The sequence below is a fragment of the Drosophila tropicalis genome, unplaced genomic scaffold, assembly GCF_018151085.1.
Source record: "Drosophila tropicalis isolate 14030-0801.00 unplaced genomic scaffold, ASM1815108v1 contig_443, whole genome shotgun sequence".
Taxonomy (NCBI): Eukaryota; Metazoa; Arthropoda; class Insecta; order Diptera; family Drosophilidae; genus Drosophila; species Drosophila tropicalis.
The window spans coordinates 5,591,784-5,730,849 of record NW_027172907.1 but is presented as its reverse complement, the minus strand read 5'-3'; the positions used below and the strand labels follow the sequence as shown (position 1 = coordinate 5,730,849).

The 139,066-nt window shown below is 37.7% G+C and overlaps 5 protein-coding genes across 25 annotated transcripts; 3 read left to right on the top strand and 2 right to left on the bottom strand.

Annotated features, from left to right (window-relative positions):
- Positions 1–40,220: 40,220 nt before the first annotated feature.
- On the top strand, positions 40,221–74,877 carry LOC137574258 (glucose transporter type 1-like). 20 transcript variants are annotated; one of them, XM_068286470.1, is made up of 16 exons: positions 40,221–40,539; positions 46,474–46,638; positions 48,272–48,394; positions 48,512–48,695; positions 56,700–56,865; positions 56,944–57,111; positions 57,938–58,194; positions 58,278–58,402; positions 58,469–58,747; positions 58,817–59,094; positions 59,167–59,289; positions 61,338–61,541; positions 61,609–61,748; positions 64,889–64,992; positions 66,536–66,835; positions 70,496–74,877. In XM_068286470.1, the coding sequence occupies exons 1-16, from the start codon at positions 40,530–40,532 to the stop codon at positions 70,573–70,575; spliced, it is 2,706 nt and encodes a 901-aa protein (XP_068142571.1). In that variant the 5' UTR covers positions 40,221–40,529; the 3' UTR covers positions 70,576–74,877. The 20 variants fall into 20 exon arrangements, 19 of the variants coding, with proteins under 19 accessions (XP_068142571.1, XP_068142559.1, XP_068142558.1 ...); XM_068286458.1 differs by lacking the exon at positions 66,536–66,835 and having other exon boundaries at positions 56,944–57,081; positions 67,990–71,668; XM_068286457.1 differs by lacking the exon at positions 66,536–66,835 and having other exon boundaries at positions 67,990–71,668.
- Positions 68,343–71,668, top strand: LOC137574261 (glucose transporter type 1-like). The gene has a single exon (XM_068286472.1). It carries the CDS (start codon positions 68,343–68,345, stop codon positions 70,413–70,415), a length of 2,073 nt encoding a protein of 690 aa, XP_068142573.1. The 3' UTR covers positions 70,416–71,668.
- Positions 74,878–88,255: 13,378 nt separating the features above from the next.
- LOC137573884 (inositol monophosphatase 1) lies at positions 88,256–89,600 on the top strand. The gene is made up of 4 exons (XM_068285953.1): positions 88,256–88,475; positions 88,550–88,683; positions 88,749–89,117; positions 89,174–89,600. Exons 1-4 carry the CDS (start codon positions 88,404–88,406, stop codon positions 89,436–89,438), a joined length of 840 nt encoding a protein of 279 aa, XP_068142054.1. The 5' UTR covers positions 88,256–88,403; the 3' UTR covers positions 89,439–89,600.
- A 2,662-nt stretch (positions 89,601–92,262) lies between these two features.
- Positions 92,263–138,824, bottom strand: Eip78C (Ecdysone-induced protein 78C). 2 transcript variants are annotated; one of them, XM_068286394.1, is made up of 7 exons: positions 138,091–138,824; positions 135,422–135,711; positions 124,867–125,156; positions 124,645–124,786; positions 93,769–94,565; positions 93,423–93,698; positions 92,263–93,297 (listed from the first exon to the last, which is right to left on the bottom strand). In XM_068286394.1, the coding sequence occupies exons 1-7, from the start codon at positions 138,180–138,182 to the stop codon at positions 92,920–92,922; spliced, it is 2,265 nt and encodes a 754-aa protein (XP_068142495.1). In that variant the 5' UTR covers positions 138,183–138,824; the 3' UTR covers positions 92,263–92,919. The 2 variants fall into 2 exon arrangements, with proteins under 2 accessions (XP_068142495.1, XP_068142494.1); XM_068286393.1 differs by lacking the exons at positions 135,422–135,711; positions 138,091–138,824 and adding an exon at positions 128,931–130,207.
- Positions 99,923–100,553, bottom strand: LOC137573998 (probable chitinase 10). The gene is made up of 2 exons (XM_068286104.1): positions 100,535–100,553; positions 99,923–100,446 (listed from the first exon to the last, which is right to left on the bottom strand). Exons 1-2 carry the CDS (start codon positions 100,551–100,553, stop codon positions 99,923–99,925), a joined length of 543 nt encoding a protein of 180 aa, XP_068142205.1.
- Positions 138,825–139,066: the final 242 nt, after the last annotated feature.

Sequence of the window (139,066 nt, the reverse complement as noted above, 5' to 3'; positions counted from 1 at the left end):
TTAGCACGAGGCAACCGTTTGGCCATGTCCTGGCCCTCGTTCTGGCCCTGGTTCTCGTGTTCGTTCTGGTCGTTGTCCTGGCTGATTTAGTTGCCGCACTTTGGTGCACCGATGCCCACCCGCCATCCTTACACACACACACACCATTTACACTCTGGTTTCTTTCTCCTTCTTTCATTTTCGCACTAAGTACACGGATTTTGCATTAATGCAACCAGGCAAGCAGCCATCCAGCCAGCCAGCCATCCAGCCAGCCATCTAGCAAGCTATCCACCCGACAGTTGCAAGTTCCAAGTAGCGAGCACTCACATGAATCATTCATTGATTTAATTACAATGATTGCAGTGTACGAATAGCGGGTGGGGTGGGATGGGGTTTACAGGTTGTAAAGGTGCCAGCATCTAGTCTAGCTAAGAGTGTTTAATTAAAAAGTGCTAATGCAAAATAAATAAGTTACCGCTCGCTGCTATCGCTGCTGCTCTTCGTCCTCGGATGACAGGAAAAATCAATTTGTGCTAATAAGCAAAGCCAAGCAAATTGCGAGAATGAGGCAATTTATGCCGACAAACTAAGCGCTTCCCATTACACTTGGCGAAATGTTGAATAACAATTAAATTTAAACAAATTAATGTCAAGAAACTTTACAACGCAAATCAATCGTTTGTGCATCGAAAATCGTTTGTTCTATATCGACAAAAAAATCCCCATTTTGAAGTTGAAATTTCTCCCATATCACACTTAAGAGGATTTGCCTCACAATACAATTTCTTTATGCTCTAGAAAACCAATTAAAAACAAAACTAATATGTGTATTATTAAGTGACTAAGTAAACAAATTCTTTAAACAAAAATATCCACAAGGAAGGATAAACTATTTCATCATCAAATTTGCTCTTCTAGCTCAATGCATTTTCTGGTTCTTTTGTATGTTTGGGCAAACCTGAATTGCCTTAAAGGATATTCAAATCGCCATAAGTAGAAAATGAATAAAAAAAGGTAAGGACCTAGTGAGTTGAAGCTGTCATTGGCAATTTTTTTTTCTTGTAACCAGTTTTCTCGCACCTTTAGCCCTTCTTTAGTGTATTTTCTCTATGCCACCTTTGTGGCAAATCGCATTAGCATTGATGATGATGATGATGACGATGATGATGATGGCCAGCTAAGCAAATCCGTAAGCTTCCCAATTCAATACAATGCAATACAATAATATTTTTTTGTAATTTTGCAACTAGACGTCGACAACGACGACGACGACCCTCTATAACATAGAACCGACAATCGAGACACAGAGAAAACACTGAGGGGCAAAAAGGTTTAAGCTATCGTTTAAATGTTTCTTCGCCCTTTTGCTTTCGATCTATAGGTGGAATAGGTGGCTAGTTGGGTTGGCTGTGTCTTCAGTGCGCTTTCATGCCACTTTGATTTTTCTTTTGCTTTGTGCATATTTACGGACGTTTAATAGTTGAAAGGTAAATTGCTTAGTATTTTCCTACCATCCGACGTTGGACGACCTGCAACCAGGCAATAGTAGCAGGCAACACTTCCTGCTGCCATGTTGCCCTCAATGGTGATGTTGTTGTTATTGTTGTTGTCGTTGTTGTTGTTGCTACTGCCCAGCACGGAAATCATTCGATTTGCCAGGTTCGTGTGTAAGGCGATCAAAAGTGCTTTGCTTTCTGTGCATTTTGGCTCAAATGGCGGCCCAGTAAACCAGAAACCCCAAACCCCCAAAAACCAAACGAGAAAGAAGGAAAATGCATTTCAAATTGCTCTTAAAAAAATACATATACATATATATATATATAAGCTGATTTCTTTATATTTATATGCCAGCTCATATATTTCATAATTTGATTTTCTTGCTTTTTCTGTCGTTGCTTTCTTTTTTAATATCCTATATCTCCGTTTATTCACGTACATATACATATATATAAAATGCATTGACAGTTGTTCGATTTTTGTTCCGTCTTGTTTTTTTTTTTTTGCCCAAAAGCAAAAATTATTGCACAGCCACTTGGCTGGCATAATTCAAATTAATAGCAGCTTATGGCACTCAAATGGTTTTAACGGCCAAAAAGTCAGTCAAGCAGCAAAAGCGGAAAAGCGAGTGCCAAGTGTTGGATGCAGGACCAGCTACTACAACCAGGAGACCCCCTTACCCCACTCGGCACTCCACCTTCAACAAAAATTTAACCGCCTGCTGTGCAAACAAGAAGAAGCCAGCACACAAAAGAGATTGCAGCCGAATTTTCAAAAGTGAAGAAAAAAAGAAAAGAGAGAGAGAGAGACACACACACACACACATGAAGAAAAAAAGCGAAAAATGGAAAACGGGGAAAAATTCCCATGCATAAAATGCTGCCTCAATGCTATTTGATTTAAAAATTGACATCTGCTATAGCTGAGTGGCGGGAGGTGTGGCAGGCATGTGAATGTTCGTATGCGTAATCTGCGCTTAGCACACACACACACACACACACTCACACACACACACACATGCTGGTATACAAAAGTCAGTCATAAAAAAGCCATCAGCTTAAACTGTTGCGGCCATAAAGCAAAACAAAAACTAAAAGGGGGGAAAACGTACAGAATGTTGATTTTTTGCCACACAAAACTTTTAATACTCTTTCCCCTAAAATCGTTTCCAGTTTTTTTTAGAAAACTGAAGGGGGAAACATTACTTAATCATTTTTCGCTTGATAGTCACAATTGTAACTAATTGTAGATCAAGATGCCATAGAAAAGTCCATTAAAGTGCACACAAAAAAATGGATAACTTGCTTAAAGTTTAACTTAACAATGAGCCAAATTGCTCGTCTATTCACACACACACACACACACACACACACGACGAACCGAGAGAAAAGAAGAGTAAGCGACAGAGATGTAGGGAGTTGAGTGGGCGTGGCTTGTAAAGGATGGTTAGCGGGCTTTTCAATGCATTCCAATGCCACACGCAAGTGACGACCATGAAAGCGTAAAAATGTAAAATTAACACGCAGCTTCTGGTTTTAGTTTTGTGGCAGTTGCAACTGCAACAACTGCAACTATAGTAACTGCAACAACAACAACAACAAAAGCAACGACAACTGGACAACCGCAGCTGCCATAAAAACCACACAAAAGCAAGAATGAAGTTGTTGCTGCTGCTGCTGCTGCCGCTGTTGGCCACAAAAAGCGCTTGAAAAATATGTTAACCACAGTTAAAACAGGCGCCAGGTCAAGCGTAAGCTCACTCTCGCATACACACAAACACACTTACACGTATATATACAGGGACATACACATACAAGCAGTCACACTCACGTGCTGCTGCTACCTTAAACGCTTGGCATGTTGACAAATGTTACACAGACATCAAATGAGCAGCGAAAACCTGCAACCTGAAGCCTGACCTCCTCCTGTCTGTATGTCCGTCTGGCTGCCTGTCCCCTCATTCCTTCATTCACTTCCAGTCTCTATGTCCCACTATCTGTCTGTCTGTCTGTCTCTCTGTCTCCATGTCCTTCTGTCGTTCTATCTTCTACTCGTTGGCGTTGGCATTTTTAGCTGCGCTTAAAAGCATGCCACACTTTTTCCTAATGCTTAGCCAAAGCTAGTGAGTGATAAGCGCCAACCAACCACTCCTCCCAATCCTTTTCGACTCCTCAACCAGAGCCCAACAGCCCAACACCATTTGACATTTTGTTTTAATGCAAAAGTCGTCGCTGTGTCTGGCAGTTGGGGTTAAATTTGTCTGTTTTTTCGTTTTTTTTTTGCCTAGTGTTATGCAAACAACTTTAACAACTACGACATTATCAAAAACGTCCAACAAAGTTCTAGAAATTATTCATAATATTATGAAAATATTTTTATGTCATTTGTGGCTCAGAAACTCTAGATCTTAAAAATCTGTTGGTAGTCAAAAAGGACATGGAAAATTTACAAATGGTTCGCTAAAAAGATCTCTGCAATAGAGAGACTTTGACATTATTAGAGAGACCCAATTGTAATCAAACGATCATAAAATAGATGATTTTTGTTTTTAGATTTTATTTTTTTTTACTACTTTTAATGAATATAATTCAAGTTCTCTTCAACTACTAATTAGCCGTGCTTTTCTACTGTCTACTATTCCTCTTCCAAAGAGTCAAAGTATTTCCATGACACTTGGAAGGTTTCTGCCTTTAGGATTACCCCATTCCATATCTATGGTAGATAAGAATAACTTTGATTTATATCTAAAAATAAGTTATTTTTACACTGGTTTAAGCTCTCATTTAACTTTCTGTTCTTTAATTTTTATCAGTTCCTTGTAGAGTCCAATATATTCTTCCTTACAACCTTTTTGTGTAAGTGTTTTGTTTTAGTTTCCAAAATAAATAGGTTTTTTTTAAAGGATTTATTCATTTTGGCCCTTTCCATATAACCGTATATATTGCTTCTTTTTGTTGTTGTTGTTGTTGCTTTTGTGGTTCATTTGGCAGTTTCACACTTGCGAGTTAAAAGAAAATACGAGTTTGGATATTTCTATTTAACACCCTTCTTGCGTCCCTCTCTTTTTTGAACAACGAATTGAATGTGGAATGTGGAATCGCATTGCATCGCATTTCATTAGTTTGCACTCATTTAGCATTCAATGAACGTTTGCATTCAACTTCAATTTCGCTTTTGCAGGCGATTTTTATTGACGTTTTTAATCAGGAGATGCAGTTGCTTTGGTGCTCCATCCCCGCCTCAACGATTGCTCATTGCCATTTCTCTAGATCACCCACAGGAGTGTAGAGCAACAGCAGCTTCAGTTTCACTTAAATTTTATTGGATTGCTCTCACACCTATTTCATTAACAAAGTTTCATACTGATGATGCATCATCATCTACAACTTCTCTCTCTCTGTCTGTCTCTTTTATCCCATGTATCTTTCGGTCTAGTCTGTCTCATCTACTTTCGTCTGTAGAATCGTCTCTGCGTGAATTCAATTTGATTGACGTTACGAGTTTCTGCTACTGATTCCAATTGCAATCAATTTACTTTTGTGCTCTCTTGCATCCGAGTTGCAAACTTCATTAGAAATTTTCCTTTTTGCCTGTCTACCCTCTGCCGCCTGCCTGATGCCATTTTTATTTTCCGCACTGAATTGCTCTATGTCTCTGTGTGTGTGTGTGTGTGTGTGTTGGTGTTGCTTTTCTAGGTTTTCTTCATTTGCTGCAAATGCTGCACTCGTCACGTTTGTTGTTGCTTTCCGCCTTGCCTGCAGTTAAGTAGCTTGGAAAAAGAAAAAGCAACGACTAAAAGAAGAAAATACAACAAAAAAGTGGGAAAAAAAGCAAAGAATTTAAAAGAGAGAGCAAAGCAAACAAAAACTTGTCGTCATATGTGTGGAAAAGTTTGTCTGCGGCTTTTGGGGGTTTTATTTTGATATGGCCAATGAATTGGCCAAAAAGTTTGTTTGATGTGCAGCAACCAAACAGTTAGACAACCAGCAGCAACATACACAGCTAGTGAGCCATTTTTTTTGCCTGCTTGAATTCCCATGAATTATGCTCCCCCCTGGCTGGCAGAGCCAGCCAAATCATACAGGAGAAATCTAGAGAAATCTTTGCAAGAAAATTAGCTGACTATATACTATGGATGACAAATTGCAAGTCAATTTCACAGCTAAAAGTTTCACTTGAAAACTTTGACATTAAACTGCCAATACACACGAATGCAATCCAAAAAAGAGAAGAAACAAAAACTATAAGAAAATAAGTTTCATAATTTATAGCTGTAGGCAAATTTGGGCTTTGGGCTTAATTAGGCGTAGAAATTGATCAGAGTTATGATAGTAATATTCCGAATAGATTTTGCTAGACTCTCGACTCAAAGAAAGGAGAAAAATATCAAATGAGAACGTTTCTTTTATAGAAAATCCCAGAAATTTTCTTCCTTGCCATTTAAAGAAAATAGCTCAAATAGTTTTTTGTTTAAACATAAAATGCGTTTTCATAGTTTATTATGTTTATTTTGGCTTTAATATTAAAATAAAGCTTGCCATATTGAAATATTTATTTGAAATATTTGTTATTATTATGGCCTAGAGTTTTGATTAATATTCTTTTCATATTTATTATTCATTTTCTTAATGTTTTTCGCCCATGCAAAAGAAAAAGGAGAAAAAAAAACAAACCAAAAAAAAAAAAAAAAGAACTTTAGCAATTTGCAAAAGTTTTAATTGAACTATTTGCCTTTGCCAGTTCGCCACTTCTCTAGCTCCCCCCCCCTACCCTCACACTCTCACTGTCACACACTCACTGTCGTTCTCGCTCTATTTATTGGTTCTCCACCCCTCGTCAAATGAAAATATCATATCACATCATATTTTCCACAAAACCAAAAGAGAAAGAAACCAGAAAGTGGGGAGGAGAAATAACGTATAAAAATATTGTTGTGCAATATGATTTTTCACGCTCGTTAATTCAAAAGCATTGTGAGTGTGTGTGCGTGTGTGTGTTGTGTTGTGGCAACCGTAGGAGAGAGGGTAGCCGGAATGCTCCTTCCGTTACAGGACCTTGTTATGACCATACAAACTATGTATGTATGTATGTAGATGTGCAATGTGTATACGTTATGTATTTTTTAATTAAACAACATGTGTTGGATTTTAATTTGTAAGGCAAATATAAAAAACAACAGCGAGAATGAGAGAATGGCAGACAGAGTGTGAGAGAGAGAGAGAGAGAGAGGTGGAGAGGAGAAATGGTAAAAAGTGGACAGCATGTAAAACACTTCGCGTTGCCAGGTGTCGCATCAAATTGAACAACTCGCTGGACAGGCAACATGCGGCAATAAACGAGCTCGCATTTTTTTGTCGTTTTTTTTTTTTTGCATCACTTTTTACCCACCCACCCACACAGAGAACTGTCAAAAACCCTGCACTCCCCCGCCCCACAATGCTACCATGTTTGTTGCCAGAAAAGTGGCTCTAATCTGTTTAAACTGCAGCAGCAACTGCAACAGCAGCGGCAGTGGCAGAGCCCGATTGACATGCCCCCATGAACCCATCAATCACTTCAAATGGTTGCAAACAAAACAACAAAAAACCCAAAATGGTAAAGTGGAACTGGATCTGTGATCCTTTTTGTGTCCATACAGTTGTCACTGCAATCAGCGATGATGCTGCAATGACCAAGGCCAATGGAGTGGGAGAGCATGCAACAACTTTTTTAATGGCTGCCAGTATCTGTTTTAATACCCATTTCACTTACAGTTTGCCAGGGGTATATCAAAATTCAAGTGTGTAACAGACAGACAAACTTTTACACGGCAACGAAGTCAACAATCTCTAATAATAGTTTTCTTTAACTCTAGTAGAGAATATGGTCAGTTATGGCCAGGGATGGCACGATTTCGATCAAGCTTATGATAATCGCTTCATGGTGAAAAATATTTTTGGGAGAAACAAGAAGTGGCTAAACTATCCAAAATCAAATGAAAGCTTAAAGATGAATTTGATCTATGGGCTTTCCATTGAACTCTTGCACCCGGTCAAATGCTACCCCTTAAATTTGGAAAGAGGTTAACTTTTTACTTTTAGCTTGTCGATATTATTTCTGTATAGGCATTGAAAAGAGGCACAGATTAAGCACTAATCACTTGTCCATACTACTCCCTCTTAATTCATAAATACAAATGCTTTGCTCGATTTTTGTTTGCCATTGCCAAAGTTATAGGCTTAAAGACTTTGTTGTTCTACCCCTTTAATTTGGAATGGACTGACTTGGTGGTTTCTGTGGCCCGTAATTTAGTTCAATACTGTGATGATGTTAGCCATTCTCTCCCCCTGGCGTCACGCATCTTTACATTTTATTCGATTTGAAAGGGTTTCGCGTGTTTTGTTTGTAAATTAATTAAAAGAGAATCTCAATCAATTTCTCGCACATTATCCCAACAGCTTAATCATGCCTTAATCACACCTTAATTGCTATACTTCATCAAGGGTATTTTCATTGCTGTTTCTTCTTTCTTTTTGGTTTTTGCGTTTTATGTTTATTTTTTTTTGTTTAAGCCTTTCTTTTCGTTTCTGACGTTTTTATCAAAATGCTTTTTGGATGGCGACCCGCAAACAATGAAAATTATGAAAAGCAAAAAGAAAAAAAGAACGAGAAAAAGAAATGACAAAAGTGGAGGTTCAACCGAATGTTTATTGTATTTTTCAAGTGTTGACAGGACCCCAGGTATGCCTTTCTCTCTTTTGGTCCCAGTTTTGGTTGTTTTTTTGTTTTTGTTTTTTTTATCAGAGGCAAGAAGTTTGGTGTTTTTTTTTTTTTTTTTTGTTTTATGTAGCAGCAGCAGCAATCATGCCATTCTGCTGCTGTCAATAAAAATGTACCCCCAAAACACAGAGCAAGGGGAAGAGTTGAAGAGGAGAAGCAGCAGGAGGAGCAGGAGAAAGACTGTCAACATTTTGCAGTTATTTTATCTCTGCTTTCAGCCCACTCCACACAGCAGCATCACCATTGACCACCTCCGCTTGGCCAATGTGTCCCCAAACGACAATGTCATAAAAGTGCAGATGCAGGTTGCAGGTGCAGAAATGGGTTTTCCTTTTTTTTTTTTTTTTGTTCTATTTTTATTTTTATTTGTTTTTGGGGGGCATTTGACTTTTTGCTACACACACACACAAGGGCAAATAGTCATATATATAGAATACATTTCGACATACGCACTGTTGCATTTTAATTAAGGGCCAAAATAGATTTTTGCACTAAAAACACAGAAAAACCAATTAAACCAAAGCAACAGCAAAAATGGCATAAAGAGTGTAAAAGAGAGAGAGAGAGAGAGAGAGAGAGAGAGAGAGAGAGAGAGAGAGAGAGAGAGAGAAGAGAGTTGGAACAACCTAAAATAAAATGCAATTACAGGCAAATGGGGAAAATGGTGCCCACTAAATTAATAGCCAGACATCGCGGCGTATGCGTAATGTGAGATGAACGGGTAGGTTGGCAGAAGGGGGTAGATGGTTGGAAACTGTGTCAGATTTGTACTCCTCTCTGCCACTTCTCCTTGTACACCTCTCTGTCCCTTTCCCTCTTTCTCTCAAAGCAAGCATACTATCAACCTCCGCCCCGAGTTCTCCCCATTCCCTCATTTGGTCTCCGTAAGCGCATACTTTTGTTAGGCCTCCATCGCCTAACCGCAACAAAGGGCCACACAATTTGCAGCGTTAATGTCCTGGCTTAGGGTTTTGTGCTGTGGCCTGGTCCCAGGACCTTGCAAGTAATTGCAATTGACGATGGGTAGCTATGGCAGCCACATTCAACCAACCTGCAACCTGCAACCTGCAAGCAGCAAGCATGCAACCAGCATCAAACCCATTCATAAATGCATTTAACGTGTCGCGGTGTCGGCTTAGGCCCAGGATCAGGTGAGGGAAACTAACAAGGAAACAATTACGCGTGCCAACTGAAATGAGGTAAGGTGCCAGTTGGTAATGCCAAACGGAGAGGGGGGCAAGCAGGACTGGCAGGGAGACATTTGGAAAGCGTAGAAACCGTAATGTAACGGGTCCGTGAGGTATCCGCAAAACACGCAGTACTATCTACTTAATGAGCAAATGAAGTCGATTAAAGGTGTGTGTCGTGGTCTACCCCTTCCCCCCATCAATTTTAACTTGCAACCCAACATTTTCCCTTTTTCTTAACTACTATGACTTGACTGTGTGTATGTGTGAGTGTGTGTTCGTGACATTCGCAAGTTGAAATATGAAAAATGTTTATTACTATTGGCTCTACGATACGAGTAGAGCTCAGCGCACACATACATGTATGCTTAATGGATGGCATCTGGGGAGGATAATGCAAAATGCCATTGAATGTATGTGCATGTGTGAGTGTGTGTGTGTGTGTGTGTGAGACAGGGATATGCATAATGCAGGGATATAACTTAGTTAGGTTTTCGCAGAGGCAACCAAAACAGGGAGTGCGGGAGTGCACAGAGAATACGCAAGAAAAGGAAGACAGCAAATTCAACTGTCATAATATGCAACATGCAATCGCTAAGGGAAAATATAGTTAAGTTTTTCATTTAATGCCAACTATTTAAAAGATAAATATTGCAGAAAATTAAAATTAAACTCTATTTTCGTCTAAACACAATTCTTTTCTTTCTCCTAGATCCTTAATTCTTCAAAAATGTTTTAAAAGATAAAAATATTTTTCGAGTCTCAATTAATAGTTTTCATTCCGTAGATTCAAATCTGTGTGTGTCCGTGTCTATCGAGGAAATTTAATTGGGGTTTTCTTTGGTTTCATTTGATGAGCATTTCCATTTTCCTTTTATTTCTCTAAACATTGTTGAAGCCAATTTAATCTTGGTAGGAAACAGAAAAAGCGTAGAAAACATTTATGTGAACCTAAATTATTTCTAATCAAATTGATCAATGGATAAGAAAAACTAGGCCATTTTTCCAGGCAATTTGGCAAAAACTTTTCTATGAGTTTGTTTCTGTCTATTTCTCTCCCTCTCTCTCTCTCTCTCTCTCTGTGTTTGTGTGTTTAATTGCAACTCCCTGTTGCAATTTAAAATGTTCACTTTTCGGACTTTAATTGTGCATTCTGGAGACTTGTATGGTCTCCGGTAAGCCTATTTGATTAAATGCGCCCAAAATCTAACTGCCAAGAGAGATAGAGAGAGAAAGAGAGAGAGAGAGAGAGGTAAGCACATTGCTTTAGACTAGAGTGGAATGAAGTGGTGGAGTAAAGTGGTTAAGGGGAGATGCAGATAGAGATAAATAGAGAGGGAGATAAAGGCCACAACTCATTTAACTGTCATGCACTAAATAACGGCACTGTAAATCTGCATGCCACATGTGCATTTGCTTGTATATATTTACGCATGTATGTGAGTGTGTGTGTGTGTGTGTGTGTGTGTGTGTAGGAAGCTTATGTCCTTACATTATGTATAGACATGCATCAGTACACTGTAGCAAAAATTGCATAATTCACTGAACCAAGGAAGACAAAGGCGGTTAGCCTTCATTCAAGCATCTTTCAAGTCAGAATTAATTCTATTACTGCATTAAATCCACGATAAATTGTTCATTAGTTTGTCCAAATTGTAAACATTCTCATGATGTTTGCAGAGCTTAAACTTAACCAAAGAAATCTTTTGAAACTACTTTAAAGATATATATGTAAGTCTCTTTAGGGTTATATTATTTGTCATGGGGCACTCTAGACTTTCTCATGCAATCGTCCACTTCATTTTGTTGTAGTCCTCAACTACTTTTAGCTTTAAAGAAGTGATAAGACATTAATCATAAGCCATAAGGTTTACCCTTAGAAAATCTTTACCATAGTTAATACGATATTTGTCAAATTTTTTTCAAGTGTAGACGTTCATAATGAGATGACATGACATATAATGAGGTGCACTAACTGCTCATGCCTGTGTCTGTCTCTGTGTGTGTGTGTGTGTGTGTGCATTTTGATGGCAGCGACTAATTGCACAGATGCCAACGATTCGAATTCAATTATTTAGGGAATTTCATTAATATGAAATTAGTTGAACGTGCCAAGGGCAACACTTAATGCAATGGCAACAAGACTCTTTAGTCTCGGTCTCGCTCACTCTCAGTCTCTCTCACTTACTCTCTCTATCTCTATCTTACTCTCTCAAGGAGAATATATATTCATATATATGTGGTTATGCTTTTTTTGGTTGCCATAAATATTAAAGCGCCATATGAGTACGAATATCACGCATACCACATGTTGTCCGCAAGCTAACGAATGACCTGACACACAGGTAACAACAGGCAGAAAACTTTTTTGTTGTTCCTGGCATAAAGTTTGTTTTATGCAAGTTTTATTATTCTTGTTATTGTTGGCTATTGTTGTTGGCTGCTGTTGTTGTTGTTGTTGTTTAAGCAAGCAGAAAGTAACAAGCAACAGCAGCAGCAACACACACGGCAGAAAAATCGAAGATGTCCAAGGCGGCTAACCGCCAAATGACCGCAACTGCAAGGATTGCCTTCTGTCCTTTTCCTTTCCTTTCCTTTTTTTTTTTTTTTAAATTGCAATGTGTGTAAATTTACACACACACACTGAGAGAGTCACAGAGCCCCGTTGCACACACACCCGGATATAAAGTCAGACCCTGACAGACGACAGCGACCGTGTTGGTCATATTTAATGTGTGGCTCTTGCAACAACTGCTGCTCGTGCTGCTGTTGCTGCTGCATCTCCTCCACCTTCTCTCGGCTGTTGCATTTTTTATGCATCCACATTTCCACAGCTGGCAGGCAGTTACGTTGCTTCATTTTTATTATTTTCGTTGTTGTTGTTGGTGTTGTTTTTGTTGCACCCCGTTGCAGGTGTCGGAGCTTGCACAAAATTTTGTGGCTTTGATTGGCCATTTTTTTTCTTTTTGAGTTTCTTTTTTTTTTTTTTTTTGGAGGCCCGACGTGGGGATGGGAGGTGATGCTTTCGGTTTGCTTGCCTGCAGTTTGAGCAAAAGTTATAAATGAAGTTTAGAGTGTTGGGGCCAGCTCATAAATATGTCAAATGCGGTTTGTTGCATTATGTGCCAAGCAAATCCTCAAGTAAATTCAACATGCTAAATAGATTCGTTGTGTGTGTGTGTATGTGTTTTTAGGGGCATGCTACGCCCGCACCATCATTCGTTTCCTTTTTTTTTACCCACTTTAACCAACAATCTGGCATTTTTATTTGCTTTTGCTATGCGGCAACACAAACGAAAAATGTAAATAATATAAAAATCGCATGATGTACTGAATGGAGAGCTGGAACCGAAACTGGAACTGGAACTGAAATGCTACACACAACATAAAATAAAGGGCTGGGGAGGGGGGGCAGAGTGGAAAACAAAGCACATCTGAGGCAGGGGTAGCCACACATGGCAATGGTAGTAAAAACCAACAAATAAAAAGTGAACAAATAAAACTAAAGCAAAATAAAAGCAATGCGCGTTATTTACTAAAATTTTGCATATAAAATAGAAAATAAAAACCATAGAAAGAAAGGAAGAAAGGGAGAAAGAAAAAAAATACCAGAAAATACAAATAAAACGAACAAAGAAAAGAAAACTGAAAGAAAATAAATTTATATACTTTATCCCAATTTTATATAACGATTAGGCAAGCAAACAAATATTGTTTATATACGTATATATGAATCTACGATCGGTTATTGGATTATATGGTACCTACCGGTCTCGATATGATAATGAGCCAACTATGTACATATATGTGAGTGAGAGAGATCCCAAACTGGATTGAGAAGAACCTACAAATCTTTGAGGCAGACTCACATTTTCACACAATCTTCTATAAAACGTTTGTGGAATGAAAGCCATCTAAGGGAATACTGAAACATGTTATTTTTAAAAATATATCGTATTTAAAGAATAGTTTTAAGATGCCTTTATGATAAAAAGTTCTAGTTAGTTGGGTTCTCAATTATGTTAAATCATGGTTATCAAATTTAACAAACGAAAATGTAATAGATCTACAGTACAGATTCATCACTAATAGAATGTAATAGAACATATTGAACATTGTTGTATTTTGTTGATTTTGTTACAAAGAAGAGAGCATTAAAAGGAGAGAGAGAGAGAGAGAGAGAGAGAGAATGAAAATATTGCTAGGGTGTTTAGGTTTTATTTCATTTTTGTTTTTTTTCGTGATATTCACCGACTTTGTATACTTTTGTGGTCTGTGTATGTGTGTGTTTTTTTAGGCAAAACCACTAGTCTCTCCCTCTCTCTCTGTTTCACTCTCTCTCTCTGTTTCACTCTCTCTCTTTCTCTCTCTGTCTTTCATTCCACTTTATATGTTAGCGATTCGTTGGTTAGCAAATAAATTCTACTATCTACTGCAAAAACAAGAACCGAGAGTCGCATTGTTTACCGCAAAAGACGAACAATAAAAATTTACAACCAACCCCCTCTCTTTAACCACCAACCACGAATTTTCCTCCTACTCCCCATTCCCCACCATTGCCACTTTACCAAAAACGTTGGAAAAAACCGCACGAAGCGGCAAAATGAGCAGCGGCGGCAACCGAAAAAGTAAAGCAGTAACAGCAACGACAACAACAACAACAAGAGGAACTCAATAAATTGTCATGCAGTAAAATGTTGTAAAGAGGAAGCAAATCGTAAGCGACTTTGTTTTCCACACAGAATGAAGGCAAAAAAAAAAAAAAAAAAAGAAAAAGAAAAACTATAGCATACATAAAGGGGCGCACGTAAAATGCCAAGAAAGTAGCAAAAATGGCAAGTGGCAGAAGAAGACGACGAAGGGAAGTAGAAGCGTGCCACGTGGCATGCAGATACCCAGGCTAAGCCCTCGCAGTCGCTCTCTCTCTCTCTCTCTCTCTCTCTCTCCCACTCGCTCTCCCTGACTCTCGCCTTGTGGCTGTGAGCCTCCATGTGGCTCTGTGTGGCTGCGGCTGTGGCTGTGTCTGTGTCTGCATTGTCTGACCGAAAATCACATGTTCTGTTGTACCGGGAAGGATGTGATTTAAGTTGCAACTACACCAACAGCAACAACAACAACAACAACAGAAGCGACACCGCAGACCAAGTGACATTTTGGCATTTTGAACTTGCTTGCCTCGTCTACTAAATTTTTCATGCCTCCCATTTGCCTTCTTCATTCGCCATTCTCCATTCTCCATTCGTCCTTTTCTGCCTTAAAGGCCACCTTCCTGTTTGCTGCTTGCGCGACACATAAACTTGCCTCTGCCTTGTAAATTAAGGCGGTTCGCTTTATTGGCCAACTTGTTGTTGTAGCTGGGGTTTTTTTTTTTTTTGTTGTTGGTTGTTTTGCCGTTAGCTGGCTTCATTTCGCTTTCACATAAATGGTTGCTTAGCGTGGCAGAATTTGCCCCTAACCCCTAGCACCCTCCCTCCTGGCCTTTATTCAGCCAGCCTCAACCTTTTAAGTGTATTAATCCCTTTTTATATGCGCCAAAACCAACCAAACCAAACCAAACCAAAAAACCAGTATATGTATATGCTCTCGTTTCTCTTTCGTTTCTTGGAGGCTCGTTTTGTATACAAATTGCATTAAAGTTGCATAAGTGCACATGGTTTTAATATTTAATTTGGCAAAGTGCTTTCCAAACACCACCCCGAGAAAAAAAATCGAACAAAAAATCAGTACAGTACAAGAAAAAATGTAACAAAAAGAGATCACAAATATTCAAAATTCTCTTCAGTCGAAGACTCTGAACCCTTTAATACACAACTAAGTAAGCGATTTGTTTATAGTTTTGATCTACATCAAGAGTTTTCCTTATTATATCCACAATTTTTGGTTGGTTCGGCAATTAACGGAGAGTTTAATGAATGTGGTTGATAAGAGTATCGATCTGATATACCCAAAATGGAAAGGGTAGCACAATAATATTTGCTTTGCCTTTTCGTATTTGCTGCTGTTGCCATCGCCTGCTGACATCCACGCTTAATAATATCCTTTTTATACCGTTTTTCCTTTTTTTTTTTTGTATTCCTTCTCACTTGGAAAACAAAAGCGCAGCAGCATCGTTGTCGTTGTCGTGATTTCGCCAGTTAAGCTCGTCCAGAGCCAGAGCAAGACTCCTCCAAGCAAATGGAGATAAAAATTTGCCCTCGCAAAAGTTGAAAGGAAGCGACAAAAACAGAAACAAAAACAAAAACAAAAACTGAAAAAAAAAAAACACAAAAACGAAAAAGCGAAAAAATAATGCAACTAAAACTAAGTAAAATAGAGAAATAGAAAATAAAAGCAAAGTGCAGCAAAAGTATTTACAAAGCGTTATCATGCTGTTGCTGGTGCTGCTTCTGCTGCCCTCTGAACTCTGACCTCCGCCTTTTCGCCTTCGTTCTTATTACTACTACTGCTTCTGTTTCTGTCTACATCTTTGACTCCCTCCACCTCGTTTATCCCTCTCATTTTCCATTTTCATCTGACTCTCTGACCAACACATTCGCTTGTTTATTTTTTGCCGCTGGCATTCGCTTCTCTAATTTCTGATGCTTTGCAGTTTTTATATAGTTTAAATAAAAAGGCGCTTAAGCATGCGATAGAGTGTAATCGGAGAAGGCAACGAAGTGGCAAGGAAGTGGGAAGGATTTGGTGGGGTTGATGTTCGGAATTGTTAGATATATGTTAAGGGGCATATCTGTGCGACAGCTGCTGCTGCTTCTGCTGCTGCTGCTGCTGCTGTTCCTTCTGGCCATTTTGACAGTGAGACTCGTAATGAGAATATATGTGCAGCAAGAGAGAGAACGAGACTAATGCGAGTAGAAAAATTTCATGTCTAATCTAGTTGATTAAATGAAATCCAATTTACTTAAAGCGATATGAAATAAATGTTGTCGTTTCTTTGACTCCATCAATTGCTAAATAAAGTAATAATTCAACTCATTTAACTTTGAATCCTCAAACTAAAAAGTATCAAGTTAAAAAAGTTAGGATAAGTGATTATTATAAACACTTTACTAAATGTGCTACAGAACACAAACTAACTACTACTTTAATGTCTAAATCATTGTGGATCTTGGGGTAAGAATTATCAAGAATACTCTAATATGGTAATTAATCATTCTTCTGCTTAAGTTAGTATTGGCTTACTTAACCTTTCGAAAGTTTTATTGAAGTTCTTTCAAAGTTGGAGGAAAGTAGCAGTGAAGTTTCCTATGAAAATAATTGCCAACTAATTTGGTTAACAATATAAGATACAGATCTATCTACCTCTTAGTGTTACAACTCTTTCTGCTGCTGTAGGATCTTAGTAAACGTAAGGATTGCGAAAGTTTGCTAGCGACACCTGTCAATTTGGATGATTATCGCGATGGTGATGGCATGTGACAGGAGCATGAGGAGCTGGCAGTGCATCCACTTATGGCTAGCGGTCTTCTTATGTCGCTCACCCAATCACAATCATTGACAGCCGATGATTTGCATGCCTATTGCATTGGCGACTAAAACCACTTAACAACCTAAGCCTTTAACATTCTTCAGAAATTTGTGACAAGAAGTTTTCGGTTATATACAAGTTCTTATTCAATGAGTCGGCTTATCTTTACATAGATTTAAAACTCAATGATCTCAATCGAAGGCTAATCAAACATTTAAAGCAATTAATTGAATAGTTTCCTTTTCTCTCATGCCAAATAGACGAAACTTTTAACTAAATATATTGAAATCATGTTATGGAAATCATGAAATTGGTATAGTGTTTCACTTCACAATTTTATGGGAAACATTTATAAATTTCACATAAATTTATCTTCTTGAAGTTCTCAAATTGACTTTAAACTATGTACATTTCCATCACAAATTGACCTGAATGCATATTTATTGTTGTCTGTCTTTATTCGAAAAGTTGGCAATTTAAGCCATTGGAATATTGGAACTTGTTAATGTTTTCGCTGGGTTGAAAGTGGTTTTGCTTTGGTGGTGTGGGTGGTTGGTTGCTAATTTTTCGCTGAAAAAGGCGGCAAATGAATGAGCGCCAAGACGCATTGCCATGCAAATTGAGGCAAATTTCAAGGCAATTAACTCGTAAATTACAAATTTCAGTATATCCGGCCATGCGACTGCCTGCTGCCTGCCTGCTAGCGGCATGCTGCCTGTTTAAAACTCATCTAGCTCATCTAGGGTTTCTTCTTCTTCTTTTTTGGTCTGGTTTGGTTTGGGTTCTCTATTTACCTACTACTACTACGACTACGACTACTATTTTGGTCCCTCATCTGCTAATTCCCATTTGTTATTTACGAGTTTTGGGCATCATTTTCTGCTTTTGCTTCTGGTTTTGTGTGTTTCTGTTCTTTGTGTTTGTGTGTTTTTTTGTCTTTTTTGTTGGTTTTGGCAAAATTTTAAGGCTTTTGTCGTCAAGTGGGCGGGTTGGTGAGGTGCAGAGACATTAAAACTAGCTGAGCATTTTTATAACTCAATTAAAGAGAGCTAAGGAGCTTGGGCAAGAGCAGAGAGCCAATTAAAATGAACAGACGACAGGCCAGCTGATTAACCTTGTCTATGCGGGTGTATAGTAGTGTGTGTGTGTGTGTGTGTGTGTGTGTGGATCTGTGTTTGTGTTTGTGAGGCGACGCCTGAAAGTATGCAAGACCAAGCCCAAGTGACCGTCGCCAGGTCACGTCGTTGTTGTCGTTGTCGTCGCCAGCGTAATGGTAATTGTGATTGTATTTGTGCAAGTGCAGCAGCAACTGACGTCATTGCTCACACACACATACACTCTCGAAATGCCACGCCTCCCACGTTGCATACACTAAGGTGGAAGGTGGAAGGTGGGCGGGTTGCCACGGTAATTGTGTGCGCTGGCTCTACGCTTCGGTTGGCAATATTGTTATGACCAAAAACCAGGTCACAAAGGACTTCCTCTTACCGCTTGCCGCCGCTGCCGCCTGCCGCCTGCTAAAAAAGCCATTTCTCTGCCCCCGCTGCTGCTGCTGTTGTTATCGCCTTTCCTCTTGTTTTTTTTTGTTGCTTCTTGGCCTCAGCATTTCAGCGTGAACGCGCGCATATTTTATTTGATTTATTTATAAAAACGCATAATTTAGTAAAAGCGCCAAAGAAGAGAATTTCAATGCAAAGACGCCCGAAAGAAAGAAAGTGAGCAGCATTATGTGGGGGGCGGGAGAAGATGGTTAAAAGAAAACGTTGAAGAAATCCTTTGGCCAGTTGCAGGATTTTCCCTTTCTAGTAGTATTTTTTCTCCCTCTCTCTGTCTTTTTCTCAGACTTTTTGCTATTTTGCATTTAATATTTATGACATTTTTTCCACTGTCTCTCTCTCTCTCTCTCTCTCCGTCTCTCATTTCTCATTTCATTTTCTCATTCTCTCTTGCAGGGGCATGCATCAAATTCCAAACTCAACGCTGCTGCGACTTGGCGACTTGACTATGCTACAATCCCTGACCAGGCCCAGTCATGGCTGCTGCTCAATCTGAATAATTAATGCAGTTTTGGTAAGTGCATTTGCCCAAGAGTTTTCCCAGAGTTTAGTTTAAGTTCAAGAAAGACAGACTGCCTGACTGACTGCCCGACTGACTGACTAACTGATGGATAGACGCTTAGACAAACTTAGATACACAGAAACAAAACGGAGAACGGAGTTGAAACATTCACCAGATAGATGGATACATAAATGCTTGGATTACGGTGATTGTAAGTGAGAGCGTGAGAAAGAGAAAAATACGAAGAAGTTGAGCAACAACATAACTCAAATCGCAGGCCATTTAATTTAAATTCTTCACTTCGTTCAAGCAAGCGCATGATGCCAAAAGCCTGACAAATGAAGTGTTCAAAATGCTTCAGTGGGCGTGGACCAATCCCATACCCACCATCCGCACCGCATCCCAAATGGCTCATGCATAAACCAATAAGTGACATTTTTTGCTTTCTACGCTCAGAGCGTTCGCTCAGAATCTTGTACATACATACATATATAGGTATATAGTTTTTTATTCAGCTTAAGCTTGAGTTTCAGGCTCGTTCAGCAAGCGTTTACGCGCCCCGGATGCGGAAATTGTACAACAACAATGGCAACAAAATGGCTGAGCAACATACAAAAAAAAAAAAAAAAAAAGAAGAAGAAAAAATGGCGTTAACAGCACCATACACCCACACTCACACACACACACACACATGGACACGCACTCACACTCAAAGTGGCACACACAATATTGTGTCCACTATTTTCACACATTTGTATGGCTTGTCAGGCAGGTTGGCTTAAGGATACTAAAGCTGAACGCACGGGCGGGGTAGATGGCCATTATTTTAGGTCACTTTTTTTTTGTCTTGGCCATCACTTTCGCACACATACATACATATATTGCCTCACTCTGTCTCTTTTGCTCTCTATGCCTCAATTGGGTCTCAACAATGTGGCTTGCGGTTCGTTTAACGATTACCCAACATTGGCCACACATAATCTCAGATATTAAACCCTTTAGTTTATCGATTGAAAAAGTTAAACATACAATTTATCTGCTTAATTCTTTTCTTTCCCAATCTGGACTCTGGAAAATTCAAGACAAATTTCATTTGAAATTAGGCTTCTTTCTCTCTATTGAAGATTTGATAAGATAGTGTTCAAAATTTAAAAGGAACTTTTGTTCAAAAACCAATTTATGTCTAGAATATCGTATATCAGGAATCAATTTATAGCTAGAACTAGAATAACTTAGTTAGGGTATCCAATACTTCCTTGTACACAGTTGTTGTTGTTGTTGTTACCGATGCTGCTGCTGTTGTTGTTGTTGTTGTTGTGTGTTGCGTGTTATTTATGTATGCGTTTACTTGCTTTATCTTAATGCTGTCTTGATACAACATTTTCATCGTTGTCGTCGTCGTCGTCGTCGTCGCCGTCGTTGTTGTTGTTGTTGTCGTTGCTTAAGTCTTGGATTGTTGTTGCTGTACATTGCTTATTGCTGTTGTTGTTGTTGTTGTTATCGCACTGCTTATCCTTATCCACAACATCGTGCTTGTAGCTCGTTTTTCGTACTCTTCTTCAACCTCCTCCATTTTCATGTCGTCTTCATCTTCATCTTTGCCTTTGGCCCTTCTCCACTTTTTCCAGTGGTCGGTGGGTTGGTTGGCTGGCTGGTTTTCGGTTCGTCGTTTGTTTTGTCATTCAATTCAATGAGGCTAATGTCCGTTGAGTTTTGCACCGCACCTACAGTTCGTGTTGCTGCTGATGCTCTGTCTGGTCTTGGTCTTGGCTTGGTCTCCCTCTCTCTCTTCTCTCTCTCTCTCTCACTTTTCAGCTAGGTTGGCCTGAACCAGCCTGGCCTGGGCTCTTCTGCGTCCATTGCTTCCATGCTGTTGTTGAAGTGCCATTAAGTTTAGTTGTCACTTAGCCTCTTTTGCTTTTATATGCCCCGTTGTCCGTTTGTCCATTTTGTTGGTTGTCGTCTGCTGCCGACCATTTTCTGTTTTGCTGTTGCTGTTGTTGTTATCCTTTTGGCTTGAATGTCTTAAGCCGCCTAATGCCATGGCCATAAAAAGTCCAACTAATGCTTTAAAGTGTGACACACAAACACGGCAACACCAAGAGTGACAGAAAAGTGCCCAAGAGTAAGCGGGAAGGATAGAGTGAAACAGAGAGAGAGAGAGAGAGACAGAACAGCAGCAAACGACAATAAGAGCAAACCAAATGAGGCCAAGAATCAAATAGAAATTAATTCTAAATAAAACAATTTTACTCTCTAGCTTAAAACTAAGAAACAATTCAATTCAACAAAATCTATCAATTTGAAAAGTCATCGGATGAAGAAAACTTTTCAGTTGCCAAAGGACATTCATTGGTTTCTCAGATTAAGAAGTGTATCTAATAACTAAACATTTGTTTTATTTAAAACTACAATTTGTTATTCCATTTACAAGATTAAAACTCCCTTTTGGAATATAATATGGATTTCATAAGTTATATTTAAAGATATGTAATTTTTTTTTTCCTTTTTTTGGCTATGGGAGATAATCCGGCTTTATATTCCGTGAACATTCGCAATAGCTGCTTTAGCCAAAAAAATATTTTTTAGTTAAGAAAACAGCCAAATGGCCAACACTCTGCATCTTCCCACCAGTTTCCTCCCTCTCGCTCTGTGTCTATGTGAGTTTTTCATGCCGTCTGTGACTCTTGTTCAATGTCTATGGTTAGGTTTTTCTTTTTATATTTTTGTCTTCTTGGCCGCTTGTCTTCTCTTATCGCATTGCTTTTTATCGATCGTTTTGCGTGTAGTCGTTGGTCGTTGTCTTTTGTCGTTTGTCTGTTTGATTTTCAGCTTTAAACGAGTCCATCGTCATCGTCAGAGACTTTACTCCTTTTTATTTTTGTTTTTGTGTTTTTTGGTTTTATTTTGATTTTTTTTACGCTGCTGTTTCTGGCCAGAAAAGGCCAGAGAATACAGTTCGACTGGCTAGGCCAGGCCAAGCCAGGGCAGACCAGGCCAGGGAAATTGCGTGTTAATTTTCACACAAACACAGAGAACCGAGGCTGGCTGAAAGGAAAAGCGACGGCGGCAGCGGCAGCGGCAACGCCAGCAGAGAGACGTCGTCCTCGTCGCATTTTGGTGCTTTGCGGTTTTTGTTTTTCGTTTCTCCTCACAGAGGAAGAGCACTGAACACAGAACCGGCGAAGAAGAGCAGACCAGAGGAGAAAAGAGTACTGCTGCTGTTTGGTGTGGCTTTTGTTTAAATATTTGCATTTTTATTGTTGTAGTCGAGGTTTTTGTTCGTTGCTCGCTCTCCTTTGCTTCATTAGCCAGTTGGCCGCAATTGCTGTTGACACAGGCTTTTTGGCTATATCCTTTTGATATCCATCGCATTCCCATTCCCCATTCGCATTTCCATACCCATTGCCATAGCCATCCTCATCCATATACTCATACTCATGCACAGTCCATTCCATTCCATGCCCAGCCAATTGTGGGCAAAAGTTCATCTAAATTAAGTGCAAACCATTTTCAATTAACTTTCGGCGCAAAACTTGCAACTCACAAAAATGCAAAAACTTTTCCGTGCACCAAAACAACAACAACATACACATAGACAAAAAAAAAAAGAAAGGGAAGAAATGTAGCAAGAAAAAACACAAAAACTTTTCACTTGTAAATGCCTTTGTTGCCGATGAATTTTCATTACGTTGCAAAATATTTTCTTTCAATTCTTTACACATTTTTTCCTCCAAGTTTTTATTTGTTACATTTACGTAGATACTCTCACTGAAATAGAGCATATTGCATATGATATAGATGAAGCATTTATAAAGATTAAAGCCTACAAGATCCTTTTTAAGCCAGAGTCAATTGCTTATAAAGTGCAAGCCAAGGGTATGGAATAGTCGTTATTGCTCTAGATTTGTTTCTCCTGTGTTTGTGTTTTGTTTTATGTTAACAAGCCGTTGGCTCGTATTTGTTGTCGAACCAACTACCAAAACAACAACAGAATCGAAAAAGAAACTCAACTGCAAAACATATCAAACAAACTAGCTAACAAATGCGTAAAACAAGACGCTAAAAGCATAATTTATAAGAGCATAGTTTGAGTTTCAATACAATTTTGCCACTTTAATGAATGGAAACAAATGCATTTAAAATTCCAACAGCAAAGCAGCAATAACAGCAACAACAACAACAACAACAGCAAAAACTCTTTGCGAATAAACAAAAAGTGGGCAGGGTTTTTTGAGGGGAAGGGGGTAAGCGGATTGCTTGTGCAAATTTCAAGTTGTCAATTTATGATTATGGCACCTCATGAAGCAAACCAAATTTTACGGCTGGGGGCAGAGGTATAGATGTTGGGTTAGGATGATGCCGGGGAGGGAAGGAGTCGGTTGGGGGGATGGCATGGTCTATGTTAGTAGCAGTGGCAGTGGCAACGTTCTTGCTTGCTGCCAGAGAGAGGCAAAATGTAAATTATATTGTACAACGTCGACGAAATGAAACTCAAGCGTATAACAAGCAAATTGCATGTGCGGCAGGGAGAGGAGAGGCCTGAAGAGGTTAGATGAGTGAGAGAGAGAGAGAGAGAGAGAGAGAGCAAGCGAAGCTAAGTTCGAGTGCGGCTGCCAATTTTAAACTTGGCTTTTATTATTGTTGTTGTTGTAGTTGCGGTAGCTGTGCTAGCTTGTTACATTTAACGCTTTTTAACGCCGAATTGACTCACTCACACACACACACACACACACACACACACACACACACACACACGCGCTCAGGCAGAGTAACATTAGCAAACACACATACACACACTTGGCCATGTCCTGCCTGTTATGCAAATGAGAATCGCGATTCGCTCTTACTCCTGCAATCAAATATTACGTATACGACTCCAAGTACAGGCAAGTCAATGCCATTGACTCGTCGTCTATAAAGTGGAGTTGAGTTGAACTTTTTGGTATTGAAGTTGAAATTGGATGGGTCTGAAAGCTTTAGAGCAAAGTAAACTGTCAATTTGAAGTTGTTGTACAATTTTATTTTACAGCCCCATTATTGACTGTTGAAAAGGTATATTGAATTACGACTAAGCTGACACAACAGCAACAACAACAACAACAATAACTGATACAACTTAAAGTAGTTTAAACTGTTAGTTGAAGAATTTTCTTGCTTTCAAGAATTTCCATCAGCTTAAATTTATAGATATTTTACTTTGCCTTTAAATCCAGTAAACATTTTGGTAATAATTTATTAAAGCTTTCTGCAAATAAAGCAAAGAAATTTTTAATCAAGGGCTACTCAAAGCAATTCACAACTCTTTCGTATGAATTATTTAAAGATGAAAATATAATTTTCCTTGTATCTTAAATATTGGCTTATTTAAAGATAAACTTGTTTAACAATTTTAACATTCGTAAATCAAGAGCTTTTATGTTGGTTGAACAAAAGTCGTTAGCAAATTGTTAAATAAAATAGTTCTCTGTTTAACTTTTTCATTACTCGTCAAAGAAAGCGAGAGACAGAGATAGAGAGAGAGAGCGAGAGGGAGTGGGAATAAAGTTCTTATATTATCTCTCCCATGGCTTAAATTAAAATGAAATTTGCCTTTTATAGTGCTGTCTGAATATTGAAATGAACTGCCAAACGAGAAGGTGGCTCTTTTATGACCTGCTATATACTTAAATACATAGTTATTCTTAGTAGTATGTAGTAGTTCAAAGGGTAATATCATAGTCAGCTGTGGCCAAGAGCAGCCTTCTACTAGAACTGCTGCTACTACTATTAGTTGTTGTTGTTATTGGTGTTTTGTGTGTATTTGTGCTTGTTATTGTTTTGTGCCTCGTTTTTTTTTTTTTTTTTTGGTATTGTATTTTGTATTTTTGTTGGCTTGGTTTGGTTGTTATTTTGGTGTTTTTGTTTTTGGCAGCGGAAATGTATATGAGTCGTGAGCTTCCACATACCAGAGGCAAATCGCCTGCTAGTCGTTTGGTATTCGTTTTGCAGTTCCAAGTGCCATGTGTGGATTGGTAGGTAGCTAGGTACATATGGATGGATGGAAGGATGTATGAGCGGGGTGGTGGGTGGATGGTAGGCATACAACAACGACAACGACCACACAACTAGACGGGACGTTTGGCGAAGTGGAAGGAGGCATAAAATTTGATTGTGATTGAAAAGTGTAGCCTACTTTCGGGCGGTCGCATATAAAATGCATGTAATCAAGCGAAATGGCAACGAGCAGGGCAAATGAGGCGGCCAAAACGAGACAGACATATTGAAACAAGTGAGACAGAGCGAGTGTGAAAGGGTGAGAAACAGCGGGACAGAGCAAAAGAGGAGGCGAAATGGAAATGCATTTGCATACTGCCACGCCCATTGGCTATACACAATAATTGAAATTTGATTTGATTTGATTAGATTAGTTTCGATATGGCGGTCATTTTAGTCTCTCCACCATTGCAGCTGCTGTTCTACTTATTTGCTAAATGAATATCAATTTTAGTTTCAATTTCGTTGGATCGTTGATTTTGCTTTAAATTTTCTTATATAATTAAGTCGCCGACTACGTTAAAAGAAAGCCAATTAATCATATGAAAATTGAATCATTTATAATTGAACTATTTGGTTTTTCATAATTGCAATTTTACGCAGACAATTCAATATTAAAATGAAATAAAAGTCCAAGGCAGAGATATCGAGAGAAAGAGAGAGAGAGAGAGAGAGAGAGACAGGAAAAGCAAGAGAAGAAGATGGATAAATGAAGGCAAAGAAAAGAAACCAAATGAGTCGAAAATATCCTAGGGGCATGTGAAAAATTTAATTAAGTAACTTATTGTTATTTATAATATTATTTGCACTCCTTTCATTCTGCCACACACACACACACACGCACACGTACACACACACATATCTATATGTATATACAAATAACTCGCAGCATATTTTGCTCTTTCTCTTGCCTTTTTTGTTTTTTTTTTCTTTTGTACTTTTGTCATTGGCAATAATTAAATCAATATTAAATATTTGTGGCCATAAAAAAGAATTCCAATCATACAGAGCAACAAAAACTAGTTGTAGATACAAGAGATGAACTGGTAAGGCAAACAGAGGGGGAGGGAGGAAAATGTAGGAAATTATTGAATATTTGCTCGCTTTAATGGGGCCAGCATATTGATAAATATTGGAAGCCCGAGAGGAAGGAAAGTTTGGTCAGAGACGAGGTATTGGTAAATAAATGAAAAATGTGCTGCATTTTCCTCACCTTTTCTCTCTGATGTTTTTTTTTTGTCGTTTTTTGTGTTGCTGTCCCCTTCTCATTTTTGTGTGTAAAAAGAATGCAAAGCCAACAAGAACAACACACACACACACACACACACACACAAAGGAAAGAATGAAAGAAAAATCGCAAGAAGTGGCAAGGAAAATAAAAAGGAAGCCAACGCACAAATATTGGCTTGGCATTTTTCGTATGAATTATGACTAGCAATGGCATAGGGCCTGGGCCAAAAAGGAGAAGAAATTCTGCCACTAAGGGGATTGGGCAAGGAATCATGGGGGGTGCCAAGTGCTAAAGGAAGGAATTCTCCTCGCAAGAAGGTCCAGTCAATTCGTGGCTGTGCCGGAGTGCCAAAGCTTGAAAAGGTAAAAGATGGAAATGGTTATAAGCGGAAGTGGCAACTGATATCTGAACAAATAGTTTTTTTTTTTTCGCTTTTAAGTTTGTTCTCTTTGAGGTGTCTTGGGTGATGGAGGAGGGGATGGCACTGATATTAGCATATGCTAAAAAACGTGTCAGATAATAATGAAGAAGCAGAAAGAGATAAAAGCAGAGAAAACCAGCGCCATAACGGAATAGCTAATAAACTGAAAAGGTAATGTCGGGAAGAGATTTAAGATAGAAGGCCAAAAAAGCAAGAAGAAAGACAATTTAAGCTTTTATTTGCCCATAACTTGAATAAACTTTTTCAGTTCAATAAATTCTTGGTAAAAGGATATTAAAATTTTATTGCCATTACATATGAATATCCAAAGCAAGTACTTTAAACTTCAATCTGTTAAAGAACTAGTAAGTATCTTGGCCAATTTTCCATGTTAAAGATTAGGGTTCACACAGGATCTAATTGAGCAATTGAGAAGGCTAAAATATATGTACATATGTGAACTGGCCAATCAATTGATGGATGGGATACAATAATTGAAATTCATTTTGCTTATTTCTATGGATTCCATAAGGTATAACATTTCGATATGCATATGTATGTATGTATGTACGTATCCTTATACTACAAGGCAGAGATATAAACATTTGAATTTATTTTATTTATCAAATGAATATCGCCACACGGACACAGGGCACATCCCTGTTCCCCCTTTTCCCACAGAGCATCTTCCTTCTGGGCCGCGCTCTTCCTGCTGAAGCCTTACATTCCTCTATATGCTAAGGACTTTCAATGCTGCTGCTTTTGGCCCTGCCCTGGCCTGGCCTTCTTGAATTCGCTTTCTTTTGGCTCCTATGGCAATTGTTGTTGCTGGTTTTTCCTTTACTGACAACATAATAATAAGTTTTCTCCATCTCTTTACCTTTGCCGTTTCCCCTTCGATCCAACTCTCTACTGTCCTCTCCTCTGCTCTTCCCGGCCCGTCTTTCTATTCTCTTCACCTCCTCCTCCATGTTGCTCTCTTTCAAAGGCCAAGCTGCAGTTTATTGTTGTTGTTGTTGTGGCTGAGCACAAAAGTTTTGTAGAAAAATATTATGCACGCACATGGCAGACAAGGAAACTGGAACTGGCCCCATAACTGCGTGTATGGGTGTGTGTGTGTGTGTGTGTGTTGGTGTATATAACCTTATTCTCCTTTCGCGTGGACTTCTCTCCTCTTTATGACGCTTTATGGCGGCCGCCAACTGTGTTTTTGCACTCATCGTGTCCTTACACACACTTTAAATTATTTATTTTTACACTTTTGCTGTAACACATTTTAAGTTTTTGGCCTCCACCAACACCAACACCAAGAACAACCAACAACCAACAACCAACAACAACAAACAGCAGGCAGCAAGCAGAGACCGCTCTTTATATTTGCACATGTTCGGCCTCTACTTCTGCCTTCGCCTCCTCCTCCGCCTCTGCCTCTGCCACTGCTCCGAAAAACGTCCCAAATAGCCCGTCACTAACCCAAGAACCCACCAAAACCCACCCAACAGCGTCAGCCGCCCCCTTCTCTACCTATCGCTCCCCCGTTGCCGCCTACTGGCTTTTCTTTTTCAGAAACTTGTAAATTATTTGCCTTTTGCCTTATTCCTTACACATACGCGCACAAATTGTCTTGAGTTTATGTGTTAAACTTTACATCCCCTTGGCCCATTGTATTTATGTGTGTGTGTGTGTGTGCGTGTGTATATATGAGTTTGTGCCTGCATGGCATGTAAATGATATGTTCCCTTTGGCCACATCCAACGTCAGCAGATGAGGACAGCGATGACGAAGAAGAAGAGGCTTCTGGACGAGGACAAAGTCGAAGACGAAGACGAAGACGAGGACGTTGAGGATGATGACGATGACGACGTTTCCTTTTATTGCTTGCCCGCCATGCTTTGTTCAGCTGTCGTTGCCGTTAAACAAATGAACAACATAAATAATTGCAAAAATACACACACACACACACCCATTCACACAGACATGCAAATTGAAAATCGCAGCACATACTTTAAGGCGTTTTTCCACATCTTACTCTCTACCCTGTTGTTAACCCAAAAATCATTCGAATTGAGATTAATAGTCACTGATTTCTATATATAGTCTTCGCTTTCCCGTCCCTCCTTAAGACGCCTTTGCTTCACGCGCTACGCTATTTGCCTTTATCCTCTCCATCAATAATTTAACGAAGATTCTCAAGAGCAAAGCTTAGCCAATCGCCAATCGAGAGTGGAGATTCGCCAATCACCAATCACCACTCGACACTAATTGCTACTGAACACCATCGACAAGCATAGCAAGGCAGTTAGCAATAAGCTCTTCTGACCTGTCTAGGGCCAAGCACTCAGGATGTTGTTGTTGTTATTGTCATTGTTGTTTGTATTTGCTTCTCTGATAACAACAAGCCGCAATCCAAAATCAAAGCCCCATTCCGTTGCGGTTATCTAATTGCACACAAAATACAAATGCGATTACATTACGTACCTTGTACTTGCACCTACACATATTCCAATACCAAAAATAAACTAACAGAGATAGATAGATAGATAGATAGATATATAGAGAGTGAGAGGCAGATAGTGTGTGCGTGAGAGATTACAAATTGTTGTTTAGTTGATCTTGCTAAAGGCAAAAACCTTGCTTTTACTTTTCATTAATTGCCTTGTCTGATATGATAAGTACGAATGTATGTATATATATATATGTATGTATATATAGCTAGCCAATTCTATTTTTAAATTAAATGTCAAACGATTAATCGTGCCTGATAACTGACTACGACTAAAGTACGCCCAAAAACCAAAATAACCAAAACGTAATCAAATTGATTTCTGATTACATTAAGCATAAATCAACTAACTTGGCTAGGTGTAAGCAAGGACTTTCAACTTTACCAATTACATAACAAACACAAAAAACCAAATCTAATGACATTCTATTGAATAATTAGAATTCAGAAAATTGCAATAGAAGTGAACTAAGCTTATCTGCGCAATTTAAATTCATTCTTAATATAAAAAGCATATTATTCTATATTTTTTTTTTTATTATTATTATATAATTCTAATTGTTATGAATTAATGTTCATTGCATTTGTCATAGAATCTGAAAAATACAGAATTTTCATTCTTCGTTTTCGACTTAAATTTACTTATACCAAAATCAAAATTGGTGACTGACTTCTTTTTCTTTCGTTTTCCTATAATTTATTTTGCAAATTCTAAAAAAAAAATCTCATAATCTTTTCTTTAGTCAAAATGGTGATTAGGTCCTGGAGATTTGTTTCAGTTTTGGCGCTAAACTAAAGTAATATTTGGAGTTGCTTGTACATAGATGAAAGTTTAAACTAGTAGAATTAGTATCTACTCTCTGGGCTAATCTTCTATAATAGTTAGTAATTTGAATATTTAAATATTAATGTAGAGATTCATCTAAATTGGTATTCAGTTAGTATTTTTTTGTAATTCATTAACATTTAAAGTGACTTGCACATCAGTTGGTCCAGGGAAGGAAGGGGGAAGTAGTGGAATCACATACAACAGATTGATTGAATGCAAGGTATCTCAAAGTCGATGTCTATCTATGTATCTGTATTACAAACGACTGTTGTTGTTGTTGGTATTGTATTTCTTTCTCATTTGAGTTATTTCCATTGTTTCGTTTTAGTCTTTAATAGTCGGATCAAGTCGTCAGCATATCAATAACACCGACTCCAGTCGGGCAGGTTTTTACAGGTTAACCCTCAACGCTCTCCCCACTAAGTCGGGGTGTGTGTGTGTGTGTGTGTGTTTGTTCGTTAGAGAGCTCTCTCCACCTGATGCCTGTCGATCTCACGCTCTCTCTCTCTCTCTCTCTGTGTGTCTCAATGCGGAATGTTGCTTAAAATATTGCGCTCTCTCTTTTATTCTTTATCTCTCTCTCTAACACAGTAATCGGTTTTGGGCTGTAGAAGGCCCTCAGCTCCCAGCTCCCAGCCGCCAAATGGGAATCGCTCCAACCTATTCTCAGTTTGATCGCGAGCCTCTCAGTTGTCAGTTGACAGTGGCCGTCGTTCGTTTTCCGTTTTTCTTTTATTTTTGTTACTGTTACACAAAATAATTGTAAAGTGAGTTGACAAAAAAGAAATAACTCGATCGTATGAATGACTGAGTACTTAACAATAGTAATTACTTAAAGTTAGTGACATTTACGTTCACGTGTGTTATCTATCATTCGCAGGCAATAGTGCTAATCTCTCTCTCTCCCTCTCTCATGTTTTGTCTGTCTGTATGTCCCTCTCTTAAGTGAAGTGCCATAACTTATTAAGTACAACAATTATAAGTACGTTCTTATAAACTTATTTCGATAAGCATCATAAATGCACACACACACACACACACCCACACATATACTTAGCTGCTTTAAATTGTTTGTCGGCAAAATTATTCTCCCTTTTCTTTTCGCTTTTTGTGCTTTGGCTTAATCATTTAAATCAATAAATAATTAACGCTGAGATTTTTCATTATCGTCTTAAAAAAAAAAAAAAAAAATACAATATAAAAAATTATAATACCGAACTGCAAAAAAGAAGAAAATGGAAACATAAATTAATAAGTATATGCAACAGACATTCGTTTTCATTAATCTTTCTCTCATACTGCTCACTCTTTCTATCTCTCCTGTGTGCGCTTTTATCTCTTTCTCTGCCTCTCACTCTCACACTTGCCATCTCTCATTCTCTGAAGACGACAGCACACAATTGAAGCTGTTGATGGAGTTGGAGTTGCTTGGTGGAGTAAGGAAGTGGGGCGGGTGGTGGGAGGGAGCTACACGATAAAGCAATAAGTAAAAATTGCAACTGTTGCGATATTCTTGCTTTTGTTCCCTCTCTCTCTCTCTCTCACTTATTCTTCATGTTGAAGAAAAAAAAAACAATTGCATTTTAAATTAATTTTTAACAAAAATTAAAAACAAACAAGCACAAAAAACCCGAAAAAAACACACACAAAACAATGAAACATGAGTTCAACTCAATTAATAACGTTCAACGGCCGGCAAAATAACAACAACAACAACAACAACTGCAATGAAATACAACAAAGCAAATACTCGAATTCCTATTACCCTTAGAATATATACGATATATACAAACATATATCATTATTAGATAATACAGCCAGCAATAACTGAATGATTATTACCATGACAGATGATATCTGAGTTATATTAATACAACATTATTGTATCATATAGATCTAAGAATCGTGACAAGATTTAGTTAGCTTTTAACATATCATTAAACAAGTTTATACTTTCATGACCAATTTGTTAAGTAAACATCTTTCCCTGTCATAAGTTTATGAAATGCAAAAGTTCAAAGGAAGTTATATAGATTTTTAACTTTGGTTCAGTTTTAAAAAGATATAGAAACATTGCTTCAAGAGTCCTTGCAGTCTGCAGGCTAAATGCATTCACTCAGTTCCCCTGGCAGTCTTCCGTGCATTCGTTTGCCTGTCCAGCTTCAAGAAGTTCTTAAAGCCCCATCGAAGACAGCCTGCAACTGGAACATCGTTGAAGAAAAATCGCTTCAGATGCACTCGTTAATTGGATATGGTGTGATGGCACTTTTCGGTTAAGGCAGCTCATGGAATATGCATGACCACATCCATTAAGTGAACGATAATGGGTCTCAAGCCATAGCACTTGGCAATGGCTCAAGAGTGTCACAGAATCTAGAGGAGTTTACAAATGGCTATTGCAAATATTGTAGTTGTAGTTTATTCATTTAAATCAACGCATCAAATATTAAGGTTTCATAGAAACATTATTCTTTTTCCATATATTCCAGTTGTGTTTTTTGTGACTGCTTTGGCATTCTAAAACATTAAGTTACTATGCGGCTAGAGTAAGAGTAATTTTTGCCAACTGTGAAAACAAACCTGTTACCTGTTTTTGTTGTGTATATGTTGTATGTTTTTTGCACGGGGTAACTTTTTTAAGTGTAGCGCAAAAAATGAAATTGTAATTACAGGAATGGTATTTGAAATATTCAACCAATTGGTATTTACGTTTTTCATTTTGATGAAATACAGACATTTGCATTGCTAAGTTGAGACCAGTAGAAAGAGATTAAATAGAGTATCTGCTTAGTGCTACCAACAGCAACAGAATTGACAGGGTCATAACACCAACTTCTACTTTAGAACAGGTTGAGAATCATAAGCAAGTGAGAGTTAAACTCTTAGGTATTCTAGGGTATGGCAAGTGCCTTGCATTTGTTCATGACTTTGATTTTTGTGAGTTTTTGCTGTCTTGTTCGTTTGTTTTTAGTTTGTTTTTTTGTTTGCTCTTTTTTTATTGTACACACTTTTTTGTGTATGTGATTATTTTGTTGTTTATTAAGTGTTTTTGGGTTGTTTGCCATTTGTTGAATGTTTATGACTTTTATGGCACTTCCATGCGACTAAACAAACACCATAAAAATTTATAGGTAAATCTACTATTATACGATGCACATTTTCACTTAACTTTATTAAAACGAGCGTGTGAGAGATGCTTCGCAGTTTTTTTTTTATGGTGAATGAATGCATTTTTCAATTTGATATTAAGCGATTGTTGACAAAGATGATCAAGTAGTGAATGAAACTATGGGCAAGGCAAAAAGTGGAGAGGTAACACTTTTATGGCACTTAATGTCATATCAATATGTTAATTTATCTTGACATGGTCGACATCTTAATCGAAATTGAGAACTTTGCCATTGTACGTTTTTATACCCTTGCAAAAAGGGTATATTAATTTTGGTCAGAAGTGTGCAACGCATAGAACAAAGCATCTCCGACCATACAAAGTATATATATTCTTGATCAGCACGACGAGACGAGTTCAACTAGCCATGTCCGTCCGTCCGTCCGTCCGTCCGTCCGTCCGTCCGTCCGTCCGTCCGTCCGTCCGTCCGTCTGGATCAACGCAAACTCCTCCTAGACCGTAAGAGCTACAGAGCTGAAATTTTGCACGTAGGCTTGTATATACTGCAGGCGTTGTATATCTCGGATTCAGCCGGATCGGACCACTATATCATATAGCTCCCATACAAACCCCAAAGTCACGAACAGTGACTTTTCTCAATAACTTCGTTATTTTCTATGCTATTATCGTGAAACTTAATATTAGAGAGTTTACTACGCCTATAAGCGACTATGCCAAATTTGATCAAGATCGGGTGACTATATCATATAGCTCCCATACAAACGGCCAAGTCACGAACAGTGACTTTCTCAATAACTTCGTTATTTTCTGAGCTATTGTCGTGAAACTTAATATTAGAGAGTTAACTACGCCTATAAGCGACTATGCCAAATTTGATCAAGATCGGGTGACTATATAATATAGCTCCCATACAAACGGCCAAGTCACGAACAGTGACTTTCTCAATACCTTCGTTATTTTCTGAGCTATTGTCGTGAAACTTAATATTAGAGAGTTTACTACGCCTATAAGCGACTATGCCAAATTTGATCAAGATCAGGTGACTATGTCATATAGCTCCCATAGGAACGATTGGTCGAAAACAGTGACTTTGATCAATATCTTCGTTATTTCCTATGATTGTAGGCCATTCTTTCTCAAGCTTAAGCCTTTTTTAGATAAAACGTTTTTCCACATTGATGGCTAATAGGTAAGGATAGAGTTACCAAAAAAGTTGCAAGGGTATACAAACTTTGACGCGGTCGAAGTTAGCCCCGGCCCTCTGGTTTATATGTTATGCAAGTGTTGATGGCTTCCCCCATCAACTGCTGTCAATTAGTTGAAAATTTAATTCAAATCTCATATTCTGTAAAGGGATAAAATGTTGAAAAATTTATAAGAGATTCACCACGAGATATTCCCAGCTAATGATGTGGATGTGCTGCTGCTGCTGTTGGTGGTAATGGTGATGGCGATGGTGGTGCCTCGTCAGCATGTTTGTGGCAGGCAGCCTCAACTTTATCTTCATCTATGTAGAATGCAGCCGCAGCAGCCCCTTTTATGCTGTCGTCGGCGGCCCCACTTCTCCAAGCTCCACCGCCCCTGCTTGGTGGCAAGTTGGATGGCCTCCAACTGTGCGGTTGCACCGCATGAAATTAATATTAATCGTAGTGAATGCATTTAAGCCGCATTTAGACGATTTGCCTACTGCAGCTATTGCTGGCTGGGCTTCTTCTGTTCTGACACTTCTTTTGCGTTTCTCTCGCTTCGCTTCTCTTCTCGTTTCTGGTTTCTGGTTTTTGTTTTCTTTTGTTGCATTTTATTTATTGTTTTGCGGTTATTAAAATTGCTGCTGGCAATTTGTAATCATTAGGCTTTTGTCAGGCTGCCAAGGCAATTGCCTGCCATCACTGACGGAGTGACTGTCTGACTGACTAATCGACTGAATGCCTGGCTGGTTGCCTGTCTTCTTGCATCCTTTAGTTTAGTTTTCTGACTGACAAAAGTCAGTGACATTTTGGCCAAAAATGAATGAAAAGGAAACCAGAAAGTAATACTCATGCATTTATGCAAATCTCTCACACACACAGGCACAGAGACGACAGGACACGAAAGCAACTGCCATTTGCACATTTAACGTTTCTCCTTGTCATGGCTGATGTTGTTACTGCTGTTGTTGTTGTTGTTGTTGTGGTGGCACAATTTAAGTGGCCACTTGACTAAATTAATATGACACTGTACTGCAAGTGCCCAGGACTTGTCTTTTTCTCTTACTCGCTCACACTTTTAGTTATCGCTTACCGCTCACCTCTTTGTCAGTCTGTCGCCTAGTCCTTCTGGTCTGGTCTCCTGGTGCAGCTACTTCTACTACTGCCTGTCGTTGCTGTCTTTTGGCCAACAATATGAATAATTATGATGTCAAACTGTCATCTGATTTGCATTTTCATTCGAGTTTTTTACCCACACCACCCACACCCACATCATCTAAATGAAAATCAACCTAAAAACCAAGACCCACCATTGACAATGCAGTCCCAATAGTTATAGTAAGTCAATAGTCCACAATTTATGAATGCATAAAAAGTTCTACAGTTCAAAAATTTCAAATTAAATGAAGAAGAATTTGCCCCTTCTTTTTGTCCTTTTCTCAAGCTGGTCAAATCTTGAATATACAAATATAGAATTTAGTCCTCAAAGATTACTTTTTACGCTTTAATCTTTCTCTTTGGTAGTTTAACTTAATATTCCAGAGCCAGATGAAACCTGGTCTAAGCCTTCTAGGCCAACTTGGATGCCCAAACTTCTATTATTAACTGAAACCTTAAAAAATATAATTAAAAACTAGTTTTAGCTTTCAATTGATTTCAACTCAAATGTCTAGAGATAAAAATCATTTTTCGAAAAACTTATTCTGCAAAGATCAATCGATGAGTTGTTCCTGTTTTCCATCACTTGATGCCGTTTTTACTGTCGACTAGCTCATTCGTTTATGTGTGAGTCTGTCAGAGTTTCCTTTTGCCACATTTGCCCACTTTTTTCCACCGTTTTTTTCCTTTTAGCTTGTCTCTCAATTGCCTTAAATGCAATTTAATTTTCCACCTGATGATGTTCTATGGAAATGTTACTTTGGCTTGGCTTTACTGGAGTCGACTCTGTTCTGCTATGCTCACGTGTGCCTGCTCCTTGGCTTCAATATTATTATTTTTTTTTTTTTCGTTCTCCCTCATCCCATTTTGTCTCGTCTCATGGCATCGCATCTCTTTCATGCCCATGTCACACACTTGGCTCGCAGTTTTGTGGCCAAAGCTAGGGCTATGAAAATAACCATAAGGCAATTGCCCCAACCTACTTCAAGCCCCGCACGCCGCCCCTCAATGTCATTCTGACTCGGTCTTGCTTTTTCGCACTGTGTTTGTGTGTGTGTGTGTGTGTGTGGGGCACTCATAAGCCTTGAATGGGTAAATGTCAAAGTTACTCCTCTCCTTGGCGTAACATTCGACACATTGGGCGTTGAGGTGTGAGTGTTCCAGTGTGTGTGTGTGTGTTGGCCTGGCTTGGCCTGGCCAGGATTACATTACACTAAGTTCTAAGCAAACACAGTTGGCGCAGTTCATTAACATGTTACATGGACATGGACATGGAGTTGAGTTCAGTCATACTTCGTTCTACTTTGGTTTTAAGGAGGAAACTGGGAGTAGTAGCAAGAGGCAAAGGAGCAGAAGGGGAGCAAGCAGGAGGAGACTTGGTTTTGTTTGTCTCTAAGCAAATGTATGCGTAAGCACAATATGCCCATGAATGTGAGCCTGCCTCTTTCTCTCTGTGTGAGTGTGTAGGTGTGTGTGTGAGTGTTGGAGTGTGTATGGGGAGAAAATGTATGCTTTATGCCTTTTTTTTTATTTTTCTCTCGATGCGGAAGTGTTGCCCTGACTCTGGCCCACTTGAAAGGCCGTGGCAACTTAACGTTATAGCACCACCAACCATCTCCAATACTCTGCACCACCCACCTCATTTCCTTTCATCCCTTTGCTCATTGCACTAAGCTGCTAAGCTAGGCATTTAAATGTAAAATATAAATAATTAACAAACCGCAACACAGACTCTCACGAGCTCTCTAAGCTTAGGCATAGGAAGAACTAAAATGGAAATGGCAATGTGCAAAAACTCTTTCTCTAATTAGGCAAGAGGAGCAACAGTAGCATGGGGAAGAACAGAAGCAGGAGCAGGAGAGGATGTGTGTGTGTGTGTGTGGAGGATCATAGCCGAAGCAAATGCAGCAGCAGCACAATTCTCCAGTTAATTTGCAGTTTTAATGCATTTTCGACCAAACCGAAACCGAAATTTCATTTAGCCCCCCAGTTTCGCCTTCACCCAACTAGCAACCATGGCATACTTTGCGGTGCAAACAGAACCCAAGCACAATCTATCCATCTCTCACTCACTCACTCACTCACTCTCTGTGTCTCTTATTCTCTCTCTTTGCCTGTCAATGAGTCCCAAAACAAAACCCGAAAAAAAACACAAAACAAAAACAACATATACAGTCATAGACTTGGCCTATAGTTTGGCCCAACTGGCAGCAGGCCGTAAAACTCACAGCAATTCGTTTTAATGAATCCATCCAGCACACATTCACATTCACATTCACATGGAACAACAAAGAGTGAGGAGCTGTGGCTGCCTCCTCCGGCTTCAGTTGCTGGTGCTGGTATTCCTGCTCCTGCTTGTGCTGCTGCTGCTGCTTCTGCTTCTGCTGCTCTGATTATATCAACTTCCTAAGTGGATTTTGCAGTCCAACTGGCATTAAGCTTCTCTCTCTTGGCCGCAGGTAATTTCGTATGAATGAAAAGCAAAAGTCTGCCCTTTCCACCAACCACCCGCAAAGCCCGCAACCCACCAACGTTAGCTTACCCTTTTACCAATGTGCTACCCTCCCCTGGCAACCACTCTCCCACCCTTCATTCATGAACCGACCGTTCCCTTACTTTTTGGGTTAAACCATGTTTTCCACTCGTATTCTGCAGTTGTTTTCTTGCACGGCTGCAGTTTGTTTTGTTGTCGAGCGACAATGACGGCATCAGCAGCAGGACACGGGAGATGTGGAATAGAGTACAGTAAAGCCTACTTAAAACATATGTTTAAGTGATTTCATTTTTGCAACAAATCCTCAACTCTCAATTCTCAGCTGAGCAAAATGCATTTTTCATTTTGCTGAAAGTTTTTGCTATAATATCATAAATTATTTTTCCAAACCTCCTTCCTACCACAAGAAGCAAAATTTTCCATTTAGCCAATTTTCTCTGTCTATGCATATGAGCATTAGGAAAACTCACATCTCTCAGTTTCCCCAGGACAGTTTATATCTCACTCCCTCACACACACCTCCCCCGACTCAGTCTCTCTCTTTCTCTATTCACCACCTTTCTGACTCTTCCTGATGACATTTACCATTGCCTTTTTGAGGTTTTCTGGTCGCGAGCTTTTTGTGTTTTATTCAGTTTTGTTTCGTGACGTTGTCTTTCAATAAACATTCATTCGCACACAAAATCCTTTTGCCTGACTGTTGGCTTCTAGCTCCTACCTCCTAGCTCCAAGCTTGAAGCTTCAGGCTTCTGGCTTCTGTCTCCTGACTCCCATCGGCAGTCTCTACTCTTGGTTATGATTTTTGTTTGCCTGCCGAAAAGTTGATGCTGCTGCTTGCAACTTTTCCACTCCCCATCGTTCTGTGGCTTTTCACACTCATGAATTTTTAAGCGCCATTTTGTGCAGTTGGCCAAGCCAAAGCCATTGCCATAGCTAAAGCCAAAACGAAAGTCTTTCGGCTTCAACATTTCTTTGCTTTTCTTTGCCTCTTTCTCACCAGACGGCAGACAGCAGATAGCAGCGGCAGCGGCAGCAGCTTGAGGAAATGGGTGGCAAAAGTTTTTGGAATAGTTTTCTATGCAATTTTTATGATTGCAGAATTGCAGCTGAAAGTGGATTGGGGACGTTATTGATGGGCCAACTATAGAATTTATGCATACTATAAACTAAAGGGCAAAGCATTATTCTATTTTGTTCTCTCCCTCTCTCTCACTCTATTCAGTTAAAATGCCAAACAAATACTACATGCAAATATTATTATATCTAGAACAAGATATTTCATAAGTCCAATCTAATTAGAAACTAGAAATTGATTCGGATTTGTCTTGTTCATTTTAGATTCAAAGATGAAATGCTTTTTCATTTTAAACTAACCATTTAGTTTCTAATTACCTGTTATTAACTTTATCTTATTTTACTAAAGAGAACTAATCAGTCAGTTAAGCGGAAAGTTGACCAACTTTTAGTTTAGCATAGATTTGTTTTCATTTGAAAGGGGAAACAATTTAGTTTTTTCTCTCTCTCCCTCTCTTTCTCTTTGCTTGATTGAAGTTATGCCAGACAGAAACTCATTAGATGTAAAATTTTTTAATTAAACTCTGATTTAGCTAGCTTTAGCTTAGCTCAACATTTACCTAATGGTTGCAGGCAATTAGTTAAATAATACAAAACGAAAACTGAAACTGGACAGAAAAAACTGTCTGAAATAGTGCATAACGCAGTTTGCAACGCATTTTCACTTAGTTTTAATGCAAAAACCTTAAACAGCTTTGGACACTCAGCTGGCCAGTTGCTGCGTTGCTCAGCTGGTGACTAGCTAGTTGGTTTTATGTTTATACACTTGCCACTCCCACTAACTAACTGAAGCTCTATCTCTCTTTTCTTTTGCAGCTCCTTTCGCATATTCGGTCGTTTTCCGTCTCTCACTTTAACTACAGTAGACTAAACCAACTGATTCTGTTCCTAGTGCAAACGGCAAACGGCAAAACTAATTTATGGCATTAAAAATGCATATTTTCTAGCAGTGCGTTGCCAGTTTTTATCATTTGCCAACTGCCAGAGAAAGGCAACCTACCAAAAAAGAAAAAGGACAACAAAGAATAAAATATATACACTACACGAAAAAAGCATAAAAAGGAATAAAAGAAGGGAAGAACGGCAGCTGAAGGAGAAACAGCAGCAAAAGAGGAAGGAGCAGCTGCTGTCTGTGGCGCCCCTATCCCAATCTTCCCCTGCTCCCCTGCCCCCCGTCCCACAAAACGAAACTAAGAAGAAGAGAAGCGAAGAACTGCCCCGCATTGCACTTTCTGCATTTCCATTTCTCTTCTTTTTCTTTTTGTTTCGGTTCCGGTTTTTTTGTTTTTGTTATTGTGTTGAGTTTTTTGGGCTTTACGGTGAGCAGCTCATGCAGCTAAGACGACACATTAGACACAAATTGGATTTGACTTTGACTTTGGCATAACAGCACAAGGATCCGTCAGCATACCTGAGAGGCAAAAAGAAGCAGAGTGAAAAGCACAAGAAAAAGGACCTGATTCCCGGTTAACTTATTCTTTTGTTTTCTTGTTTGGGGCAAAGCGAAATGGCTTTCCTATGTGCACCGGTGAGTACCCAAAACCAGCCTACTTATAGTACATACCATATCCTATGATAATGATTTATATATATAGCCCACAAATTTCTTTGCAAATTCATAAAAATTATAGTTAACGTTTATGGCTGAAAAGTTTATCGATGCGGTGGGGGTAATATCTCTATATATGTGGGCATTCAACTCTTGCACTTTTCTTTTTTGACAATTTTTATGACTGACAGGCCGCCCGTTCCCGTTTCGTTCGTTCGTGTCAAGTGATTTTAATAATGTGAAAAATGTCAGGACGTTATGGTTAAAGTGCCAAATGAAGCGATACCAAGATTGTCGAAATACAAAACAACAACAACAAGAGCACCAATGGCAACGACATCGTTAACAACTTTTGCAGATTGATGTATTGCACATGCAGTTTGCTTGTTTTTTTTTTCCTTTTCTGGTGTATATTTTATTTCTACCCATCATGCAGCAATTCCTTTTTTCTTGCCGTTTTTTGACATCCGCATTGCTGACAGCCACATATTAATCATACGCCGTGTGTTCAACACCATAATGTTAATATCAAAATGTTGAGCAAAATTGCCGAATTGAGTGAGTGCTTGAACTGATGCTGTGTTTGTGTGTGTTAGTTATGTGTTGTGTACGTTTATGTGCCATCATCATGTTGACAAATAAACACATGCCATAATACGTGTAAACTTTTTGCCAAATATCTATAACAACACCAAAAGCAACAACAATCGAAGAGGGCTTAAAGCGGAGAGTGTGAGGAGATCTGCCCGCACTGTCAATACATTTGAGAGGATTGCGAGATGGAGGCAAATGGGCAAAGCGAAAATCAAACAGTGAGCATCAAGCATCAGAACTAGAACCAGGACCACGGCCCAGGACCACCAGTACCACGATGACGACGACGACGACGACAAGCCAAACCAAACTAAACTGAGCCTTCTGCTTTTACCAGTTAGCCGTGTATTTGCCATGGTTACACACAGTGGTTCAACTTGTGATTAAAATGGCTCGAAAAGTAAATACGCCAAACAGTCAACAACAAAAAGGAATCAAAAAATCGAAGCACTTGCGAAGAAAGAAACTCTATCTCTTAAATACTATGGAAAAAACGACAAATCAAATCTCAATTCAATTGGAAAATTCTGATCCAAAAATTAAACTCATTCAAACTTGATCTTATCTAACCATTATTCTATGTGACATCTGTTGAAATATTCGATCTATTTAACTAAAGATGAAAGTTTTTTAACAAAGTTTTTGATTTCCATTTTGAGCAGAAAATGCTTGGAAAATGCATTTCATGGGGTACAACTGGATGCAATTTTCGTACTTTTGTTGTCTCTTTCTTTACCGTATCCTTTCCATTTCCTTTTTGTGACATGACTTGACAGTTAATCATCATCATCGTCAAATTTGTGACGCATTTTCGTGCCACTGTGCATCCGTATCTCAATCTATTGTTAGTGTTGTTGGCTCTACTCTATGTCTGCTTGGTCTCTTCTATTTTGAGTGGTGATTGTCGAGAGTGTCGCATAGACGACACATGCTTACATAGCTCTTCCTTACTCTCTCTCTCCCTGTCGCCCTTTCTGTCTCTTTCATAGCTTTTTCATTTGGTAGCTTTAGCTTCTTGCCACGTACTAGTGAATTTCAAGTTAAATAAACTTGTAACTGCATTAAATTTGTAATATCATAGAAAATCATACATATATGTGTACACAAAGAGATGGTCAAAGGGGAAGGAGGATGAGTGTGTGTGTGTGTGACAGGGACAGAGACAGAGACTGAGAGGTACATATCTATTGTTACTATAGTACTACCATAAATGCAATAATCAAGAATTTTGCGGTTGCAGCATAAATTACACAATGCCTCATTCAAGTGCATTTGAGCAGCAATAATTTTTGTGGTTAACAAAGACAAAAGCCTATTAATGAACAAAACAACAAGTATAAAGCACTTTGTGTGTGTGTGTGTGTGTGTGGTTTCAGGTGGTTTAACACTCTCCTCTTTCCTCTCTCTCTCTCTCTATCTCTCTCTCTGCCAAATTCAGTGTGTTTGAGGGCTTTTATTCATTTAATCAAGCATTTCTTAGCTGACAAAACGTTTAAGACAAAAGAGCCTTTTCATCAATTCAACTCAACTTCCTTGCCACATGCATATTGAATGTGCAACTAAAACTTCTTCTAAAACGACAGAGACACCAACAAACACAGCAGATGAGACAGACAGACAGACACAGAGCGAGAGAGTGAGAAAGTTGTGAATTCTGAGAAAACACTCTACGAAAACTTCTCTCACTCAATCACTCGACATTTGCATTGTTTTGTCTCTGCTGTTAATTGAATTTTAAATTAATATTACATCGAAAGTAGCAAAAAGAGGCAAAAAGATGTCTAGGATAAATTCTAGCCTCCAGTTTGCTATTCCTAACCGCCTCCACGTCCCCCACTAACTTCAGCCCCGTTCACTAGCCCTCATGAATAAATAAACTTTCAATTTGCAGTGGCTAATTTGATTTGGTCTTTAAACTTTTCTACAATGATGATTAAAAAACAAAGCAAAAGCCAAAGCCAAAAATAATAATAAAAGCAGACATAACTTTTACTAGAAAATCATTTGAAAAATTCAAACTTGTCATTTTTGGGCATCCTTTTGGATAAATGCAGTTACTTTGTAACGTCTAAATGCTCTGCATGACATTATTAATAATAAATGTGCATTGTGCATTATCCTTGAGGAAAGGAGATTAAGTCTTTTTCGATTAAAACTCATACGGCGAATCAATTAACTATGCTAAACTTTAATAGCATTGCATTACGAAATGTAGCCTTATTTATGTATGTAGCCACCTTCTCCCCCTTTACAATTGATTGCACTGTGGGCTGCAAGACGATTGACGAAGGGATAATAAAATAAGATTCCTTTGCCCACTTTTAGGCGTTAATTTGAATTGTGTGGAAATTCAAAAACCTTTCAACCCCCTTTTGGTATGAAAATTCCGCAAGCAAAATATTAAAAACTTTATATTAATATTTCGTATTATAATTCAAGTGATATTTAGTTGATGTCATATGTCAATAACTCATAACTCTTGAGTGAGACCTCGTCAAAATTTTATGATAATAAGCCTAGAAGTATGCCATGAAATATGTGCGCCCACATTGATTGCATAATATTCAATTATTAAAAACCAACAAAAGGGCAGACATCAGCAGAAGGCATAAGGCATAAGGCAGAAGGTTAGAGGCAAAAGGGGAACTGCATACATATAGAAGTTGGAGGCCACTTTTCATAACTACCCAGGCCAAGAACTTTTTGTCAATGGCCAAGCCTCAAAGTCACACAGAAAACATGCATACACAAACACACACACACATGTATATATATATATATACATATATAGTTGTATATGTGTATACAACACACATGCTCATATGCTTGACTGCTTGCGTCATCAGCATCATCATCATCAGCCTCAGCCTCGGATGTAGCTTCAGCCTTGGCATGCAGTCAAAACGCAGCAACTCTCCAACTATTTTTCTATGTCAGATTCTGACTCTGTCCAATGGTCCCAATCCCTGTCCCGGCCACTGGTCCGGTTTGCAGGCCTCCATGCAGAGGCCATTGAATGTCATCAACTTGGTTAGCAAACAAGAAACACACAAAACAGAAGAAAAAAAACCTACGAAGAAAAAGATAAAGCTTAAACTCAGCACAAATTTAAGCAAATATTTACCAAACTTCTTTCCCATAACTTCACAAACTTCACCAGGGTAGCAGGCTTGCATTTCTTTTCTATCTCATCTCATTGAGTTGCAATTGAAGCCGGAAGCAGTTGTGAGGTTTTTTTTTTTTGCTGCTAAAGCCTATTTCTCTCTCTCTCTCTCTCTCTCTCTCTGGTCTCTGCCAAGTCAGCAAAGTAGTTTAAGCAGGTGCATGCATGATTTTAATCGGTTAAATGCATACGTTTTACCATTCTACGATTTCAATTTTGTGAGTGTGTGTGTGTGTGTGGGTGTGGGTGTGTGCTTTTTTCTACTCTCGGGAGCTAATGATGCGCAAAATGTTTACAAATCATTTTGTCAATAACGACGGAATAGTAGGGACATGATGATACGATACGATACCATCCATAATTTGCCCACATTTCTTGCATTCATCGACGAGGCCATGAAAAGGTCATTAGAGTGTGTGCGTGCGTGTGTGTGTGTGTGTGTGTGTGTGACACAAATGGCCATTCAATATGCCAAGATATACAAACACTCACACACACACACTAACAACTAAAGCCAAAGCCATAACAGCCACATGCTTTTTTCCACAACATTAACGCAAATTGCAAATAATAAAAATTCAAAATACCAAACCGTAGAGAGGAAAAGCTGCACGTGTTGCCAACGGCTTCGGACGGGCCAGTGGGTGACTCAAAGCTGTGGCTTCGATGCGAGAAATGGGCGGTAGGCGGCTGATAGGCGGAAAGTCTAAACTAAACCACAACATCAGTAACAACAACAACAACAACAACAACGACAACATAAGAAACGAGAAGCACATTTATCGCAGGCAAAGCGTTTTCTTGCCGTTTTCTTTTGAGATCTCTCGAAACGCAGTGCAAAATGTGATTGGAAAAATAAAAACAGAAATCCTTTGATTGCAAATGATTTACCAACATTTAGCGAGAGTTATTTTTTTTTAAATCTAAAGCCAACAAATTGAAATGAAAGTCACCTTCACCTGTTTTAAAACTACAAAAGTTTCAATCATAAACAAGCGATTATATTATTTATCTTATATTTGTATAAAAAATAGTTGAAAGCTTTATCCGCTTATCGAAAAATATCCTTGAGCTACTTTAAGGGATTATGCGAATCAATTTGAGCTCATTTCCAGTAGGTTAACTTTAAAGCAAATGCTAAAAGGTATATTATCATAACGATTAGTTGCCCCTTGCCCCACAATTCGCATTCATCTGGCTCTCGAATATTGCCCAATTGATTGAATGCTGGAGTCATGTGCAAAATTTGCCATTTGCCATTTGCCGTTTGCCATTTCAATTGAAATGTAGATTGAGATTTTGTATTCTCTCCTGTTTGCTTGGAGTCAAAACCCAATAAACTTTAACTCAGATTTAATTGAACGAGAGCAGTTTTACCTTTCTTTCTAGTTTTTGGTATGGTTGAGACTCGGTTAGACTGAGCAGAATGTTATTTCCGCTTCAGCACCAAAAAGACTTGACTAGCCATACCATTCCACAACGTGTGTGTGTGTGTGTGTGTGATGGGTGGGTGGGTGACTCTGTGTGGACTGTACTTGGTTATTTTTTTTTTTTTTTTGTGCTCGTGCTGTTATGAATCAAAATGGGAATCTATTTTATGCAAAGGCACGCAACTGTTAGGGAACTAAGCCAAGCATAAGAACCAAAACCGCAAGCACACACACACACACACACACACACGCATACACATACATATATGTATGTGGTCCTGGTTCCTGGTTTTTGCCAGCTTCTTCACTCCAGCTTTTGAGCTTCTATGTATAAAGGCGTTGGCGTTGGGCGTAAATGCTTTGCGTATGCAGTCATGCATGCATCTTGCAGCGACGTCATCGCCAACGCCAACGCCAACATCGACGTCGACGTCGACGATGGCGACCATAGCACCAAAGCACATGCTGAACCTTACATCTTTACTTTTACCTGGACTTGGCTTACAATTTATGTGCGAAATATGGCGCCTCATCTTATTTTACCTTGGAGTTGCCTTTGCCTTTGCCTTTCCACCTCTTCTTTTTGGGCATTTTCTTGTTTTGTTTTGAAATTGAAAGCCTTTCACACTACACACACACACACACACACACACACACACACAGATTTCTTCACTTGGAATTGAATTTGAAATGTGCATTTTGTTTGTTCTTTGTAAACTCTTGCAGCTGGCCTTAGTAATGATGACATGGCTTCAATTGGTGATATATCGATGATCTCATCACCGCCAACGTCTTCCAATTCAAACGATCAAGAGCCGTTTGGACAGCTGCCACCGCTACCACCGCCATTGCGTTCCACCCAAGTGCTTCAGCCATTGAGCGTGTTTCCAGGTGCAACAAATAATTTCAATCCTTTTGTTTTTCATTTTTTTTTTTTGTTTTGTTTTTGGTTTCTGTGTTTTCTCTCCACTTTCTTTTTCTATCGCTCTCTTTCTATATATATCTGTTTGCCTGCAAATGGTTGTTTCTTCTTTCAGTTCTCGTTGCGTTTTGATGTTGGTTATTTCTTGTATTTTTGTTTTTGTTCCAACAATTTTTGTATAGCAAAAAGAAAAAAAAACACACACAAGTTTTTTGCTAGTGCACAAAATTTTCGGTTCGTTTTTATTTCCAATTGATTGCAACATTAATTGGTGTGTAGTTTGTTTGTTTGTTCGTTTGTTCGTCCTTTTTCTTCTTTTTTTCATCCGGCCGTTATTGTTATTGTCTTTGTTTCAATACCATTTTACTAGTAATTTTTGTACACACACAGAAAACAGAAGCAATTTGTTTATTTGACTTTTCTTGCGTTTTATTTCAATCAATTGTGTTTGGCTAGATAATTGTCATATTGCTCACACACAGACACGTTCACGTTCACATTCACATTCACACTTTCTTGAAAAGTTTTGGTTTTGACCCACCTCCCCTTGACTTGTCTCTCCCGATCCGATTCCCACAACTCGACAACTTTTGTTTAGCTGCCAGCAGCACTCATTCAATCAATCAATCAACCAAGCAACCAACCAACCAAACAACCAATCAATCAGTCAATCCCAAAACCAAACTAAACCGAACCAAAAACTAAATCAAATCAATCAGCCAATACAGTCGTCCATTAATTAAATGTCGCCCTTCTTAACTGCTTGCTAGTAACTAATTCTATTTCGATTGCAACTTTTCACAAAAACAAAACAAAAAAACAACAACTTTGTCAACATTTTTCAAGTAGCTCTCTTAGTAGCTGCTGCTAAGTTTTAAACATTTTTTGAAAAAAAATTCGTATTTGTGTTTTTGGTTTTTCTGTTTTCTTCTGTTACTTTTTAGAGAAATACCAAAAAAGGAGAATAACAAAAGTTTTAGTGTAGTTCACAGCTCTGCTTTTTGTTTTGTTTGTTAGTCTCAACTCTTCCCCTTTCTCTCTCTCTGTCTCTCTTTTTCACTATTAAATTGTTTGTGCTGTCCATTAAAAACTAAAAAAAAAAAAACAAAAACAAGATCTAAAACTAAATAAATTAAGTTAAATGAAAAACCACTACAACGATAAATTGTGTGCTCTCTTCTCTCCCCCACCTCCTTCGTCTGACAAACTAAAAAAAAACTCAACAACAACAACTAATTACAACAAACAAACAACAAATATTAAACAATTTTGTTTTTTTCTTTTTTCGTTTTTCGAAACTATAATTTTATTGTAGAGTGAGTATATTTAAAAAAATAAAATGAATATATAGATTAAGTATTTCGGTTCTTTGATTTTTTCGTTTATGTCGTTTGATTTTTAATTTAATTAAGTTTTTTGTTCAAAAAAAAAAAAAAAAAGAAATATAATTTAAAAGTCTTTAAGAAAACAAGCAAAGAAAACAAATTTTTTGATAAGCTTGCTGGTTGTTTTCCCTCCTCCAACAAAACAAAAAAAAAAAAAAAACCGAAAAAAAAAAAAAAAACACCAAACACAAATGTCGCCTGTGCCTTCTCCTCTCAGTGTCCAATTTGAGCGAAGATTCTTACGATTATGTTTTTGGTGGTCGACGTAAACACAATACGCCCACAACCACGTCAACACAACTCAAGCTGACCTCACCGCCAGTGCGACTGCGACCTGAAGGTAAGTCCCATTGAATTCTCATCGAAACAATCCCCAAAAAACAAAAGACCCATCAGCTTTTTGTTAATATGCATTTAAAACACCTGTCTCTCTCTCCCCCTCTCTCTCTCTCTATAGACACCTATCGCGGTGGTAATAAAAACAACGGCCGTTTCTATCGTCATTCCTTTAGCTATGCCCCAAAGCGTCAACAGCCACATCAGCAGCATCAACGTCAGCATTTAGTCAGTCGGGATGATCGTGAATCGAGATTAAGATGTCATGGCGAAGATGAGGCCACATTGCGCCAATTGCTGCTCGAGTATGTAAAAAAGAACAAAAAGCACAAACAAAAACTGCCTAACACTTTTTGTGTCCAATAATAATAATAATATTACAAATAATGCCCAAATGACGAAAGACAGTAAATTTTTGTCAATTTGATTATCATTATTAACATTTTTAACCGTTTTTCCCATTACCGAATCCAATTCCAAATACCTTTACAACAACAACAACACAATACAAAACAAAAAGAACAAAAAGAAAAAGTAATAATAAATCGCATAATGAACAGCATTGCGGATGAAATGTGGCAGCCCATATAAGTAGGCAACACATTTTGAAGCGTTCATTATGCGGCTGCATTAATAATTATTTGAATTTGCATTTTGGCACACCATAAATATTAGCATTTAGTTGAACAAATAAATAGCAATTATTTTTTGGAGAGAATCTACACCATCCCAACCAACAATAACACAACAAACAGCAATAATAACAATTACAATAATAAACAATGTCAATTTATTTAATTTAAAAAACAAACAAATAATAATAGTTTACTTTTATTTTTGGGTTTATTTTGTGTTTGTTTTTTTGTTGTTTTTTTTTTGTTTTGTTCTTTCACACAAATAAATTAAAATTTAATTTATGGTATTTATTTACCAACACCATTGCTCCCTACCCCTCCCAACTCCCCCCTCAACCCATGACAATTTCCGAAAAATAAAACCAATGAATGTAACTATGTAATTCTTCCTCCTTATTCCCACACAGATTTGCGCAAATTATGTTCATTTAAATGTGTGTGTGTGTGTGTCCTTCTGCAGCAGAAAAAACCAAAAAGAAAATATATTAAAATAATAATATAAAATGTCAATTATTCATTGAGAGAGGGCATTCATTGTGTTTGTGTGTGTGTGTGTGCGTGTGTATGTTGTTTATGTCCTTTATCCCTAAACAACAACAACAACAACAACAACAAATTTTCAAAAAGAAAAAGAGAAAAACAAGAAGGAAACGAAAACACGAATCAAATAACCGAAACGGGGCACATTGCGACATTCACCAAAGAAAAAAAAAAGAAACAAGCGAAAAGCTTAAAGAAAAGAAAAAACGTTCGAAATATATAAAGTAAAAAAAAACTTCGGGCCAAGCATAATGCAAACAACAAAATCTATATTAATTAAGCTTAACTAACTAACTAAAAAAAAAAAAAACAACAACAAAGAGAAACGAGAAAAAGCTGAAAAAAAACCAATAACAAGAGCGAGAAAAACAAATTTAAACAAACGAACCAAAAGAACAAAAAAAAGAAAAAAACAAACCTCCCCCATCCCCCCTCTAACGAAACAGAAAGAAAGAAAGAAAAGGCAACAAAATGATGGGCACAATGCCACCCAGGTACATATGCAATTCCAACCAAATACATATTATTAATATTAATATTAATCACAATAATAATAATAACAAATAACAAAAGCCATAGTTAATAATTAAAAACATGATTTTTTCATCATTTTCATCATCATCATCATCATCAGCAGCATTATCCATAATACATATGATCATCATTAAAAACTTCATCAAAAAAAACATACACAAAGCAAATATTTTCAAATTAAAGCAAACAAATGCATATTTATTTTTTTAATTCCACTTTGTATATAAACAAAATGTATGTATGAGTGTGTGTGTGTGTGCGTGTGCGTGTGTGCGTGTGCAATTTTTTTATATAATTTTAATTAAAAACTTGGTTAATTAGCCACACATTCATTTGGCTGCTGCTGCTTTTAGTCAAATTGTTGAAGAATTCATTTGATTTTGTTGTTGGCCAAATCACTTAGATACATTCATTTTGATTCATTTCACTTGATTGTGTATGTGTAATAAGTATATCATATATGAAACGTACATACACACATACATACATACATACCAGAGATATATATATATATATATGTATATTATATGTACTTAATCTATGTCATTTCGCCTACTTTCAATTGCCACAACAACAACAACTACATCAACCAACAACTACTACTAACAACAACAACAACTGAAGCCACACGCAAAGTGGTTTGGTATTCACGCCACTCAATGAGTATGCAATTTAACTAAGATCAATTAATTTTCACCAACAAACTTTTCTTGCTCTCAGCCTCTTTCGCTCGTTTATTCCCGCTCTCTCTGTCTCTCTTTCTCTTTGTCTGTCTCTGTCTGTCGGTTGTTATTCTTTAAACTCTGTTCGTTGTTTCTAATCAAATTAAATTTTACAAAATATGAATTCATTTTAAATTTAATCATTATTACATACATATAAATTGCATGCTTTTTGTCCTTTTTCTCTTTGCTGCTGCTGCAACCAATTTTTATCCCTCTTTCCCCTCGTTTTGTTTTTGACACACACACACACCAACACACTTCTGCATAGATAGATAGATGGTAGACACAATTAAAATTCAATTAATATGACTAAATTAATTTAGTTGTAAAAATCTACTAATTGTGGCAAACATTTACAACCACTGACCAAGAGTAGAAAGAATTTTTAGGCCGAAAGGGACAAAAAAGGGATTCTATAGGAGGAACGAATGAGTGAGTGAGTGAATGAATGGATAATGGGGATAGGCATCATCATCAGCATCGCCATCATCCTTCTTGAAGAGAGCCCTTGAGAGTAGCCACAGCAATCCAACAGCTGCTGACCTGACTCTTCATTCACTCATCTCTCTCACACGTTTACTTCTCCTTTCTCCCCTTTGGCTTGTGTGTTTCTGTGTGTAAGTGTGTGTGTGTGTGTGTGTGTTATGTTTTTTATGACATGCCGAAAAGTGTTTGAGTGCCATTAAGTCGCTGTACACAGTGAACACTTCAATGCACATCCATCCACATTTCTACACACTTTCTCTCCCACCTTCCACCACCCCCCACACACACACACACACACTTTTGCACTTACACTCACACTCACTTGTTTAAAACCATTGACAAACATGCTTGGCCACACTCAGCTAAATTAAGAGTAGCCCAATATAACTCAAAAATAATAGTTGAAAAAACATTCAACCCCAAAACTGAGACCAACTTTATATGAGAGAACTCAAAGCTCAAGTAAATTTCCATTTTTAAGCCAACTGTCAATCGATATAAATCGACTGAGATTGGAAACAGTTTGAGAACTTGTTGATCTCCAAATTTCTAGTCAAGTTCGAAAGATTTGCCTGCTCTATGAGATTATAACCAAAGCAATCCGAAATATCTAAAGGGTATTAATTTGTCAAAAGGAAAGCGTAAGGAATCGTTGATTGAATGAGAATTTCCCAAAAACGAGAACAGATCAATTTGCTATTGATTGTTGCTGAATATTTTTAGTTTACTTTCTACATAAGTCGCACTTTTGATTATGCACAATTTAAATATATCCTAGCTATAATGATTTCACTCAACATGTATGTATAAGCAAAGCTTTAATCACTATAAATAACTGAGATTTCTTCTTGGACTGACATAGATGAGAAACTTAATATATTTATTTGTTTAAGTGTATGTCAGTGAGTCAATCAGCATGTGGTTGGCCACTTTGACGCACTTACACGAAACCACACCACACTACACACACCCACACTCACACAAACACACACTGTCATCACTTTGCATGCTCATAATTAGCTTATCTTACCCCAAACTACGCCCCGCTTTTTCATCCCGCACAATTCTCTCCACACTCAACTGAGTCCCAAACCCCTTTCAACCACCTCTCACAGTTGTGCGTAATCTTTATACATCCGCCAGTCAGTCAATCAGCCAGTCAGTCAGTCAGTCAGTCAGCCAGTCAATATGTCACACAATATTTTCAGGTTTTTGTGTGTTATTGTTTTCTTTTGCCATTTTCTTTCTTTGGTTTCTATTTAATTGAAATAAATTATTAAATAAATATATATTTTTCAATTTCCTTTACACTTTTCATTCTTTTTTCTGTTAATTTTGTGGTTTAACGACCAAAAACTAATTGGCGTAATATGGTCAGATCACCAAAAATTATTATTATATATATATATATATATATCTATATATATACAACAATTGAAATAAACAAAAAGCAAAAACCAAAAACAAATCAAAGTCTGTCATTCAATTCATCATCATTCTTTGCATATTTCCATTTCAAGTTTACCCAAAAAAAAAAAAAAAAAAAACAAAAATACGAATCAAAAATCTATAAAAACAAAAAAAAAAAAAAAAAAGCAATACGAAATGCAAGAGAAAATTTATCATTTAAAATAAAAACGCTAAATCTGTGATAATAAATCATGCAAATTATGTGAAATATGAAAAATGCATAAACGTGACCACAAAATGCAAAAGAAAAAAGAACAACAACAAAAAACCAGAATATGTAAATTGATTTTGAATATGAACAAATAAAGGGGAAACAAAAAAATATATATACACACATATATAAACGGCCATTAAACTCTGAAAAGAAAGAAAATAAAAATGCTTAAAAACTCAAAAACTGAAAAAAAAAAAATGATTAAGGTTAACAAACAACAAAAAACAAACCGAAAAGTAAAGGAAGAGAAAAAGTTTGGTGAATGTCCTAATATGCCAATTGGTTGGAAGTTGTGTTTCGTTTTATCTCTTTTTTGTTTAATCCTTGATATTTTGTTTCTCTTTGTTTAATCAGTTTTAATTGAAAACATTTTATAAATAGACTGATCTGAGTGAGAATATATATGCCCATAAAAAGTGCTTTATCCGAGACTTTTGCTGTGCTCTTTGCCTTTTGATTTTAACCATGAATATTTTGGCCCTGAAATACCGAATTTGTTTTGCCCTTGCCAATAGTTCCAATGAAAATCAGTTGAAATGGAATAGGATAATAGGATTTCCATTAAGGATTATAAAGAAAGTTTAGTTTAACAAGCAGTTAGAGATCGAGCTCGAAATGCTCGAAAACCTGTTTTCAATAAAGTAAACTTCTATTCTTTCCCATAACTAATATTATTCAGATGGCAATAAATACTTTTTGGGCAAATGTGAAAAGCACAGTCTAAGCCTCTTAAAGAAATGTCCGAGCTGGGCCAAAAGGAATAAAGTCAAACAGTTTCTCGTTTGGAATGAAGATGCAAAGTAAAGATCAAATATCACTGCAAGAATGAATTGCATCGGGTTAATATAGAGCTTAAGAAATCTATTGGATATGTTGGAAAAGGAATCCTTTAAGTGGCAGTGGATGTTGTTATTGTTGATAACCATTTTTTAGTTACATTTTTGCATAATTTTTGTTGACAAAAAAGGAAAGAAAAGGCAAGTCATATGTGGTAAATATGAAAGAGAATGTCAACATTTTGTGGCACGTACTCGAGGGAGCATTTAATGAATGCAAAAGGAGGCAGATGCAGGAACAGCAGCAGCATCAGCATCAGAAGAAGAGGCAAACGAAGCGGCAGAACAGAAATTGGCAGAAAATTTATTAAATGCTCACGTATACAAATCCGTTACACAAAACCGAAAATTCCTGCAGCTGACAGACGCACACACACAGACACACACACACACAAATACGAAAACACAACGCCGATAGAGAGATATGCCAATACATATGCACAACAAACAACAATTGTTTTCATGGCGAACAATAACTTTGTACAGGATGCGCTCGAATATCCTCGATGTTGCTGCTCCTGCTGATGTATGCATAAAATAATCCTTTTATGCTCCAGCTCTAGCACAACAATGTCCGTGAAATGGAAAACAATAACAATAACAGCAACAGCAACATAGCTTTTTGTCCCTAACCAACAACAGTACCCCCCCCTCCCACCAGCATCACCCACTTTTGCTTCATTTCAATCGTCATGCCTGCCTGGCACCCGCATTAACATAATGCGCAGCCAACTCAAGTGCTAGGCCCTGCATACGCGTCGTATGCGCAATGTTTGTGTATGGGTGTATATGCAACTGTCGCCTATAACTTGCGCTCTTTCTCTCTCTCTCTGCTCTGCTCTGCTTTGTTTGGCTTTTTGGGTTGCATTTTGTTGTTGTTCTTGTGTGTGTGTGGAGTGTGTGTTTTTTTTTTTTTTGGGGTTTTTGTTCCTATTTGATTTAGTGAGCTAGAGCGAGCCCTACCGTTACATTTTGTTTACTCTTACACAGAAAGCACTTCTCAATTTCAGACATGGTATATCTAGATATAGCTGTCTATCCACACCCCCCACTACCCGACCCACCATGCAGCATTGTTGGCAGGCGGCACACCGGGTCGTTGATACGAGAGGGGGAGGGGGGAAGGGAGTAGTTGGGGTGTTTATTTGTTTCAGGGTTTCATGTTAATGAAAATGTAAATTTTATACATTTTGGCCAAAAAAAAAAAAAAAAAAACAAAAACTAGGGGAAATTGAAATGGAATTTCATGTATAGTTTCATTCAAAAAGCTGACATAAAGCATACAAAACTCTAATGGGTAGGAGGATGATATGGTTCAGGGTCATGTTTATGTCAAAGCTTTAGCCATTTAGCAATTTTCTTACTGTGTCCCATCAAGTCAACGTTTCTCCGTTTGACTCTCCTACGGAATTAGAGATAACAAAATGTTATGAGATCAACTTCGACTTACAAAAGAGAGACAAACACTTTTTCTTGACTTGACTTTGAATCTGAATTACAATCAAATCAAAGTACTTCAAGAGAAAGAGAGAGAGGAGGAGGACTATGGGGGGTACAAAGAGAAAACTATGGCACATCGTTTAACTTTCACTTTGCTTTGCTCTTCTCTTTCTGTCTTCATCATTGTTTTCTGTCTTATTTCTGTTAATTTTATGCATTTCATTTTTTATTCCTCTTGTATTCTTCTTCAATATTTCCATATTTTGTACCTTTTTTGTTCGTTTGCTTCCATTTTTCATTAAGGTAAAAGGACTTTGCAAAAGTAAAGAGCATAAAGTTGTAAAGAAACAATGAAGTGGGTGGGTAAAGGGCACAGAGAGGGAGAGAGAGAGAGAGATAAAAGATGTATAAAAGTGAAGCAAAAAAAAAAAAAAAAAGATTTAGCAAAATTTTTGTATAATTTAAAATCACAAAATTCCATTTGTAGTCCCAAAGAGTACAATAAATTGTATTTTTCCACCAACTGTCTGTTGTTAACTATCCTTTTGCAAGGATATCACTCTAAGGACCCCCCTCTCCCTCTACCTCTCTCTTTCTTCTACTGGGTTGGAACATTACTCTTGACTTAACCTTAACGAAATATGCCAACAATTTACTTTAAGTTACTTTTTATGTACTTAGTGGCTTGGCTGATATTTTTCCTTCTTCTTTTTTCCTGTTTTGTTGCTTGTTTTTCTGTTGTTTTTGCTCTATGCTTTTTGTTGTTGTTGTTATTGCTGTTGCTGGTTTTTCTGTTTAGCTGCAACACACAAATCCTTTCGTTGCCAAGTCTCTGACTCCAACTTGTTCCATATCCACGACTTGCGTCTCCGACTCCATTCAAAACTCTCTGACTCAGTGTCTGTGCGTTTTTCTTCAAACTTTGCCTGCCTTCCTGCACTCCCTGCACTGCCCCTGACCTGCCCCAGCTAAGCCCTTGCCTCCCAAAACCCATTTCTTAGCATTTTTAAGTTGTAGTCCATAAAATTTATGTTGCTTCATTCTTCAATAATTGCATAGCTCAGTAAATTTTAATGCAAGCGGTCATAAATAATTTCGTTTCGCTTCACAAGCAACAACAAAAACAGTAACAACAACAATACGAAAACATCTACTACAATAACAATATAAATTACGTAGAATAATGCCATAATAAAGTTGCAAAAAAACAAAAAAAAAAAAAAACAAAAGCCAAGAAGGCATTCGTACGACTAAAGTGCATTTTTTTTCGTCTGATATTTTCTTTCTCCTGAATGTTGCGTGACTCTTGACCTGTAAACCAAAAACACAAAATAAACACGAAAACGAAAAACCACCAAACCAAATGGAACTGAACTCCACGTGGCACACGTGATGTTCCACCATCGACTCTGACCATCCATGATGGCAGTTTGCAAAAGCAAGTTAGCGTGATGAGCATGAATCTATCAGCGAAACTCGATGAGCTGCAGCGAGGCGATCGACACCTGGAGACAACAGTCGCCTTGTGCGAAATACGCACCCAGCTCCAAGAGCTGACCAAATCGGTGGAGAGCTGCCAAAGTGAAGTGTCCGAGGTAAGTGATTGTGATTATGATCAACAGTCTCGGATTGTATCGATTACCCCGATTGATTGATTGATTGATTGCTTACAGGTAAAACGTGACATGGTGGCCATTAAACATGAATTGGATACCGTGCAGCAAGTGAAAGAGGAAATTGAGGAGCTGCGCGAATATGTCGACAGACTGGAGGAGCATACGCACAGACGGAAGCTAAGACTTTTAGAACAAGTTTGTAGCTTAAATTATTTGCCATGTTGTGTAATTAAAAATACTTGAATTTCATTTCTCTCTCTATTCATATAACCGAAATAAACCAAACGACAACAAAACAAAATACATATCACACACACGCACACACACACACCCACACACACAAAGCGCAAAAAAGTTGGCCATCATCAAGACAAAAATAAAAAGGGAAAGGCAAATGTCCTACCAAGAATATGATTGCAACTTTTTAACTTTTGTCTAGAAACCTTTCCTCATCCAGCCAACAAAACACCCACACACACCCACACACAGACACTCACATACACCCACAATACGCCACCACCACCACCACCGACGGCTTTGTCATTACACACACTCACACACAAACACCCACACACATATTCATATTTTACTCTGCCATTTTCAGTTAAAATTTTAAGTTGAATTTTCTTTTTTGTATTTGAATAAAACAAAGAAATCAACAAAAACGAAATTTCTTTTACAAAAAAAACCGAAATTTGTCTTTTTTTTTATTACAATTTTTAATTTTAATTTTTAAGTTAATTTAACTTTAAGTTTCACAAAAATCTGAGAGAATTGAGAATATTGATAATAATAAATAAAAAAACAATTTTCATTTGTGTTTTGGCGCACACTCGTTTTGCAAAGCGTTTGATGACTTCCCCCTCCTCCGAACCACCAAACCCCGCACAGAAGAACCAAAGTATCCCCCCCACCCACTCTCCCCCACCCTTTGCCTAAGCCAAATATTCCCCAAATACGAAAAAATAATTCAAAAATTTTGATACGTTTTATGCTTAATTTTCTTTTTCCGTTTGCTTTCGTCTTCTCTTTTGTTTTTCGTCTTTTCCAGGGTCTTACCTTCTTCCTAACCTATTCAATATTCTCAGCGGTGCTGGGAATGTTGCAATTTGGTTATAATACGGGAGTGATCAATGCACCCGAAAAGAATATTGAGAATTTCATGAAGGACGTGTACAAGGATCGCTATGGCGAGGATATTAGCGAGGAGTTTATACAGCAATTGTATTCAGTTGCCGTATCCATATTTGCCATTGGTGGCATGCTCGGCGGTTTCAGTGGCGGCTGGATGGCCAATCGATTTGGCAGGTAAGTAAACAGCAAAGATGATGACTTGAAGTTGATGCTATAAATTGTTGTTTCTTTCTTTTTTGGGGGGGTGGAAAAAACAGAAAAGGCGGCTTATTGTTAAACAATGTACTCGGTATATCGGGCGCTTGTTTAATGGGCTTTACCAAAGTTAGTCATTCCTATGAAATGTTATTCCTTGGCCGGTTTATAATTGGTGTTAATTGCGGTAAGTATTGTGATTCTTCTCTCTTTCATGATGTCCGCATTTGCATTTGGTTTGTTATTTATGTAGGTCTCAATACATCATTGGTGCCAATGTACATCTCGGAAATAGCGCCACTGAATCTACGCGGTGGCTTAGGTACTGTTAATCAATTGGCTGTGACTGTAGGTTTATTATTATCCCAGGTGCTGGGCATTGAGCAAATCTTGGGCACCAATGAGGGCTGGCCCATACTGTTGGGTCTGGCCATATGTCCAGCAATATTGCAATTAATTTTACTGCCCGTTTGTCCCGAATCGCCAAGGTATCTGCTCATTACCAAACAATGGGAGGAGGAGGCAAGAAAGGGTAAGGTCGAAAAGATGAGTCTTCAATGAGATTGCACCTAACTAATTGTTTAATTAATTATTGTTACAGCATTGCGTCGTCTGCGTGCCTCTGGCTCCGTTGAGGAGGACATTGAGGAAATGCGGGCCGAGGAGCGCGCCCAACAGGCCGAGAGCCATATATCGACCATGGAGCTAATATGCTCACCCACACTGCGTCCGCCATTGATCATTGGCATTGTGATGCAGCTAAGTCAACAGTTTAGCGGTATCAATGCCGTTTTCTATTACTCCACTTCGCTCTTCATGAGCTCCGGCCTGACGGAGGAGAGCGCCAAATTTGCCACAATTGGCATTGGTGCCATTATGGTATGATAGATAACAGCAACAACAACAACAATCTTTTTATTAATATATTATTCTTTTCCCTATTTTGTTTAGGTTGTAATGACTCTGGTCTCCATACCATTGATGGATCGCACGGGTCGTCGTACTCTGCATTTGTATGGTCTTGGCGGCATGTTCATATTCTCCATATTCATCACAATATCGTTTTTGATCAAGGCAAGTTTGAGTTCGATGTGGGCCAAATATGAAGAGTTTAGCATCAAAACTAGTCCCAGTAAAAGTAAACGAATGAAAGTGAAAACTGCCTGGCCTGATAGCATTTTGTTGTTGCATACTTTTAGGCATTTGCCGAACGTTTATTCTACTATTTGAATATTGATACATACATATCTAACTAACTACATACATATATACATTTCTATATAACTAAATATTTTATGCATGAAGTTGTGTTTAAACCGCGTAGCCCCCCAAGAGGCAGGCAAAAGCAGAAAACATGAAAAAAAAAAAAACAACAAAAACTGAAACCTAAAAAACAAAAACCGTCCCCCGAAACTGAAATATCGCATGACAGTTGTCCCGCGCGTATTTCTATAAATTATTGATGTGAGATATACAACGCGCATATACATACATATCCCTCTATGCATATACATATTACACATTACATACATACATATGTATGTAGATATAGATAGGGATATGTATATGTATATGTATATGAATTCATAACAAGTAAAATTTATTGCCTGCGTCTGTTGAAGCATTCAATTTACCTATATGCTCTTCCCATACATTCATTTTCTATATTTTTTTGTTTGTTTTTAAATTTTTCAATTGAAATCTCTATTAGGGTTGTTCATTTTTTATATTAAGAATATGCAAACTGCATTTCCATATGGAACTTGAATGACCCTAACATTGTATATTTTAAACGCTAATATATATAAGAAGTATTTAGGCCAACTGCTGAGGCATTTAGTTAATTAATTTCGCCATTAAGCTTCAAATTTATTTATTCTCGCATGTGTTGTAGATTTTCCAAACAACAAATTGTATAACTGCACATACACTGTAGAAAAAATAGTATTAGAAACTTGCTTTTGCTGCATGTGATGCATTTTGTGCTTTGATTTTGAATTTGTCTTCTGTTTTGCCTAGGTTAAGTTTCGATTGCCCAAAATTGACTGGACTCAAGATCTACTCACTTGGTTGTGGCCCACAGAATGGGCCATAACCATTTGATTAAAGCAATTGTTCAGCCAACTTTGGGCAATCAGTCTCAGCCCTTGAATTAGATGCTATTCTCGACTTGGCAGGCTTTTTGCCCATTGAAAATTGATACACTTCAGCAAAATGAACACCAAAATCACACCGAAATCATTTAACGAATATATATTTATACAAAATTTAAGTTTTTTGATTTTCAATCAATTAACAACACAAATGAAATACACAATTTCGCAAAGTGTTTTTAGCAGCAGCAGAAGCACAGCAAAACAGCAAAACAGAAAAAAAAACGAGTTGTGGAAAACCAAAAAAAAAAAAAAACAACAACAACAACCATAAACAATTCGCTTAGAGAGCAGAATAATAATACATAACAAAAAACCACAATTAGTATACACAAAGCTAAATTCGCTTCTGACACAAACTCAACTCAATTTATGTAATTGTCATTTGTTAGCTAGTTTTCTTTTCTTGTTTTTACTTTCTTATTTTGGTTTTTATGTGTTTTTTTGTTTTTAATTTGAAATTTGAAATTTGAAGGTTTTTTGAAACCGTTTCTCTTATATAACAAGAACTTTTCCAGTCTAAGTATACCAAATTATGCAAAAGAAAAACTTAAACGACAGTTGCATTTTCCCTCTATGACAGCGAAAAGGATATCGGTAATTGAGAAACTAACTAACTCTTTGAGAACCAAGAAACTAAACTAAACTACTAATACTCAACAGCTAAGCCAATTAAATAATTTTCAAATTTATTGCAATTTTTAAGTCGTAAACGTAAACCCAAAACTCAACTCATGCATAAAAAGAAAAAAAAATCAAGTTAGGAAGATATATTTACTCTTATATTATTATTATAATTATCATTTACTTGACTGATTTGTTCACATTTTATTTCGAAACGATTCGTTAAACAAATTTCGAAGAAGAGAAAAATAGAAAATTTATCGTGATGAAAGAAAAAGCCTACAAATCATCGAGAATGCGAAGATTACTATGCATTTTGTATAGGAGTTTTTTGGTTATGTACAGGAAATGATCGACTGGATGTCATATCTCTCTGTGGTGGCCACATTGGGCTTTGTGGTCTTCTTTGCCGTTGGACCCGGCTCCATACCGTGGATGATAACGGCGGAGTTATTCTCGCAAGGACCTCGACCGAGTGCCATGGCCATAGCCGTGCTGGTCAATTGGATGGCTAATTTCGTTGTTGGCATTGGTTTCCCCAGCATGAAGGTGAGTTCTTCAAATAGTCAGTCTAGACGTTTCCTCTCACTCCCACTCTCTCTCTCTCTCTTTTTAGACTGCTTTGGAGAATTATACATTCTTACCGTTTAGCGTATTCTTAGCCATATTTTGGATATTCACCTATAAGAAGGTTCCTGAGACCAAAAATAAAACATTTGAAGAGATTCTGGCTCTCTTCCGTCACAATAATGGCAGGTATGTTACCACAAAGTCCACCCCCCATCATCCCCCCTCCATCGCCACCCTAACGAAAACGAATACCACATCGATACCACAAATCATAAGAAAGAAACTTGTCTAGAGAAACCCCCTACCCCCCAAAGAACTTTCTCCTTTTCCTCAATTTACTTGGAAGCTTATTATGCGGTTTTTGGAAAACCTTTTTTTTCAATTGCCCACAGAAACGTAAGAAGAAACAACAAAAAATAATACAAATAATATTATAAATTTGTGGTCAATTTTAAGATAGATTCATTATCTCATCATTTATGGTTTGGTTTTGAGTTTAGTATTGATTTGTTCTTTTAAATGATAACAACAAGTTTATTTTAATGGCACTCTCTCTCTCTCTCTCTCTCTGTTTCTAAATACAATCTATTCCCAATATCAATATATATATATATTATTTTAAAACTGACAAAAAATACGAAATCCAAAATATAAAAAAACAAAAAAACTAATAACAAAAACAAGGACATTTCGAGATAGTAGACTGTACGGGTAAGTTGCATGAAGTCTCAAAACATGGCAAAAGGGAAAACTTAAAAAACAAAAAAAACAAACCCCACCCAAAAACAATCGATAATAATAAATTGAAGCCTGGTCTTCTTTAAATGAATGAAAACAAAAACCAAAAAAAATAAAGTCTATTAAAATCGTAGCTCGTTTTTTGCTGTCCTTGTAATATTTTTAACGTTTTTATTAGCCACTTTAATTGTTCGAATTTCTCTCTATCATCTCTTTTAACTGTGACAAATAAATTTGTCTGTTTGGCATGTTTGCTTCAACTTTGCCTGTTCTTGTTTGTTACCAAAAACTGGCAACTTAAACCAAAAAAAAAAAACCAAAAACAAAAACAAAAAATCAAAAAAAACCAAAATCGAAAAATGAAAAAAAGAAATCAAAAACCATTAAATAAATAGCCCATTATTAATATGAATTTTAGTATTCTGCTCTTTCCTATAAATACATATGTCGCTATCTCTCTCTCTTTCTCTCACACACACACTTTTTGTCTATATATATATATACAAACTTATATATATACATATATGTATTGATATATTAAGGTCATATCTCATCATGTCCTCCCTTGCCCCTCTTTATTTTGCCAATCACCGTCATCTCACCATGCCACGCCATGCCTCGCCTCGCCGCCTCTTTCATCTCTCCCTCCCGCTCTCTCTTTTTGCCCCTTTGTCTCTCTCTCTCTCTCTCTGTCTCTGTCTCTCTTTTGAAAAAGTAATTTCAATTTCTAATTCATGCAGCAATTCCCTTCCCAAAAAAAACCTACATTGTCCTATTCTCGCTCTCTCATTAAAAATAAATTGGTTAGTTTAAAGCATCCAACAACAATGTCACCTACAAAGCATTCATACAAACGCACACACACACACACACACACACAAACACACTTAAATGAGAAACACATCCTTACACTGATTATGTTGTTTGCCCATTTAGCGAGGACAGTGTCAACGGTAATGATAGTTGCTCGACAGCGGACATTGAAATTTCGCAACGTGATAACGTTGCTTACTCTAGAAGTAACTCTATCATCAACAACACCAACAACACGCCAACCAAATTGCAGTAACCGTAACGGTAACCGTTACCGTAACCGAAACCAATACCAATGCCATGCCGTGTCGCAACGTTTAACTCCCCCAAAAACCACCCCACCCCACTCATTTGCAGAATTGAAGAGAACAAAAAACCAACCAGAACCAACCCGAACCAACCCAACCCAACCCAACCACAAGCCACACACTACGCCACCCTCTTCTCTTGTGTTGTTGTTGTTGTTGTTATTAATATGCCGTATTTAATTTATTTTGTAATTTAACTTTAATGTGCACAAGAAATTTTGTTAGAAAATGCTTACCAACTTGACCAACTGAACCAAAGTAAACTCGTTCACAATCCGTTTCGAAGGATAAACAAATTAGAAACAAAAATATTTAGTTTATCTCTTAAAAAAGTAAGCATTTTCATAATTATTACACTTTATTATTTACATTGTGTTCTATACATATATACTTACATATAGATAATTTTAATGATATTTTGCATTATAATTTTTATTGTCCATCTTCTTTTTCTAAGTCTGTTTTTTTTTTTTTTTTGTGTTTTTTCTGTTTTTGTATAATTTAATTAAGAAAATTGTGTTAAGTGACTTTTAGTTAGTTCATTTGATTTGCATATAAAAGCCGAGCTTAATAAACTTCCAAGCGAAAAGACAATTCAATTCCGTTTTATCCTTTCACCTCTCAAGCTCTTTCAGCTCAGGTAAACTTGTATTCAACAGTTTACAAGGACATACAGATACATACACACAAACACATACACACAAAGAGTTAGTTGAGAATGTCAATTTCTTGAAACTATAATCCATTTGTCTTTGCACTAGCTTAGTATAAGAATATTAGGTACTCGGATCAGTCTAAGCCTTCCAATGAGTGGCGACAATCAAAGAATCTATATAGACTTTAGTTTTATATAGACTTTAACCATATTGTCGTAGATTAAAACATTTTCTTGTACTTTTGTCAGAAACTAAACTAGTTGAACAAGGCTAACCAAAACTGATTTGGAAACATTCAGTATCCATTGTCCTTGATATTTCCATTATTGATTAGGAAAATGATTGCTCATGAGTTGTAAGTTAATTATTTTAGGGATATGCTGAAGAACAAAAGCAAATTTACTAGCTAAACCAATCAAACTTAGAAGTTTTGAAGGATTATTTTCAAATAGGTTGCCATTATCCAGGTAAATCGGGGAAAAACACACACAAGTCGCAGCAAAATAAGTAATATATGTCTAAAACTAGACTCTAGACGAGATCATATATATCTAGTTTACAAGAAACCCTTTGTTTTTTGTTGTTCCCCGCTCCTCCAATTACTCTCACACTGTTTTTGGTCCTTAATGCGTCTCAGCCTCTTTACATACGTATCGATCATTCAAACGAAACAAGTACAACAAAAAGAAAGTAAAAAACAACAACAAACAAAAAGAAAACGACAAAAAAAAATAGACAAAAACAAAAAATCAAATTTAAATTTAAAATACATTTACACTTAAAACATAATCGTAGAGTGTGCGAATTTCAGGAGTATGCTAAACTGCACAAATAGCTTGGAGCCACAATCAATGAATTCTGGCATCGAGCATGCCGCCTTGATGGTATCTGAGGAGAAGACCCAACATGACTCACGTAAGAATCGAATCTGAATCTGAACCAACACACAGAAAAACACACACACACACACCCACGCATAGAAACATGCAACACACACACACACACAAACACACTCAGAGAATAATTTAATGAAATGAAATTACATTTTTTATGTTTATTAAAATCAAAATCAAAACCAAAAAAAAACATTAATGTTGTCCAAGTACACACGCACACACACATACACCTAGATAAATACATCTACAATCTAGGTAAACACAAACCAAAACTAAAATAAGCTAGTTAACACACACACACACACACAAATAAAACTTCACTAGGGGGAATTCGGCCCTTTTTTCCAGATATTTAATCAATAAGCCAATTGTTAAGACTAAACTTTAAAAACATTTTGCTATATTTCTTAATAAAATCAAATATAAAGTGACTAATCTCAGAAAAGTGCATTCTGCCCAAAAAAGTATGCTATATTTTGAGTAAACAAACTGTTTACAGAATTTTAATAAAACAAAACTTCATTATGAACAAAATATTTACAGTTATGAAGAGTTTTTTGGCATGACTTTAACAGCTGATTTCTCAACAGTGTTGTAAAACGGCGAAAAAATGGTTACAGAACAATCTGCATTTAAATTTCAACAGTTTCATTTAACTTTCAAAATTGACTCAAAATTCATTTAAATAATGACTCGATTCCCCATAGTGCACACTTACACACACACACACATACATGCGAAATTATCTCTTTCAACATTTGTAAACATGTCCGCATAAACAAAATTTGTCTTATTTGTTTCAACACAATTTTAAATGAAATCAAATTAAACATAATTAGCAAACATTTTCACATTTAAAACAAAGAAGAAAAAAGAAAACACAAACAATTTTTATGTTATTTTTACTAACCAACATCCAAATCAGCTCATATTTAGCAATCATTTTAATTTACTAAATATTTATTTTAATTTTCTTTGCCTGCAAATAGTTAATACCAAAAGAAAAACTAAAACTAATATGTGTATTAATAATATATTTTGTATATACTTACTTATTTCTTATCAATAATCGTACAATTTATTATATTTGATGTAGTTTTTTGTAGTTTGTGCTAGTTTTGAAATTTAATTTTTCTTCGTCTCCAAAAAAAAAAAAAAAAAAAAAACCAAAAATATTGATATGGATTTTCATTTTATTTTCTTGAATTGATGAAATGCATTTAAACAAAAACCCAAATAATAACAATTTATTGGATATCAAATCATCATCAACTGGATAACACAACCAACAACAACTACAACCAACAACAACAACAACAACTCGAAACTTCAATTCAACAATGCACACAAATCAAATTGTTAAACAATTCAACTACTGTATGTAACCAAATGAATGAAATGCATATATATATATTATATATATATATATACGTATATTGGCGAACCGATCTGAACGAACAACTTGCATGAAATTTGCCAATTTCGTTGGCTTTTCTGTTCTTTGTTTTTCCTTTTTTTCGTTTTTTTTTTGTTTTTTTTTTTTGTAATTTTAATTACTAAAGTCTTTGGTACGACCTCGTTTTCATTGACGGTTGAAGGCATGGGTCCATATCCTTTAAGCGATAGCACCAATCTATTGGGTCCAACATCGACTAGTTATGCCAGCGGAGGTTTCGGTCTAACCAGTGGCAACATCGGCAGCGGAGTCGCCGGCGGTGGCCCGGCCACTTGCTATACGAACTATGGTACAAACATACAAACGCCAGTTCCTAATCGCAAATGTTACTACAATAACGACGAGTCGGCCGACTATGGGCGAGATGACAATTTTCGCCGACACTCGGCGCACGGACGAATGTCATGTAGGTGTCACCTTCAAACGTATCCACACTTTAGCTCTCTCTCTCTCTCTTTCTCTCTCTCTCACCACTCAGCTAATAACAAATTGAAAAGCATTTACAAGAAAATGCCTCTTACACCCAGAATTGCACCCGAATAATCGTTAAGAGACGCGAAAGGCCCAACAAAGAAATTAGAAAACATTTGTCAAAGGAACAACAAGACAGTTCACTTTAGATTCAGTTAACTGAATTATCTTATAACCAAATTAACATAAAATTACAACAACTATCGAAATTTGTAGCTTTCAGTTTTTGTATAATTTGTAATTGTTTATTTGTTTGTTTTAGTACGCAAGTGAAACTCAACATATGGGACCCAGAAATACTCGTATATAGATCAAGTGATTGATTAAGCAAGCGAATCAAACAATTGGCTAAGTAAAAACTCAAAAGGCTTTATCTACGCAACAAAAAACCAAAAACACACAAACGACCAATTAACAAATAACACTCAAACACTCACTCGATCACTCACTCACCCAATCAATCTATCATTCAATTGCCAATTCAATGCGCCTAAAACTATGCAATGCTAAATACAAAACATTCATCCACTAAATGGTTACTCCACTTGACCCTCTGCAAGGATATTGCTGAAAGTTTGAATCCTTTTTAATGTCAATCTCACCAAATGATCAACTATCAAGCGTATCATCAGCTAATTTATAATCTTGCATGACTTTTTATTAGCATAAGCATTTGGCATGGTAAAATAGTTAATAATGGCATGATGCACGTCTTTTTTTCTGTTTTGTTTTACATTATATAACTGCATGCACTTTTTAAGATTGAAATCTAACGACGAAGGAACAACACAGCTAAATATTATTTAATAAAACTAATAAAAAAAAAAAAAAAAAAATGAACCCCCAACAGCATAAATTGAAATAAAGTTGATAAATTTGGCTGACCTCATGAACTAATCAAATTTTTATCTATTGCTCTTGCTTTTCACTCTGCTCTGCTTATTCCTTTGTGTCGATGCCACCACCTAATCCGCCACCACTTTAACCACCACCACCGCTACTACTACCACGCCCCCCAAAAACCCCAAAACCGAAACCCCAAACCGAAACCCCAACCACACAACCGCTATGCGTCCTGTATGTATGTAGCTGCATCCGAGCGATTTTTAGACGGCGGCCGAAGTACACACCAGGGCCGGAACGCTGCCTCTGTGCCCCATCACCTTCGTCAGCAACCAGCACCAACTGTCTGCCTGCCGAACAGCGGGCCTTGACTGAGGAGCAACGCCTCACCTGAACCTCCTCCTCCTCCTACATTGTCTCCGCCTCAGCGTCCGCATCAGCCTGAACACCAACAACAACAACAACAAACTGCCAGCAGTCGCAATGAAGAGCAGCAACTACGATTCAACACAACAACAACAACAACAACAAATACACACGAATATATACATTGCAGTTATGACAACAAGGATATTGTATGTGATCAGGGCTCCTCTTCAATGCACGAGCCGCCTCTAACGGCTCAAACTCAGGAGTCTCAGAATGCCATTTTGAGTCACTGCCAACGCAGCAAACAGCAGCAACAACATAGCCACAGTCACAGCCATAGTCATAGTCCGCATCACAGTCGTCACACATCACCGCACAGTCACTCCCAGCAGCAACAACAGCCACAGCCACAGCCACAACAGCAGCAACAGCAACAACAACAGCAATCACATGCCCATTCCCATCATCATCATTATCGCCGCAAACGACGACAGGCAACTGGAAGTGGTAGCCTACCCGGAGCCCATACCAGCAACAATCATCACGGCAATAACAACACAAATACATCCTCGTCACGGCATTCAAATGGTTGCTCATCATCGAATCGCCGTCGTCATCGTTCGGTCACCGACATGTCCTCCAATTCAATCAATGCCGATCGTGAGATTCAAGAGATCATGATGGTGCGCAAAACCTGTTGCACTGAGTTGGCCCAATGCTTCGCCGAGGATCTGTACGGCTCGTCGTCGCGTCGTCCCAGCAGTTGTTGCACCAGCTCCGATTATTGCTATCAAACCGATTCGACAAGCCTCTATGGGGATTCGCGGTCCACATTGAGTCGCAACAATTCAATCAAATCGGCCTCGGCTGCCATCAGGAAGCAGCAACGTTTGAATAATCGTCAACCCAGTTATACCTCCATATCGCTACGTGGCCTCAATGATAGCTCCTTGACCTCGATCTTTGATCGTGCCAAACAGACCGCCTCCGCCTCCGGCCTACCCGAATATGCCTGCTCACCCTCGCCCATACGCTGGAGTTTTCTGGCCGGCGATAATGATAACAATGGCAGCAAATCATCGACAACGGAAATCGAACAGAGATCCGTCGAGCGCGAGGAGGAGGACAAAATGGATGCCTGGCACATGCCAGAGCCGGAAAAGAAGCCATGCCGCAAGATAAGCTATCAGGACGATGACGAGGGACCCAGCACCTCGGCTGCGGCTGCTGCCGCACGTAAGCGGCGCAGCAGCAGCTATCATTGCGAATTCGAGGAGGAGGAAGCTTCCACCACGGCCATATTGTATCATCAGGATCCAGGTGAATCGTTTAACAATTGCTGCAGCAACTATATACAATGCAATACGTATTTGGATCAGGATTTGCAAATAACCAGCGAGGATATACATCAGTATTTGTCAAAGGGTCAGCAGTCAATCGATTCATCGGATATACTAAACAATTCCAAGAATTATCCATTTCAACCCAGCAATACATTGGAATTTCAATATAAGAACAATTTCCAACAGAATGGTAATCAAAACGTTGATCAAAAGGAAACGAATCTCAATCAAATGGAGGATCATCATCATCATCATCAGCAGCAGCAGCAGCATCATCATCACAATCAGCAGCAACAGACCACCAATATCAATCTATCGACCAGTTCGAACAACATCAACATTGTGTTCAATAGCAATATGCAATCAAATGCCGGCACTGCCACTGGCGGCAACGAGGTGAAATTCATCAACAACTGCAATCGCAGCTACGACTACACCAACATGTCGGGCCATCTGAATTTCGACAAGCCGCTGGGCATTGTGGAACTGCCAAAGGAGTTCGGTGTCATTGGCGGCGGTCATGCCGATGCCTCGATCAATTCCACAACCGCAAGTGAACATTCATCGTCGCTGCCATCGCCCACACCGATGCCGCATCATTTCGAGTCATTTGATGCTGCCTCCGAGCATAATCTTATGTCGCCGTGCCTTGGTTCCCCGGGCTCGGTCAATCCCAGTGGCGATGATTCCTTTGTCCACTTGCATCATCATCATCATTCCCATCCGCATTCACATCAGCATCAGCATCAGCAACAGCATACGCATTATACGCACTCGCACCCGCATAGCCATGCTTCCTCCGCCTCCGCCTCCGCCTCCTCATCCCATCACCAGCATCAGCAACATCAGCATATGCACCCCTACAACATGGCCGATGTCGAGCAGTTTCGTCTGGGCAACGCCTTCAAGAAAGTGCGCAAGCGTGCACGCAAATACACAGACTTCCTGCGCAAAAAGTGAAAAGTGCAATCAAGAGATTCACTAATCCCTCTCCTTACCCTCCCCCCACCCACACACTCACACACCGTCACAATACATAGATTCGCCCTATTTTGGACGCAAATATGTGGTTGTTGCCAAGCCTCGGCAGCGTCGTACCCAAAGCCTGGACGAGGATTGAGAGGGGAACACCAACAACAACCGCCGCAGCAGCCGCCGCCGCAGCCGCCGCAGCAGACAAGCAATAACTAAGCTAAACAAAAAACCAAATATTAAAACAAAATTAAAATATATAAAACATTTTTCTATTTAAATTACAATTTTGTACACTGCCAAAAAAACAAAAAAACAAAAAAAAAAAAAAAAAAAAAACATAAAAAACAAATGAAACAAAAGTAATAATTAAATAAATGAACAAAAGAATGTTTAAATAGGTTACAAATAATACACACACAAATTCACTCACACACACACACAGCTACAACAACAAGAAGAAGAAGATGAAGAAGAAGATGAACAACAACAAACAACAACAACGACTATTTTAAATAACAAGAAAAATGTATTTAAGATTTTTCGAAAATTTGCATATAAAAATATATATATATATACATATATATATATATGTATATATATTAAAGCATGCATAAAGCAACAACAAAAACAAAAACCAAATAAGAAGGAGAATAAAAAACAAAAACAAAAAGAAAAAAGCACAACCTACTCAAGCATTAAAGAAATTAGTTAATAAAATATTTAACAAGAAATTAGTTTTAAGTATGAAAACAACAACAACAACAACAACAAATTTAGAGTTTCAGCAGAACGCAAATTACAAGCAAAAACCAAAAACATCAAACAAAATAAAAAAAAAAAACAAATAATAATTATAATTAAATTAACAAGAATTGAAATTTAAAAAAAAATAAACTTGTAGTCAAAAAAAAAAAAAAAAAAACTACAATTAAAAAAAAAAAACAAAAGCAAGTTAAAGAATATTAAACAACAACAAGAAAACATAAATTACAACATAAAATTAAGGTGACATTTTTTTTCGATTTATTTATTTTATATGCGCATTTTTTGTGACAAAAAAACAAAAAAAAAACAAAAGCAAAAAAGACAAAACCAAAAAAACAAAAACCGAAAAAAAAAACATTATATAGAAAACCAAAACAAAAACCTCCTCCTCCAAAAAAGAAAAAAAGGACATAACAATTTTCATTATTATAGAATTATTTAACAAATGTTTTTTGCTCAACACACAAAGAAAATGGAAAACTTAAACAAATCAGTTAAACAGACATTGCAATTGACATCAAGGGGGGAGGGTTGGACTTATGCAATTTCCAAAGGATAAACCTCTATATGATGAGATTCTGGAAGAGATTACTACTCTTCTCTCTATAGTCTTGTCCGACTTGTCCAACTTTAAGGGGAACTTGGCCGATCTATTGAGTCACTATTCTATATAGACCCGAAGAGAAGATATATCTCTTCTAAAGTGTTGACTTTGTGTTGAGATCAGACTTCTATATGTCATAAAGAAACTTTCTAGTTCTCTACTTACATCCTTGTCAAAACGAGAAGTCCTTAGAAGGGTTTAACTTTTAGGATCTCTCTCCCCGACTTTTTAAGAAATTTCAAGATTGATTGCAATGTCCATGTCCAACCAACAAAGAGCCTTGTTTTCCTTTTTTTAGTCTGTTTCCTTAGCCCCAACAGAATCCTTTTACTTTCTACCACCCCACAAGGACCCCAAATAAACCAAACCGAATAATGCAAATAATAGAGAGATAGAACAATGATTAAACGAAAGCGATAAAAATATTTAAAACAAAAAAAAAAACATAAAAACCAACTGTCTTCCAATTATATTTCTAATTTCATTTCATTCGTTAACAAAAAAAAAAAAAAAAAAAAAAAAAAATCGGTTAAATCGAAACGTACCTTGCGTGAGAACAACAACAGAAAATATATAAAAAATAAAGAAAAAAACATTGAAAAGAAAGTGTAAATAATAAAAACAACAAACAAACAAAAAAAATGCTGTTAATTAATTAAATTAAACATGAAACAAGTTCAAGAACAATTTCAAAATTTATAATTTCGTAGTGAACCGAGATAAAAAAAAAAAAAATAAAATAAAATGAAAATATATATACATAAAATTGCACTGCCAAAACAAAGAAGATACAACTAATTTAACTAAATGAAATGGTTTTACGAATCGACAACAAAGCAAACAAGCAAATAGTTAAACAATTAAACACGGACAAAACAATAACAACAAGTCAAAAAGTAACAACAAAAACAACTGCTGTAAATATAAGAATGAATACATATAGAGAAAACAAAAAAAAAGAAAAGGAAAAACAAAAGGAAAAACCAACCAAATCATAGACATTTTTTAAAGGCACATACAAACATACAATACTTTCATTTATGCACACACACACACACACACACACACACATATATACGCGTATGTGTGTAAATGGAATTTGCCGATTGTTGTTTTATTGTATGTATTTTGTTGTTGGTTTTTTGTTTTTTTCCATTTAGATATTAGCAATAAATTAGTTTCGTTCAAATATCCTTTTAGCCAGGATGAAAATGCTTTAGACCAGAAGTCAGTCAGCATCCGATCCGTGTAAGCCAAATTCGACAATGCATCCTGGCCACAGGGTATTTCCAAGTCGGCGAATTCGACTTGTGGGCAGTTTTTTTTTTTTTTTTTTTTTCTAATCAAAAACCAAAATGAAAAGAACAAAAGAAAAAAAAATGTTAACATTGCATTAAAACTCAAATATAGAAATATGTGAAAAACCAAAAAATTTATATAGATGAATTCAAAGCTCATTATAAAGCAAAGCAAGACAGAAGAGAGAAGAATGAAAAGCAAAAGGAAAGGAAAGGAAAGTAAAGGAAAAACTACATGTTAAACAATGTTAACTGGTTGTGAGTTTGATTTGATAAACAACTGAGATACTTTCTCCCCCTCCCCCATCCCCCTCCTATGCTCCTTTGCCCCACCCCTCCTGCTGTCCTTGTTTCAGTCTGTCAGACTCTAGATCTATCTATATCTCTCTCTCTCTTTTATCTTTCAGAATGGTTAGCAAAGTATCTGAGATGCATATCAGTTGAGCCGAACTAGTCTAATGTTGTTAGGCATTATGCTAAATGTAAATAACTAACTAACTATTATAAATTAAATTAAACTAACTAATTAACACAAGAGAAAGCAAAAGTATAAGCAGAGAGGAAGATTATCAAGCATTAATTAACATATTATCCAAGGCAAGCAACAAAAACAAAACAAAAAAAAACAAACACACACACACAAACAGAGACACAAACAAAGAAAAAACCAAATTAATAATATATAATAATAATAATAATAATAATAATAAATGAAATAATTAATGCATACAACAATTTTAATGTTAATACGTAGCAAAACAAAAACAAAAAAAACTTAAACAAAAACACAAAATATTTAAATCGAATCACTTGAAGGACTTAAAACAAAGCAAAGACGAAGAAGAAGACTTTCAAGATTTATGATAATCACAAAAACAAAAAAAAAAAAAACAAAAATATTTAAAACAAAATGTAGCCGCAATACACCTGCCACTCCTTCCCCGCCCCAGCCCCCGCCCCACAACCTTTTCTAACCAAACCAAGTTTCCTCACCTTTTTTTTTTCCTTCCCATATTCAAAAGGCGTAAAGGGAAAACTAATCAATTTTCAAGAACAACAACAACAACAACAATATATAGTTGTGTACATAATTAGTTATTCATCATTATATATACATATATATATATATATATATGATACATACATACATATATCTATATATAAATAATACAGAACGATGAAATGTTTAAGCTTAAGCAAAAAATAAAACAAAAACAATTGAAATGAAATTCATAAAAACAAAACAAAAACAGGCATAAATAATATTTAAAAAAAAGAAGAAAAAAACAACAAAATTATATTAAAAACCAATTGAGTTGACGTTAGTTAATACAAATTCATGCAAACAAGTTGAAGGCAAATAACAACAATTACAATAAAACTAACAATTAATAATAATAATGATGCAATAATAATAAATAAATTAATAAATATATAAAATAGAAGTAATTGAATAATTATAATTGATATACCAACAATAAACTTGAACATACTTAGGTATATATACTTCTGAATTTAAATAATTTTTAGCAAAACAAAACAAGAAACAAAAACAAAAAAAAAACAAACTGAAAAACCAAAACCAAACGAAAACTAACTTAAAAATAAAAATCAAATTCTAACACTTGAAAATTAAAACACAAAACAAGAAAAACAAACAAAGTCTATGATGAAATGAAAATTGAAGAATTAAGTAACACGTAAAAATTGCTCAATTTAGCAAACGAGAGTAACAAATAAAGAATTATACGTTAAGTAATAATTTCAAAAGAAAAAAGAATTCAATTAGCAATTGTGTTTTATTCATGACATCAAACCGAAGCACCTCCTCCAGAACGATCCGAATGTCCCGTTTCTAGATTTAATCACTTCCTCAAAGAGGGACCAATAAGATCCCCAATATGTCCTTGACAGTCTCTACGGATTAGCATCAAACAATGTTATGGTTATCTCCTTCCTTTTTTCATCTTTTTCGAAGGACATTTCAGGACCTGAGGATGTAAATCGATGCACATGGACAACGACTTCAACCTAGGCAAAGGACACTCCAATCGCCTTTAAAATGACCGAGTTATGACCAGTTTTCTGTTTTTTTGACTTGTAATTTTTTCCAAGTCCCAAATTGAAGCAAGGGACAAAAAAATCTGAGGAAAACTACAAAATCCTTGATATCTCAGCTCTCCGCAGGACTATCGCCATGTCCTTTGCACCAACTTTAGTCCTTGATGATTTGAATCTTTTGACATCAGATTCGTCCCGATCCTTCAAAGGACTCGCAAGATATTTGCCTTTTTTCTTTCAGAAAAAAAGTCCTTTTATCTCAGCCACCCGAAGGACATTCCAGGATCTGTTAGTGCCAGTCGAAGCAGTTCATTAAGGACTATCATCTGACCAAAGAACATCCTGATCGTCCTTGAAATGGCTGAGTAATAAGGATATTTCTTGTATTTTTGCGATTTTTGGCCATTTTTCTGACTCTCCCCCCTTACAAAAATTCAAGCAATATTTTTGTAAGGATATTGAAAATCCTTGAATGCAGTTCGATAGTCCTGATCCTGGAGAACCAGAAAAGGTATGTCCTGTCGAATTCGGTCAATGTCCTGCGAAGTTATAAGCTCTAGAAAATAATCCTTTTTTCGTTTTTTAGCTCTAAAATCCACAAATCCTGCCGCAGGACGAAAGGACATGGCTCCTTAAGATGTCCTTGATGATCTTTACTTATTGGCATGAAAAAAACTGGGGGTCATCTAAGGATGAAGGACATGAAATATTCTGAAAAAGTCCTTGTTCTCAGCTATCCGAAGGACATCCCAGGACCTGAGGATGTAAATCGATGCACATGGTAAAGGAGCTTCCTCACGCCAAAAGACATTCCTCTCGTCCTTGAAATGACGGAGTTATGAGCAGTTTTCTGTTTTTTTGACTTGTAATTTTTTCAAAGTCCCAAATTGAAGAAAAGGATCAAAAAATCTGAGGAAAACCACAAAATCCTTGATATCTCCGCTCTCCGCAGGACTACCGCCATGTCCTTTGCACCAACTATAGTCCTTGATGATTCGAATCTTTTGACATCAGATTCGTCCCGATCCTTCAAAGGACTCGCGAGATATTTGCCTTTTTTCTTTCAGCAAAAAAGTCCTTTTATCTCAGCCACCCGAAGGACATTCCAGGATCTGTTAGTGCCAGTCGAAGCAGATCATTAAGGACTATCATCTGACCAAAGGACATCCTGATCGTCCTTGAAATGGCTGAGTAATAAGGATATTTCTTGTATTTTTGCGATTTTTGGCCATTTTTCTGACTCTCCCCCTTACAAAAATTCAAGCGATATTTTTGGAAGGATATTGAAAATCCTTGAATGCAGTTCGATAGTCCTGATCCTGGAGAACCAGAAAAGGTATGTCCTGTCGAAATCGGATGATGTCCTGCGAAGTTATAAGCTCGAGAAAATAATCCTTGTTTCGTTTTTTAGCTCTAAAATCCACAAATCCTGCCGCAGGACGAAAGGACATGGCTCCTTCAGATGTCCTTGGTGAACTTTACGTATTGGAATGAAAAAAAAGTTGGGGTCATCTAAGAACGGAGGTCACAAAAATTACCGAAAAGGTCCTTGTTCTCAGCTATCCGAAGGACATTCCAGGACCTTGTGATCTCAGGCGATGTGGACGAAGAAGGACTTTCATCTGGCCAAAGGACATCTGAATTATCCTTAAAATATCCAAGTTATAAGCAGTTTTGTGATTTTTCGACTTGTAATTTTTAAGTGAAAAATTTATGTAGCATACTTTTGTGGTTAATAATATGAATTTTTTAAAAAGTGTTGCCTACTTATTTGGGTTAAAAGGGAATTAACGAATATTTCGCATGTCCTTGGATGGATCAGGACGAAAGTGGTGTCAAACGAATCCTTTCATTAAGGACAACAAACTGTAAAAAGGACATCCCGATAATCCTGCGAGGAGCTGAGATATTAAGGATTTTCTGATTTTCCGGTTTTGTTGCATACTTTTAGGCGTTTTGGCCTTTTTAAGATCCTTAAAAAATTTTGTATTGCCTACTTTTAGGCGTTTGAAACTGTGGGGAAGAAAAATAAATTTCTGTTGCATACTTTTAGGCGTTTAAGCGTGTGGGGTAAGAAAATTAAAATATGTTGCCTACTTTTAGGCGGTTGAGCTTGTGGCGGATCGTACAAGCCCAAACGCCTAAAAGTATGCAGTGGAAATTAATTTTGCTCCCCCACAAGCTCAACAGCCTAAAAGTAGGCAACAGATTTTAATTTTCTTACCCCACACGCTTAAACGCCTAAAAGTATGCAACAGAAATTTATTTTTCTTCCCCACAGGTTCAAACGCCTAAAAGTAGGCAATACAAAATTTTCAAGGATCTTAAAAAGGCCAAAACGCCTAAAAGTATGCAACAAAACCGGAAAATCAGAAAATCCTTAATATCTCAGCTCCTCGCAGGATTATCGGGATGTCCTTTTTACAGTTTATTGTCCTTAATGAAAGGATTCGTTTGACACCACTTTCGTCCTGATCCATCCAAGGACATGCGAAATATTCGTTAATTCCCTTTTAACCCAAATAAGTAGGCAACACTTTTTAAAAAAATTCATATTATTAACCACAAAAGTATGCTACATAAATTTTTCACTTAAAAATTACAAGTCGAAAAATCACAAAACTGCTTATAACTCGGCTATTTTAAGGATAATTCAGATGTCCTTTGGCCAGATGAAAGTCCTTCTTCGTCCACATCGCCTGAGATCACAAGGTCCTGGAATGTCCTTCGGATAGCTGAGAACAAGGACCTTTTCGGTAATTTTTGTGACCTCCGTTCTTAGATGACCCCCAGTTTTTTTCATGCCAATACGTAAAGATCATCAAGGACATCTTAAGGAGCCATGTACTTTCGTCCTGCGGCAGGATTTGTGGATTTTAGAGCTAAAAAACGAAAAAAGGATTATTTTCTAGAGCTTATAACTTCGCAGGACATTGACCGAATTCGACAGGACATACCTTTTCTGGTTCTCCAGGATCAGGACTATCGAACTGCATTCAAGGATTTTCAATATCCTTACAAAAATATTGCTTGAATTTTTGTAAGGGGGAGAGTCAGAAAAATGGCCAAAAATCGCAAAAATACAAGAAATATCCTTATTACTCAGCCATTTCAAGGACGATCAGGATGTTCTTTGGTCAGATTGTAGTCCTTGGTGACCCGCATCGACTGACACTATCAGATCCTGGAATGTCCTTTTGGGAGCTGAGATAAAAGGACTTTTTTGCTGAAAGAAAAAAGGCAAATATCTCGCGAGTCCTTTGAAGGATCAGGACGAATCTGATGTCAAAAGATTCGAATCATCAAGGACAATAGTTGGTGCAAAGGACATGGCTATAGTCCTGCGGAGAGCGGAGATATCAAGGTTTTTGTAGTTTTCCCCCCGATTTTTTTGTCCTTTGCTTCAATTTGGGACTTGGAAAAAATTAGAAGTCCAAAAATTAGAAAACTGCTCATAACTCGGCCATTTCAAGGACGAGAGGAATGTCTTTTGGCGTGAGGAAGCTCCTTTACCATGTGCATCGATTTACATCCTCAGGTCCTGTGATGTCCTTCGGATAGCTGAGAACAAGGACCTTTTCAGAATATTTCATATCCTTCATCCTTAGATGACCCCCAGTTTTTTTCATGCCAATACGTAAAGATCATCAAGGACATCTTAAGGAGCCATGTACTTTCGTCCTGCGGCAGGATTTGTGGATTTTAGAGCTAAAAAACGAAAAAAGGATTATTTTCTAGAGCTTATAACTTCGCAGGACATTGACCGAATTCGACAGGACATACCTTTTCTGGTTCTCCAGGATCAGGACTATCGAACTGCATTCAAGGATTTTCAATATCCTTACAAAAATATTGCTTGAATTTTTGTAAGGGGGAGAGTCAGAAAAATGGCCAAAAATCGCAAAAATACAAGAAATATCCTTATTACTCAGCCATTTCAAGGACGATCAGGATGTTCTTTGGTCAGATTGTAGTCCTTGGTGACCCGCATCGACTGACACTATCAGATCCTGGAATGTCCTTTTGGGAGCTGAGATAAAAGGACTTTTTTGCTGAAAGAAAAAAGGCAAATATCTCGAGAGTCCTTTGAAGGATCAGGACGAATCTGATGTCAAAAGATTCGAATCATCAAGGACAATAGTTGGTGCAAAGGACATGGCTATAGTCCTGCGGAGAGCGGAGATATCAAGGTTTTTGTAGTTTTCCCCCGATTTTTTTGTCCTTTGCTTCAATTTGGGACTTGGAAAAAATTAGAAGTCCAAAAATTAGAAAACTGCTCATAACTCGGCCATTTCAAGGACGAGAGGAATGTCTTTTGGCGTGAGGAAGCTCCTTTACCATGTGCATCGATTTACATCCTCAGGTCCTGTGATGTCCTTCGGATAGCTGAGAACAAGGACCTTTTCAGAATATTTCATGTCCTTCATCCTTAGATGACCCCCAGTTTTTTTCATGCCAATACGTAAAGATCATCAAGGACATCTTAAGGAGCCATGTACTTTCGTCCTGCGGCAGGATTTGTGGATTTTAGAGCTAAAAAACGAAAAAAGGATTATTTTCTAGAGCTTATAACTTCGCAGGACATTGACCGAATTCGACAGGACATATCTTTTCTGGTTCTCCAGGATCAGGACTATCGAACTGCATTCAAGGATTTTCAATATCCTTACAAAAATATTGCTTGAATTTTTGTAAGGGGGAGAGTCAGAAAAATGGCCAAAAATCGCAAAAATACAAGAAATATCCTTATTACTCAGCCATTTCAAGGACGATCAGGATGTTCTTTGGTCAGATTGTAGTCCTTGGTGACCCGCATCGACTGACACTATCAGATCCTGGAATGTCCTTTTGGGAGCTGAGATAAAAGGACTTTTTTGCTGAAAGAAAAAAGGCAAATATCTCGAGAGTCCTTTGAAGGATCAGGACGAATCTGATGTCAAAAGATTCGAATCATCAAGGACAATAGTTGGTGCAAAGGACATGGCTATAGTCCTGCGGAGAGCGGAGATATCAAGGTTTTTGTAGTTTTCCCCCGATTTTTTTGTCCTTTGCTTCAATTTGGGACTTGGAAAAAATTAGAAGTCCAAAAATTAGAAAACTGCTCATAACTCGGCCATTTCAAGGACGAGAGGAATGTCTTTTGGCGTGGGGAAGCTCCTTTACCATGTGCATCGATTTACATCCTCAGGTCCTGGGATGTCCTTCGGATAGCTGAGAACAAGGACCTTTTCAGAATATTTCATGTCCTTCATCATTAGATGACACCCAGTTTTTTTCATGCCAATATGTGGAGATGATCAAGGACATCTTAAGGAGCCATGTCCTTTGGTCCTGCGGCAGGATTTGTGGATTTTAGAGCTAAAAAACGAAAAAAGGATTATTTTCTAGAGCTTATAACTTCGCAGGACATTGACCGAATTCGACAGGACATACCTTTTCTGGTTCTCCAGGATCAGGACTATCGAACTGCATTCAAGGATTTTCAATATCCTTACAAAAATATTGCTTGAATTTTTGTAAGGGGGAGAGTCAGAAAAATGGCCAAAAATCGCAAAAATACAAGAAATATCCTTATTACTCAGCCATTTCAAGGACGATCAGGATGTCTTTTGGTCAGATGATAGTTCTTGTTGATCCTCATCGAGTGACACTATCAGATCCTGGAATGTCCTTTTGGGAGCTGAGATAAAAGGACTTTTTTGCTGAAAGAAAAAAGGCAAATATCTCGCGAGTCCTTTGAAGGATCGGGACGAATCTGATGTCAAAAGATTCGAATCATCAAGGACTATAGTTGGTGCAAAGGACATGGCTATAGTCCAGCGGAGAGCGGAGATATCAAGGTTTTTGTAGTTTTCCCCCCGATTTTTTTGTCCTTTGCTTCAATTTGGGACTTGGAAAAAATTAGAAGTCCAAAAATTAGAAAACTGCTCATAACTCGGCCATTTCAAGGACGAGAGGAATGTCTTTTGGCGTGAGGAAGCTCCTTTACCATGTGCATCGATTTACATCCTCAGGTCCTGTGATGTCCTTCGGATAGCTGAGAACAAGGACCTTTTCAGAATATTTCATGTCCTTCATCCTTAGATGACCCCCAGTTTTTTTCATGCCAATACGTAAAGATCATCAAGGACATCTTAAGGAGCCATGTACTTTCGTCCTGCGGCAGGATTTGTGGATTTTAGAGCTAAAAAACGAAAAAAGGATTATTTTCTAGAGCTTATAACTTCGCAGGACATTGACCGAATTCGACAGGACATATCTTTTCTGGTTCTCCAGGATCAGGACTATCGAACTGCATTCAAGGATTTTCAATATCCTTACAAAAATATTGCTTGAATTTTTGTAAGGGGGAGAGTCAGAAAAATGGCCAAAAATCGCAAAAATACAAGAAATATCCTTATTACTCAGCCATTTCAAGGACGATCAGGATGTTCTTTGGTCAGATTGTAGTCCTTGGTGACCCGCATCGACTGACACTATCAGATCCTGGAATGTCCTTTTGGGAGCTGAGATAAAAGGACTTTTTTGCTGAAAGAAAAAAGGCAAATATCTCGAGAGTCCTTTGAAGGATCAGGACGAATCTGATGTCAAAAGATTCGAATCATCAAGGACAATAGTTGGTGCAAAGGACATGGCTATAGTCCTGCGGAGAGCGGAGATATCAAGGTTTTTGTAGTTTTCCCCCGATTTTTTTGTCCTTTGCTTCAATTTGGGACTTGGAAAAAATTAGAAGTCCAAAAATTAGAAAACTGCTCATAACTCGGCCATTTCAAGGACGAGAGGAATGTCTTTTGGCGTGGGGAAGCTCCTTTACCATGTGCATCGATTTACATCCTCAGGTCCTGGGATGTCCTTCGGATAGCTGAGAACAAGGACCTTTTCAGAATATTTCATGTCCTTCATCCTTAGATGACACCCAGTTTTTTTCATGCCAATATGTGGAGATGATCAAGGACATCTTAAGGAGCCATGTCCTTTCGTCCTGCGGCAGGATTTGTGGATTTTAGAGCTAAAAAACGAAAAAAAGGATTATTTTCTAGAGCTTATAACTTCGCAGGACATTGACCGAATTCGACAGGACATACCTTTTCTGGTTCTCCAGGATCAGGACTATCGAACTGCATTCAAGGATTTTCAATATCCTTACAAAAATATTGCTTGAATTTTTGTAAGGGGGAGAGTCAGAAAAATGGCCAAAAATCGCAAAAATACAAGAAATATCCTTATTACTCAGCCATTTCAAGGACGATCAGGATGTCTTTTGGTCAGATGATAGTTCTTGTTGATCCTCATCGAGTGACACTATCAGATCCTGGAATGTCCTTTTGGGAGCTGAGATAAAAGGACTTTTTTGCTGAAAGAAAAAAGGCAAATATCTCGCGAGTCCTTTGAAGGATCGGGACGAATCTGATGTCAAAAGATTCGAATCATCAAGGACTATAGTTGGTGCAAAGGACATGGCTATAGTCCAGCGGAGAGCGGAGATATCAAGGTTTTTGTAGTTTTCCCCCGATTTTTTTGTCCTTTGCTTCAATTTGGGACTTATAAAAAATTAGAAGTCCAAAAATTAGAAAACTGCTCATAACTCGGCCATTTCAAGGACGAGAGGAATGTCTTTTGGCGTGAGGAAGCTCCTTTACCATGTGCATCGATTTACATCCTCAGGTCCTGTGATGTCCTTCGGATAGCTGAGAACAAGGACCTTTTCAGAATATTTCATGTCCTTCATCCTTAGATGACCCCCAGTTTTTTCATGCCAATACGTAAAGATCATCAAGGACATCTTAAGGAGCCATGTACTTTCGTCCTGCGGCAGGATTTGTGGATTTTAGAGCTAAAAAACGAAAAAAGGATTATTTTCTAGAGCTTATAACTTCGCAGGACATTGACCGAATTCGACAGGACATATCTTTTCTGGTTCTCCAGGATCAGGACTATCGAACTGCATTCAAGGATTTTCAATATCCTTACAAAAATATTGCTTGAATTTTTGTAAGGGGGAGAGTCAGAAAAATGGCCAAAAATCGCAAAAATACAAGAAATATCCTTATTACTCAGCCATTTCAAGGACGATCAGGATGTTCTTTGGTCAGATTGTAGTCCTTGGTGACCCGCATCGACTGACACTATCAGATCCTGGAATGTCCTTTTGGGAGCTGAGATAAAAGGACTTTTTTGCTGAAAGAAAAAAGGCAAATATCTCGAGAGTCCTTTGAAGGATCAGGACGAATCTGATGTCAAAAGATTCGAATCATCAAGGACAATAGTTGGTGCAAAGGACATGGCTATAGTCCTGCGGAGAGCGGAGATATCAAGGTTTTTGTAGTTTTCCCCCGATTTTTTTGTCCTTTGCTTCAATTTGGGACTTGGAAAAAATTAGAAGTCCAAAAATTAGAAAACTGCTCATAACTCGGCCATTTCAAGGACGAGAGGAATGTCTTTTGGCGTGGGGAAGCTCCTTTACCATGTGCATCGATTTACATCCTCAGGTCCTGGGATGTCCTTCGGATAGCTGAGAACAAGGACCTTTTCAGAATATTTCATGTCCTTCATCCTTAGATGACACCCAGTTTTTTTCATGCCAATATGTGGAGATGATCAAGGACATCTTAAGGAGCCATGTCCTTTCGTCCTGCGGCAGGATTTGTGGATTTTAGAGCTAAAAAACGAAAAAAGGATTATTTTCTAGAGCTTATAACTTCGCAGGACATTGACCGAATTCGACAGGACATACCTTTTCTGGTTCTCCAGGATCAGGACTATCGAACTGCATTCAAGGATTTTCAATATCCTTACAAAAATATTGCTTGAATTTTTGTAAGGGGGAGAGTCAGAAAAATGGCCAAAAATCGCAAAAATACAAGAAATATCCTTATTACTCAGCCATTTCAAGGACGATCAGGATGTCTTTTGGTCAGATGATAGTTCTTGTTGATCCTCATCGAGTGACACTATCAGATCCTGGAATGTCCTTTTGGGAGCTGAGATAAAAGGACTTTTTGCTGAAAGAAAAAAGGCAAATATCTCGCGAGTCCTTTGAAGGATCGGGACGAATCTGATGTCAAAAGATTCGAATCATCAAGGACTATAGTTGGTGCAAAGGACATGGCTATAGTCCAGCGGAGAGCGGAGATATCAAGGATTTTGTAGCTTTCCTCAGATTTTTTGATCCTTTTCTTCAATTTGGGACTTGGAAAAAATTACAAGTCCAAAATTAGAAAACTGCTCATAACTCCGTCATTTCAAGGACGAGAGGAATGTCTTTTGGCGTGGGGAAGCTCCTTTACCATGTACATCGATTTACATCCTCAGGTCCTGGGATGTCCTTCGGATAGCTGAGAACAAGGACCTTTTCAGAATATTTCATGTCCTTCATCCTTAGATGACCCCCAGTTTTTTTCATGCCAATATGTGGAGATGATCAAGGACATCTTAAGGAGCCATGTCCTTTCGTCCTGCGGCAGGATTTGTGGATTTTAGAGCTAAAAAACGAAAAAAGGATTATTTTCTAGAGCTTATAACTTCGCAGGACATTGACCGAATTCGACAGGACATACCTTTTCTGGTTCTCCAGGATCAGGACTATTGAACTGCATTCAAGGATTTTCAATATCCTTACAAAAATATTGCTTGAATTTTTGTAAGGGGGAGAGTCAGAAAAATGGCCAAAAATCGCAAAAATACAAGAAATATCCTTATTACTCAGCCATTTCAAGGACGATCAGGATGTCCTTTGGTCAGATGATAGTCCTTAATGAACTGCTTCGACTGGCACTAACAGATCCTGGAATGTCCTTCGGGTGGCTGAGATAAAAGGACTTTTTTGCTGAAAGAAAAAAGGCAAATATCTCGCGAGTCCTTTGAAGGATCGGGACGAATCTGATGTCAAAAGATTCGAATCATCAAGGACTATAGTTGGTGCAAAGGACATGGCGGTAGTCCTGCGGAGAGCGGAGATATCAAGGGTTTTGTGGTTTTCCTCAGATTTTTTGATCCTTTTCTTCAATTTGGGACTTGGAAAAAATTACAAGTCCAAAAATTAGAAAACTGCTCATAACTCCGTCATTTCAAGGACGAGAGGAATGTCTTTTGGCGTGGGGAAGCTCCTTTACCATGTGCATCGATTTACATCCTCAGGTCCTGGGATGTCCTTCGGATAGCTGAGAACAAGGACTTTTTCAGAATATTTCATGTCCTTCATCCTTAGATGACCCCCAGTTTTTTTCATGCCAATATGTGGAGATGATCAAGGACATCTTAAGGAGCCATGTCCTTTCGTCCTGCGGCAGGATTTGTGGATTTTAGAGCTAAAAAACGAAAAAAAGGATTATTTTTTCGAGCTTATAACTTCACAGGGCATTGACCGAATTCAAGAGGACATACCTTTTTTGCTTCTCCAGGATCAGGACTATCGAACTGCATTCAAGGATTTTCGATACCCTTCCAAAAATGTTGCTTGAATTTTTGTAAGGGGGAGAGTCAGAAAAATGGCCAAAAATCGCAAAAATACAAGAAATATCCTTATTACTCAGCCATTTCAAGGACGATCAGGATGTCCTTTGGTCAGATGATAGTCCTTAATGAACTGCTTCGACTGGCACTAACAGATCCTGGAATGTCCTTCGGGTGGCTGAGATAAAAGGACTTTTTTGCTGAAAGAAAAAGGCAAATATCTCGCGAGTCCTTTGAAGGATCGGGACGAATCTGATGTCAAAAGATTCGAATCATCAAGGACTATAGTTGGTGCAAAGGACATGGCGGTAGTCCTGCGGAGAGCGGAGATATCAAGGGTTTTGTGGTTTTCCTCAGATTTTTTGATCCTTTTCTTCAATTTGGGACTTGGAAAAAATTACAAGTCCAAAAATTAGAAAACTGCTCATAACTCCGTCATTTCAAGGACGAGAGGAATGTCTTTTGGCGTGGGGAAGCTCCTTTACCATGTGCATCGATTTACATCCTCAGGTCCTGGGATGTCCTTCGGATAGCTGAGAACAGGGACCTTTTCAGAATATTTCATGTCCTTCATCCTTAGATGACCCCCAGTTTTTTTCATTCCAATACGTAAAGTTCACCAAGGACGTCTTAAGGATGCATGTCCTTTCGTCCTGCGGCAGGATTTGCGGATTTTAGAGCTAAAAAACGAAAAAAAGGATTATTTTTTCGAGCTTATAACTTCACAGGGCATTGACCGAATTCAAGAGGACATACCTTTTTTGCTTCTCCAGGATCAGGACTATCGAACTGCATTCAAGGATTTTCGATACCCTTCCAAAAATGTTGCTTGAATTTTTGTAAGGGGGAGAGTCAGAAAAATGGCCAAAAATCGCAAAAATACAAGAAATATCCTTATTACTCAGCCATTTCAAGGACGATCAGGATGTCCTTTGGTCAGATGATAGTCCTTAATGAACTGCTTCGACTGGCACTAACAGATCCTGGAATGTCCTTCGGGTGGCTGAGATAAAAGGACTTTTTTGCTGAAAGAAAAAAGGCAAATATCTCGCGAGTCCTTTGAAGGATCGGGACGAATCTGATGTCAAAAGATTCGAATCATCAAGGACTATAGTTGGTGCAAAGGACATGGCGGTAGTCCTGCGGAGAGCGGAGATATCAAGGGTTTTGTGGTTTTCCTCAGATTTTTTTGATCCTTTTCTTCAATTTGGGACTTGGAAAAAATTACAAGTCCAAAAATTAGAAAACTGCTCATAACTCCGTCATTTCAAGGACGAGAGGAATGTCTTTTGGCGTGGGGAAGCTCCTTTACCATGTGCATCGATTTACATCCTCAGGTCCTGGGATGTCCTTCGGATAGCTGAGAACAAGGACTTTTTCAGAATATTTCATGTCCTTCATCCTTAGATGACCCCCAGTTTTTTTCATGCCAATATGTGGAGATGATCAAGGACATCTTAAGGAGCCATGTCCTTTCGTCCTGCGGCAGGATTTGTGGATTTTAGAGCTAAAAAACGAAAAAAGGATTATTTTCTAGAGCTTATAACTTCGCAGGACATTGACCGAATTCGACAGGACATACCTTTTCTGGTTCTCCAGGATCAGGACTATTGAACTGCATTCAAGGATTTTCGATACCCCTTCCAAAAATGTTGCTTGAATTTTTGTAAGGGGGAGAGTCAGAAAAATGGCCAAAAATCGCAAAAATACAAGAAATATCCTTATTACTCAGCCATTTCAAGGACGATCAGGATGTCCTTTGGTCAGATGATAGTCCTTAATGAACTGCTTCGACTGGCACTAACAGATCCTGGAATGTCCTTCGGGTGGCTGAGATAAAAGGACTTTTTTGCTGAAAGAAAAAAGGCAAATATCTCGCGAGTCCTTTGAAGGATCAGGACGAATCTGATGTCAAAAGATTCGAATCATCAAGGACAATAGTTGGTGCAAAGGACATGGCTATAGTCCTGCGGAGAGCGGAGATATCAAGGATTTTGTGGTTTTCCTCAGATTTTTTGATCCTTTTCTTCAATTTGGGACTTGGCAAAAATTACAAGTCAAAAAAACAGAAAACTGCTCATAACTCCGTCATTTCAAGGACGAGAGGAATGTCTTTTGGCGTGAGGAAGCTCCTTTACCATGTGCATCGATTTACCTCCTCAGGTCCTGGAATGTTCTTCAAAAAGCTGAAAAAAGGACATTTTCAGAAAATTGTACGTCCGGTATTTTTAGCTTACCCCAACTTTTTTTGATATTAATCGATAGAGATCGTCAATGCGAAACCATGATCTTTCGTCCAGCAGCTGATTAGCGGATTTTAGAGCCTGAAAACAAAAAAAAATGTATTTATTATTCAATATTAAAAATTCTTCAAATTGTAATTTGATCAATTTGCAAAATACATATATAATAATATACATAACGCACACAACGAAATTTTCTAACTAACATTAAATCCTTGAAACCTGCATTATTCCACGTGCTGGCAACTTCTGTGGTGCCTTTTGTTTTTTATTTTCAAACACCGATTGTCACATCAGCTGTTTGCCGATACCCGATAACCGATATTTCGATTGTTCATAAGATATGTGCGGTATTTTTTAGAATGATTTTTTTGCAATGAGTTGGCAGCACTGATATTTGCCAACAGCTGGATCCGGCTGCTTTTGGTTGGTTTGCTTTGTGTCGTACTCTGCTTAATTAAATTAAAAAGACATTTCAGAGACTTCAGTTGTCTGACGGAGAGTGTGTGAAAAGTGCTGCATCATTAAGAACATATAAAACAGTTTAACAATGGGCGACAGCAATGTGGACTTGGGCAAATGTTTTGAAATAATTAACAATTTGGTTACTGATGCAGGCAGGGTGAGGAGAAATATGAAAACTTTCCATTTCCAGAGGAACTTTCCGTTACATTTTTGAAAAAAATATTTTCACAGCTCATTGCCCAAAACAATGAGACCCGTCAGGAGTTTGAATGCAAAAGCGGAGATATTGACTTGGTAACCCAAACGGACAAGGATGTGGAAAAGCTATTGATGGATGGCATACGCCAACAATTTCCCGATCATAAGTAACGTTTGAAACTAGGACGAAGATAATACCAGCAAGTATTTTTATATTGTACATGAATTTCAGGTTCATTGGCGAGGAGGAGAGCAGCGGTGACAGTGGAGTGAATAAATTAACTGATGCACCCACTTGGATCATTGATCCTGTCGATGGTACAATGAATTTTGTGCATGCCTTTCCACATTCCTGTATTTCGGTGGGCCTGAAGGTGAATAAGGTCACGGAAATTGGTATTGTCTACAATCCGATATTGGAGCAACGTTTTACGGCTCGTCGTGGCCAAGGTGCCTACTATAATGGTCGACGTGTTCAAGTGAGTGGTCAAAAGGAGTTGGGCAAGGCGCTGGTCACCAGTGAATTTGGCACTACACGCGACCGAAACAAAATGAAATTGGTTAATGAGAACTTTGGTATAATGGCCGAACATGTGCACGGGTAGGTACTCCAATACACATCCATGGAATATCTGTTTGTAATCTTTCAATCTTTAGGCTACGTGCCTTGGGTTCAGCTGCTCTCAACATGTGTATGGTGGCATTGGGCGCTGCTGATGCCAATTACGAGTTTGGCATTCATGCCTGGGATGTCTGTGCTGGTGATTTAATAGTTCGAGAAGCTGGCGGTGTGGTTGTTGATCCCTCAGGTGGTAAATTTGATATTATGTCACGACGTGTCCTGGCTGCCTCGTCACCACAACTGGCCCATGAGATTTCATTGCTTTTGATACAGTGTTATCCACAACCACGCGATGATTGAATTTACACTTAATCATATATTCTTTATTGATTTATGATGCATTTCATACCATATTAACAAACAAACAAAACAAATTATTGTTAAAGAAGGAAGTTGCGCCTAGTCATTAATATTCCAAATAAACACATAGACAAATCTGTTTGTTCTATTGATAATTCTCTATTCAAAGTCTGATGTTTTGCTTTGCGTTTTTGCGTTTTTGCGTTTCTGTAATTTAATTACAATCTGCGGTATTTGTGTATGTGTTTTGCCTTTGAATTAGTTTTTTCGCAGCATTTATTCTTATCATTTTCAGCGGCTTTTTAGTGTGTTGTAGTGTTAGACATACGAGTATGTATGTATTTATATACATATATCTGTATATGGTTGAATTTCTAGTACATATTGTATATAAAGCAATATTTTGTTTCTTTATGTATTCATTTTTTATTTTTCATTATTTCTTTGTTCAACTTCTCTTAGATTTGATTAATAGTTTATGTAGAATGTCCGAAACAAAAGATCTGTTCAACAACTTTAATATAACTTTTGGAAACTTATTAAAAATGTTTGTATTTCAATTGCAATTTAAACAGAATGAGTGCAGTTAAAGCCATTTTCTTCCTCCTGGTGAGGACTTGTTGTTTCGTTTTAAAGTTTATGTTTAGAATATGGAAAACAAATCTGCTGTGGAAATTCATAAAAGAAAGTTTCAGTCCAAAATGTGAATATCGAATTGTGTGTTGGTCTAACTAGAGAACTAGCAATGCGATCAGATTCCAAATTTCCAGCAAGTATATACATATGTGATCCATACATATTTGATTTTGGATATCTGAAATTGCACTGACTTGCCTTCAGTCAATTTGTTGTGTCTGGTCTTAAGGGCATCTATGGGGTCGAGTTTCTCAGATAAAATTGTGTTTCCAATTGTTTACATTGAACAATCCTCTTGATATATATATAGTTATACCTAAGTATACATATACATATATATGTATATTGCTATGTCTATTCTTTATCTTGCTTGTGTTTGTTTTGCTCTAATTGTGAATAGTGTTTTTTTTATTTGGACACTTAACTGAAGATGAGGAGGAAAAAATAAAGGAATGAAAAACAAAAAATCTTGCTAGATAGATAATATTTGTCGCTTTATCTTTAGTTTTGCTGTTAGGAAGTTGCCATTTCTTACGGAATTGTTTAATATTTTATTGGTTTTGGTTTTGTTTTTTTTATCGTTTTATTTTTGTATCATTTTTCATATAGAATATTTACTATGATTAATACCATATTTAAATTGTTTAGTTTTATTAAAATTTGACACATCATTTGAAAAATGTAATCAAAGCTACAAGTAGGTAAAAAAAATTGTATCTATACATATACTATATGTATATATATATATATATATATATATATATATATATATATATATATATATATATACATACATATATTATATATATATAAGTTAATTGTTTTGCCTACTAACGTACACCAAAGGAGATCCTCAATCTCATTTATGCGCACTGGTTTACAAAACTTTCAACACAGAGGTCCTTCCCCGACTTTCTATCATATATGTATATAAAGTACAACATATTTGGTTCAGATATAGAATATATGTACCTATAAAGGTAAGTTGGGGAATTTTGTGCTGAAATGATACAGAACGAAGCAGTTTTGATAGATTTGCGAGAAAAGTTTGCTTGCTTTTGAAGGTTTTGTTGTTTTGAAGATATTGCAAAAATTGTATTCCTATATATATAAGTATATATATATATTATATATACATATGTATGTATATGTATGTTTCAATAAGCGAAAAGGTACACATGGAGCATAAAATTGTTGTTTTTGCTTGTTTTTTTTTTTTTTTGTCACTACATCAACTTGTAGAATAAAAAGTTCTCTCTCTCTCTCTCTCTCTTTCTCTTCCTATTTATATATATATATATATATATATATTATATATGTATATATAAAATTCAACAATTAGAAGGTTGAAGTGTTAGCTGTTTGTTTTGGGGAAGAGTTTTACTGCTGGGTATTTGGACTTTTTTCTTCTCAATCTCTCAGTTTCGCCCAATTTTTAGTAGATTTGATTTACTCATACACATATATATATATATATATATATATTAATTATATATGGTATATCTACTGTATCCTATATAAATATATATATATATATATATATATATATATATATGTATACGATTCAATTTCCAACTAATTATGCCATTTGTTTTGGTATAAACTTAATATACACAGAATTTTTTTTGTTTGTTAGCACCAATCAATTCGAAAAAATTCATTCAAAACAATTTGATTGTTCCAAGTTCGTACACTTAATAATTATGAAATAACCTTTAAGATCCAGAATTTGTATTGCATCTCTCTAATGGTAATTGTAATTATTAATAATAATAGTAATAATAGTAATCATAATCATATTCATAATAATAATCATATTAATCGAGTTTTAAGAATTAAATTTAAATTTATTTACAATCAGATACAATAAACGCATCATCATCTGCCGACGACATATCGAGATATCGTCTATATTCATTATCAATTATCAATTTGAAATTATTTCAACTTAGTTACATAGATTCAACTTATTGGGTCTTTTTGCTGGTCATCATATATATAGTTGTATATATGTATATATATATATATATATATATATATATATGTGTATATAGCTAGATCTAAATTTTACATAAATTTTTCATCATTATTAAATGGTATTTTTTGTTTTAACATTATTTGTTTTATCATTTATATATATATATAAATAAAAAAAAAAAACCAGTATTGATCGAACTTTAACGCTCGCTTTTCAGTCGAGTTCTTGATGATAATGATGATTATGATGATGAATAATCATAATGATATTGATGATGATGAAGATTAGAGATAAACAAAGGGGAAGAATTTTGGCTCTCGGTGTTGTAGGCTTAAGGGCGAAGGGGGGAGGGGCGTTGTTTCATGAGTTTGACAAATGAAATAAATAATAGTTTATGTTTTGCGCTTAAGGATATGTTGTGCTGGATTGAGGGGCAGATAGAGGGAAGAGGAATTTCTTTTTTTGTTTTTTTTTTTTTGATTGATTTTCTTCTTGATCCTTTGGAAGTTCAATTTTTGCTGCTTATCATTGATGAACGTTGTTTATAGTTTATATATTTAATGTGTTTTGTAGTTAACTATTTTTTTCCATTAAATGTTGTTGCAGTGGATGTTGTTGTTGTTGAGTAGATGCCAGTGTGTGTGTGTGTGTGAAAATTTGTTGCTGCTGTTTTTTTGTCCACTTAAATTGTAAAACTTAAACAAATTTCTTATATATACATACATATGTAGGTATATATATATTTATGTGTATACAGAGCATAACTATACGATTTTGTTACTGTTGCTTTGTTTTAATTTTCTTTTTTTTTTTTGTTGTTGTTGTTGTTTGTTACGTTGCACGTATCCGCACATTGCCCCACTCCATCTACAGCTCATCATCTGCCTTGGGTATATCGAAGATCTCGGCAAATAGGGGTGGCAAACGCAGTTTGGTCCAATTCACTCGCAACCAGTCTAAATGTGAGAAATGTTTCGCACCCAATGACCGTAACTCTGGTATTTTAGCCTCCAGAGCTGGCATCAATTGCAGGGCCTGCGTTGAACCCGCTCTTGAGCGTAGAATTTGAACGCGCAGCGCCTCGGCAACCAGTTCCCGGGCTCGTCCTATAACCTTCGGTTCACTGAGGCCAGCACGGTCTGAGGCCAACAGCACCATGGCCGAGAATAGGCCAATTTCAGTATCGCTCAGGCCATAGGCATTCAGTGTGTTGGCAAAGTTTAGTAACGCATTCACAAAGTCCGTCTGAAAGTTGGATAAATCATTAGATTTCAATAACAAAATTTATGTTAAAAGCAATGCCAAGAAGAAAACAACTTCTGTTTTGACAGTAAACAGAATTAAGAACATTTTTCCATTGCAAAACTCACATCATAGAGTATTTCTAGCTGCTGTCGTGTCAGATAGGCACCATCGTCCAGCGTTAGAGTTGTATCATTGATCAGACGTGCCACATGTGTGAGCCACACTTCGAAAAAGCCCAGCTTGATGAGTATCAGTTGATCATCTTGTGTGAAATCACAGAAGCCAGGTACGCGTTTTGCGAATTCAACAATCCTTTGAACGCCTGGGGTTACACGTGCCGAGAATTGTTGCCATAGCCAAATTTTTTGAAATTCCAAACTTTCGGCTACTGTGGTGGCAATCTGCAAGAGATATTGAATATATGATATATATAGATGATGTCTCCACGTCATATAGGCTAGCTTTACTTACGCCATTTTGTGGCACTGTCACTGGACGTCGCATCAGTTCGCGTGTCAACTCCTCGGTGTAGGAGCAATTTAGGCGATGTGCCTGCGATACGCACATAATCACATCATAGACAGTCAGTTCATTTGCTGTGCCAACTAAACCATCATGACACATGGCCACCTGGCTGGTGCCATCCATGGAGCTAGTTGTGCCTACCATTTGCATTTGTTGTTGTTGCTGTTGTTGTTGTTGTTGTTGTTGATGTTGGTTGTGGTGCTGATGTTGATGCTGATGTTGATGTTGATGCTGATGATGATGACCGGCGACTACAACAACTCCTACACTTACGCCGCTGGCTCCACCAATTGCATTGATGTTACTGTTACTGTTGTTGTTGGTATTGCTGTTGGTGTTGTTGTTGTTGTTGATGTTGCTGCTGTTGTTGTTATTTGTGTTGTGGTTGTTGTTGTTGTTGGCACTATTGCAACCGCCCAGCTCCGTTGGCGATGAGGCAATCGAACACATTTGTGGCGTTTGTGGTGTACTTGGTGTATTCACGCGAACGCTGCTGCTCGCATGCGGTTGTTGTTGTTGTTGTATCAAATGTTGTTGTTGTTGTTGTTGTTGTTGCTGCTGCTGCTGCAATGAAGTTGTATGCAAATCATCTACATTTAAACTTGCATTGGTTGTGGATGAGCAATTGCTATTGTTGGATGCCGTGGATGTGGAGCCAACAGCTGCAACAGTTGCTGCTGCAACGACGGCGGCAGCTCCGTTCAGCTCACGGGAACGCTTGGGTACACGACCATAACGTACAGCTACAACGAAAATCAAAATAAAACGGACAGAGTCCATTAGTACAAATATTTACGTATACTTAATGTCAGCCTAAAAGTATGCACCACAATTTTTTTATTTTCATTCCCTCAATTGAGAGATTAATTTTGATTAAACAACATTTCAAATGTAATTTTCAAGTCAAATAAATATACTAAATGTTTCTATAGTTAATGTCTTTTGGCGAATTTTCAATTTAATGTTTCGACTTTTCATCAGGTCTCAGGAATTGGTTAAATAAATTAACAGATGAACACAGTTTGAAAATATATTTATCTGTGACCATTATAATTGTTAGACAAGCCGCTTGACAACCGAGAGCTAAACTATTTTTTGGTATATTAATTTATTTAAGAAATATATGAAAAAAAAAAAAGAACAGCAGAATACAAATTTTGTGGTTGAACTAATTTCACATTCACAATTTGTTTTCATGTTTCTGCTTACTCATTGAACTATTTATTTCAAGTTTTATCTTAAAAACATAATCTAACATTTCGGGCTCACATAAATGTCTTTTAAATGAAAATAACAAAATACTCGATTAATTATTTTTTCTTTTTTTGTTTTGTTTTTGCTTTCCTGTTGTATGAAAAAGCAATTTAAACAGAAACTAAACTGGCACACGCATAAATCTTATAAATCTGCGTCACACACTTGTGGATACGCATTTTCTGTTTTTGTAAGGAATATCTCTTGTATCTCTATTTGCTTGCTTGCTCATCATCATCATCATCATCATCATTATCATCATCGTCATGTGAGATTGTCAACATTTTTCCTATGCTATCAACTAGAAAATTTCGCTTGTACAACTTGTTGGCCTGAAGGCCGAAAGCAATCTTTGTCTAATAGATTTTTCTCAATTTAGTTTCTTCTCATTTTTTTATGAAATTTTCTTGTTAATTTTCACTTGAAATGAAATGTTCATTAGCAAGACATTGTGGCTCCTCTTGGATGTTGCCAGTGAATGATTTGGTACATGAAATATCTTTTGTGCAACCAAATACTCAAAGAGCATATTTTATTAATTAAAATCGCATTTGGTTGAGGCAGACGCAAAGAGACCTAGAGACAGAGACAGAGCCAGAGCCAATGGCAGACGCAGCTGCTCCAGTTGCTGGCTTTTAACATGCTCGTTTCACTGCTGCTGCTGCTGCTGCTGCCATCGACACTCACAACGCTCACTTTATCAGTGGGACATTGACCCACTGTGCTCAATATACAAAACGGAGGCAAGTGATTTTGTTGCTGCTGCTGCTGTTGGCTGTTGCCTGTTGTTGTTATTGGTTTTTTGCTGTATTTCTTTTGGCTTTGTCTTGTTTATTGTGGTTTTTGTGGTAGCCGCCGGCAATTTCAAAACACACAAACGCACACACACACAATTCCCCCCGCCCCAACTTCCCACCCCCAGCACCACACCACACAGAGCCCCACCTCCAGTCGCAGTCTCAAACTAATGATGAAATTTTGGCCGCCGCCCTGACCAAAAATAATAACCAACAGCTGACATTCCGCTATCTGTTTGCAAAAGATACTTCCATATGAGACTTTTGCTTTGCTGCCGGAAAACTTTTATGCACGCAAACCACCACCAGCAGCAGCAGCAGCAGCAGCAGCAGCAGAGACAACGTCAACGGCAGCATCATGCAAAGTGAAAGATGGCCATTAGTGACCAAAAGTTGGCCAACAAAACACCAAACACATTGACCCAAATATTTTTCAGCTACTAGATTCAGACTTTGCTTTTTTTTTCTTTCATTCTTTCTTTCTTCTTATGACAAGAAAGGGCAGCTCGTCTTTTTATGATCGTTTTTAAGTAGGTATCTCTATATAATATATAAGCTAATTATGAAAAGATTCCCATGCTAATTCTCTTCCAAAAGTGTTAATAGCCAAAAATGGAAACCCTTAATGACATTTGAACAAATAAGTCACTTAAAGAAATCGAAAAGAAATCCCAATTTAAACACACGCTCTTTCAATTCTAAACTTTTTTTCATTCATAGATAGATTGAGTCTTTACCATTTAGTTTAGTCAATTTCTGTCTTGACCAAGTTGGCAAAGTGACAAACAAGGTAGTTACACTTCCTTTTAATGATCAAGGAAAACAAACCAACTTTAAACTTACATACATAAGTGACAAATTTCCCTTAATTTTTCATAATCAATATGAATTCGCTCTGGTGAAAGTTCAAAATTTAACCAACAATATCAGCAACTATACAAATTCTTACCATCAAAAACGAATTGTCGATTTGGTTATAACAATTGTCTCTGATTCAGAAAGGTTTGAAGGCATTTCATAACTGACTTCAGGAAAAGAAAAAACTGAAAACTTAAGTTTATGGTTTCTGTAATCCCAACTAAGATATTTTAATTTTCAGTTGATGTTAGACATTGTCATTAATGGCCATAATTCTCAGTTGTGGTATTTATGAATTAAGATTAAGGTATACCCATATTCATTCTAAAAAATTCTATTAATAGCTAACAATCCTAATCATATAATATATATAGGTGCATTGTTTTGCTTTTATCTTATCTGTAGTTATTTTCATTTTTTTTTTGTTTTTTTATTAATAATTATCATCAGCATTTTGTTTTTCATTCTCTGTCTCTCCCTCGGCTGGCCGACTGCTTGGTTGGTATAGAAAAAACCTTGTCACAGTTTCAGTTTCACGCTTTTCACTCGCTCAATGAAACTTGTCTCATTTTGGGGCGTTAATTGTCACAGCTCGTAAATTAATTATGGCATAATAATCACAATAATAATAAGTAAGACACCGGGCATAACATTGCGTACTGCATAGGTTGTAATTTATATACTACATACATGCATGCATTGGCCACGAACTCACAACTACTACTACTACTATTAGTTGGCATAAAGGTCTAATATATGTTTATATATTGTATATCAAGATCCAACGATTGTCGGCTGTCATCTGCTAATTGCCTGTGGCGGGCATTTGGTGCTCTTGCTCTGTTTATTTTAAGGTGGTTTCAATTAGCAGCTCATTCCTTATAATGTTGGCCATATAAAAGACTATATGTCTGTGTGTGTATGTATGTATATGTATTCATATATTGGGACACATCGAGTAGCCTTTGACTGCACGATTTGTTTGCTCGTTTATTTGTTTTGTTTATTTATTTGTTTCTTTATCGATTTGTGCAGATTTCTGCCATTGAAATGTGTGATTTGAAGTGGGCATTGAAATCATTTTAAAGAGCCCCCAAAATCTCAATGGATTTTATATTTTAAGTGTTTAAGATTTTGGATGATACCAACAAACGAACAAACAAAGCTTCAAAACTGGGTTAAACTAAAATCATGGAAAAATCCTCGAAGAACTTAACTCTTATTAGTTTTTTTTTTTGTCAAGTTCTCAAAACAAAATTAAAATGAAATAAATTAGAGTCGAATTTATTGTAAAATTAAGCTTCTTCAATACTTTTAGATTGTTTCATTTTGTCTTGGTTTTTTTCTTATTTGGAAAGGGGATTATTTTGTTTTTTGTTCTCTTTTCTTGGTTGGACCAACGGGGCAACACATTTCATAACAAATTGAATTTTCTTTTTGCTTTTCCAAGCTGACCCCATTTCTGTAGCTGTATGCTCAGCATTATTCATTTTGGGTCCCCATAATCCCCATCATTACTTATTCAATCGCTTGGGCTTAAGTAGTTGCTGTTTTTTGCTCCACATTCTCCTCTGCCTGTCACCTGTCACCACCCACCCATACCCAAACTCACACCCACACCCGACACTCACTTTTCTTTTACTTCACTTTACTCAACTGTCCAGGTCAACATCATCTATTACACACACACATAGACACACATCCCGGACTCGATGCTGGCCCAGCCTAAGCTGAAAACTTTTTTCCCACTATTCTTCTTGCTGGGCTCCAGCTAAAAGCATCTTAAGTGATTTAGTGCAGTCAAATGATGACAAGCACGATAGGCCGAGAGGGAGGGCTGTCGGTCGGTGTGTTTGTCTCTGTGTGTGTGTGTGTGGGGGGGGGCTACACAAACACGTTTTCGAAGAGCAGACAACCGGCAGGAGGCCAGTGGCTGGAGGGGTCCTACTTCTGGCCGGAGTAAAGGATTTGGGTCACTGAAATCTGTAGCAGCAGCAGCCGTAAAGTGCCCAAATGTTGCCCACATTTATTTTCATCTTTCTCTTTCTCTCTATATCTCTCTGCCTCTCTTTCCCTGTATCTCTCTCTCTCATTTTTCTGACCAGGGCAGCCATTAGCATGCCGAGAAGCAAAACTGAACCAAAACGAACCTCCAGTCGACATGCCAGCATAAGAAAAAAAAAAACAAACTATATATAGTTATTTTGGCTGTGCATGAATGGCCCAGCTCCGGCATGTTGCCGCTGCTGTTGCTGCTGCCTGACCTCGTTTGAGGTCGTTCATTCACCTGTCAACGCTCTGACTGCACTTTATGCACTTCTACATTTGCATGTGGAGCTCTGCTGGCTGAATGGGTGTGTGTGTGTGTGTGTGTGCTTGTGTGTGTTTACCCAGTTACGAAATTGTCCAAAATGCGGCTGCGGCTTTACTACCGGGTGAAAGTTTTCGTTTGGGTTTTGTTTGCAGTTCAAGCAAACAACAACAAAAACAACAGCAGATAAAAAACTATTTCGCACACGATGTCAGAGAAGTCACCCACCAGCACCACCCACCACCCCCTGGGGTAAAGTCATACGAGCTTTGGCCAACCAATTTCTAATGTCAAATTTCCTTGCGATATTATAAAACATAAATTTACTTATGTCGTTGGTTAGAGTATGACACAAGTCGTTATAACAACTGTCATTTTTTTCTCATTGTTTATTTTCATATGCATGCACCTGGCTTGGGTGTGTGTGTGTGTGTGTATATGTATTTGGAACAGCTAAAAATGTTAGTTGCGTGCTAAATTTTGCCAACAACAGCAACAGCAATAGCTACGACAAACAGCAGCAACACCAACACCAACACCAACAGCAGCGACAACATCATCAGCAATAGCAACAACAACAACAGCAACCGCCCACCAGCTTGGGGGCAACAACAACAACAGCCACTAAAAATTGTGTCAAGCAATTTGCGTAAATTATTGCAATGTTGCCGCTGTAGTTTTGTGTTTGTTGTTGCTGTCTCTTTTGTTGCTGTGGCAGTTTAATGACCGTTAAAAGTAAATTTACAGAAAAAAAAACTAAACTTTGTTTGCGTCTTTGTTTATTTGAAATAGAAAACAAAAAACAACACACACACAAATGCACAGATGCACACACTTACACACAAAATACTGTCGCCCTGACACATATTCCAATTGCAAACTAATCTACATTTACTGGACAATTGTTCACGTTCCATGGAAAATCACAAACATATTTCACACGATTAAACCATTTGCCGAGCTCACAGAAACCCAAAACAGGACAATTTTCCACACATGTCCAATAGAAACGGCAATGTTCAGCATGTGGCAGCAATTGGCCATGGTAATTGCAACGAACCGGTGCATTAGGACAATCATTTGGATTCGTAACACCAGATCCACCATTCGATGGCGATGATGTGGTATCTGGTGTGGTCAATGGAGGAGTATCTGTCACTGCCGAGCATTCACCATCGTAACTAGGACATAGACCTGGACGACAGGCTTTCAAATCGACATCAAATATCTCGCCATAACTGCAATTTCTACGCTCAATGGAATTAATGCCACAATAATAATAGCCCATGCAATTGTCACAATCGGGCAGACAATCGCCAGGCTGATGATCCTTGCACATACAGAAACTCTTCGAATCGCATGGACTTGGATTCAGTCCATGAGAAAGTAAATTGCCAGCTACACCTAAGAGCAGAATAACTATAAAAAACACAATATATCCTTTAATTACTTTTAATGTTCTTTGCACTCTCACAATATTAGCCAACTTTACCCGCCTGTATGCCAATCATGGTCTTCTCTTTGACTGCTGCGATTTTCAACTGATTTCAAAATTATGACATTCTGGGCAATTTATAAACAAATATGGCACTGTGAAGTGTGATTATATAAGAAAATATGTACACACACACATTTGTCTCATTGAACTGGATTCTTGTTGTTGATAATATTATTGACCCGTTTGAAAGAGATTACCTACTTCCATTAGAGCTAAAGTAAATATTGATTCCATGCAGATATAGAAATGAAAAGTGAAGCACACAAGAAGATTACACAGACAAAGTTGATCTATTACCAAGTCCTTTGCTTTGGCTAGAGCTCCATACCATTTACTTAACCACAGACAACAGATAATTTTACCTAGTTTATGCGATTGCCAATTGATATGGTTAAAAAAAAAACAACACTTTAGGTACATATATTCCTCAAGTACCTGTCTTTACAATCTGTCCTTCAACCAAGAGTTAATTTGAAAATGTTAGTGAATTCTTTTTACGATTTATGTATTGAAAATCGCAACTAGTTTTAGCGTTGAAGATATGATATGGCCATTATATCTGTATCTTATGCTCCTGGCAATAGCATATGTATAGCGCTTTTGCCATACTCTTTTCTCCCTACACTAGAACTATTATAAACTCGATCAAATTCTTTTGCCTCCTCCTCTGCCTGTATACAAATAGGCTTCTTGTTGATGTATCACATTCCTCTTACAAATGGTTTAATCAGATCACTACAAAAATTCAATGATCCATGGTTGCCGAGGCGGCTTAATCAATGTTTATACTTCGTTTAATATAAAACATGATCGTTCTTTTGCTTTTAGAAGGAAATTATATCACCCTTATTATTTGTTTTGTTTATATTGATTTTAACATAATTGTTTCTCCACATGAAACAAATACAACATCTCACAATTAACCGAAAAAAACGGAAGATTATCAATCATTGCTTTAACATTAAAAGTTGTAACCTCAATTCCAATCAAATCAAAATATAAATTGCCAATCGAAGCCGCAATAATGCAAAATTCAAAGAATCATCAAATAAAAAAAACCAACCGAAATGAAATTTCATCTACTCTCAAGTGTGGCTAAAAATCCCAGGTCGAAATGACCCCAAAGTCCAAGACTAATCGCCTTAGGCACAACAACACAAACAGTGAGAGAGAGGAGGAGGTGAGATACATAGGTGACTAGGTGACTAGATGGGTAGGTGGTTAGGTGCTTAGGCAGGTTAGAGGGGATAGAGCAAGGCACGTGTTCCCCCCGCTGTCAGAAGAATATGAATAAGAAATCGAGTAAGAAATCAAATAAGAAAAAAAGCCAAAGCAAAGCAAATATGCAAATTTTGAACTGACCTACTACCATACGAAAATCAAATGAAACAAACTCAAACAGCACACAGAAATCCAAACCAAATTCCAAATGCAAAAAACGCCAAGTTTCCTCCATAACGAAGTTCTTATACCCTATAGCCCATAGCTGCATGTTGCTTGTGATTTTATATTATCAAGTTGTTTTGGGCATAATCAATATACCCCCAAATAAAATGGCAAAGGGTATTCGAAATGAAAAGACAAAAATATTTATGTAAAATGGCTTGAGGAGAGGGCGTCGATCTCTGATCTCTGAGTGCTTCTGGTGAGTCAGTTTCTGTTTGGATCAATCAATGAGGCTAGGCCAATTAACATGTTCATTTTGTTGTTTGAACAAGCGTTTATTTTTCGTTTTATTTTGGCCAAGTGAAAGACTTTCCCATAGATGGTCAAAAAAAACGAAAACAAAACAACTCTAAAAACATTGTAATAAAATAAAATGTGTAAATGGATATGGTGGGATTAGTTGTTGTGTTTGTTTTCAGCTTTTCATGCCTTCATTGACATGGTTCAGATAAGCTGATGCTGCCCCATCTTCCATGCCATCACCACACACTTTGCCCACTTTCTTCCTTCCTTCCTTCCTTCCTTTGTACCTCCCGTTTGTCTGTCCTTACTTTGCTCGTTGGTTCGTTTGTTCATTCGTTCTCCTCTATCGTCTCCTACTCATATGGTTATACATAATTCACTTAAGCTCAGTCAACGAAGCGAGATGAATGACCTCAATTTGAATAGTTGTATCTGTCAGTCAGTCAGTCAGTCTGTCTGTCTGTCTGTCTGTCTGTCTCTCTATCTGACTGACTTTTTGGGTGCCATTTAAGCTGGGAGAGTAGTAGTAATAGTATGTAGTAGTAGAAATAAAACGATCCCATAAAAAGCAGCCGCCTACTTTTGTTTCTCCCTCTCCCTCAAATCCTCTTCTCCTTCACTTTATATTCTTTTTTTTTTTTGGGCAATCTTTTCTCTTACTTCCATTTTCTGTCTTTTCTTTTTTCGGTTTTTTTTTTATTGCATTCTTGTAAAATTATTCAAATGCTCTACAATTTTTCTTTTTTTGGGCCAGTTTTCTCTTTAAGCCAATGCCTCCAAAATTGAGGTTATAATTATAACTGCCGCTGCTGTTGTTGTTGTTGTTGTTGTTATTGTTGCTGTGGGCCAAATAGTAAGGAGTGGCTGCTGCTGCTGCTGTCGGCATCGCATTTTTTTCTTCTCTTTTTTTTTATCTATTTGACACAATTTTGTGGGCAAAGTTGAGCCGCTGCCTCTGCCTCTGTCTCCGCCTTGCTCGCTTGCCTTCTCCCCTCATCACCTTTATGATGATGCTCTGACTCTGTCAGATTTTTGTTTAGTGACACAGTTTATATTACAAGAGCTGGCGAAGGAGGGGGAGGCGGGTTGAAAGAGTGGCTGCTGGGTGAGGCGTTTTGTGTTTTATTTATTTTGACTACCCAATTAGATAAAAGACAAGCACATAGACTATGTATAGACCACAGTGAATTCACCCAACGAACATTGTTTTACTCTTACTAATGTGTTTCTCATCCAATTAATAATGCAAAGTTTGCTTTTAGTACCCTTGTGATTAAGATCTAGGTACTAAAGGCTCCAACTTAATCAATTGATAACAAATAGAATTTCCAAACAATTGCCAAAACTTCCATCTCTTTTCATGGCTTTGTATTCACTTTCTTATACTAGATTAGACTAGATCTTTGTGGATCTTTCAGATGTTTCATTAACCTGCCTTTTTATTTCAAACAAACTCCTTGTCAAAATGTATATAGTCTTTATCAAGTTGGGGTATTTGAAACACCGTCTCAGTTGAATGTTGCTGTTGGCTTTCTGGTGAATAGACTGAAAGTTGTAATCAGTTTGAGTGGGTGGAATGGAATTTACTTTGAGTAAGAAAATCTCCTGCTCTGCTCTTAGTCGAAAATGTGTTTTGTTACCAAGTGGCCAAGTGAAGTGAAAACAATATTGACTTTATTTTTGCCAGCCACAGTCAATTCAAACTTCAAGCCTTACTCATAGACCAAATTAATGAGTTGAGTGCACTTTTGTTCAATCTCGATATCAAACAATTAGCATCTCTAGAATTACAAATTGACGGCACTTTAATTATCTTGACCATTATTATTGTGGCAAATAAACATTTCAATTAAACAACCGATTAAAACAGATTATTAACAAAAAAAAAAAAACAAAAAATTAAAAACCAAAAAAAGAACAAAATTCGCCAATAAAAACCAGTTCCAGTCGCATTACCAGCTCATTAAACGTTTTTTGAACTTTACTTTGGGGAAGACACATTAAGCATACGCAAATTATTTTCTCAATTTTATTTTTTGTTCGGGGTTGATTTTTATATGTAATTTAAATAACATTTTGTTTGTTGTTGTTGTTGTTGTTGTTGTTGTTCTTCCTTGGGTTTTTTGTTTTGGTTTATAACGGTTCAACCGGAAGCATAAGCTAACTGTAAACAAGTTAAGTGACTTCTACTTGTGAGGCCAAACGGGGCGTATGAGTAATGCCAAGTTACGCAAATTTTGTGCTGTCGTCTGCCTGGCCGCCTGTCTGTCTTATCAAAATATTTGTACTAAAATGTGCGGCTAAATTAAAACCGAAAAAGCTAAAAACCAAATAGGAAAAACAAAAAACCGTTTGCGATGCTCCAATTTGATAAGCGGCGGGCGCATTAGCAATTAGCGAATTAAATGCCAAGCCGACTAAGCGAGCGCGTTTGTGCTATAAATGTTTCAATGAACTAAAAAAGCCTTCACACAGACTAGTCCAACCCACCATCTATCGACCCCTAGACCCTCCCCGCCCGCCCATCTGTGGCCTCCACAACATATACATAGTGTCTATCGTTCGCCTTAATGAAAAAACAAACAATTAAATTAGCCAAGAGCCCAAAAGACGCCAAGACGCAAAGACGAAAAATGTGAATTGGCATCGGACAGTGCGAAAAGAAAAAAAATAAAAACACAAACAAAAACTAGAACGAAATGCCACAAAGATGAAAACGTAGAGAAAGATTCAGTGCGAGAGAGATAGAGAAGTCGTTAGGGGGGGTATAGGACCAGAAAGAGACACCAAGATACATCTTTACAAAGATGAGATCAATGATCGGCAATGGCTGGCAGCGGTCAGGCAGCTGTCGATCGATCGGTTACTTTTCGCTGATGCTGTTCTTGTTGCTGTGTGTGTGTGATCGATTGTTGCGTTAGGGCCTGTGATTGATTGAATTAATAATACAAATTAACAGCGCCAAGTAGGTAAGATCAATGATCGCTAACCAAACCCAAAAATCTCGGCCAAGTGGGACAAACAGAAGCTAACGATAGAGATAGAGACAAGTCCGAAACGATCATAAAGAGATCAAATTTTTATCAAAAGAACGAATCATTTAACTAACCACCTAGTGTCATTTCCCATAATCAGTTTATAGCACTTGATTTAGTTGCTTTATCTTAAGTGATCCTTGGCAACTTCCTGTCTATTTCCTGCACACTCTCCAGTCTCTTCTTCTCTCGATTCCCTTAACTTAATAAGATCACCATCAGCATGAGCCGATCCGTCACCATATTGTCAATGAAACTTAACGAGGAGTCGGTTCCATACGTTGTCTTCATTATGAGATGATCGCTTGCATGCACCCACACATAGGCGTAGCAAGTTTTAAGGTGGGTAGGGGTCAGCAAATCTTTGTCATTATCTTATGTTAATTATGTTTGAGGTCATGGGAATGGCGTTGGTTTTGCTCGTGAGCTACGCTCATGTATGTATGTATGTGGAGGCGATCATTGACCGCAAAAGGGTCTAAATTTTTGCCCCTGCATCCTTCGTCATTTGATTTTCTTGTTGTTGTTGTTGTTGTTGCAGGAGACACAACTGGCCAATGGCTACCGATTCGATTGGTTTTGCAGCGCCCTGCACAGTGCGTTGAACCATAAACGTCGCGCCGTGGTTAATGATCTTCTTTGCTCTTCGTTTCTGTTGCAATTGTTGTTGTTGTCGCATTTCATTCTTGATTTTTTATTTCTCCCTCTGGCACCTCAGTCCCCTTTCTGCGTTCCAAGCCACACAACACTGTGTATGCAACGTCATCGTCAAACATCATTATGATTATCGTCGATCGTCTTCATCGTCATTGTCGTGAGAGAGTGAGTAACAAGGAGAGAGAGAGAGAGAGAAAGAACGAAAGAGTCTGGAGTCATAATCAGTTGTTGTACTTCTTCTCCTTTACTTGTCTTTCCCCCCACGGCTCCTCCATATCTCTTTCTCACTCTTCTCACTCTACATTTCGCAATTTTGAGGCAGTGCAATGAACGCAAGGTTTTTGCTGTTGTTTTTTTTGTCGTTTTCGGTGAGTTTTACTGACTCTTTCTGGCTGTGAAGATCAGCTGTGAATCGCTGAGGTCGATCCCTTTATTGGTCTTTGCGCTGCTATCAAAATGCAGCAGCGGTTTTTATGCCGGTGCTTCACCCTTTGTACGTCTTCGTTCCCGTCTGTCCGTCCATCCGTCTTTCTGTCTGTCCGTCTGTCTGTCTGTCTGCCGTTCCATGCGTTCGTAAAGTGTCAATGCACTTGTTTTTGTTGTTTTCTGTTGCTGCTGTTCTTGTTCTTGTTGTTGTTGTTGTTGGTAGTGCGTGTGTGCTTCACTGCGTTGTCGTTGTCGTCGACGTCGTTTTCTTCACGTGCGTTGCCTCCTGCTGCTTTTGGACTCTCCCCATCCACCTACCCCCCACCACACTCCTTCTCTTTCTCGACTTCTTGTTCTTGTTTCTTCTTCTACTCGAATCTCCACACTCTTATGCTGGTTCAATCCTTTTTTGCTTTCCGTTTTTCAAGCACTGCTTGTTTCTCCCCCAGCGTTGTGGCGTCGCCGTCGTCATCGTCGTCGTCATCGTCTGACTCGAGTGCCTTGTCCCTTTCCCTCTCCATTACCCAACAGACGTTTCGTTCGTTCGTTCATTCGTTTGCACTTTGGTGCATCCTTGTCTGGCGTTTGAACTTTTTGTGTTTTTGTGTTGTATATTGTTGTTGTTGTTGTTGTTGTTGTTGATGTTGTTGTGTTTGTGTGTGCAATCTTTGTTCTGCAGACGTCTGGCCAGCTCTGCCTCTTCCCTCCGCCCATCCTCCCCGTCACCTTTCACGTGCGTGTGCCTGTGTGTGTGTGTGTGTGTGTGTGTGCATTGGCATTTGACTCCATTTAAAGTTTGCCTTCGCTTTATTTTGCAAATAAAATTAACTCTGACGACGAAGAAGTGCAAGTGAAAATTGCATTGGCTTGCAATATGGAAAGGGAGCAAGAATAAAAAAGTAAAAATGGGAGTAGATATGGAGAATAAGAGGAGTAGAAATTGCCCAGGGCTCTAAGAGGCAATTTTCCTTTTGCTTCTTCCTCACACACTCTTTCATCGGTTGTTTGCTAATGAGTTGACGGCGACAACAACAGCAACAGCGACGTCTGCAGCGGATGCAGCAGTTATAATATGGTCACACTAAGGAATATGTGGGAGTAAAGAGCAAGAGAGACATAGACACTGTGAGTTAACCCATTTTATTTTAATACTAAATAGCAAACCGCAGTCATTTTTGTTTTCCTGGGTTTTCCTTTAGTTTGGTATGCTAGAGAAAACAATATATCAAACTTCATTCAAATGAATAATTGGCCAGTTTTTAAGTAATTAGAATAGTTTTGTAATTCATGAATTCAAATTTTCATTGATCTTTAGAAAGAAAGTATCCTTTTTCATTTAGGTAGATCGAAGTGATATAGAGCAGATGCAGACTCTTTGGTTTTTGTTTCATTTAGACTAAGGTTAGCCCGCAGTTAGCCTTTTCCTTACTCATTATTGATTATGGTGGGAAAATGCAATGAAAATGCTTTCAATTAGCTCTGTTTATAGTTTATTGCCTTTTACATGGCATTTTCCAGCAAAACGACCCCGATTCGGTAAAGTTTAACGTTGATGTTAACCCACTTTAAACTTGTATTCTGTGTTTTTTTTTTTTTTTTTTTGTTTTTGGGGCAAACACACTCACACACACACACAGAGAGTCATTAGTCAGGCAACAACAAGAACAAGTGACTCTGACTCTTTATCTTCATCTCAATCGGATCGAAAGAAACAACAGCAACAACAACAGGCCTTCAACCTCAGCTTCAGCCTCGGCCGCAAACGTTAAAAGCCATCAACAGCCATTTAATAGGCTCATCAACACAGACACACACACACACACACAGCAGCAGCGAGATAAAGACGTTGTCTGTGGCTACTCCACCCTTAACCCCTCCTCCCTCGATTACCTTAAGAAAAGTTCACTGCATTTACTACTAATACACAACCGTATGACCGTTCTAGCCCATACTCTCTTCCCCCCCACCGCTTTTCACACACTTTTTCATCTCTTCGAACAGTCAAAAGACGACGGCCCTGTCTATTCTATATCATTCCATTCCATTCCATTCTGCCCTATTCTATTCTATTATATTCTATTCTCTTCTGTTCTGTTCTGTTTAGCACATTGAATGCAAAATGGAAATGGAATTGAAAATTGTAAATGGAAATGAAGGAGTAGCAAGTTCTTCTATGACAGGCAACAACGTAATTGTTGTTGCTGTTCATTCAGCACACTTCTTACCTTGTCGGTTGTGTTAGTCGTCAGTCGTCAACTTTCAACATTTTCATGCACTTATTAAACAGATATTTAGGCCCCGGTCTTTGTTTCTACCTCATCAACATCACCAACATAATTATGATTCTATTGTGGTTATGCTTCCTTGCACCTTGTTGCCACATGATTCTAAAGAAACATCATACCCCCCTATCATACACTCTGCTGCCCTCCTCAATTCCCTCAATCCCCCCTGGCCATCATTTAGTCTTAGTCTGTCTGCCTGTCTCTTTGTTTTGTGTTCTTTTTCTTTCCATTTAGAGGTCATTTCTTGGCTGGTTTTCTTCTTCTTTTTCTGTTACTAACTGCATTCATATCTGTATCTTGGCCTGCCAATGCAGCCAACCGTATCACATTGTGGCGGCTGGCTGCCAGTACAAATCAAAAACCAAAAACCGAAAACCCAAAACCGACAATACACAAAAAGTCGACCAAAAGAAAAAAAAAATTAAATAAAACTAAAACATTTTGCGGTATTATTCTTGGCACAAAAATGTCAATTATGATGAGGGCTAACAAATTTGATATACATTTGTATCTATACCCATTGAAAACGAATTCTTTCGGTGAATGGCCAATAGTTGCCTTCAATTGGAACAAGAATTCTATTAACTAACAAGTTAAAGCTTCTAGAAGGCAAGAATCCGAAAGAGAAACTCAATTTGAAATAAGTTGCCATTTGGATTTTGCTTTTGGCAGCAAAAAAAAAAAAAAAGTTCTGAGAATCGAAAGATCGTGCCATGAAATAATTGCCATCAGCTGGCACTGAATTTATTATATAACAGATCCTTTTTGAAAGATGCCATCCTCAGATTTGTATTTGAGCCTTCGTCTTAACGTTTTCTTTTAAACCTTCGATTTTGACTGCCTTTTTACATGATAATATTAATATTAACAAATGATGATCAAATTTGATGGTCATGGACATTGAAAAAGTCGCTGAGATAATAACAATTGATTAAACTTTCAAGCAAAGAAATTAAAATTTGATTACATATCGCCATAACTTTTGTATCCTTGTAGATTAAAAGTTTTAAACACTTAAACGTAAAGGGAAATTCCTAAAATATGGCCTTAAGTTCTTAAGAACAATAATAATTGTTTTAGTTTCTTTTTAAAGTCATTGTTTATTGCAGTAATTTGAGTAGTCATAAGGAATCTTGTAAAATTGTTGATGACAAATTGTATGAGCATGGAATTTCATTTCGATTCCTTTGATTGTAAGAAAGTCTTGATAACAATAAATTTGTCATACATTCATATTTGAGATTCATTTTGTTTGAGACCTTTCGGTGATATTTTAAAGAATATAAGAAATTGTAATAATCTGACATCATCTAATCCTAACTGGGTTACCAACTCAACTCAAGTCAAATCTCTTTGCCTTCTCCTTGCTCCCCTCCTCTCTCTCTCTCTCTTGTGCACATTCACTCTGCGTTGTCTGTCAGTTTAGTTTTTGTTCCCTTTCTAGTTGTATTTACACCCCAAGGGTAAATTGTTGACACATCAAATCGAAATCGTTCAACCATATAAGTTCATTAATGTCAACCAACGAACCCAAATAATACAAAACAAAAAAAAAAAAAAAAATGAAAGAGACCAAAATAATAATAATGAATAAATAACAAGAAATATACACAACAAGAGAAAGAGAGAGAGAGAGAGAGAGAGGGAGAGAGGTGAGCTGAGGGGGGGACCAGAAGACGAGCTAGAGACGCATAGTGGCATAATCAGATACAAATGTATCTGTATCTGTATCTGTATCTATGGCTATATAATGGCCACTCATACATTGAGCAAAATATGTAGGTCAATTTTGTAATAAAGTAGACAACAACAACAACAACAGCAACATCAGCAGCGACAGTCGCAGCGGCAGCGACAGCGACAGCAGCAGAACTTGAACTAAAGCCGGCCGGGTCCCACAGCTCTTTGGGGCTGCTCCACTCCACACTCGACTCCACTCCACTCTCCGCTCCAGTGGCCATTCCCACATGTGTGTGTGTGTGTGTGTTCCCAGCATAATCATCTAATGAGGAAGCGTGTGCCCGAAAAATCATTTTTCTCTTTTTTTTAAGCTGAATTATTGCCATGATGATGATGATGATGATGATCGAGGTGGGGCATGTTGTTGCTGGAGAGGAGCAACTAGGAACCAACAGGGGCAGCAGGCGGCAGCAGCATCTTTTGCCAGTGCCTGCTGAGCCAATTACAACCTCAAAGCCTGGGTAATTGCCCCTCTGACTTAACTGTTAATGGGGCGCTTGACTTGGCATAACGGTTAAAACACAGCGCCAAGTGAAGTGAAGTAAAGTGAGCGTCTCTTTTTCAGTCTTATTTCTTCTTCTTCTTTTTGGTCAATGAGCTTTTTAGCCACTATCTGCTAAAACTGGGCTCAGCTGTTCATATAAAATTATATATATGTATATTTGTTTCTATTTCTTTTGCTTCTTCTTGATTTTTTTCTACTCGCAAGTTTTTGTGCTAGTTTTTTTTTTTTTTTTTTTGGTTGTTGCTGTTGTTGTTGGTTGTGGGCAGATGATTTCATGCTTTTTTTGTGAGATTTAATTGTTATTCATTCTGTCGGTGTTGTCTGTCTGTCTGTCTGTCTGTACGTCCGACTGTCTCTCGGTCTATCTCCACCGTCTCCTCTGTCTCTATCTCTATCACTGTTAGTTGCTTTTCTTGCTGTTGTTGTTGCTTGAATGTTTTAGTTTCATTTTGGCTTTGGCCAAACCTTGAACCGCACGCGTTCAGTTTATTGGCCGCTTTTTTACTACAAATACCGTTTGTTCGTTTGTTCGCTTCGCTACGTTTCAACTGGCATTTGATGGCGATGATGGCAATGCCGATGATGATGATAATGATGACGATGATGATAATGAGAAACCTGATGAAGTTGCCAGTTTGTGGCATAGAAACAATTTCTATTGCCACCTGAGACCCATTGGCCATATATGTATGTATGCATTTATATTTTCATTATTCTTAAGAGATCTGCAGATCCTGTCCCTTTTTTTATTTGTATACTTTGTTTAAGTCAAGAGTGATTCATTTCTTGTTAGTTCTCACTCCAATTATCAATTTTCTTTTAAGATGCCAAATCTACACCCCCTTAAGATATTATTTATCTGGTATTACAAATAAAAGATCCTAGTTTGCATGAGATCCTTGTATATGTTTCATAGTTTCCTATGAATATCGTTTAGAGGCGACTACTTTGCAGTAGCTAGAACAATTTTAAGCCAATGTTCGTGAAAGAAAAGAAAACTATCTTGAGAGTCAATACATTTCTTTAGATTCTTAACTCCAAATATTAATGGTCCTTAATTGCTAGGAGCTTAAGCCAGTTTTAGTTAATATTTTGTAAATGTTGTTATAATAATCCAAAAGCATTTAATATCAAAGTTGATAGAGTATCATCTAGTCTAAAAAGGCATTTAGCATAGGCCAGTAAACTTACAAGGACACAAAAATTTTAATGTTAATGAACTCAACAAACAAGTGCACACACACACACACACAGAGAGAGGCCTTCTCCTCCCCATCCCAAGCCTCTTATTCTTCACACTTTTTCTCTCTCTATCTATCTATCTATCTATCTATGTTTGTGTGTTGGTGTGTGTGTGCGTGTGTTTGTCTATCTATCTGTATCTCTATGTGTATTTAGTTTGCGAATTTGTCAACTATTTTATGCTTGGCCTCGAGGCCTACGACCCATATGTTTGTGTGTATGCAAATATTATGTATACATACATAATAGAAACTAATTTATTCATAGTCATTTCAGACTATAAACTTGCATCTCTCTCGCTCGCACACTCTCACTCTCTCTCTCTGTTTCTTTCTCTCTATATGTATATACAGATATATCTATTCTATTTTGTTTTGTTTTAGCTGTGATTTAACAAATAGTTAAATGGAAGGCAGCTGCAAATGAGATTCCTTTTGGAAGCACGCTCTTTGGCTCTGTTGAATCTTCAGGCTCTTTAGACCACTTGCCTGTGCACCTGTCCTGATCATTTACTTTATGTTTCCGGTTCTGATTAGACAGAGAGCAAAGTTACTCTTCGCAATGTATGTACATACATACATACATACATGTGTGATGGAGCGAACGAGAGATAGGGAGAAAGAATGCAAATGCAATTCCCAAATCAGAAAAATCAAAATACAAAACTCTTTTAACCAGTTTTCTTCTCTCGTGTTGTTGTTTTTGCTTGGCCATTTAAACCAGTTTGTTTCTTTTGCATTTAAAGGCGAAATCCAAATAGGAAGTAAAAAAAAAATTGTTGCAACAAAGACAGGAAGTTTTATGTGAATGTGAATGAACCTGAGAGTGAGTGAGTGAATGATTTATTAGTCATTCGAAAAAAAAAAAAAGTGTACAGAGATAGCGGAGTGTGCTGCTGGTTGCAGTTGTTGTTGTTGTTGTTGTTGTTGCTGCTGGTGCTGGAGGGAAATGTTAATTTGATTACAAACATATGATAATTTCAATTAATATCAAGTATACGCCGCATATGCGTTCACATATGTGTGTTCGGAAAGTAAAGTCATGAATATATATCTGGTCAGGGAAAATCCGATACAAAACAACAACAAAAATTTACCAATTCATTCGGACACAATCTGTATGTCCTGTCTGAGAGGTGTATGGGAGGGGAAGGGACTAGCGGTTGAGAGTGCGGCAAGCGGTAGATTTGCTTGATTTATCCAAAAATAGGCTTTACCTTATTGACGTTGGCTCGTTGGTCGTTGGTCGTTGGCCGTTGGCTTCTTTTGCCTCTCACTCTCTCTGCCTTCCTCTTGCTTAACAGTGACGTTCGAATTTCAAAAACTTCACTTAAAAACTTCACACACACAAAACAAAAAAGTAAGAAGAAGCAACAACCCCCCTCAATAATAAACGAAACGTTCTGTTTTAATTTTACTGCTCTGCTTTTTTTCTTTCTTATTTTTTTTTTTAGTTGTTGCGGGTGGGGGGTATTTTTTTTTGGGTGACTTTTTCTTCTTCACTGTCACTTACGTTGAATGACAAAGAAGAGATGCTTGGTTGCTCCGCTTGGTTTGGTTGGTTGGTTGGTTGGTTCTTCTTCTGTTTTCCAATCGTTTTGTAATTCAAATCGCACAATTTATGCAACAGGGTGCGATCGAGATAGCAATAGTTAAAGATTTACGATACGAACACCATACACAAGAAAAAAAAAATAAATAAACAACAACACAAAATAAATATAAAAACACGCGTCAATTTTGCGATTGAATTTAACGCACTTTTTTGTTGGTGGCTGAAGGACTACAACCAAAAAAAAATAAAAACATATATATATATATAAATAGTTATATATTCAGAACGACAACACAAAAATTTGATACACAAAACGTATGCGAAACGAAATTTGTTGCTTTTAGCTGTTGTTGTTTGTTTGTTTGTTTGCTATGGTTGGTATTATTGTTGCTATTGCTTGTTGCCGTTGCTATTTGGTGTTGTTGTCGTGTTTCTTGGAGGAGCATTCGCGTGCCGCGCGCTTCGAGCAACGAGAGACAACTGAAAACGACAGCGAAACGAAGTCAAACGTTGCTCGGTTGCTGCTGTTGCTGCTGCTGCTGTTTCTGCTGCTGTTGCTGGCGTCAACTGCGACAGTCTTGAAAGCTTTTACAATAGCAACAGCAACAGCAACAGCTACATCAGCAGCAGCAGCAGCAGCAACAACGGCAGCATGAGAAGAATACAAGAAGCAAAACAAAGAAATGAAAAGCGGTAAAGCTGGCTGACAGAGCGACGAGAGAGAGCCCCAAGAGACAGTGGGTAATGTTGAGAGGGAGAAAGAGAGAGCGAGAGAGAGAGCCGTTAAAGAAGAGAGCGAGCTTTTCAACAGCTGCAGTTCACTTGCTGTTGCTGTTGCTGCTGCTGCTAAAGCAGAACTTTCAAATTGCAGCAGGAAACGCAGCGCAAGAAAAAACCAATTGAAATTGAGTAACAAGATTCGTTTCATGTTGCATGTATCTGCTGCAATCTCACATAGAAAAGCTGCTTAACCGGTGCCTATGTGTCCTATGTATGTAGATGTGTATGCATGTTGTGTGTGTGTTAGATGCATTTGCATTTTTTGTTGTTGCTGCAGTTTGGCAACGTTTATTTAAACGAAAAGATGGCGTTGCTGCCTTTGCTGCTGGCAGTTACATAAGCCTTAATTTAGCTGCTGGCTTAGATGCTGCTCATATGCGTCTGTATGGTGTATATGTGAGTGTGTGTGTGTGCCTATGTGTGTGTAGGTTGTGGGGCTTTGCAATAAGGAAGTAACTTTTCATGTCATGTATTTGGCAACTTGATTGCATTTCGTTTGGTTTCGATTTTGTTCGTTTATGCTGCCCCAAGGGAAACCGAAACAGGATGCCAGGCTTGACAATTTCCTGCAGCTTCAATTTGTTTTTCCCAGTCGTTTTTCTTTTTGGCAACTTTCACAAAAAACCAACACATACACACAACACACGCACACCCAGAATAAAACCAACGAAAAAACCCCAAAACAAGAAAGTAAACGAAAAACCAAAATTCAGAACAATTCAAATTTCAAATGTATGTCGATGTTTCATAAATTATTCGCAAGTTCATTGCTTGCCAATTTAAAACTTTAAAAACTTCAAACAATAACAATTTTTTAGGATATTTTTCAAAAATTTTCTGCCTCCTTCTGTATTTTCCAATTGGTCCTTAATTGAAATTGACATAGCTTAAGCAGAGGAAGTTTAACAAACTTTTCAGAACACAAAAACAAAAACGAATGAAAATGTCTGTTAAAAATTTGTTATTTAAGAAAGTTTTCCCATATTTGATGAACTTTAGAAAAAGTTGTAAGGATAATTTTGATTTTAAAATGTTAAGTCCAACAATGGAACAATCAATTAATTGATCTAAATGAAACGGGCGAAAAAAGAAAGAAATTCACTTAAATGAATTCTTATATTTTAGTTATAAGTATTAAGCTGTTCTTTGTTGTTTTCTTTGGAATATATGTATGTAATCTTTGAGCAAGTAATTGGCAGTTTAACAGGCTAAAGATGGGCGTAAATGGAGAGGTCTGGTGACTTGCAGCAGCTACCCGTTATGGTGAGTCCTCCTGCCACTCCTCCCACTCATCAACAGCAACTAATTTACAACACGCAACATTTGCAGTAAGTACATACTAAAAATTGCATTAAGCTGGCCCTGCCCTAATCATACTCATCCTTCTCCTCCTCCGCCTTCTCTTTTCCATTGCCATTACTATACCCATTCCCATTCCCAATCTCATTTCCATTCCCACTCCCATTTTAGACCGATCCGACCCCATGCACGCGTCGTCGTCGCCATCGTTGTCTCAAGTGGTGATTTCCTTTTGCCTTTGGATTGCGAGGTAACCCAAGACAAGAACATCCATTCCGGGCACGTTTTAACACGCTGCCAGTTTTGATTTAATTTAGTAGCAAAACTAAAAGAGATATGAAGCAGAAGCAGGAGAAAACAGAAGAGTGCGAGAGCTCAGAAACGAGGGCAAACCATCATCGATCACGCCTGAGATCATCTCAGATCACTAAGCTCAAGCAATTTAACATGCAACCTCAACATCAGCAACAACTTCAAGTTGATTAAGCAGTTAAATCAAAAGCGCAATCTGAGTTCGTTCGGCCAGCGGGGACTGGAGAGTCAAAGGTGTCCCAACAAGCCGTCAAAGTTGCCGCCTTCATCATCATCACCAGCAGCAACATCATCATTATCTTCATCGTCATCATCATCATCATCATTGTCATGCTCTGTGGCCACACTTGAGAGCGCACCAGCACCAGGCACCTCTTCCCTCCTTATCCCTTTGCAATCCACTTCTACCTACCTACATACATACTCTTCAGTAAATGAAAAGGTCAACGCATTCTGCAATTGGTAAAGGGAAATGCCACACAACGGCAACAACAAAGCGGCGTGTTAATTGAAGACAGGCAGGCAACAACAGCAACAATAACTACATACAACAAAGTGAGCAACATCAGCTTAGAGCTTGGCCAACTGGCTCCAGCTCCATCATCTACATCTACATCTACAACTAAGTCTGTATGTATGCACCTCTGCTTGGGGTGTTCAAAATCAAATGCTTCACTGGCTGCACTTTTCTCCCCCTTCTGCCATTGTGTCTCCTTGCAATTGGTTGCCGCACAAAAAAACTTTCAATTCAGTCGTAAAGTTGCTTCCTCATTTTTTGTGCCCCTCTCTCTCTCTCTCTCTCTCGGTCTCTTTCTCTATGTGTTGCATGTGCGAACGCATAACTTGAAGTTTGAAGATAGTTTTACTTTTCCACCGGTTCCCCGCTTCTCATCGAGTTGGACAACCATTTCGTGTTTCATTTGCAATTGAAAATATTTGTTGCAAATGCACTTTACAGAATGTGGCAAAAATGATTTGCCAATATGAAATGCAATAAACAGTGTTGGTAAACATGTCATAATCAATTTAGTCAGCCATTAAGTGTTGGCCATGGCAATCTAAGTGCCAGAACCTGCGAACCCTGATGTCTAACCCATCAAAGACCTTCCGAAAGAGTGTGCACTGCTTTGCAACAACCGAAAACATTCCACTTTCAAATAGTTTCTTTTGAGAATTTTGAGAAATTTCCAAATAATGTTTAATGAATCTTTCGAGTTTTCTCTTAATTTAGCTAAATTTCTTACCGATTAACACCTCCAATTTAAACAACTCTTATATGCGGCTTTCAAAAACATTGAGGAAAGAAAAGCTGATTATTCTTTGCTTTATGTAATACAAAATGATTAATTGTAGTTGCACTTTATATGATTATCTCTGAACTCTCATAATTTTGCTTTAATTCATTTATTTTATTCAAAAGACATATTAAAGCCCATTAACAAATTAATATGACACTGGGCTGGAATGAAAGACAATGGCAATCAAGTTGATCGGGGCGAACGTTGACTTCTTAAATGTCAATCACACCACCCACCCAGCACCTACTTAGCCCATTCTCGGCTTCTCCACCACCGCCTCCTCCAGCTCCTCCTGCTTCTTCTACTCTTTCTCTTCAACTTGCAGCGCATGCAGCGCATAAATAAAATGCAAATCTGAGGTATATGGGAAGAGAGGGCTGAGCGGTTGAACGGAGGAATGAAAAGAAGTTTATAAAATTAGCCACTGAGCAGCAGCGGGCACTCACTTCAGTTTGCGGTGGCTAGTGCAAAAATAAATGATTATGATGCGATGCCATTACCCGTAAGTAAACAGAAACACACACACAAACACACTTATAGAGAGAAGGGAGAGAATAGTTGACAACGCATTGCCCATAGCAGCAACAGCGGCAATTGCCCGCACGCCTTTGGAGTTCAATGCCCAACAACGACAGCGGCAACAGCAGCAACAACATTGTGACGCTGCTCTGAAGCACGCATTTTTCTTGGCTCGCGCTTGCTTCCGTGATTCTGATTCTGGCCAGAGCGCATTATCATTATCAGCAAAAACAAAAACAAAAAAGAAAACATCATAAAAAAAAAAAACATAAGAAGGAAAAGAGTCAGCTAAAGTCTTGATTAAACTGCCAATAGCATCAGTTTAGCTGTTGTTGCCGTTGCTGCTGTTGCTGCTGTTGCTGCTGGTGTTGCTTTGGCATTTTCATGCGTCGTTGAGTGGCATCTTCAAACTGATGGCAAAATGCCACCCGGAAGACATTTGCTCATTTCTTCTCACTCTCTTTAGCATTTATTCTATAAGAAAATTATGCACTACATAAAGTAACTGAAGCGCAAAGAACTTTGCCATTATTGAAGTGTGCTCCGAGTGAATTCTTAAAACTTTTTAGCATAGACACTTTTTCCTAGTTACTTATGGCAACTAGCTTGGAAAACTGTTAAACTTTTCCCCAAAACAAGTTTAAAATATTTAATTAATGTTACAATATTTCGATTTAATGGCACAAATCTATGATAATAGCTTAAGGCAATCTAATAAAACTCAGAGGAACTAAATTTCCCTCAACAACATTGCCATTAGCAACATATTTCTTAACGATGAAAAGAAAACTAAATAATTATAGTTTAATATGCACGAAAACGATCAATTTCTCTCCTTTTCCATTCTTAAAAATCTTAGCTTAAGAAGTTGTTTAAAATTAAAGAATAATAAGTTTTGCTTGATCAAATTTATATATTAAAAGGAAATTATTTACAAAAGTAATTTCTCTTTCTTTTTCAATCAGTTTCTTGGTATTCTGTTGTTGTGTTTTTTTTTTTTTTTTTTTTGCTTTTGGACTTTAATATCTTCCCCATATGTTTCACCTAAAATTTCACATCAATCGTTGCCTTTTTGTTGCGAATTTTCAAGGTTGCTCATTAATTAAACAATGACAATTTATTTTGTATGCTTTTGGTGTTTAATATTTGCCAAATTATTTGTATATCATTTTAAGTAAATAGAACAGACAACAACAACAAATATAATAACAAGAAAATAATGAATAACTGAGCATGGAAATTTACCCAAAAAAAATGAAAGAGAAAACAAACTCAACAACAACAGCAGAAGAAAAAGAACGTGAAAGAGAGGGAAACAAATTGTTGCCACAGTGCAAACGACCTGCCGACGACAACAATGAATACAGCAGCAGCAACAAGACTCACAAAAAATATGAATACGAATGCGTAATGAGTCATTTTAAAATGGAAATGTTATTGCAACTGATGCAGAAATGTGCAAATTCTGTGGCAAATACATTAAACCAAACAAAACCGCGACGTAAGTCTGAGGCAGATCAGTCACAAGTCACAAGAGAAGGCATTGAACCACCCCAAGCACCCACTTCCCCCTCCTAACAGCAATTCTAAGCAAATGGGTGAATGAAAAGGCAAAGTGTTAAGGTAAACATTTAATAGCAACAATTGCAGTTTGCCACTAACTGACTAACTAACTAACTAACTCAGTTGACGACAAAACAAAACAAGTTTCATTTGCAAATTAGCTGCTTGTCAGCATGTTGCTGCTGCTGCTGCAGCGGGGCGCAGGCGTAACACGGCAGCAACATAAGAACAATGTGAGGCAATGTGCTGCTTGGCATAAATTAACATTAGCAATTAGTCAAAGGAGAACATATTGCCACATTGGACTACGACAACAACAATAACAACAGCATGAGACCAATCACAGACAGACGACAGCAACAATGTTTAACAAAGTTGACAACAACAGCAATATACTTACAATTGACTCATCATCTTATATTGCCGTCAATCATCTGCAACAGGTGCTGCTGCTGCTGCTGTTGATTCTTGATGTTGCTGCTGCTTTGCTTTGCCTTTGCCTTTGCTTTTTCAACTCTTTAATGATCTTTTTGGCTTTTGGGTTATAAAGTTTTATCTCGCTGCTGTTGAAATATTTCAAAATGTTTATAAATAAACTGGCATAACATGACAGCAACACTCAAACTCAATATATACCCATACAAATACATATATATCTCTATAAAATTTACAAAATTATTCTGTTTATTACGGGAATATACATAGCTGGATAAAAATTATTTATTTATTATAATTTTTGGCCGTTGTTTTTGTTGTTTTTTATTGACTTTACTTTTGCCGATTTGTTTCGCATTAAATGTCATAAACACATTTTACGGCGTGCATTGGTCTTTTCGATGAGTTTTTATTTTTGGGGTTCATTCATGTCTCTCTGGAAGAGAGCTAATGGCAACAACAAATTGTCAGCGGAAGTGGCAAAAGAAGACGAACAAACCAGAAACCAGCCAACAGAAACCATCCAGCGAGAGCAACGAGCAACGAACTGAAAGTGAAAGGCTCTTGAGGGAATTTCATGGCATGAAAGGCAAACGCAAATGCCCCAAAGCAGGAAGCATAAAGCGATTGCCTTTGACCCATGGGAAATGTGAAATTGGAAAATCTGTTGAGTGAACTGATACTGCAAACTGTCAGACAGATACAGCAAAGAGTAATTGAATTTAAATTATAATAACTATAATTATTATCTTCAAATATAAGAGAATTTATATGGGCTATATTGTCCAATTCGTTAGAGTTAGCCCAAGAAGCCAAACGATCCTTTCTAATTGTCCTAAATTAACTACTTGATTATACATAGTATATATGATTGTAAGTCTGATCTTAACATATCTCTATCCGAATATCTATTAATTGAGAATCGTCGGGTTCGACAAGGGGATACAAACTGTGCTGGATTAGACAAACATATCCTCTATATATATGGTTTTGTAGGGCCCCTCGCTATATCTCATTTTCGTGCTTTTAAATCTGGTTATACTTCTTGAGCGAAACAAAAACAAAGGCTAATAAACAACAAAGTATTCCTATAAACCTCAACTTCAGCTTTTATTTAGTCAATTCTTTGAATATATGAAAATTGCAATCTCTTTATTTTTAAGTTAGAATAGTGTCTTAAAAGTGATCTTTTAGTTAGTATTATGGCCTCGAAAACTTATAATGAAGTATTCGATTTGCATTAGATCCAATCTTGCACTGGATAGAGTGCAGTGATCTGAGTGGGTATCCTTTAAGATAAACTTCTGGACTAACAACAATGTCTAGATCACCTGAAAGACTCAGCATTGAAAGACCAAAAATCCATTACTTGTAATAAATTAAACGTTTTCCTTTAAAACTGTATGTATTTTCATGTCTAGGAAGTCATACTAAGCGTTAGAGATAGTTTAGATTTCAATACAGAGGGTTTTTTTCGTATGATGAACTTTTTATATTTAAGCATATCATTCTTTGATTCTCAGTCAATTGCTATTACAATTCTTCATGCACGACACAATGACCGACTAGAAACACAAAAAATAGTCATAGTTTTGCCTAAGCTTTAATGTAGCCCAAGCAGCAAAACAAAAGGCAATTGTCGAAAAAAAAAAAAAAAAATAAAACCACCACAAACAAATTCAAAGCGAGAACCACACCAACAACAACAACAGCAACAATAAAAAACAACAACTACAATTCGCACATAATCAAAGTGTCTCGAATTGGTTGCTCGCTCTCCGACTGAATGTCTGACTGTCTGTTTTTCTGTTTGTCTGTCTGTCTGTCTGTCTGTCCATTTGTCTTTCTGTCTGAGTGACCCAGTTTATGCCACAATTACAAAGTCTGTTTGTTGTGGTCTTTGTCTCTGCTTATTGCTGTTGCTGATGGTGATGTTGTTTGGCGCGCAGGCGCAGCACCAGCCACAACAACAAAAACATCAGCGGCAATAGTTTCATTTTGCACTCAATATTTGTTGCTTTGTTTTGTATGGTTTTAGTTTCTTTTTTTGTTTTTTTGGCTGATCTTTGTTGTTGCTGACATTTGATAGTTTTGCTTTCAAATTGTCTGCAATTGTGACTGAGCAAGCCAAAGCCGAATCTATGCAGCAGCAACACTAACTTTTTTGTGCCCATTCCCAAGCCAAGAACTTTTGTGCAAAAACCATCTCTCTCTCTCTCTCTCTCTCTCTGTCTCTCTCTCTGTTACTTCTACTTTTGGCATTTTAATTGCAATTTGATTTGTAGACAATTTGATTGATGGCCAACCCCAAAAAGGGATGTGCAGACACAGAGAACGAGACAGAGACAGAGACAGAGAAGATAGCAAAAAACTTTTCAATTAGCCAAGTTGCTGAAGCTGCTAAACAATAAATTTGATTAACGCCAAGGAATTTTTCTTCTTTTTTTGCCACGAGTCCTACGAGAGCAAAGTTTAACTACAAAACAAACTGAAAGCCAAGTAGGCCACTGGGAGGTAGGTTGATAGCCAGCTAGGCAACATAGCTAGGTAGGTAAGTGAGTGAGTGAGTGAGAGAGTGAGATGATGTTGCTGCCGGCATTTGCCACAAAATGTGCCGCTTGCCGGCATGAAAAACTTTGCATCTATGTAATTCATGTTGCTGTTGATGCTGCTGCTGATGATGCTGTTGTTGTTGTGTGTATTTTATGTTTGACCCAAATTCCTGCGAAGCCAGGCAAAGTTGCTGCTGCTGCTGCTGCTGTTGTTGACTGCTGCCTGCCTGCAACATCTGAAATGCAATTTCTGCTTGGCAAGCGATGCGATATTTTTTCTCACTTTGTTGCCATTGCCAACAAAAGCTTTTGCAAATTAAATAAAAGTACCAGCCACGCCCACACACACACACACACACACACACAGTGAGAGAGGGAGCAAAGGAGAAGGCAACATAATTGCATTTATTTAGACTGAACTGACCCATTAAAGAAAAAATAGAGGCAGCAAAAATAAGAAGGAAAATACCAAAAAGAATTTAATATACCGATTTGGCTTTCAACAACAATTTTTTGTTTTTGTTTTTTTCGCTTTTCAGCAAACTTAATTGGAAAATCTCTCACGGCTCTCCGGCAATTGCCAATTGCAGGCAAAAGTCTAATTAAACCAAAGCGAGGAAAGCAAAATCAAAAGGCGCCTCAAAAGTTGCCAGTTGCAAAAAGATGAACATACGCCCACAACAACAACAACAGAAAGGTTTCGGTCTGAGCCTGCCACACACACACAGAGAAGAGAAGAAACAAAAAGCAATTTAAGTAAATTATTGAACTTTGCTGTGCAACAAATGCAATAAGCCAAAGTAAAAGTCTTTGCCACAAAGGGGCAAAACTCATCAAGAAAAATGGCCATAATGAAACCAAAAAGCTAAAAAGAAAAACAGACTTCCCCACACACACACACACACACACACACAAAGCTAAGAAATGCTCTACAACCAATAATGATGTAGCCATCTTCTGCACATTGCTTAGGAGTCAATTAAAAGAGTGCAAATTGCCAATTTTGTATGAAAAAACTCAAATGCCATCTCCAGTTTAAAGGGTATATTAAGAAACGTAAATGACGACTTAACGATTTTTGTGTGGGTGTTTATTTCTTTCAGTTTTGTAGCAGAAAAGGATTGGTCTGTAGTCTCTGTCTGTGTCTGTGTCGTGGGCGACAAAGTGGCATTGGTTAAATTAAGGAAGTGTTTGCTTAACATTAGACACAGAGAAAAAGAGAGAGAGAGAGAGAGAAAGAGAGATCGAGGGAGACAGAGTAACATGGCACATGGCACAAGAAAAATGGGCAATAAAAATGTTGCAGGCAGGCAAAAGGCAAAATGCAACACTGACGCACAGACTAATAAATGCTGCACGCAGTCAACTGCAAATGCAATTGCAACTGCAGACAACAACAACACAGCGAGACAGTGACAAGCAACAAATATGTTTTTGGGTTGTCACAGAGTAAGCAATGGAAAAGCATAGCAATAACAACAGCAGCAGCAACAGGCAACACGCCCCCGAGTGTTGCTTGTCCCAACTTCACATGCAAAACATTCACTTCTATCTATGTTTGTCTATCGCTATCTCTGTCTTTTTGGGCAATTAATCGTGCAACATCAAATAAATTTCACAAAAGCAACAACAACAACAATAACAGTAAAAGGGAACTAATGTTCATGTTGTTGTTGTTATTGCCTCCTGCTGCTGCTGCTGCTGCTGACAAGAGTCATAAAACGGCAAATTTCATTTTTAAGTCGGTTCACTTCACTCTTACCGCCTTTGTGGGTGGGTGGGCCCATTTGGGCTTGGCCTTTTTGGCTTTAGTTTTTTGGTTTTTCGGCATCAGTTTTCATGGCAGGAAGTATTTTTCTACCAGTGTAACCACCTTCAATTTGTGGCTTGACTTGTTGACTTATTTGTGGTTAGCCTTTTGACTCTCTCTCTCTCTCTCTCTCGTCTCTGCCTCTGAGCTTGTGAATAATTAAAGTTGTTTATGGAATACTTGATGGCCGCCTTTTTTCGTAAACGATTTGAAAAGCGCAAAGAATACCTAAAAGTATGCTATTAGAATTTTTGCCAATTTTCTTTAAAGAATTTTCTTCTGGCCCATTCCAACAAATAGGTACATTAATAAACTTTACGCAAAGAAACCCCATCACTTTTCGTTGTGATTGTTAAGCATAATTAGGAATTTTTTTTCTTGTTTCTTGTTTTTATGTACTTACAGTCTCGACTCATGCCCGCTGAGAGGCATTTCTTGAAGCGGCAATATTGACAACGATTGCGATTCAGACGTATGACCAAGCACTTGCCGTCTCTGAGGCAACGATATTCAATTTGTTTTTGTATGCTGCGACGAAAGAAACCCTTTGAGACCAAAAAATAAGTAGAATTTGCAGATTTAAGCAACAGAAATTACTAAAAATATAATTTTAAATGGTATTCACCTTGCAACCTTCGCAGGAGGTGACACCGTAATGATAGCCCGATGCCTTGTCACCGCAAACTTTGCAGGGTACAAAAGATTTTGATGAGACGCCGTTGCCGTTGTTGCTGTTATTGGAGTTGCTGTTGCTGTTGTTGTTGTTATTGCTGGAATCGACTAAGCTAAACGCTTGTTGTTGCAGTTGTTGCTGGTGCAATTGCTGCTGCTGCTGCTGTTGTTGTTGTTGTTGTTGCTGCTGCTGTTGTTGCTGTTGTGAGTGTGTCTGCTGCTGCTGCTGCTGTGTTGATTGCTCTGCAATGACAAAATACATTTGCTACTTTTACAATTTCATGAATTTTCAGTTAGGAAAGTTGATTAAGTTATGCAATATTACTCATACGCCAGGTAAACCGCAATATTTACTAAATAAGTCTTTGCTGTCGATGATAATATTGTTGTTCCTGTTACTGGCAACTATTACTTGCTCCAAGTCTCAATTGCCGATTGCCTCATTTTCCAGCCAAAATATGAGTTAGATAAGGAAATTTTAATATTGAAAAGTTTAAGGATTTATCTTGACTTTAACAAGTCTTTCAAAGTTTAAAATCAAAAAGCAATGAAACTTAATTTGGAATTAAGTATAACAGATCAAATCCAGTTTTGGTCTTAATCAGAATTACTAAATTGGGCCTTATCAAAGCAATCTAATAGGAATGACACCATTCATCCCCTTTCTTTGCAAGAATCTACATCCATAAGCTTAGGTCCATCATAATTCAAAAGGATACTACAATTTCGTCCACCCTATTGATAAGATAAAGGATAAATGCTTCTAACTTAATCATCCTAAGAAACTCACTCAATAAACACTTTTTGTTTTGGCCAATAAAAACTCATTGGTTTGATTGTTTAATTGTAAATAACTCTAGCAAAAATAAATTACAAAATAACAAGACTCAATACAGAAATGAGGCATAACAAAGTGCATTCACCCCTTTTGAGTGTGTATGTGTGTGTTTATTTTTTATATTTGATTTTGTGCGATAAGAAAACAAAAAAAAAAATCCAAAAAATGATGAAAACAGAAAAAGAAGTAGGAAAAAAATATCACGTATACGCCTACAACAACAATAACAACTGCCAGTCACGAGGAAAACAAGGAACACCAACAACAACTCCGAGAAGCAGCCACACAATTTTCACCAATGGAAAAATTTGCAATGCAAATTTTTATAGAAGAAAAGCAGAAACAAAAAAAAATAAAAAAAGGCAGAAAAATTGGAGCCGCAGACAGAGACACCGACGACGGCCGCAACAACAACAACAGCAGCAAAAACTTCAGCAAATGTTTGCTTCTTGGCATTTTTTCGTTTTTTTTTTCTTTTTCTTTATTGTTTTCTTTCATTTTCCATTTTCAATTCAATTTTCTAATGCAAAAATGTGAGTGAAAGAGGCAAATGAACTAAAAACTGGAGTTTGAACTGTAGTTACTGGTTGCAGCAGCAGCAGCAACGTTGTTGTTGCAGCAATTGGCGTTGCCACACCTCGAAAAATAAATGCAAAATGAAATTAATGTGCAACTTGCACGCGCCGACAAACAAACAAACTAACTGAACGATGTTGCATGGCTACAGGGGGAAAGCGGATTGGAGGAAAAGGGCAGCAAGACGACGCGTTACGCGTTTGTGCAATTGTAAATTGAATTTTCAGCCACGAAAAGATGTCTGGAAAATGTCGCTGTTGCCCGTTGCTGCAGTTGTCGCTGTCGTTGTCGTTGTCGTTGTCATTGTCGTTGGCCTGAGCAGGAAAAGCAAAAGGAAATTCAAGTGCCTTTGCCTGTGCCTTAGCTTTTCATTTTCGCGCCGCATTCGCGTTCAAATGCAAATCATTTGGCCGCTTTTGTAAAATGACAATTTTCCAACGCCATTGTTTGTGGTTTTGCTTCTATAGAGAGCAAGAGGGAGAGAGGGAGAAAGAGAGAGAGAGAGAAAGACAGATCGTAGGAGGCTTGTACGGCAGAGGGAGGTGAAACCCGGGACCCATTGCTGCTTGGCATTTCCGCGTTGTCAGACACAAGAGCCAACCGATAGATAGACAGACGACAATTTGTTGTTGTTGGGTGTTGCTGGTGTTGGCATATTTTTTTCCTTATATTTGATAAAAAAAAAAAATAAAAAATAAATAAAACCCCATCAAATGGAAATGAGTGGCTATCAGAGACAGATGACATTTAATATCTATGTTTATATATTTTAATTTGTTTTCCATCCATTCCGCCAATCATTCCCTCACATAATTGTCTTCTTAGTGTCCTATCCTTGTAAACACAGACAGTAAGCAAATGCCAATTAGAGAATCCCAGGTGAACAGTTTGTTGACTTTGTTGCAACAAGTGTTTGCAGACATTTATCCTTGACGAATTACGACAAAACTAAAGTTAAACAATGGAAATCAAGCTCTCAGCTCAAGCAGTTAAGAGGAGGATTATAAAATAATTCACCTAGATTGATTTTCAGTTGATATCTTGTTACTTGGATTCTATCAATTTTTGGTTGATTATTGGTTCGAAGGTTTGAAATCCTAGTCAATATATGTTTAATTTATTTAACCCCCACAAAGCTCGTTGCAATGACATCTTTGAAGAGTCGTTTCGAGAGATAACAAAATTGAGAATGATTCGAGATCTAACATAAGACAGACAAGACAGTCAAATAGAAGAAACTTGTGATTTGATGGGTTAAAGCAAATATTTAAGGCTCAACAGATGAGTTACGTATATGCAGTTCTTTCGAATCATAAAGACAAATGCAATCATGATGTAGGCCAATCAGTGTATATCTTAAAAACATAAGTTACACTTGGAAATTGTAAGCAGTGGTTTCTCTTTTCTCGCATTATAGAGTTGTAATTCCCAACTAGTTTTAGCATTAAAGTGTTTAAGAGCATATGGTCAAGTCTGCTGATGAGAAAGAAGAAAACAATCTATACATTTAATCTTTAAAAATAAATACGTTACATCACATTTGATTATTCATCAACATTTTAAAGCAAATGTAGATAAAAAGTATCAAAAGTCTTCACAAAAAATGATTTGATTCTTTACAACTTTTTCAGCAAGTGTTTGCCTAATTATGGTTTTCTCTTAATGAACTATTTCCATCGTTATTAAACTTGACTTCTTACTCTTTACTCAATCTTTATTTGAATAAAAAAGGCAAATTAAAAATGAAGTATTTAGGTAATTGCATACAAAATGACCCAAGTAATCGGATATCTCTTCCGAACAGCGGCAAAATATCTAATTTCCAATAAAAGGAAACTAATTGGCAGCATGTGTTCTTTCCCCCTAACCTCCCTTCATGCCAAGCATTCCAGGTATTTACCTGTCTCTAGTCTCAAATGAACACGCCTATTTTATGCAAGCTTCAAATTTTTATGAGCATTTAAATTTTGTTTTTTTTTCGTTTTAAGATGATTTTCCTCATTTCTTCGATGCTTTCAAAGATTTCCGCATTTTTTATTAGTCAAGGAATTGCTTTTTGCATAGCGAAAAAGAAAATCAAATTCCATTCCCTTGATGGTATTTTTGCAATTATTATCAATTTTTTTTGTTCGCTCATTTCTTGAGGATCGTTTTTACTCTTTTTTTTTATATGAAAATGAAAACGCAATTTGCATGGCATTCAATTGCATCAATAATAGGCAATATGAAAGGTAATTTTCTTTACCTCAACATCCATGGCAATAACAACAACAACAACAGCAACTGCAGCAATGGAAAATGACAGCAACCAATTGCAAAATGTGCAATGGCAGCAACAACATCGACAGAAATTATATTCATTTTCACATTTTTCATGCTAAGCTTTAATAGTTTCCGTAAAAATTGCAAGAAAAAAAGGAAAAGTCGAGAGGAAATAAATTGCCAAGATGTTGGTGTTGTTGTTGTTGTTGTTGCCGCTGTAAATTATGCAATGCCAATGAAAATTTATTAGACATAACTTTTATGATAAAGGGGAGGGAGGCAGGGGGGGAAACAAAACTTCATTGGCGATCTTGAAATTTGAATGTATTTGGGAGTCTCACCTTTCTTTAGATGCGCAACAGATATAGATGTTGCTGTTGCCGCTGATGTTGCTGATGATGATGATGCTGCTGCTGCAGCGGCTGCGGCTGCAACTGCTGCTGCTGTTGCAATGCTGTTGCAATTGGAACTAGAGCTGGAACTGACCGCTGATGAGTTAGTGAAATGCTCCGAGCAAGTTGATGACGATGATGAGGAAACAATCTGAGATGAGGATGAGGCTGAAGAGCAGCCGCTATCTGGAGAGGCATGGGCACCACCTGATGATGATGATGATGACGATGACGATGATGAGGATGATGATGAGGAGGATGAGGCGGAGGAATTGGTGGAGGAGGAGGAGGCGGAGGCGGAACTGTTGTTACTGGCCGGACCAAATTGATGCACACTGCTGATGGTGTACAAAGGACCTCCACCATTGCTTAGGGAGCAGCTAAGTTGTTGTTGCTGTTGTTGTTGTTGTTGTTGTTGCTGCTGCTGCTGTTGTTGATGATGAAGACTATGAGAATGTTGCTGTTGATGTTGATGTTGCTGTTGCTGCTGAAGATGTTGCTGCTGTTGATGTTGTTGTTGCTGCTGCTGGAGTTGTTGCTGTTGGCTATGATTGGCTGTCACCGCTGATGTTGCAGCTGCTGCTCTGTAATAATTGTCACACTCCAGCAGCTGCAAAGGGTCCGCCTCAATGGCACTTAGGCAATCCTGTAAATTTCTTTGCTGTTGCTCTTCGTCCTCTTCTGGGTCAGATTCAAGACTGGCTGCCTCACTGTACGCACCTTGAGTAGACGAATCCTCTGGTGTATCAAAGAAATGCAAATTAAAGTCCGAATTTGCATTGAAATTGACCTGGGGCAATGCTTTGATTTCTCCTTCTACAATATCCTCTTCTACGACCTCTTCCTCCTCTTCGTCGTCTTCCTCCTCCTGGTCGTCTTCTAGTTGGTCCTCGTCCTCCCCCTCGTCGATGTCGTCGTTCACGTTGTCGACGTCGTGTTCTACCGCTTCCTCTTCCTCTTCGTCGTCGTCAATATCGTCGTCCTCCCCCTCTTCCTCTTCGTTGTCGTCGTCTTCAAAGTCTTCGATATTGTCCTTTGACCTCGCCTGTTGCTGTTGCTCTTTGACACTCAAAGTTTCCACCAAAAGATTGGTGATGGAAATTTGTGATTGATGCTGCTGCTGCTGTTGCTGTTGCTGTGCTGCCTCCAGCTCTATTTGGTAACTATCCATGTTGCTGTTGCTAGCATCGCATCCATCATCATCATTGTGAAGTTGCAATCTTTTGACAGTCTCTCACTCAGCATTTTTATATGGGCACTTGGCATCAAAAACAACAAAAAAAAACCCAAAAAAAAAAAAAAAAAAAAACAGTTCAACTCTTTTACATATTTGGACTTTTAAGCATAAACGAGATAGACATACGCGAATGAGGCGAACACAAACTAATGGAAAATCGTTCTAAAAAGGAAACCCAAGCCACAAGCCAAAGCTTTTATTAGAAAAAGCAACTGTGATAAGAAGAAGAGATCAAGTCAATGAAAAACTAAACTCCATATTTGATGACATATTGATCAACTGATATATTTGAAAATAATGGCAAGAATTAAACATTAAAGAGCGTTTAGCATGAAAATCAAGGAAAATCATAGAAAAGTTGCTTGCTAGGGATGAAAATTAGTGACTGAATGTATATTTTCTTCTCTCTTGGAAAATTCTATTTCTCCAAAAGAGCGGAAAATGTTTACAAGTTCTTTAGCATCATCATGGATTATCTTTTCCGTCTTGTTTCCCCCAAAAATTTCTGTTTCACTTGCACTTGACACTTGACAAAAGTCAACAATATTGACAATTATGATAATAATAATAACAAGAAAAAAATATATATGTATAGAACTAACTAAATCCGTTATATCTAGATATCATAAATTTTCAATTCACTTCCGTGTTTTGGTTATTCCTTATTTTGAGTCCTTTCGTATTCACTCGCGATATTTGTTTGTTTGTCTTTGAGGTAGGCAAATGGACTTAATAGACTTGTATTTCTTTTGTTTCCTTTTTTTTGGGTTCTTTTGGGCTGAGGGGATTTTTGGGAAAATGCGGGAAAATGAAAGGAAAGTAATGTTGTGCGATTGCGCGTATACAGAAAACTTCTCTCGTCTCTCGACAAGATCCAAGCGCCAACTTTGCAGCGCTCCAAATGCGCAACAGAAATTCAAACCAAACTAAAGAACCTACGACAACAACGCAGCAGAAACGGCGGCAGCAGCGACGACGACGACGCCAACGACGACAGCAGCAAAGACGGCAACAACAGCAACAACAACAACAGCGAAGACATCAACGACTATGGAGTCCAAGAACCCAAGAGCAACCAAAGGCAAAAGAACAGAACAAGAATCAGACATGTGTGTGTGTGTGTGTGTGTGTGTGGGGAAAGAGCAGGAAAAATACGTAGAATGTGTGTTTGTGTGTATGTGTGTGTGTGTGTGGTGGCTGTGTGGCCCAATGGAGTGAGGGAAAAACTCTGCTAGAAAAACGTAGCGCCGCACGCGGCTGACTCACTGCAATACGGTGGGTGGGTGGAGGGGTTGGCAGGAGTGGCAAGCAGGGTAAGGGCTAACTGACTCCCAAACAAGAGTCAATGTGCCTGCCTGCTGCTATTGCCTGTTGCTCTTGCCAGTTTCTTTTCTTTTTCTATCTATCTATCTTTCTAATCTCCAACAACAACACGCATAGGCAATTCTTGGTGGCTGTTGTTGTTGTTGTTATTGGTGTTGCACTTTTCCATTTGTGCAAAACTCTTTTCCTGGTTGCTATTTTCAATTTCTATTGCTAGGCACTAGCAGCAACAGCAGCTGAAGCAGAAGCAGCGCCGTCGACGTCAGCTTCCAAGTGCACTCAAGATCAATTTCACACACACTAAGAAAGCCAAAGAGAAAGACTAAGATAGAGACAGACACTGAGAGAGAGAGAGAGAGAGTGAGTTAGAACCATACTACAGAGAGAGAGAGAACCGTTACATGCCATCTCTCTTTCTCAGCTGCTCTCTCTCTCTCTCACTCTCTCGCGCTTGTTCTTTCTTTCTTTCTTTCTTTCTCTAGTGATTGGAGTAGAAGAGCGCAAGTTCTACAATGCGGAAGTTAAATAATTTTTGCACTCAAATGTGGTTGTTGTTGTTGTTGTTGCTGCTGCTGCAGTTGCAGTTGCTAGGCAGTGAAACTTGGCGAAACTAGTTTTTCATCTATGTTTGTTATTTTTCTTTTTTTTGGCAAACAACAAACTTTTTAATAATGACAATTGCAAACAATTTTTAACTTGATTTTTGTTTTTTTGTTAACTTTAGTTTATGGCATCGTAAATAAGTATTAATTTAAAATGTTAGGCACTTTAATCAAAGATATTTAACTTGTTTGTTAAAGTTCTTAAAATGTGAAATAATAAAATTATTTCTTAAGCATTTCAAATTGAAAATAAACCAAATTCATAGTTTAAATTAAACCTAAATACAAATATTTTATTCAATGTCCAAGTCTTCATATACTTTTCACTTCCTGCAACGCCTGCCACTTCATGGCCAATGCAAGGAAAAATTGGGAAAAATCATTTTCCTGTATTTAGTGCCGTTGCACAATTTTCCCTGACGAATGCTTTAAGCAAAAGAGAAGCAACGAAAGTCAATGATCAGCGAAGGCGGCAGCGATAGTGAGACGCAGCGACGTTGACAGCAGCAGCAGCAGCAGAAACAACAGAAGCAGCAGTCGACGCAAGCAGAGCAAATTGCAGCTGGTTTGCTTTCTGCCATTTTTCCAACGGGGCAGCGAAAGCAAACAGAAACTGTAAATAACAAGAAAAACGGCAAACGATGACGATCCTCTTCAATCCTCCTCAACCACACGAAAGCGAAAACTCCAACGGCATCGGCAACGACAACGACAAACCGAACCGATCGTTCAACCGACCAAACGCCCCCCATTAACCCCTCCCCACCATTACTTCACCCCTTGATTGCAATGAGTTGATAAAACCTGATCTCCACACACACACACACACACAGACAGACACAGAGAAGTCCAGAGACGACGAACCAGGAAGAGAAAATTGAAAATGCCGATTGTGTAATCGCTGAGGTTGTATGCGTAACTCGAGAAAGAGAGAGAGGGAGAGAGAGAGAAAGAGCAATGGAGTGAAGCGCCTTGAGTGAGAGTTGTTTGCTGTGTGTATGTATGTGTGTGTATGGTATGGGGGGGGGAGGTAGAGCCTTTCACGTGGCTCTACAGCCGCTGCAGCTGCTGTAGTTTCTTTTTCACCCCTCTCCCCCCGTCAGCCCACACCCACCACCTCCTCTTTCTTTTGCAATTTCTTGTTCTTCTTCTTTTCTTCATTTTCATCGTCGTCGTCGTCGTCTATTCTTACGTACTTAACTCCCATTGCATTTCACTTATCAAAACGATTCTTCTAGCGGTCCGCCTCTGCTGTCGTTGCTGTTGCCGCTGCTGCCGCGTCGCTGCTACTCATTTTTTTTCGCGTTTTATTTATTTTGCCATTGTTGGCGTCGTCGTCGTCGTCGTCATCTAAGTTCAATGACTTCTCATGGGCAGCAGCAGCAACAAAGTGGCGCAAAATGCGTTTAGTTTTTGCTCTTTTTCTATTTATTAGCTTATTACGAGGAATGTTTCTAAAGTTTTTGGCCTTGACAAACTTTCGACAACAGCTCGAGATCAGATAAACCAAATATATAGGCTATATAAATTCTATTTTTTATCGTTTTTTGGTCTCTAAGTTTCATCTATTTGTTTGGTAATTAAATCTAGGAAACTCATTGGCGGTAATATGGTCCAATTTGCCCCCCTGAAATAGGCAATAGATAGTCAATAAATGTACTTTTCAAAAACATCAAAGAAAAGTTTGTTTTCTTGATGCAATACACTCTCTATTTTGTTTTACATTGCATACTTTAGAGGGCGATTTCTAGCGATTGATCTAAAAACTAATGATTTTAATCAAATTAAAACGGTTGATCACGATTTTAAATTTCTTTTTGATTTCGGTATAATTTTCCTCTAATCGTCACATTTGCTTAAAGACATTCTGATCAAGTAACGAATTCTTGGGGAAGAACATGAGGGAAATTTCGTCCCCTAAAAGCTACCGCCGAAAATTGTATATATTTAACCAATTTCCTTCCCAATTTCTGTCCCCAAAATTTATATATAGATCCGCCACTTATTTAGTGCAGCGGAAATGATACTTTTATAATATTTTTTGAATATCTAGCAAATCTGAATACTTCTTAGGTAAGTTTTCTCTCATCTACTGCTAGGTATCCATCCTTTAAGGCTTATTACAATATTCTATTCCAAATCTCTTACAATCCTTCTAGGAGTTCTATCGTTCCTGAACCTTGATTTGAAAAAACAAATTCACCAATTTAGGTGACAGCCCTCGTTTGTATTGTATAATGGCCATGCTATTAGATTGTAGATTCTATGAATGTTTCGGTTCTTGTTTATTTTGCACATTCTTTTTTGTTTTTGTGGCAGTAGCCTCCACGATGCTTGTTTTTGTTGCTATTGCTTGTGAGCTTTGTTGTTTTTGTTATTGTTAAGTGTTGCCGAGACTTGACTGATATGATAGCATTAAAGTTGTAAACAAACTTAGAAGAAGTGGGCGTTAGAAATTATCACTTCAAACACAATAAATAGAAAGGGGCGAATGAATGTGAGATAGTGGAAAAATTATTGTTAAGAATGAGAATGATACCATAGCAACTGAAAACAAAGTTGTGTAAACTAAAGTGGAGAATATTTTGATTAGATCTAGAATTACGCTTAACTCAAATCCATTAGCTAAGCGAATAAATTTTTCAATTTTCCACTATATGTATGCATTAAAGAAAGAAGAGATGGTACTCTCTCAGTGTCTTGCCCTGACTATCTATGCAACCGATGTAGCTTAATGTTTATGCCAGAAATACCATGTCAGAGTGCCAGAGGGCTTACAGAGGAGAATTTTGCTATATAAACGTCACATTGAGATGCAGCGACCACAATGCCAACAGCAGCAACAACCACATGGGCAACATGGCCAACATCAGCAACATTCTGGCACAGATTGTACAAAAGGCAGCCTCAAATTCCTGGTCGACACTTGGCTTCCTCTATTCATGCCTCTTAACCAGCCCCGAATAATCTTTCTCTTTTTTTGGTATTTCTGTTTTGTAGTTTTGCAGTTTTGCAATGTCTGTTTACGTGTGTTTGTGTTTGTAGTTGTATGTGTGTGGCCTCCCAGTTCTGGCAATGGCAACGAATTCTAAACCAAGCAATACAGAATAGGCCAACAGAATAGGCCCAAAAGTGGGAGCTAAATCGTTTTGGCAATCTTTTTCCTCCCTGAATGTCAGCAACCTCAATAAAAATGTTGCAATTTTCTTGCCACACACCGAGTCATGATCTGTTTGGGCTATAAATATCTAACAATTTTTTGGTTTTGGAAAACTTACCTAGCAAAATGTCACTGCAAACTGAAGCGGAACCAGAACCGGAGCCATAGACTGAACCACAACCAGAATGTGAGCTCAATGATGATATATGACCATCGCCTTCCGAAGGACTCTGATTAGATTCCCTTAAAGGACTACTTGGTGTAGTTGGTGGCGTATTCAATCCACGTGGCTGTTGGTTAATGCTTAATGTTGTTGTTGTTCCTGTTGATAATGCTGCTGTTGTTGCAGTTGTTGCACTCGATCCAGTAGGCGATTCAATATTGAAATAGCTGGCAATTATTGGCAGCCTGTGAAATATGAAAGTGCACAAGGTTAAAACGATTACAACAATTATACAGAAATTATTTTCAATGTCAATGTCAAAATTAATTGCTTTTAAAACATTTAAAAAATCATTAACCATAAATCCTTTTATTTCTCCTCGTTCTTTTGCTTCCTTTCCTATTTTTTGTTCAATGGCTAACTTATTCACTTTCCGCTCCTTCCGCTAGCCACTATTTCTTCTTGGCAAGTAATTGATTGGAAAAATGGCCATTCATGTTAAGTGCAGGCAGTTCTCCCTTATATCACCCTGTCCACCCTGCGTCCCACTCACGCTGGCACAATTCTTAACTCGTTTTTGTCTCGTAATTGGCCATTTTCTATAGTCAGTGTCCAGGCCCAGGCACAGACACTGTGAAAATTTATTGAATATCAACAATGCTTTATATAAGCAGCAGTAACCCCCTTACTGTCCTTTATATTGATCGATAGTCAGGTTCAATTTAAGTGGAAAAAAATTCAACAGCTAACAAATGTCTTTAAAAGTTCCTAAACGAATCTCGTTAAAGGCCACGAATGTCTTTAAGTGCTCCTTAAAGTTTGCCATAAAAAAGTGTATTAGAGAACATAGTGCAAAGTAAAATATAAAAAAAAAAAAAATACATATATTTTTATAATAATAATTGTGTTTTTTAAAATTTGTATTTGATAGTCATTCTATTAGACAAATGAATGTAAGGGCATATATTAATTACGGTTTAGGTCTGATAATGAAATGATAAAGCGTTACTAATTAAGTTAGAAAAGGACTTAAAAGATTTTAAAACTTGAGATTAAAACTAGTCTTATCAGACGTCTTCAAAACTTATTCCTAATTTTGACAGTTTTCAAAGCCTCTAAATGAGAGTCGTTTAAATTTCATCACTCACTATCTTGATAGGATGATTTACAAATTGAATAAAGAAATAGTTTTATGTCTTCATATCATATTGTCAAGTAAATTTAGTTAGTAAAAATTGCATAAAGTTTTGTAATAATTGAATTTTCATCACGCATACGCCATGTATGGCACAATATACATATAAATTTTTAAAAGCCTTAAAGGTTTCTTTCCTTCTATTACTCATACGCGCAGTGCAGTTGCTGTTTTCCCAAAGCATGCAAAATCAAGGAAAGTCAATTCCAGGCCCAGCATCCTTTGTCTTTGCATCCTTTTATAAAAATCAATAGACATACACACTCACACACACACACACATGCATATGTAGCCTGCACGTCCTGTGGCTGACTTTACCCTTTTAACTTGCCTTATGTTTTTTTTTTTTTATTTTGCTACTTTTTTTGGTTCGGTTTTTATTGCATTTGCTTTATGGCCTCTCCTGGGCCACGTTTTTACTGAGTTGTTGCTGATGCCAAAGCCCCAAGCCCCAAGCCCAAGCCAAGTCTCGTCCTTATGCACTTTATACGAAGAGTGCTATGGCACTCAAGATTGTTGCTGCTGTTGTCACAATATTTTCGCTTTTCAATGCGATGCTTGAAAGCACAAGTGAAAAGAAGTATGTGGCATTTGTTGGACGGTTTTTGGCCTCCTCTAAAATGAGACTTTTGATTTATGCAACTAACATCGATCGAGTGCTCAAACTCTCAGATGGACATAAAGGAAGAGGGAAAGAGAGAGAGAGAGAGAGAGAGAAATAGAAAATCTCATCATTTGTTTGGCCCTGTCAGCATTTATAAACATTTCATTTACACAAAAAATGAGTTAGCTACTGGAATGTGGCAGCAGGAGGAGGAGAAAGAGATGTTAGCAAAATGATGGCAAGGGGTTTAGTCATTCTCACATTTCATTTTCAGTCATCAACGCCAACTGCCTTGGCTATTGTGTGGGCGTGGTTTTGCCGGCTTCGTTTAACAAAGGCAACCACAACAACAACAACAACAACAAGAGTACCAGCATCAGCAGCAGCAACATCGCCGAGTGCAGCAGCCACCGCATCTGCTGCGGCTTTTGTTGTATGTGGCAGAGGAAGTAGGTTAGTGGCTCACACTCGTCATAGTCAGAGCAAAATGAATGATGGAGTAACTGCAGCAAACTGTAAATGTTGCTGCCACAGTTGTTGCTATTGCTGTTTCTGTTGCTGCTGTCGCTTATGCTGCTGATGATGACGATAATAATGACGATGATGATGATGAGGGTCCTGGGCAATTGTATGGTTAATTGAAAAAAAGAAAAGGCGGAAAACTGAAAGGAAAAGCAGCACTCATATGGCCCCAGGTGTGGTCATTAAATGGAGCACACACGAACACACACACACACAACACATTACATTTACATCAAACACACACAACAAACATAAATGTATAAATATATATGGTATAAATTTACATATAATATAGGTGTATACCTGCTTTTATTTGAATGTTGTTGTTGCTGTTGTTGCTGCTGCTGCTGTTGCTGTTGCTGTTGATGATTCAAACTTGTGTTTGAATACTCCATGAATAGCCGGCCCTCCCAGGGGCGGGCCTTTGTTGTACAAAGGCACTATAATACATTTAAACAGCTGGCTAAATTAGGGTTCAAGCCAAAAAAAATATATGTATATTTATTTTGTTTTTCGTTTTTTGTTTTTCTTCTTTTTTTAATTTTCCGATAGAAAATGTTGAATTTCACACGCTGCGCCTAAAAGATGCCAACATTTTTTCCACTTTCACTTAAAGCTTACATCCATGTGAGTCTATATGTGCGTGCCTGTGTGTGTGTGTGTTTCTATGGTGTGTTCGTTTAACTCGCGTCTCTCTGTGTGTGTGGGTGTGAATTTCCTCAAATACTGTTTGTTAATATTTTTATTTTGAATTTGAAATTTTTTGCACTTAATTTTGTATATTTTTCTTGATTTTTAAATAGCGGAAATGTGTATTATTGCCGTTTGCTTTAGTGACTGCAGTCATAACTGGGCATAGAGCAAAACTGTAAATCGGCTTTTTGGACACGGCTGCTGCTGCTGCCTTCTGCCTGCTTGCAATTTTTGCCTGTTTGTAGTCAACGAGCAGCAGCCTCTGGGCCCGAAACAACAACGACGACGACGACAGCACAACGACCACGACGAAAAGGACGACGGCAACGGCGACAACAAAATGCAGCAAAAGGAAAGCGCACCAAAAAAAAAAAAAAAAAAACACTTTTATATATTCTTCTTCTTTTTTTGTTGCTGTGGCTGTTTGTTCTTTCTTTCTTTTTAAGCTGCGGCACAGTCAGGCAAGCACATGCACATGCACAGGATGTGAGAGCCAACAACAAAGCAATCACATGGTTTGGTGCAAGCTTGCCGCAGCAGCAGCGACCCCAAAAAATATAACGGCGCCGCAAAAACATAAACAGAG

Bases quoted from the DNA above. Each gene is read 5' to 3' on its own strand.
- LOC137574261 (XM_068286472.1), top strand. From the start codon at position 68,343: ATGCACGAGCCGCCTCTAACGGCTCAAACTCAGGAGTCTCAGAATGCC.
- LOC137573884 (XM_068285953.1), top strand. From the start codon at position 88,404: ATGGGCGACAGCAATGTGGACTTGGGCAAATGTTTTGAAATAATTAAC. The intron at 88,476-88,549 runs GTGAGGAGAAAT...ATATTTTCACAG, and splicing joins TGGTTACTGATGCAGGCAGG to CTCATTGCCCAAAACAATGA. The intron at 88,684-88,748 runs GTAACGTTTGAA...CATGAATTTCAG, and splicing joins CAACAATTTCCCGATCATAA to GTTCATTGGCGAGGAGGAGA.
- LOC137574258 (XM_068286470.1), top strand. The intron at 56,866-56,943 runs GTAAGTGATTGT...GATTGCTTACAG, and splicing joins GCCAAAGTGAAGTGTCCGAG to GTAAAACGTGACATGGTGGC. The intron at 58,748-58,816 runs GTAAGGTCGAAA...TTATTGTTACAG, and splicing joins GGAGGAGGAGGCAAGAAAGG to CATTGCGTCGTCTGCGTGCC.
- Eip78C (XM_068286393.1), bottom strand. From the start codon at position 130,152: ATGGATAGTTACCAAATAGAGCTGGAGGCAGCACAGCAACAGCAACAG. The intron at 125,157-128,930 runs GTGAGACTCCCA...TTGTCATTGCAG, and splicing joins TGTTGCGCATCTAAAGAAAG to AGCAATCAACACAGCAGCAG. The intron at 94,566-124,644 runs GTAAGTACATAA...TTTTCGTTGTAG, and splicing joins AGCGGGCATGAGTCGAGACT to CTGTACGTTATGGTCGTGTA.